The 103,320-nt window shown below is 38.3% G+C and overlaps 2 protein-coding genes across 3 annotated transcripts; one reads left to right on the top strand and one right to left on the bottom strand.

The window, feature by feature from the left end:
• Positions 1-5,498: 5,498 nt before the first annotated feature.
• Positions 5,499-62,967, top strand: lig3 (ligase III, DNA, ATP-dependent). 2 transcript variants are annotated; one of them, XM_051930774.1, is made up of 22 exons: positions 5,499-5,659; positions 13,946-14,075; positions 14,919-15,517; positions 15,697-15,825; positions 16,324-16,518; positions 22,558-22,709; positions 26,200-26,366; positions 30,658-30,735; positions 32,013-32,181; positions 40,701-40,856; positions 41,017-41,148; positions 44,555-44,634; positions 44,805-44,892; positions 45,567-45,644; positions 47,122-47,245; positions 47,555-47,697; positions 48,125-48,203; positions 50,173-50,315; positions 52,535-52,718; positions 53,109-53,215; positions 55,362-55,448; positions 62,584-62,967. In XM_051930774.1, the coding sequence occupies exons 3-22, from the start codon at positions 14,953-14,955 to the stop codon at positions 62,815-62,817; spliced, it is 3,090 nt and encodes a 1,029-aa protein (XP_051786734.1). In that variant the 5' UTR covers positions 5,499-5,659; positions 13,946-14,075; positions 14,919-14,952; the 3' UTR covers positions 62,818-62,967. The 2 variants fall into 2 exon arrangements, with proteins under 2 accessions (XP_051786734.1, XP_051786735.1); XM_051930775.1 differs by having other exon boundaries at positions 15,109-15,517.
• Positions 62,968-70,767: 7,800 nt separating this feature from the next.
• LOC114655845 (complement factor B-like) lies at positions 70,768-102,994 on the bottom strand. The gene is made up of 18 exons (XM_028807117.2): positions 102,841-102,994; positions 101,715-101,996; positions 100,805-100,993; positions 100,273-100,446; positions 96,603-96,677; positions 96,323-96,462; positions 93,463-93,589; positions 90,285-90,392; positions 89,221-89,304; positions 85,827-85,979; positions 84,815-84,936; positions 81,922-82,042; positions 81,678-81,819; positions 76,265-76,350; positions 75,431-75,558; positions 71,909-72,002; positions 71,484-71,533; positions 70,768-71,037 (listed from the first exon to the last, which is right to left on the bottom strand). The coding sequence occupies exons 1-18, from the start codon at positions 102,938-102,940 to the stop codon at positions 70,912-70,914; spliced, it is 2,301 nt and encodes a 766-aa protein (XP_028662950.1). The 5' UTR covers positions 102,941-102,994; the 3' UTR covers positions 70,768-70,911.
• Positions 102,995-103,320: the final 326 nt, after the last annotated feature.

Genomic DNA, 103,320 nt, shown 5'->3' on the forward strand with positions numbered 1-103,320 from the left:
GACCTACTGAAGGCCTGTGACATTGCTTTCCATATGGGAGACCCAGAGGCCTACAAAACAGCTAGGTCCAATTTGAGGAAAGGCATTAAGAAGGCAAAGTGCTGCTACAAAGCAGAAACAGAGGAGCATTTTAACAGCTCAAACTCCCGACGCGTGTGGCAGGGCATTCGGCCCATCACAGACTACAAGGGAACACCTATTCAAATTAAATTTGGAAACGCATTTCTTCCTGATGACCTCAATCACTTCTTTGCATGGTTTGACAAAGACAGCAACCAGCCTATCAACAAACTAACCCAGCAAGAGGCCCCATTATGCAGTGTTCACCAGCACAGAACAGGCTACTGTCCCCACTTGCCTCAACTCCGCTAAAATCGTCCCTGTTCTAAAACAGATAACGGTGAGTTCCAGAGCGATTATTGCCTGGTGGACATGACACAATAAGAGCAATATCCCCTCCTACCTAGACCAATACCAGTTCGCTTACAGGGCAAACAGGTCAACTGAGGACGCTTTCTCACTTGCCCTTATGAGAATGGCGTTCATTGACTACAGCTCCGCCTTTAACATCATCCCCGCCAACAAGCTGGCTATTAAACTAAACAGCTTGGGTCTCAACTCACACCTGTGCAACTGGATTTGGATTTTCTCATTAAAAGACTATAAATTATGTGCATGGGTAAGCACTTCTCTTCATCCATAATACTGAACACTGGGTGTGAACATGGCTGTGTGCTGAGCCCTCTACTTTACTCCCTTTTCACAAATGACTGCAAATCTACCCATGATACTAACATCAGAATAAAGTTTGCAGACAACACCACTGTGATAGGCCTGATCTCCAATAATAACAAAGCATCCTATACAGAAGCAGTCGAGAATCTGAGAGTGGAGCCAGAACAACACCCTTGCACTCAATTCCAAGAAAACAAAGGAACTGATTCTGGACTTCAGGTGACTGAACTACAGCGGTCGCCATCCCATCAGCATTAATGGCAAGAGGATGGAGACAGTCCAGAGTTTCAGATTCCTTGGGAGTCCACATCAGACAGGACATGTCATGGACAACAAACATAACAGCAATGGCCAAGAAACTCCTTTAGAGGTTTCAGTTATTTAGAGAAGCCTGAAAGAAAGCACAACTCCCACAACAGCTCCTGGTTAACTTCAACTGGTGCACCACAGAGTCTGTTATCACATACTGTATTACAGCGTGGTACTCTGACTGCATTTCTGAGAACAGGAAGCCCCCCCCAGCATATCATCAAAACAGCTCAGAGATTTACTGGCACTCTCTACCATCACTGGAAGATATCTTCACTACCCACTGCAACAGAAAAGCAAAGGACATTTGTAAAGATCCAACCCACTCCGGACATAGCATTTTCACTCTTCTGCCCTTATGCAGGAGCTTCAGAGCCCTGTATGCCCACACTACTAGTCTGAAGAACAGCTTTTACCCAAAGCAATCAGCCTATTAAATGCACAGCGATCAATTCCCCTTGCTATAACAGAAACCACCACTGATTGAATTGGACTTTTGTATCAACCACACATAGTCACACACTTATACATGAGCCAAGTGGAAACTCATGACAATTACATTGAAGGAAATTCTCATTGCGACTTCATTTATTATTTATCTATTAATGCTTACTGTACATATTTATCTTTACTTTTACTACATAATTACCTTTACATTTACTTTGTTAATTGTAACTGTGCTTCTCATAGTTGAATGTTTATTTTTAAATTTGTGCTTCTTGTAGTTTAATGTCTACTCTTACAGTATATACCTTTATCTAAGGCATCTATAGGCTGATGATATTTCATTGCTTTGTACAGTGACAATAAAGGTATCTTAATGTCTTATAATCTCTTACAAGCCATGAAAATGATCCCCTAGCACACATGTGATAATGTGTTTGTGTGTGTGTGTGTAGATGTATGTACTTTTTTTCCAAAAAGCAAATATTCTGAGTAAAAGAGCAAAAAAATATTAAACACTTCTCCCTACATTGTATCCAATGTATTTAGAAAGCATATCATGATTACTGTTACTGAACCAGAGCAGGCAACATTAACAGGTGCAATATTCAGTATTGGCAAAGATAGTTGATCCAGAAATGAGGAGCTGCATTAACAACGGCAAACATTATAGGAGACACAATGTGTTCTATCATTTTGACATGACTAAGGCAATAGATTTTAAAGTACAAGTTTGCAAATTCAGACCCCACCTCAGGCTTTCTGTGTGTCATTGAGCAAGTTATTAAGCCAACCTGTGGTTGAAGTGTAATTTTCTTTAGAAAAACATACAGTGCATCTGGAAAGTATTCACAGCGCATCACTTTTTCCACATTTTGTTATGTTACAGCCTTATTCCAATATAGATTAATTTTTTTCCTCAGAATTCTACACACAACACCCCATAATGACGTGAAAAAAGTTTACTTGAGATTTTTGCAAATTTATTAAAAATAAAAAAAATTGAGAAAGCACATGTACATAAGTATTCACAGCCTTTGCCAAGAAGCTCAAAATTGAGCTCAGGCGCATCCTGTTTCCTCTGATCATCCTTGAGATGTCTCTGCAGCTTAATTGGAGTCCACCTGTGGTAAATTCAGTTGATTGGACATGATTTGGAAAGGCACACACCTGTCTATATAAGGTCCCACAGTTGATAGTTCATGTCAGACCACAAACCAAGCATGAAGTCAAAGGAATTGTCTGTAGACCTGCGAGACAGGATTGTCTCGAGGCACAAATCTGGGGAAGGTTACAGAAAAATCTCTGCTGCTTTGAAGGTCCCAATGAGCACAGTGGCCTCCATCATCCGTAAGTGGAAGAAATTTGAAACCACCAGGACTCTTCCTAGAGCTGGCCGGCCATCTAAACCGAGCGATCGGGGGGAGAAGGGCCTTAGTCAGGGAGGTGACCAAGAACCCGATGATCATTCTGTCAGAGCTCCAGAGGTTCTCTGTGGAGAGAGGAGAACATTCCAGAAGGACAACCATCTCTGCAGCAATCCACCAATCAGGCCTGTATGGTAGAGTGGCCAGACGGAAGCCACTCCTTAGTAAAAGGCACATGGCAGCCCGCCTGGAGTTTGCCAAAAGGCACCTGAAGGACTCTCAGACCATGAGAAAGAAAATTCTCTGGTCTGATGAGACAAAGATTGAACTCTTTGGTGTGAATGCCAGGCGTCATGTTTGGAGGAAACCAGGCACCGCTCATCACCAGGCCAATATCATCCCTACAGTGAAGCATGGTGGTGGCAGCATCATGCTGTGGAGATGTTTTTCAGCGGCAGGGACTGGGGAGACTAGTCAGGATAAAGGGAAAGATGACTGTAGCAATGTGCAGAGACATCCTGGATGAAAACCTGCTCCAGAGCGGTCTTCACCTCAGACTGGGGCGACGGTTCATCTTTCAGCAGGACAACGACCCTAAGCACACAGCCAAGATATCAAAGGAGGTGGCTTCAGGACAACTCTGTGAATGTCCTTGAGTGGCCCCAGCCAGAGCCCAGACTTGAATACGATTGAACATCTCTGGAGAGATCTTAAAATGGCCGTGCACCGACGCTTCCCATCCAACCTGATGGAGCTTGAGAGGTGCTGCAAAGAGGAATGGACGAAACTGGCCAAGGATAGGTGTGCCAAGCTTGTGGCATCATATTCAAAAAGACCTGAGGCTGTAATTGCTGCCAAAGGTGCATCGACAAAGTATTGAGCAAAGGCTGTGAATACTTATGTACATGTGATTTCTTAGTTTTTTTATTTTTAATAAATTTGCAAAAATCTCAAGTAAACTTTTTTCACGTTGTCATTATGGGGTGTTGTGTGTAGAATTCTGAGGAAAAAAATGAATTTAATCCATTTTGGAATAAGGCTGTAACATAACAAAATGTGGAAAAAGTGCTGCGCTGTGAATACTTTCCGGATGCACTGTATCAGCCATATATAAAATAGATAGAATTTTATTCGTCTCCAGGGGCAAATTTGGCTTTTCACGGAAGCTCATTTGGTTGGTTGGTTGGTTGTTTGGGAGCTTGCACTGATACAGTGTATTGCCACACCCACCACACAACGAACCACCTCAGGATCCAAATTAGGACCTGAGTACAGACATGTAACAGAAGCTCATTAAATAAATAAACAGATAAACACAAGCACACACACACACATTATACTGTATGTATATATAATGGTCCACACACTTTATATATATATATATATATATATATATATATATATATATATTATATTCATGGCATTCGTAGTCTGAATCACAATCTGATTGTATGGGTGTTTACCTACCAGGTAACGCTTGTGGTTGGTCAGCAAGTTGGCTAACATCCGCCACGGTGCCCTCCTTCAGTTGTGAGAAGCAGATCATAGAATGGTTGAAAATTGTTTTACTGTCAAATAATGCAAAGAGTATGCGACACGTGTTTCGCCCTAATTCTGGGCTCATCAGGCGTACACACTCACTGCACTCCCTCTCGGGAATCAAACCTCGGACGTCAGCGCTAGAGGCGAAGCCCCTAACGTTGCGCCACGGCGTGTGGTTCGTTCATTTGACAGCATGTAGATCGGGGTAATTACATTCATGGCATTCGTAGTCTGAATCACAATCTGATTGTATGGGTGGTTACCCACCAGGTAACGCTTGTGGTTGGTCAGCAAGTCGGCTAACATCCGCCACGGTGCCCTCTTTCAGTTGTGAGAAGCAGATCATAGAATGGTTGAAAATTGTTTTACTGTCAAACAATGCAAAGAGTATGCGACACGTGTTTCGCCCTAATTCTGGGCTCATCAGGCGTACACACTCACTGCACTCCCCGATCTAAAATGAAATGGTTTAAAAGAGTGAGAGTGAAGGACTGACATACTGTACTATTTATTCTCTGGTTCTCATAACCATTTAGAAAATGGACGTAATGCCAGAAGAACTTTAAATGCAAATTGCCAAGGGTTGGAATAGTACTCTCCTTAACCACACTTTCTTTTTAATTAAGTTTATTACACACTACCCAACACAAGAAAAAAAAAAAATACTGCGTTAACACTGCTTTAAAGGTCCTCGCTCACTTTTCACAAACCCAAGAAAAGGAGGCTGCATTCTCAGCATTTGACTACAGCAAGCTGAGTTAACAATTAAGAGGTATCTCATCATACATTTAAAGAAATTGGATATCTCAAAATATATTGCAGGTATCGTAACGTAAACTACACGTTAAGATATTTGAAATTCATTATGACATAACATGTAAATACTAATTCTGCTTGTCATAGCTGACGGGAAAAAACTGTAAAGATAACTGGGAACACGCAGGACTGCAAGAGCAAGGGACAAGGGTGAGCGGCTGAAGCTAAATGACTGTACGATTACAATTTCCACAGGCGAAAGAGAATGGAACAGACTCCGCGAAGGACTACAGGATCGGCACACAACTGCTCTCTCTTTTCCTTTAAGATGAGCTTTAAAGGCAAAGTCTGACCTGCGCGTTGACTTCCGGAAGCAAAACCTGCAACATGGCTGTTGTTTAAAAGAAAGAACCTGATTCAGAGAGGTAGAGATATACCGAACTATGGTAAATCTGCAAGGCCTTACCAGCTGTGACTGATATTCCGAACAAATCTACTCATCAGAGGTAAGAAAGACAAGCACACGCGAGGAAAAGAAAGCGGCGATAAGAATTCGTCGGGGCGCAGAACTCTGTCGTCATCGACGTGCGCACGTCCACGCGTTCAGAATTCTTTGTTGATCATCTGCAGCTCTCGCAAATTTTCTATAACTCTCTCCTGTGTGTTTTCGGGTGTTTCATTTCGAGTTTGCATTCATTTCGACTTATGCAACTGGCATTCAGACCTATTTTATTTGTTGCTATGAATAACAGAAAAACATTCGAATGTGTACAGATTGCAGGAACGACCGTCATTAACGACCGATCGCACGAAATCCGGAATAAAGAAATGTGTGTCCTTTTTTTAAAGTTAACAAAGCACGTAGTGGCGTAACTACTTGGCCTAGTGCTTTAATATTTTGTTATGTTTATATAGCATTTCACATTGTGTGAACCAAAACACTCAATTCATTATATCATTTGCGGTCTAGATAAAATACAGTGTACGTGCACCATAAATCCTTTTAACAAAAATGGCCCAGTCAGTGCAGTTGACCTCATAGGTGTAAACATTTGTAACATGGTTAAAACCACCGTGAAGCCAAGATTTGAAGAAATATAAATGTTTTAATTTCTTTACGATTGCTGAAAAATGTATTTTAAGGTAACACTGGGATCATCATTTTCATAATGTGATCTCATGGGTTCAAAGTCCTGAATTCAGATTCACACATTTTCGTAGCTTGTCTGAAGTTTGCATTTTCTCCTAGTGTTGGTGTTTGTTTTATCCCGGTAAAGAATTGCAAGTTAAACTGATTAACACAAGGTTTCAGAACCTGCGTAATTCAGTTTTAGATAGATAGATAGATACTTTATTAATCCCAATGGGAAATTCACATTATCCAGCAGCAGTATACTGATACAATAAATAATATTAAATTAAAGATTGATAATAACAATAATGCAGGTGAAAAACAGACAATAACTTTGTATAATGTTAAATGTTAACGTTTACCAACCCCCCCCCCCCCCCCCCCCCGGGTGGAATTGAAGAGTCGCATAGTTTGGGGGAGGAACGATCTCCTCAATCTGTCAGTGGAGCAGGACAGTGACAGCATTCATGGTAGCATTGGATAGAGAGCCAGTTCATCTCGGAGCCCAAGTACTTTGGGTCAGATAGAGGAGTGTACATTCAATTATTTGATATCTATGGTGATATGTTGAGAAAAAACAGCAGAAATGCAGGTAGAGTGTGCAAAATCTATAGTTGACATTTTTGAAATTGCACAGCTGTCCACTGTACCGTCTAGTTAAATTGATTAGTAGTCTTAAATTAGCCCTGTGTGAGTGTGCCCTCTGGCTGACTGGTATCTGCCCAGGGATAGGTTATGCCTTGTGCCTAGTGCTACCAGTATAGACTCTAATCCCCACTACTCTGATGTGAATTCAGCATGTTGGATAGTTCATGGCATACTATTTTCCACAATAAGGTTTACATTTTCTCAAGTTTCAATCCTTCTAGATCTCTTGAGTTGACCTAAATTTAGGCCACTTTTTTTTAAAGAAAAAATCTCAGGACTAACAGTTGATAGCCCAAACACAAGTATGGAAGTTCCCCTAGCTCTGAGTTGACTATGAATTTCAAGGAAACTAAAGCAAATACACTTTGAAGAAACAACGAATGGTAGAGGTGTTATTTTCACATTTTACAGTCTGTCAAAAATGCTAGATTGCAAGGATATAGGCAAGAAGTAAAATATTTTATGAAAGGCAGTGACATTTTGGCATGATAATTTTGATTGGGCCATACTAGAATTTTTCTTTGTGTGCAGACTTCTCTAAACATCTTTTATACAATGGAATGCTGATTCTAGGTCTAACATGATTGGCATCAGATAATTGAGACATCATCACCATCTGACAAAATACAGCAATATAGATTTGGACATTAAGTAAGCCAAGAGTCTTGCAGTTATCTCCTACATAGACAAATATATTGGTGATGAACTGCCCAAATTGAAACAAACTCCTCAAGTTTAGCATCAAATGACTTTCAGGTGAAAAAGGTCAAATCATAATAAGACTGTGATGGAACACTGTGGACTACACACACTGTGCTGATCCGACACAAAGACAATTTCACATACTGCAAAAAGCAGTATTTTTCTAGCTAATAAATTACATTGAGCATAAGTCAAAAAAAAAATTTGGGGGGAAAAAATAATTTTAATAAGTTACATTACTGAGTGAAGCGTACTACTTATTTTGCACAACATCTAATTTGGTTCAGACCAACTGACCCTTATTATAGAAATGCCACTGGTGATAGGACACAACAGTCTGCTGCTCAATCATGGAGAATGTTGCTTTCATGTTAAGGGCCTTAGTATATTATTCTGAGAAGCAGTGTATACTTATAACACCTAAATACGATGGTGTTTTAGAATTATTGATTCAGTGCAGCTCCTGTTCTAACTGCAAGATCTTTCATCCTGACATGTAAACTTGCCCTGTGAGAAGTGGGTAATGTAGTTTTCTGTGTAAGCTGGCAGCCAGAAGCAGAATGGGAAATTGCCAAGCAGCAGAATGAATTCTGTAATGATCAATATGACTGTGAAAATAAATAAATATAATACTCAATGGGTAAGTCATTAGTATTTTAAACCAGTGTAGTATAGAGTAGAATTCCTCTTTCCCAAAAGAACATCCGGAGTTCTTTAAAGAATAGATTTAATAAGGTCATCACTGTGCAGCTTCTGCAGGTTTCTCACCTATCCATTTTGGCTACAAATGTGATGCTCCAATGCATCCCAGACCTGCGGTTTTGGATTAAGATCTTAGGACTTTGTATGCCATTGGAGTAAACTGAAGATACCATCATAGTTATGGCCCTAAAGAAATGTACTTGGTTAGCAACGATGATCAGGAATGCTGTAGTATTCAAATAAGTTGTAATTGGTATTCAGAACCCTAGTGTGTGCCAAAAAGCATTCCCATACCATTACACTTCCATCACTAGCTTGTATCTTGAAACAAGGCAAGATGGGTCCACAGATTCATGTGGTTTATGCCAGATCCTGACTCTACCACCTGCAGAAGAAGTCAAGACTCGTTACTTGTGTTCTGTTTTGTGTATTGTATTTACCCCATTTTTTGACACCTAACCTACGGGGAAGGGCGTCTCTCTCTCTCTTGCCTTTCCCAAGGTTTCTTCAATTTTTATTTCCTACAAACGGCATTGCTTGTGTGATTTTTAGGCTATACAATAATCAGTTGTAATTGTACCAAATGACATTTTTGAATCTTGACATCGTCTTCTGCTGCTATTACCCATCGAAAATGAGGCACGTGCAGAAATGGTGCTGCACACTAATGTTGGAATGGTAGTAAAACTTTGACATTGGTATCAATACCAGCTTTCAGTTCTCAGCAGTGATACCAAAACACGTAACCAGTAACTCCTTGGGCCTGTGTAGAATGGGTAGCACTCAATAACAACAAATGTATACTTCAGCACTTTCATTTTTAATTGAGTGTAGTACAATCATTGGTTGTTATTTTTGTTAGTCAGGGTAGTGGGTGTCCTATTCATCATTGCATATTGTGTTTTGTATACCTAAGAATTTATTTGCTTCTATAAAATATAGTGCATAAATGAAATACACACCATGGTAATTTTCCAGACCATTTGATAATGAAATCATTAAGTAGGGATGGTCTAGCCCAGGGGTAGGCAACGTCGGTCCTGGTGAGCCGCAGTATGTGCAGGTTTTTGTTCCAACCCAGTTCCTTAACGAGAACTCAATTATTGCTGATGAAGCACATATTGCTTAAGTGACATTTTGATGCTTCATTTTAGTGGTCTTGCTTGTTAAGGTTCTCCAACCTTAATTGCTTATTTCAATCTTAAACTGCTGCATTCAGTGTTTTAATTGCTCCTTATTAGCTATAAGATGTAAAAGACAAAGCAGCCAGCAGTTCTCCAGCTAGCTTTTTTCCAATTACATCTGTGTGTGTTCATCATGCATTGTTTGATTTAATAAAACACTTAATAGAAAAATGTGACAGACTGAAAATGATCTGTTTTAGGCTTCATATCATTTGGATGATATCTTTGGAAAGGAAAAAAATCTACGATATAAGAGCCTTACATTACACAGACTAACAAGCCATAAAATTAAATAAGGTCTGAGATTGGCAATGATTGGTTTCTAATTAAGCAATTGGGTTGGAATGAAAACCTGTAGCCACTGCGGCTCACCAGGACCAACGTTGCCTACCCCTGGTCTAGCCCAAACTAATTTTTGATTCCTCAGGGCCAGATAACAAGTGTAAATAGGATATCAGCTTGCATGGCTGAAAGGATTCCACATCTCTAGTCTGTTATCATAATCTCTTTCCTGGCTTGTACCTGCAATAATTTTAGTTGGACTTCTCTGACATTGAAGTGACTTTCTTGTGATATTAAAATTGGTGGCATACACCATTTTAAGTGTGTAAGCCAGCACCAAAAAATACATAAATTAAGCATAAATAATTTTTGGTTCTGTTTTTTTTCTCATTCAGCACATTTGTAGTCTGTAGACTTGTATTCTGCACTCTGATGTACTGTATGTAAGCTTTTTTTTTTTTTTTTTTTTTTTTTTTTTTTTACACACAGAGATGTGATATACTTTTCAGCTTCAGGCCCACTGTGATTACATCTAATGTTTTGTTGTCAATTGAAGCTTCTTGTTCGTTTAAAATATAATTTTGTGCTTCTCTTGTCAAATTTGAGTTCTGTCCAAGTTCTTTCTACCTGTAAAGATTTATCAGTCCTATTGTGTCACTGGAGAATTAAATACATTTCTATCTTCATTTTTATTATATAAATTAAAGTCACCTCCAGGGTTCCTCTTTTAAAATACAGAATTTTCTAAGACTGTTGCATATATTACAACCTCAACCAACATTACAATTTTTTTGTAATTGCAACTGAAAAATAAAATCTGAACTAGCATAAGCCATTCTAATTCGGTGTGTTCATAAGAAATACAATGATTTACTTCATAAGGTAGAAGTATATAGTAAACAAGAATAATTGTGTCCGATATTTGAAATATTAAAATCTGTTCTTCAAATAAAATTTTTAAAGTCTACATATTCTCAGTTGTACCAAAAATTTGTAATTTTTTACCCTCTGATAGAAGTCCATAGAGGGTTGGATCCCTAGTAAAGGATCAACAATCAAAACTAACAACATAATCTGTAATCACTGACTTTGAAATAGTTTAAAATGATACCTCACATGATTATGTTCTGAAATTTGTCATTTTAACCATCTGGGGGTGGCTCTTACAGCGCTAGTACCACTGGTAAAGAATCAAATATCAAAAATATTATCATATTCTTGATCAGGAACCCATAAAATGACACTGCACATGCCTATATTACCAATCCCCATTTTTTCAAAGTTTTGTGAAAAGGAGTAACTTTGACCCCGCTTATCCCATTAGTGGGGGAACTCCTAGGGTCAGTTGATGTGGCATGCAAAACTTGAAGTCCTTCTGATCATTTTTGCTAAATAAATTTATTGGTTTACTTGTTATCATTTGGGTGTAGTTTCCTGCACTAACTACGGTAAAAACGGCCTAAAAATGAAGATTTTTTGGGTCTAGAGGGCCAAAAAGGGGGGGAGAAACCCCAAAAAGTCATTTACTTAGACCACTTCGTTGTATACTTTCAATGCCCCAAACCACATGTATTTTTATATAAAGTATTTGTCAAACAAACCACCTCTGGATTATGCTCTTGTGAGTGAAAATGGAACAAGCTCAAATGCAAAAGACCATTGGAGCTGAGGACCCATCCAGCCTCCACCCCATTTATCAGTCATGAACCCAGCCCAGCATCAGCTTATTCGTTTGCTAACATTGCACTTGATGTAATATCAGCATTGCAAAATTCATTGAGAGAAGAGTACAACTAAAAATACATTACTACCTTGTTGAGATGGTATAGTAGAAGGTCATTTTAACTGTACACTTTCACAGACCGCTGCTAAATAATCCCAAAGTGTTACAGCGATTATATATAAAGGTAACAACAACAATTCAAATGTTCATTTGTGTTTTAGTGTGTTCCATGTTTGGTTACAGGACAGTTTTTCAGAGGTGGTTTACTTAATATTTTTGTAAAATACATGCATATTTGGGGTGTTGTGACCATATGACTAGATGATCTCGCATGTAGATTATGTGACGAGAGTTATATGAGATGTTTTCCATGGGCATTTTTGATATTGGTTGCTTCTTTCCAGCATTGGTTAACATAGATACCTATTCTACCAAAAACCTTACCTGAATTCTAAATATAAACATTACATTAAATTTTTGTCTTGATCATCATTACAAGCTACCGAGAGTAAGCATATAATTGTTGGATAGAGTATTCCTTTAAAGAATATGCGCAAAATCCTAGAAGATCAATGTTGTGGGGCTGTAAATACATCTAAAATAAAAATAGTAAATCCTTAAGTCTGTATCTTTAGGTTAGGTTTTCCTCTTTGTGTCACAATAAAAATGAGTTTTGTCAAATCTGATATTCTGTTAGAAATATAACAGTAGATCACTTACTCTGCCTTTAATGGCTTTCCATAACGCCTATACCAATTTTTTGTCCAGTAGCACCATGTGCAGGCAACATAAGTACACTTGGCACCTCATTCACTGTAATTATTTTTTTTTTTTTTTTAAAGGAATTTAATTTCTAGTTTAATTTATTTTTGTTTTTGCACAAAACTCATAATTCTTTATTGAATAAATGACATTGTTACATCACCTCTTTTTGTTTTCTGCTAATCATGCTGTCCTGGTGAGATGAAATCATAATTTAGGAACTGCAGGCACTGTACTAAAAGGCAAGCTGCAATCTGCCTCAATTGCATGTTTTTCCTCAGACAACTGTGATGAACTATAAGTTAACTATTCTAATCTTCTAACTCTTTGGGACTCTTCTATACAGATCACAGCTGTTTTACATCTATTTAATCATTCTTTCTTGTTTAAGTGTAAAATATTGGTTTAGAAACGACCGGACAATTTACAGCCTAATAGTAAAAGAAACCGGAGACAGCAAAACATAGCACAGATAAAGTACTAGGGTAAAAGCTTTTATCAGAGTTATCTATCACCAGAAGAGCTAGCCAATCATCTATCTGTAACACAGTGTGGAACTCCATGTGTTTTTTTGACATAAAAAACAGCCTTTCCAAGATGACAAAGAGTGACATCTGAGACAGAGATACACCAGAGTATGAGAAATTGAATGTCAGAGAATGCAATTCATACATCAGCCCGATTGCTGAATCTAAAGGCTGCTCAGGACAACATACTCTTTTGACACTGCTGCTAATCTTCAGTAACTTTTCTGAATTTAAAGCAAGAGTGTATTTTGTTTAGGACTCTATATAATACCCACACATGTGTACTAGATAATAAAATGCCACTATCTGTGTCTCAGTTTAGATTTGGTCTGATTGGTCAGTTTGGCTTTGCTGGCTCAGTGATAGGGATGATACATAATTGGTTAGGGGTGCCAAGTTAAATTCCTGTTACTATTTTTTTATATTTTCACAAAAAGTAGTTTAAAATAGAGCACTTCAATAACAACAAAGCAAAAAAAGTACTGAATAATGTTGGGTGGCTAAATACTAATAAGGAACAACCTGAATTCCTTTTGAAGATGGGAAGTATTAGTGAGAATACAAATGATGCTTTCACAGCACTTAATGGGGGCCAGTCTTGGAGGCAAGCAAAACACCTCAAAATTACAGTCTTAAGATTCAGGCATTATGGGAACATGCTCGTGACAGGAAACACAGGGCAAGAGATCAAATAATATAACACAGCTAGGGTGTGGGGGTGGGTGTGTGTGTGTGTGTGTGTGTGTGTGTGTGTGTGTGTGTGTGTGTGTAATATGAAATCTTCTGGAAATTAATTAAACTCTGAAAACAACAAAAATCAGTTTTGCTCAATTTTTTTATTATTGATATGCTCACATCAGTACATGATATGACCTCCTTGACTCGAAGATGCAATTTGGCACGTAAATCCGCATATTTTGAACAATCTTGGTGGATTTTGAGTGTCTTTTTCGGATCCATTGGGAAATAATGGAATGTCTTACTAAATGGCATATAACAGAGACACACTTATCCTTTTATTAGGGTGGATATATATAGACTTTTATCCCCATTGATATTCTACTGCTGTTATTCTATTTTAATAAATACTACTTTGCTTTTATATTTCTGTATTTTCTCTTTATATTTAGAGTGACTGAATAAAGTTAATACAGGGCACTCAGTGTGGTGAGATCGCCTCTTTCTATCAAACACGATTAGAAGGCTGAGGGAAACGTCTCAAAAGAGAACACTGCAGTAGAAGCAAGACATCATTTGTTGGTAAGTGGTATTAACCAATGTTTATTAGCCTCCATGTGTCTAGATTGTTTTCGGTGGCCAAAGTAGATCAATCTTTAGGTGTTAGTTATATCTGGGAACACTTGTGTGTTGTTCATGCCGAAGCTAGTGAGTCCATATGTGGACTACTGAAGAGTGACAGAGAGTACAGGCATCGCTTATAATCAGTGCTTAAATGGTAAGTTCTGTGTGTATTTAGCTTAGGGTGTTAGAGTAGATTAATCTAGTAATGAACTTGGTGAGTTCCACTTATCCCAAAATAATATACTTTTTTTTAAATATTCTTTATTCTGTGCTTAGAATTAAATGCTCAGTCTTTTAGCAAGTTTAACTTTTTATTTGGCTTATTTGTTGTAATCATTATTGTGTGGATTGTGAGGGTGTGCCTGTGGTGGTCTAGTGGTTGGACAAGTATACTGTACTACTATATTCTCTGAGTGTTTTTAGTTAGCACATGTTTGCAGTGATGAATTATAACCATCTGATAAAATATAAACTTTACTGTCTATGGCTGTCAAGTAAGTGTTATCATACAGTACAGCCCAGGTATTGTTCAGTACTGCCAATATATTATCGAAGCACACTGGCAATATGCAAGCGTCTCAGCTTAACAATCTGTGTCATAATGTGTTGCTTTTGTTACCCATGCTGCATTCTTCCCTTTTTCAGGTCACCATGCCTGCTTTGAAGGCCTTCTAAAGTATACAAATGTATAATGAAAAGTTAATGAAAGATATACAAACTGAGTAATCTTTTTTTATAATTAGTGTTTTGTTATGTGAAAAGACTCCTTTGACTTTCTCTTTTCTCTCCTTGTGATTATAGCTCAGCTCTGCTGTGCCTTGATTCATTGTACTTTATGGTCATTTTCAGAGCAGGACTAATTTTTCTTGCAACAAGAACATTCTGCTATAGAGAAGCACTAAACCCGAGGAAGAGTCTTTCTATATTTTATGTGCTCAATGTACATTGTGTCAGTAAACGTTCAGTATTTCTGTTTACATATCCGTTTCAGCCTTTTGGACTCTTGCCTACAAAAGGAGTTGCCCAAAATAAGATAAAACATACTTTGGACTCATCTGTATCATTCTACTTCAGGAATTCCTGTCTTAGACTTTACTCCACTAAATACAGCAACATGGCAGAACAACGTTACTGTGTAGAGTATGCCAAGCGTGGCACAGCTGGCTGCAAGAAGTGTAAAGACAAGATCATGAAGGGCCTGGTGCGGATTGGCAAGATTGTCCCAAACCCCTTTTCTGAGTCTGCAGGTGAAATGAAAGAATGGTACCATGTCAAATGCATGTTTGAGAAGCTGGAGAAAGCTCGAGCCACCACTAAAAAGATTGATGACCTTACAGAACTTGAGGGCTGGGAAGAGTTAGAGGATGAGGAAAAGAATTTGATTAATAAGCACATAGAAGGTGAGGCACTTTAAAAAAAAATATGTATATATTTTAACAAGGCCTTCTAGGCTGGTAGAGGAGGGAACTGATGACGGTGGGATATATGGACTAAATTAATAATATAGAGTTTGTTAGTTTCTTTCTGTATGTGTATATATGTGTATTTTAGAAGATTATTTTTTGTCGTTTACTTGCAGAGCTAGCATCAAAAGTTGCAGCTTCCCCAAAAAAGAAGGTTCAGGCCAAACTGACTCCCACTGGTCGGCTGACATCCCCACCACAGCAACTGTCTAGTCCTTCTCCACGCAAATTCTCTGGATTTTCAGGTATGATGATTTAAAATTATTTCCCCTGGCCAACAGAAAATCAGTCAGTAGTCTGCTGAGGATGGAAACACCATAGGCCAGTTTGCACAAGATAAAACCAATTGTTCTTCCAAATGTTTCCATAACTATTCTTTCTTTAGATGTTGCCCATGTTCATTTTTTAATTTAGAAGTATTGAATACCATTTCAGACAGAACTATATCAGTGGCATCAATAATAAAGTAAGGCAGTTTTATTTAATCCACTACAAATAATAAGTATATATTTTATTTATCCAACTCTTAGTTTTCTTAGAAATAAAATCTGTTAAGGTTCCATCTATAATAGCAGATTTTTTTTTTGTGTTTCTGCACATTTTTGCTATAACTTGGTTACCTGTGAAGCATTTGATTTTTTTTAAATATATATTTTCTTTGTATTTAGGGTCATAACTGAACTTCTTATTGTGTTCTTGGTACTATTCTGATTACCTATTTGAATGTTGAACTTGTTTTCCAGCAACAAAAGCTGAGTCCTCCAGCTCTGGCACAGTTCCATCAACCAGTTCACTATCTGCTCAGCTCTGTGACCCTAGCCACAAAGACTCTTTGCTGCGAGAATTTAGGAAGCTCTGTGCCATGGTTGCTGAGAACGCAAGCTACAATACTAAGACTCAGATAATCCAAGACTACCTGAAAAAGGGGTCCAGTGGAGGTGAGTGAATAATTTAGCCAAGAACCACTCTTATATTTTCAAATACATTAATGAGACCTCTACTTTCATTTGTTTTTTTCTGACAGACTTCCTCACTTATAACAGAACATTTTAGACTTTCCAATTGACTGGTTGTGTCAGTGAAAGAAATATGAGTATTATATTATTTCTGTGCCTAACATTTCTTCCTGATCATAAAAAAAAATAAATAAATAATTGCAGGGTTCTCAAGTTCAGTCCTGCTGTACCACTGTGGCTACAGGTTTCATTCCAACCACTTTCACAAATCAGTGTGATAAGTGGTCCATGGTGTCGGGCGAATTTTGAATAGATAATCATGTGTGGGGCTTCAATCGGGTGTGGGTGTGTGCAAGTGCTCTTTGTTTCATGGTTAATTTGGGTACTTGGCCCATACACATGGGGAGGCAGGCGGATCGGTCAGGTACCTCACTTGTGCCTCAGAGGCAGTAACTTGTCACACCTGCATCCAATTAGAGAGAATAGTTAAAAAAAAGCACCTACACTGAAGGAGGGGGAGAGAGGAAGAAAACAGATTGGCCAAAGAAGGAAAAGAGAAAGATGAAGATCGAAAAATTGAAAGGAGAGAAGATAAGAGAAACAGAGATGGAGAAAGAAAAAGAGAATGGTTGTGCTGAAAGGAGTGAGAGATAGGTATTCTGGTGTGTGCCTCGGGGCTGTAGGAGCAGGAGGCTATGTACGGGGTGCCCCTACTGAGTGCTTTCCTGGGACACCAACAGACTGTTTTGGGATGTGTGTGGCTTGGCGTGGTGCCCCATGAATGTGGTAGGCATTGAGATGGGGACCTGAACCAGAAAATGGTGGTTGACTGCACCTGTCATCAGGCGTCTCATCCTTATGCATGGTCTGTATTGGATAAGGGGAGGAAATGCCAGGTTTAGAGAGAAGCATTGTGGCTTATAGTCTCTATGAATGGTCTCTAGATTTTAACCTTGTTTTTTTTTTTTAAGTGGATTATTTATTGGGACTGTTTTAAAACATTTACTTTTACTGTTGACTCTTCAAGGATTATTTATTTGTAGAAGACTGAAGCACTGCACTATGAAACACTGTTTTTGTTGAACTTTTAATAGAAGCACTAGTTCACTCTTGCACCTTCCCCTTGGCTAGATGTATGTGTCCTCATTTGACCAGTGTGACACTAGAGGGTGCTGGCGCTCCTCAAACCCCGCAGACAAACATCCAAGACACCAAGTAAAAGCACTTAGAAATATTTTAATTTCTTCTTTTCAATATTGTGCCACAGTAGACACCACAATAAATCATAAATCAATAATCAAATACAATAATACAATCCCCCACTCCCAGCAGCTCCGTTACACACCCTCCCAACTCTGGCTCAGCTTGCTGGGTCTTACATTGTCCTTTTATATAGTCCTTGACCCGTAAGTGCTCCTGCCCTTCTGTCCATGTGATTCAACAGCACTTCCGGGTCGGATAAAGACTTATATTTTTCTTCAGCCCGGTAGTACTTCTGTTCTTCCGTCCCCGTGACTTGGGAGTACTTCCGGGCCATAGGGAAAATAAAAATCCCTGCAGCGTCACACGATGGCACCCACGGCACCCAGCAGGGCTGTGAAGTCTAACTCCATCTCCCATGATTCCCTGCGGGAATCCGGGGAACCTCCATGCTGCAGGGAAGACGCCATCTATCGGCCTGGATGTGTCGACCGGGATGAGCTGCCGGCCGTCCATCACACCAGCTCATCTTGGTTATGACTATCGATGACGGTGGGTTAAAGAGGCTTCAAAAGGGAAGTGGAAGCATGGAGCAAACCTGCACCGTCACAATCTCTGGTCACTCTCATGTCTCATTAATCTAATTGTTTCACTGGCCCTTTTTCGTTTCTTATTCTGCATTCAGAAAAGTGTTGTTAAATAATATTTGCATTTAGAAGAAATTCAGAGATGTGTTTTCTTTGTCATGGTTTTAAATACTTAACTTTCTTTTACCATTTTTATTTCAATTCGCCTTATTCTTGTGGACTTTGGTCCTTAATTCTATCCAGATACTGACAATAGGTGATAAGCTATACAGGCACAGGTGCAAATGACACTGAATGTTAAAGCTGAGTTGTTGATTCAATATTACATTCATTTATGTAATAACTGGTAATAAAAGGCTTACCTAAGTGGTCCCCAAGTTCATTTCTGTGGACCACCTCAACTGCAGGTGTTCATCCAGACCACCTACTGCTTTTAACTGGACTCCAGTCTTTATTAAACAAGATGTTTTTTCTCAGTTTTTGTCTTTTTTGTGTCAATCCTGAAGCTACAAAATGGGTTTGATAATTTTTTTGGGGAATGTAACATACATTTTTGTGTGACATTAGTAATTGCTCTTTTTCTTGTTTTTTATGATTTAACTTTTTATGCTCTGTTCATTTAAACTTTCTCCTATTAATTAGCTAACAAGTGAATGTTGTACTGAAGTAGCTGCTTCCCTTTTGTATTTCATTTGCACCCTGTGTGTGTACAGCTCATCACTCATCATCAGGATTTGGATGCAATTAAGGGGTTCAGTTCTACAAGAAATGGTGAATTAAAAAGAATGTGGTAAAAGAAAGGTAACATTTAAAGATATGGCAAAAAATGTAAATTTCTAAATTTTGTTTACATGGAAATAAACCAGCACACATTTCTGAATGCAAAACAAGAGAAGAAAAAGACTAGTTAAACAGTTCAATCATTTAGAAGTAAGAATGAAACATTTATTTGTGAAACTGGTAGGAATGAAAACCCACAGCCACAGTGGTACCACAGGACTGAACTTGATCTGACCTTCAATTTAACCATAATGTATTTTCATATAAAACATACAAATATACAGCAATCTCATGTTACATTGTCAACTTTTAATTTGTGTTCCCTTAAATACTTCCATAAGTATATTTTTCTGTGTATTAAATATGATGTATTTATACTACAAGAATTTTGATGCAGTGTCCCAATGTAAATACAGTACTCACAGGGTAACCTGCATAAACTGGCACCTGGTCAGTGTCACTATGTACATGAGACAACTTATTTTTTTGGGTTTGTTTCTTGTACTGTGGACATCAATAGATGTTATAAAACATAAACTGCAGTGTGTTACTCTGACAGCAGAAAAAGATTGTAGACCTGAAACTAGTTTCCACTGAGGTCCGGTGTAATGGGTTAGGAAATGTGCTGGAAATATAATCAAAGACTACACTCACCTGGGCAACATCTTTCAGTTATTACTATTGAGGAAATGTTACCGGGCAGATAGTAAAGGCAAGAACTACTTCTTGTAGACATAGAAGTAACATCTTTCCTACTGCAGTCACTGATTAAACACAGTCTCTGATTCATCTCTGCCTTTTCCTGATTTATATACTCTTCCATTCAATATAAACTATGTTTATTCTATGTTTATTTTATATAGGACTTAATATATTCCTGGTTGCCAGTGCAATTCTACTTTACTTCTACATTACCACTGTAAAATCTTGCATATAATGTGCACTTCCGTATAATGCACATGCTGATTTAGCCCCAAATTTTCAGGTAAAAAAAGAACTTCATATATAATGCGCACCCTTAAAGTTTCAAGATTTTGTTAAAACTGCAGTCATTTTTTTTCACAAAATTAAAATTTTCTTGACCAGAGGGGTGAGGGCGATCAACTGTAAAAGTCAAAAAAACTCATTGTTATGGTAAAGGTAGACACTCTTTTGCTAGGAATGATTGACTTGTTGACTTGATGTCTAATCCTTGTGTGTGCATGCGTGAGTAATGACGAGCAAACAAGGCATCAATAAATGGTGAGAGAGCGAAGCGAATGCATAAAGCAAACTCCTCAGAGGATGACGTGTTGCATATATTTTATTATTTTGAATTGGACTCTGACTTGTCAGACAACGATTTTGGTGCAAGTGATGTGGTAATCGAGATCTAAAATGAAAGTGTGGTAACAGCATCAGCTGATCGAACTCTAACTGATCATGGTGCTGAAAACGTTCATGTAGCTGATGCACCTACATCAACACTTGCCTGGGAGGATGGCCATTTACAATGATGTGGTACAAACCAGATTGCGTTGCACTGGGCTGTTGCTGCCGCCAGAGATGGCATAAATGCAGTGAGAGTGGCCTCAGAACCAGCAACACACGTTTTCATTTGATATATGTGTGAAACCATTGCTTTGTGTGTTTTTCAGAAAACAGCCTGGCAGCCGCTAGCCCCTTGCCGCCCCCACCCCCTGCTCTGCTGCTGCAGCCAGAGACGATTTTATGTTAATTTATGTAAGAAACTATTGCTTTGTATTCTTTTCAGAATTTTTTTAGAAAAATATTCAGCCCTGGGAGAAAAGGAAAAAAAATCAGTGGTAAAAGAGTTAAAATTATTATCTACTGAAGGAACATAACGACCAAATGCCATTGATCAAGTCAAAATTATCGACTATAATGCGGTGTAAAGCATGTGCGGACTGAGCGGTTAGTGAAAGATGAGCACCGACATCTGAAGTGAGAGGGGAGAACTGTAACGCAGCTCCACCCAACAGCGAAACAGTACCACAGACGGAACCAAGCACTTTATACACATAATGGATTCAAGTACCTACATTCCTACTGTGCAGGCTTATTGAAAATACTTAATTAAAATTATGTCTCGTGTTTAATGCGCACCCATTATACACGAGATATTATGGTGTATTGTTTTACTGTATTTACAGTATTAACCGTCCCCCGCAGCTTTGCCCGCGTAGAAGTGAAACAGGATAGCGAGGAGGGCCCTGCCCAGCTCCCTACTCCTGACATCACACTTCCCCCTTCGCTCAACCTGCAGCCTCTATCTCGGAATAGTGCGAATATATTGCTAATGCAAGTGAACTATGATTCTTAGCGCGACGAGAGAAGTCACAAAATCAATGGGAATGTTCAAGCAAATTCTAGAAAAAAGCCTCATCTAAATCCGTTAAGTAGTTCTCTCGTTTGCTAGCTGAGTGGATGTAAGATATGTCCCAAGACTGGTCGCGTGAATGAGAAGGGTCCCGCCCCCTCCCCTCGGCCTGCTGCGTCTCTTGGATTCGCGCAAATAAATCGGTACCGCAAGCGAACTATGATACTTATCACGATGAGAGAAATAGCAAAATCAACCAGAATGTTTAAGCAAATTATAGAAAAAAACCTGATCTAAATCCGTTAAGTAGTTCTCTCGTGAAAAGCAGACAGACATACAGACAGATAGACGTTGGATTTTATATATAGAGAGATTTGTTTTTTGTGCAGTATTTTTTTTTTAATTACTATTGTATGTAATGTTTTGATGGTGTCATGTATTGTATATTGTGTTGTTTAATTATTGTATATGTACCTTGTTAAGTGTATAGGTGTAATGCCCAGAGAAATTACTAGCAATTGTGTGCCTGGCAGTGAAGTTCAAGTTGTCGGCTATTAGTTATCACTAATATTTGAATAAGGATATTGTATAATTTTGTTCTAAATATTTGGTCAGCTAACAACTCCCTGTGAGCAGCATCAGCCTGCTTTTTAACTCAAGAGAACAAAACCAAGCATCCTAGAGCTGATAAGGTGTTTCCTGTGCTGCACTGTGTGTCTGTCACATTGTACATCTACCCCAGCTAGGGAAGTGAATGACAAAAGGGAGCAAGATCATAATTATCTTATTAGCTATGCAACATTTCTTAAATATTGCTGCCTTCTTCCCCCAAGCTCAAATTGCAGGAAGTTGTGATTCAGTATTATTTGCATATTTCAAGGGTTAATGCATATATGCATATTTATAGTTCTTTGTGGGAAATATTTTGCATTATATTTTGGGTTGATAAGGATTTCTTGATGTCCAAATGCACAAAGTAAACTTGGCTTGTGGAAAATGTTATAATATTTGCAAATTTTAAAATAGCAGTGTTATTTATACCTTTCCTTATAGATTTGAGGTTGTGCAGTAGTGTATGATCTCATGGTCACATGCACTTATACAGTGTGTTTATTTTTTTTTTCCTAACTGCAGAGGGTTTTCGTGGAGATCTGTACCTGACAGTGAAGCTGCTCCTACCAGGAGTCATTAAGACTGTCTACAACTTGAATGATAAACAGATTGTCAAACTGTTCAGTCGCATCTTCAACTGCAACCAAGAAGAGATGGTCCGGGATCTTGAAAAGGTCTGTCCTGCACACCAACAACTGTAGCAATAATGCATAGGAATAGTTTTGACCAGAGCATGCCATTTAGCCCAACATAGCTTTTCATTTGCCTACTCAGTATTTGTTTCTAAAGTATTTTCATTTTGAAGCTTGAAGAACTGCAACGTTCTGCTTTCATTTACACAATCTGGTAACTTGTTCCATGTATCTCTGTAAGAGAGGTTATTTCCAAACATTTGTACAAAAATGTATCTTTAACACATTTCCGTATAGCAGTTATGCTATTTTTGTAATGAAGACAGAACCTCATATGGGCTAGGGTACCACCCATCATTCTATAAAGCCATGATATTCCCTTCTAGTTGGGAACAGTAATGCGTCCGTAGTGTGTAAAATGTATTTTCTTGCTGTAAGACTCCTTTTTTGTAATCTAAATGTATTAAACATTTTATAATTTTTTACATTCATTAATGTTAATTAGCATTAAAAATTATATTTGTCAGCAGCCATATTTCATGCACTTCATACACATGGATGCTGCACATTAGTGGTGTTTGAAGTGGCTCCCACTGACTATATAAAGTATTTTGAGTAGTGAGAAAAAACGCTATATAAAGGTAATGAATTATTAATATTAAACTTATTTTGCTATCTACCCATATTTATCTTTTTTATGCACTTTGCTGGCTATACATTTTGACATCATATATACATGTACACTTTGTAAATATTTTCATCTACATCTTTTATATAAACTAAAGTCGTGACTCTATGGGGAACCCATTTATAACCTCAGTTAATTAGGAAACAGCTCCTTCTACCATAATATGTGTATTTTCTGTATTTAAAAACCTATTCCTTCTTGTTTTAGTTGGATGGAGTACTCTAAAAACTTTTGTTATCCCAAAGCAATTTATATTGTTATCTTCAATAGAATAAAATATGTTCATCCTCAAACTCCAGCATTTACATGAAACACACATTGTACTATCTAAACCCAGTTTGACTGTCTGCTGGTGTACATACACTGGGCAGCTTTATCTTACCATTTCAATGAATTCTCATAATTTGCTTGTGGTTTATAATATGTTAAGCTGACTAGTGTGTATTTATAATTGTCAGCTAACTCACCCTCACTATATAATGTTGGTGAATTTAAAATTTGTAGGACGTGGATGTCTAGACTGTGAAATCTGGTCCATTTGTTAGTCCTCCAGGTCAATGTAATAATCTGTGAGAATAGATTACCTCTTCTAAATTGTGAAAATGGCAGATTTACTCAAAAAGCCTCTAAACCTCCCCTGTTAAGAAGCAGAAGACTTCTCCACTTTAACTTTAGTATCCGAGGACTCTTCCACAATAGACATTTTTGTTTTCTTTCTTATTCTAATGAGGTCAACATCCAGATAAATACACCCAATGTTGATGTGCATGAATGTTATAATCATTGAAATGTATTATTTTAAATTAATCCAAATAAAACAAGTAATTAAAATCTAGTAAAATATGTCTTCCTCAAAAAATGAAAGGAAATGAAATGATGAAAGTTGTGTTTTTCATGAGTCTATTTTGCCTAAGTGAGAGCACGGTCAGCCTATATACCGTGTCAAGAAATAGTGAATGGTTTTAAGAGTGCCAAACAAACAACATATTTCAGAGCCACGGATAACGAATATACCAAGTATCCAAAGCAGGCTCTCCTTAAATTATTCAAAACTACATCTGTGAAGTGTCAGTGGAAGCTGTCACATCACTAATTGCCAAGAAATCTAAAACACAAGCAAATGCCACAGATTCACAGATGGTATCTTTCTGCATGTCAAAGACTTCACAATATTTATGTCTTTATTTCTTGCTCTGTAGGTGGTGAAACAAAATTCTGCATATAATTTTTCCATGTGGACTTAAACCTTAGGAGATACAGTATTAACAAATATCTTTTTAGTCCATTTTCCCCAATGATAAGAATGACTTTTCAACTTTGGAGAGGTCACTGGAGAAAATATATTAAAAAAAAGGAAGATTTGCCTTTTTAAACGTTTGTCTTTGCATTGATTCATAAACAATTAATCATTAACAGAAATTGGAGCAGTTTTTGTGTTTGTAATCGAGAGGAGACAGGAATAAGAAGCCATAATTCAGAGCACAGTCATCATTTTGCCCTGTCACATGACTCCTCCAAATTCTACCTAATCGTGAAGTCAGATAGCAAGAATAAATATGGTTAGGTTTCAAAATGAAAATGAGTGTCAGTTCATGTTAAAATGTTTAAAAATATATATTTTGTATCTGTTAGTTATGATGAATTGTTAGTAGTGAAGGCTCAGAAAATTTTTTTAATGTTTTCATAGGGAACAAAGATAGCAAAATTCTTGATACAGTAAGCCTCAGTGAGAGCCAATACTGACCAGTAGCATACAGTATCAAAATTTCCATGCAAATAAACTCAATTTACTTTTATCACCAAGGCCACCTGTCAGGTATCCAGTTGTATGCTCGAAATCTTATTTTGCCTAAAATATTATTAAACAAACCTCTTCCAGAAAATGTGCATGTGCACAATGGGAGCATGTTAAAACAAACTATACATTATGAACTGCAGACCAACCTCTCTACTAATCCGTTTGTTGTTAAGCCACAAATCTAATACTACTGGTGATTTTATTGGCTGTTTGTGAAATTGCAGCATTGAATCGATCTTTTATTTGTTGACTCAGCATAGTATCCAATTAATGGGCTATTATGGGGCTGTACTCCTAATCAATGAAGGAGAGGGGAGTTGGGTTTTTTGTTCCAGAGCTTGTTCAAGTTTGTTTGCTCTCCACTTTCATTCATAACAGGATTTTCCAGAAATATTTATTTAACAGTATTTAGCAAAATTAAAAAAAAAAAAAGGTGTTTATGAGCATATGCCTGGATACCTTATATGTGGATTATGGGACACGAGTAATTTGAGATTTTTTAATATTGTTTACAGTTGTTCAGTGTAGGTCTCTATTGACTCTGATTGTATCAGGAATGTTGTTATCTTAGTTCATAAAACATAAAATTAATTTTTTCGCCACCGCTGCAAATAAAATGGGGTACGTAACAGATAAAACAAAGATCATTTTTGAGTGGAAACTGAGATTAAAATAATGCAGACCATTTGGACACTATTAATAATGATTATGAATAGAGATAGTACTATAATTGTGTGGCACAAAGGAAAAATTATTGTTCTACGCAGTGTCATTTGTTTGTATTAGTCCATTTATTTATTGTTAGTTACTCATTGAGCTTAAAAGTTTTAATTTATGTTGTCATGTGGCAACTTAACCTTATCCTACTGCTTCATTTCTTTAACAAGTTAGAAGAAGTTAAAAAAACATTAAAAATTTTTATCTCTAAGTATGAGATCTGCCTGTCTCCAACAGTTTGCCAGTTGTTTTCTTGTTGATTTCTATCTATGTTACTTGGTATACCTGTCAGATTCTGATCATTTCTTTTGTTTTTGCTGGCTTCACAGGGAGATGTTTCTGAGACTGTGAGGATTTTCTTTGACGCAAGCACGTCATTCCCTCCAGCAGCAAAAAGTCAGCTAACAATCCAAGAAGTAGATCAGTTTTTGAACCGTCTATCACAGCTCACTAAAGAAGATGATCAGCAGAGGGAATTGGAGGACATTGCCCGTAGGTAATAATTTTCTCATCATAGTATGTTGTTTTTCTCATCTCGGTCACAAAGCACTTCTTAAAACATGATCATAAACTAAACACCTAAATATTCTATTGAACTGCATTAAAACTGTTAAGTTACCTACTGTAGCTGTGCTCATTCTGCTCTGAAAGTCATGTTCTAGTTTGGTTTACAGATAGTCTTCAAGTAGTCTTTAATTCCAAACAAGAGGAGACACAAGTCATATCAGTGGTTTGGCCCGTTGTGATAACTGACTAACGTTGACTGTCCATACATTTAAAATGTCCATCAAGTGGTTTGTGTATATACTGTGGAGGGCTACAGTAGAGTGCACAGGTCCCACAACAAGCATAATGCAATTGATAAGCAAAAGGGTTTTTTTTTTTTATTATTATTTTTACAGGGTAGAAGTATTTACGGTAGTGTGATTTTTGGCTCTTTACAGCTATATTTGGGAAAATCTTCAGTAATGTTCATCCTGTTTTCAATAAAAAAATTACAATATGTGATATTTTATTCCTGCTCTATGAATGTGACATGTTTGCATAATCCAAGGGGAAAAAAATACAAAACAGGCATCAAACTCTAACCGGTTAATTTTCAAAACCTATTTCTTCAGTCCAGCATAATTTTGGAGGTAGAGCCTATCCTGATACCATTGGATGCAAGACAGGGTGATGTGCAGTGGAAAAAAAATGGCAAATTGGCCCAAAATATCAACGTTTTAGCTTTACACAATAGAAATACTGAAGTTATGTAGTTGAGGATTTCACTACATAGAAATCTGTCCATTTACTGAGCCTGGTTATTCCTGTTTTAAGATCACAGTGATCTGGAATCTGGGCAGCACTGGATCCAAGGCAAGCCCTAACCCTGGACAGAAGCTAGTGACTTATTTAAATACAGACATAGCAAGGCTAGGAAAAATTCCAGACAAGAGTGACCAGGCTGATTCCAGGGCTACAAGGGATGAATTATGAAGAAAGCCCTTTCAATTTAAGCAAAAGAAGATTAAGAGGGGACATGATTGAATTGTTTAAAATTATGAAGAGAATTAGTACAGTCGATTGAGACTGTTATTTTAAAATGAGTTCATCAAGAACACTGGGAATAGTTGTAAACATGTTAAGGGTAAGGGCAGCATGGTGGCGCAGTGGGTAGCGCTGCTGCCTCGCTGTTGGGAGACCTGGGGACCTGAGTTCGCTTCCTGGGTCCTCCCTGCGTGGAGTTTGCATGTTCTCCCCGTGTCTGCGTGGGTTTCCTCCAGGCGCTCCGGTCTCCTCTCACAGTCCAAAGACATGCAGGTTAGGTGGATTGGCAATTCTAAATTGGCCCTAGTGTGTGCTTGGTGTGTTTGTGTGTGTCCTGTGGTGGGTTGGCACCCTGCCCGGGATTGGTTCCTGCCTTGTGCCCTGTGTTGGCTGGGATTGGCTCCAGCAGACCCCCGTGACCCTGTGTTTGGATTCAGCGGGTTGGAAAATGGATGGATGGATGTTAAGGGTAAATTTCACACAAGCATTAGGAAGTGTGTCTTTACAATGAGAACCATTGACACATGGAATATAAGATACCAAGTAGCGTGGTAGACAGTAGCACTTTAGGGAGTTTCAAAACTACAGATGATGTTAATTTGGAAGAATGAAGTGGGTAGGACTGGTGAGCTTTATTGGGCTGAGTGGCCTGTTCTTGTCTAGATTGTTCTAATGTTCTATCAAATGCAGACTAAGATTCTAAGAATAACTCGCCATGAGTATTATCACACAGCTTTTCTGTCTACTGGTTGGCAGCATTGAATTTAGGAGCTTACAATGGCACAGTATTTTTATTTGCCAGTAGATGCAGAACAGTATTTGGAAATTACCTATTGGTACACTCTCAATTTGGTGTACTTTGCCTATGATATAAAAGCTAAGAGCTCGATTATGAAGTAACACTCCCAAGAAAAGTTATGTAGTAATGATTCCCTGTTTCTCAGGGGAAAAAAAATCAAACATCTTGCTCAGCAATCTTGTTTGTCTGCTTAGGTGACCTGGAACTGATTCTTTTTTACTGATATGTTCATACTGAACATTCTTGGACCATCGGTTTGTTTCTTTAGCTAGGTATTTTAAGTATTTTCCATCTCCAGATACAACAAATAGATGTAAAAACTGAGGTGTATGTGTTTGTTCCACAACCTTTGACATACTAAGAGGACAGACAGAGTTTCATGCAAGCCAGCTTAGATAATGAGTTAAAAATGTTTAATCTCCACTCAGACTTGTGTCAACTGTGTAGTACAATGTGAATATCCTGTTTTACCTAGTTAACATCAAGGTTTTAGCTTAAAGTAAATAAGAAGCATGAAATAAACATGAAGTTTAAAACTATCTATTTATAAATAAACACAGTACAATGAAAAAGGCATTAGTAGAATATCAGCTCTCATGAAATAAAAATAGAAAGAGGAAAATCTTTGCTGACTTTTTTTTTTTTTTACTATATCTGTACAAATGAACAATTTGCTTCAGTTGGTGTGATGGTATTATTTGGAATTTGTGATATTGTGTGACAGGGTGCTAAAGAAATTAATAGGGGTGTGATGCCCTGGTCATCGCTAGTCATAGACCAAGGATGTACAGGGCAATGAGGACACATAATACAGCAAGAGATGGAGCAAACATCCGCAAAGTGCTTTTATTTCTCCCAATAGTTTTAAAACAATAAATAAAGTGCTTACTTGTTTATTTTTTCCACTTGGGTCATTGTCTGTGACTGTTTTTCTCCTCCCTGGAGTCCTGGCTCTGGCACAATCCTGACTCCTCTGTTGTTTTCCCTTTAACCTCCAAACTTTCTTTCCTTCTCTCTTTCTCCTTATGTTTTTCACCTCTTTTCTGTTCTTTATTTATACTTGTAAAATTAAATTTATTGTTTTCCAACTTCTGCAGAAGAGCATATGTTTTGAAGGCTGCTGTCCCTGATTCCCTCCAGATGTTAGAGGAACCTCTAATTATATATTATAACCTCATTACTACCCTCTAGTGTATGTAAAGAATACTGCTATATAGCCAATCAACAACAAAGGTTTGTTTCCTGCAGGTGTCACACAAAAGCTTACCACATATTCATAAGAGGAGACATGTAAAAAATAATGTTTTAAATGACAATTTGTAATGGCTCTGGGTGTGGTTATTAGAGTGACAGATGGTTGTTGCTAAATTCTGTCACATCATTCTGTGTCTGTGACAAATGTGACCATAGTAAAATGAGATGAAAGACATGATCCCCTTGCATAGCTACCTATGGCACTCCTTAAAAAGATCCAATGCAAAATATGAAGCAAAGAGCACAGAGGAGTGTGAAATACAACATATCCAAGACCTGATTTTCTCAATTCTTATTTACATTTATTTTTAGGATAGGCTTTAGTAAACAAATGTTCATTTTTCTTTGTGCAATCTTAAGTTGAATTCTTTTGTGCTCTTAATATTTACTCTATCCCATATTATCAGTAAGCAAGTATGATAGCAGCTGCCAAAAAGATAGTTTACTAAGAAAGAACTCAGTAACTGGTAACTGCAGTTATGAATGTTTACAACTTCTCTATTAAGAAATACCAGCAACATGCAAAGGCAACAATTCAAATGAGCTAATCTACTTCTGTACAAGACACAAACACGCACGTCTTTCCTACAAGCTAAAAAGCAGTCCAATACAGTTTGGTATTTTTTACAGGACATTCTGTGACCTCACTTTGGTCTGCTTTATAGACTTTTTTTTCTCTTCCTTGATGAACTCCAATAGATACTTTATTGGTCCCAAGGGAAATTTAAGTTATTGATCCCAAGGGAAATTCAGTGTATTCTTGTAGGACAGGCTCAGACTGCCCACGTAAATTTATAAATACAAAACAGTAACAGAAAAGCGGATATTGATGCATTTATGTATATACATGCTCATGCTTTTAATGAAAATGAATAGATATGTAAAGGTTGTCTGGAAAATATAAGAAGTCATACTAGCTGCATATTTTGGAAATGGTGGAGGGACATAAAAAAAAATAGTTAATAGCATTGTAGGAACAGATGGCCCTCTTTACTATCCATAAACCACTGGCATAAGCCTGTCTGTCCAGGATTCCTCCTGGTCATGCTGTGTGGTACCTTATGTTGTAGTCCCCAACTTTGTTACAATCGTAAATACTCTTTCAAAGATGTTTCAGTGTGTAGTTGAAACCTCTGTGACTTTGTAAATATTTCCATCTTTTTTTTTTTTTTTTTTTTTGTTACAATATTCGTTCTTCTTTCAGGTGCACCGGGAATGATCTTAAATGTATCATCAGGTTAATTAAGCATGATCTGAAGATGAACTCAGGAGCCAAACACGTGTAAGTAGACGCTGATTTGCCCTTGAGGAAAGTGACAGTCATTTAAATGTTTTAACACTCTTTTGTTTTTTATGTGTAAACAATGAATTTTTTATGACTCTGTTATTATCAGGGTGTCCATAAAATTGTTACTATTTGCAGTACATATTAAACAATTCTGTAAAAATAAGCAATTATTCAGTTAGTGTCTTGTACAAGGGCAGAAAGAGTGGCTGATTGATTACATTTATGACTTATTTGGGATAATGATCAGTGCACATGATCTTCTTGAAAAGAGTGGGCTACAGTTGTCTCCTTCTTTTAAGAAAACAATTTCAGCTTCAAGTCAGATGTCTGTCTAAAACCAAAATAAAAGAAAGGTTAAACATTCTGAAAGCCCACCTTCTTATTGATCAGTCAGCAGATAAAACAAAAACTGTAGGGTTTGTGCAGTATTAATTTTGTGCAGTCTTTGTTACAGGTAGTCCCCAAGTCCTTCTAGCATTCACAATGATATTCATTGCTCCTTTCTAGTAGAGAGAATAAATGAATGTAAATTGAATTCAATCATTTTTTCGTGGTTAGTTTCCATACTTCATGGTTTAACTTGTAATTATCAGAATCTTTTTCTTCCCTGACCTTTAAGTTTTTGCTGCATTGATCAAGCAGAAAAGTAAGATGTGCAGAAAATCCTGGAGATACTTATGCCATTAATATGCCCCCTGATCTGATGCTGTGCTACACAATATAATCCAAGAAACAATGGAACGAATGTGACTCCCCTCATTTATTAGTGTAAAAGATAATTCTTAATTCATAAAAATTGGAAAAAACACGAACGGCATTGATAATAAACTGTATAAATTAGAATGTTTAGTCTTTCTTGGTTTCCTTCATGCTTTTATTTGTTTCCCATTCTGGTACTTTGATTTAGTATAGACCTCTTTTTTGTTGTTTTTTTTAATTGCATATCACATCACATTCAAGTATATAGTAAGTGACTGCAGACATAAACATAACTAAATTATTCTCAAACATGTAATGGATTCATTAAAACATTAACTTAGATGCTTAATGTAACTGAGCTAATTGTTTAACAGGTAATTGGAAATGGAAGCTTCATTTGCTCCTTTGTGAGTGAACAATGAAGCAGCATACATGAGTGCTGATAGATGTAAAAAATGACCTTATGCAAGAACTCATAACCGTTTGCAATGCAAATGGATTTCAAAGCTCATATATATTCTGTTACTGAGTACTGAGCCTATATAACCCACTCATCTCTATTTTTTTTATAGCTTGGATGCAGTGGATCCTAATGCCTATGATGCATTTAAAGCTTCTCGAAATTTGGTGGATGTTATAGAAAGAGTCCTACAAAATCAGCAGGAGGCAACAAAGACATCTGGACCACGAAAGATACTAAGTGTGGAAGCTACTTTGATGACACCAGTACAGCCCATGTTGGTGAGCAAGGGTGTATAGCATTGGGTTAAAGATAATGTTTTTGTTTGTTTTTTTTCCAGCCATAGGCTTCTTGTTTTCTGCTCAGTGTTGTAATATGGAACAGGATCATGGTGAATAAGGGCTATTTGAAGCCTTCAAAATGCTCATCAAAGCAAGCCAGGACCTTCACCGGCTGTGTAAATAAGGGTAACTTTAAATGTTCAAAATATACAAAAATGCCGATCAATAGACATGAACCATCAGACATGTAGTTTAGACATGTAGTAATAGACAAGTCCAAAACAAGAATCTTTATAAATAAGGAATTTATCACAAAAAAGTAGTTAAAGAATGCCAAAATGAGAAAATATGGGAAAAAGGATGAAAAGGGTATATCTGATAAGGCAGCCCAAGGCAACCATGTCCAAATCCGCAAACAGTCCAAGTAACAGAGTCAACAAAAAAATCCACAAAACCAGAGAATCCATAGAAAGCAATACATACAGAACTAACTCAACAACGACATTCAATGACAACCTGAGGGAAGTCGTCTAACCCACCAGCTTATAGAGGTGGAGGGTATTCCCTCAGGTGTGATGTTTTGGTGTCCTCGCTACTTAGGGTTTCACCTACAAAACACATGGAATTGCAAAACATTTAAAGATATAGTACTGTACTAAATAATAAGTGGAAAATACACAGCAACATGAAAAATAACAAACAAAAATAAAACAGAAAATATGCATATAGTTATGTAAAAAAGTAAGTGTACCCTATGAAATATCTTTTACTAGCTGATTACCCAGTGGCTTCGCTCACTGAGTGCAAGGGAAAAAACTAAAATGTAGTATTTATAAAATAAGTTTGTTAATTACCAATGTTATTTTTGAACACATAAAGAGCATTTACAATAAAGAGAAATTATATAAATATTATTAAGTAGTAAAACATTTTGATAAAAGAATTTGAAGAAGATATAAGAAGCATATAAATTATTAAACAGTCAAACATTAACATTTAAGAAGTAAAGATACATTGAGTAGTACTGCAGTGGTTTCGGGCAAACTACCTGCTTGACAACCTTGCACTATGTGCCTGTGATTTAAGCGAAAAATTATTCTGACAAATGTGGATGCTGCCTTTCCCTGCATAACAGGCAGAAGGTCCAAATAATTCCCAAGTCTAATACTTAACATGAAGAGGTCAGTACATCTTTTTAGATGTAAACCCTCCATTTTCTTAAAAGAATTCATCACAAAAGCAACCTTGAATGTTGCGGGGTTTTAGTGACCCGGATTCATCTTAAGGGACAGTAAGTAGCCGTGCACCGCAATTTACCAAGAGAGTCCCGGTTCGATAGCGCCGACTACTCTTATTCGCAAAGATTTCCACTGTCCCAGGAGCCGACGGGGCACTTGAAATGTGACAAACAGTGCGAGAAGAGAGGACGCTGCCCGAAACTGCGAAGCTGCTGACCAGGAGGAAAAGCCCGACATTCCATGCCTCCCAATGTCCACTTTGTTCTTACGACCCCTCGCCGCTGAAGGTGGTCTCGTCTTCACATTGTTTACAGCTCGGCACAGTTGAAAAGTAGAAAGACGCAAAGCTGTTTTCTTCATCTCTCTTACTATCAAGGTGTAGCACGTTCCTCTTAAGTTGAATGAGGAGTCCAGCACACACAAAAATCTCCTACTCTGAGGAAAATTAATTCTATTAAGTACGGAACCCAACCGAACCTTAGCCCCAATTTGATATCCTCATCTGGAGTTGTCTTTTATGAATTTATACAAAGGAAATAATCACCCCAACAATTCTTTAAACAATCAAAAAAATATAAATCAAACAAAACAATAAACACCCTTTAAATCTTTGTCAAATCTATAATAACTACACAAACCCTAATTAATATGCCACCCCCTTAAACACTCTATAATATATTCCCCAGAAAACGGCGAAACAGCAAAGAAAGAAAGCAAGCAAGGAAAAGAAACGGAAAATTACCCTATTTACAAACAGCACAAATATATTCACAGTACTTAAACCTGTATTACATCTATATACAAATATAAATTAGACACACACACAATCCCCACACGTTCCCCAGTCTTTTTTATATCAACTTTGTTTTAAAGTCTAAATTCACACGGCCTGGGAAATCTGCAATGAATCCAGTGATCAAGTCAGATATGTTCCGCTGACTCATATACTGAATTTAAATGTAAAAGAAGTGATCTCATCTGCCAGGCAACGATTCCTTTGTTGAAGGAAGAAGTCCGTCTCACCCGGGTGTCTCGGCGTTAGCGTCCGTCCATGGCTGATGCCCGCACCATAAAAGCAAAGTAAAGCTGTGTGCTCCGAAGGTCCTTTGAAGTTAGCTGGCACTCCTTCTCCGTGCTCCCAACCGTCCTTATTATGGAGTCTCACTTGCTTTACTGCTGGCTTCTTCTTTACATGCACCTTCCCAGCTCCTTAAACAGTCTTTTTTTCTTCTTTTCAATATCAGTAAAATAACTCTCACACAAATAATAAGTTCCTATATTATAATATGTTCTGTGGTCATACGTCATTTCCGTTTCAAACACGAAAAGAATTTTATATATACAGTGGTGTGAAAAACTATTTGCCCCCTTCCTGATTTCTTATTCTTTTGCATGTTTGTCACACAAAATGTTTCTGATCATCAAACACATTTAACCATTAGTCAAATATAACACAAGTAAACACAAAATGCAGTTTTTAAATGATGGTTTTTATTATTTAGGGAGAAAAAAATCCAAACCTACATGGCCCTGTGTGAAAAAGTAATTGCCCCCTTGTTAAAAAATAACCTAACTGTGGTGTATCACACCTGAGTTCAATTTCCGTAGCCACCCCCAGGCCTGATTACTGCCACACCTGTTTCAATCAAGAAATCACTTAAATAGGAGCTGCCTGACACAGAGAAGTAGACCAAAAGCACCTCAAAAGCTAGACATCATGCCAAGATCCAAAGAAATTCAGGAACAAATGAGAACAGAAGTAATTGAGATCTATCAGTCTGGTAAAGGTTATAAAGCCATTTCTAAAGCTTTGGGACTCCAGCGAACCACAGTGAGAGCCATTATCCACAAATGGCAAAAACATGGAACAGTGGTGAACCTTCCCAGGAGTGGCCGGCCAACCAAAATTACCCCAAGAGCGCAGAGACGACTCATCCGAGAGGTCACAAAAGACCCCAGGACAACGTCTAAAGAACTGCAGGCCTCACTTGCCTCAATTAAGGTCAGTGTTCATGACTCCACCATAAGAAAGAGACTGGGCAAAAACGGCCTGCATGGCAGATTTCCAAGACGCAAACCACTGTTAAGCAAAAAGAACATTAGGGCTCGTCTCAATTTTGCTAAGAAACATCTCAATGATTGCCAAGACTTTTGGGAAAATACCTTGTGGACTGATGAGACAAAAGTTGAACTTTTTGGAAGGCAAATGTCCCGTTACATCTGGCGTAAAAGGAACACAGCATTTCAGAAAAAGAACATCATACCAACAGTAAAATATGGTGGTGGTAGTGTGATGGTCTGGGGTTGTTTTGCTGCTTCAGGACCTGGAAGGCTTGCTGTGATAGGTGGAACCATGAATTCTACTGTCTACCAAAAAATCCTGAAGGAGAATGTCCGGCCATCTGTTCGTCAACTCAAGCTGAAGCGATCTTGGGTGCTGCAACAGGACAATGACCCAAAACACACCAGCAAATCCACCTCTGAATGGCTGAAGAAAAACAAAATAAAGACTTTGGAGTGGCCTAGTCAAAGTCCTGACCTGAATCCAATTGAGATGCTATGGCATGACCTTAAAAAGGCGGTTTATGCTAGAAAACCCTCAAATAAAGCTGAATTACAACAATTTTGCAAAGATGAGTGGGCCAAAATTCCTCCAGAGCGCTGTCAAAGACTCATTGCAAGTTATCGCAAACGCTTGATTGCAGTTATTGCTGCTAAGGGTGGCCCAACCAGTTATTAGGTTCAGGGGGCAATTACTTTTTCACACAGGGCCATGTAGGTTTGGATTTTTTTTTCTCCCTAAATAATAAAAACCACCATTTACAAACTGCATTTTGTGTTTACTTGTGTTATATTTGACTAATGGTTAAATGTGTTTGATGATCAGAAACATTTTGTGTGACAAACATGCAAAAGAATAAGAAATCAGGAAGGGGGCAAATAGTTTTTCACACCACTGTATATAGATATATAGATTTTCTTAACAAGTGGAGATATCAATGTTTGATCTACATGTAAACAGCATCTATATTTAAAAGTGATATAACAAGCATCATGATACAATTGAACAAAATGTAAATGTGGCATTCAAATAAACATAAGTCCAAATTTTGCATTTGAAAATGCAAATATCCCTACATTTATCACTATGTTGAATACCTAAATTTAGAATCATGTGAACCAGATCAAGTGCAATTGATTAGAGCATCATTAGGGAGGATTCTGGAGCAACCGGTCTTATTTAAACTAAACTTTATTTAATTTATTTACTCTTTGTTGTTGAAGTGTGTGTAGTCATCATGCCTAGATGCAAAGAAGTCTCTGAGGCCTTCAGAAAGAATGTTATAGATGCCTATGAGTCTGGGAAGAGATTTAAATAGATCTAATAATAATTGGAAATCAATCATCCCACTGTCTGGAAGATCATCTACAAGTGGGGGAGATTTCAAACAACTGCCAATTTGTCCAGGTCAAACCTCCTCCCCCAGCAACTACAGTATAAGAACAGAATGCAAGATGCTGAAATACGTATCTGTAACCCCAGACTTTCATCACAGGACTTACTGGTAACTCTTGGCACTATTTGGAGAAACCCAAAGGCAGGATTTAACCAGGAGAACTTGAGGGTAATGAGTGAACATCTGTTAGAAGATTGAAGCTCAGCCACATGGGAATCTTGCAGTATGTCAATGATCCTAAGCATACCATTAAATCTACTAAGGAATGGCTAAATAGAAAGAAATGGAGGATTCTGGAATGGCCAAGTGAAATCCTGGATCTGAATCCTGTCAAGTGCAGTGAAGGGATTGAAAAGGGCTTTGCACACAAGGCACCCCTCAAATATTGCACAGCTGGAAGAATTCTGCATGAAGGAGTCAGCGTTAGAGACTAGTAGACAGTTATAGGAAACACGTTTACATCATGGTGCAATCCCAGCTATTAGAACCAAATGTGTACATACTTTTCCCATAAAGTGAAATGGAGTATTTGTTCATTTTTGTTGAACAAATTATTGCAAGGTCAAATTTTCATTATTTTATTATATCACCATTATCTACAAGTCCCGGCTGTAACATAACAAGTGTGATTCTTTCTTTTTTAAAAAAATGTAATTACTTTGACAAGACTTAAGTTCACAGTCTTACTTTTTATCTTCATGTAGCTAAAGATGCTAATGTTGTATAATAGATTAATAGCTATAAGCCAGGTTTTTATGTCTTATTCAACTACAAATAGTGAAGATATATCTTTAGATATAGTAATTGTGAGAAATCAAGTAGGTGTTTAATGGATTTAAAGGTTATCTCTCTATTAATCCTTTTTAGTAAGGAACCACTTTAGAAATGAGAAGGCAGGCAAGCGCAAAAACCAAATTAGGTACCACTAATAATTTCCAGATCTGTTAGAGCTTGCCACATGGACCTCTTTAAGGATCTGCGTGTATATGCTTTGTCATTGATACGGCCCCCTGAGCCATTCGAAGGACAGGCACACAAAGCATAGTTGTTGATCTTGCTGCTGCATGAGTAAACGGATGAGGTCATGGATGGTAATAGAAAAAGCCAAGTTGTATGAATTATTGTCGGAAACAAAGTTAATGAAAAACATCTATTAACAACAATACTTCAGTTTAGTAGAAAACATTACAAAACATCTCTTAGAGCCAAACAGAATCAAAGATAACAGATGCTTATAGTGGTTGTGTATGCCAGAATCACTGAAATAAATAAGGTAAGAGTAGGAATCTGGATTTTATTATGTGGTCTACTGTTTTGCTTGTTTTGCTCCATCTTTGTAGTTAGCAGTGAGTGGTGGGGGGCATTAATTGTTGTTGCAGGGAGTCTTGCTATGAGTTGAGATTGCTCCTTATTTGTCTGTTTATATTAATTTTGTTCTGTGAGAAAGTATGTGGATGCCAGTCATTGTAAGTAAGAATTTCTTTATTTGATCATGTTGACTTCAATACTTATGGGGGTTACCTTATATTAAATATTTTATCATTTAATTTTAAACCTTTTGCCAATTGTTTTTGTCAAATGTTAAATAAACTTCATTGATTTTCAGACAGAAAATAGATCTCATATTGCATATACTGACAGTAAATAATTTTTAATTTTGTTTTAATTAGGGCAAAGTGATAAGCTTTTATGTCTTCTGTAGAATGCAGTAATTTAAACATTGTTCCTTAATAGTTAAACAAATAGCCCACCCGAAAAATGTATGTTATTTACTCAATGTACATAGTTGTAATCGAGAAAAAATTGTAAATGCAGAATGGCAATAAGGGTCAAGGTCGACTTTATTATCCCAAAGGAAAATTTGTTTCTAACAGAAAAGGTATAGTGACCAACATTGGACAAAAGGAAGTAATACAAAAAAAATGTCAAAAAAATCTCGCGTTACTTGTGTCGCATACATATAATCCTCATGTCATTTCATGTCATCCAGTCGTATCCTGAAAGTGTCCCAAACACATGTATTTTTTACTAAAATATTGTTAAATAAATCAATTCCAGTAAATGCTGTCATGAACAAAAACAGAACATGCTCAAATGTGACCAAGTATTTCAATTGAAGAAATGCTTCCCCCCAACATTCATTAGTCCTGAACCCAACACAGTACCAGCTTATTCATCTTTTTGCGCTCAAGTGATATCAACAATTCAAAGTTCAGTGAGTGAAGTATATAACTGAAGATTAAAAGTTAATGAAAAGAAAGTGAAAACATCAGCAAGAGAATTTTTCTCAGACTTTCTTACATATCTGAGATGCTGTGACAAGCAAAAAGTCAATTTATTCATGAAGTTTCATAGAACCCCCATCCCAAAAACACACACACACACACACACACACACACACACACACACCACTACATAATTCTGAGGTACTTCACTTTTGGATATGAATGTAAATGTTACCACAAGAGGTGTGTCAACATTTCAAATGCTAGTTTACATCAGGTGACGTTCTGTTTTCATTTACAAGAATATTTTCTGGAATTGGTTTATTTAACAATAATTTAGTAAAAATACATATGTTTGGGACATTGAAAGTATACAACTGGATGACTTGGCATATGGATTATGTGACACAAGTAATGTCACCATTTGTTTCACTGCTGACACAAACTTGTGCCCGTTTCATCTTACGTTGTCGAAATGGGCTCTTTGTCTAGTAGATTATAAAAGGAAAAAGTACAGTATCCCTTGTGATTCATGGGGGTTAGGCATGCAACACTCACACGAATGCGAAAATCAGTGAATATGTTTTGGGCCCATGATTTCTGTATATTCTAAGATTATTGCACTAAATAAGATGCAAAACGTTGCAAGAAAGATCCATGGTGATCCCCAGACAAACTGTTTAGCTCAGCACTTCTTTAGTAAACTGTAATTTTTTACAAAAATAATTTATTATTATTTTTAACTTATCATTCATTATACATTTGTTTATATATTTATTGTAGTAAACAACAAAAATAATTAATATTACAAATTTAAAAGAAATCCAACAAAACACCAACCACAAAATGATGAACACTCATGACACAGTCCAGTTTCACAGATGCAGATAATGAACAGCCTCCTGAAAGTTATGTAAAATTTTGTCCTACCGTGATACTGATGTACAGTATGTGAAGGTTTATAGAAGCTGGGAGCGCACCCCAGACGATGACATTTTTCGCACAAACAAGCTGGCACAGCACAAGAACATAGATGCATATAAGACTGTAATCTGATGCATGTAATTGATGCACTAAAAAAAAAACGTGTTCACTGATTGTGATTCTGCCAACTTCTTATGACTCACTTTTAAATCTAACGCTGTTCCCTTTCACCCAGCAGCCCTTGCTGCAACCACCAGAGCTACCCAATGATGCAGTACTCCCAGGCTGCTGGGAATTGCTGTCCATTTAAGACACGCTGCTACAGTGTTATCTGCAGTTTTCAACAATAGGTCACAAAACTTGCAAAATAATTTCTATTTAATTATTGGTGACAAATCCGCAAATAGGTGGATCTCTGAATTTTAAACCTGCAAATCGCAAGGTCCATCCTGTACTTTTAAGTTTGTAAGGGAAGGGTTTTGTGAATATGAAATTCTGGACTTCATTTTCATAGAAAACTAACAAAGTTATTTGAGTTTACAAAATAGCTGATCTCCTTTAGTTGGGCACCCTTTAGGAGAAAGTGAGGGCCAGGGCAGATTGTGGATTAAGTACCTGCTGAAACTGACTCTCCATTGCAGTCTTTAGACTAATCGTTTTATTTTTCTGAGCAGGCAGAAGCATGCAAGTCAATTGAGTATGCTATGAAGAAATGCCCAAATGGAATGTATTCTGAGATAAAGTATGATGGCGAGCGAGTACAGGTACACAAGAATGGTGATCAGTTCACTTACTTTAGCCGAAGTTTGAAGCCTGTTTTGCCACATAAGGTAAGAGCATACATTGTCAAATTGGTAATTATTTAACACAAAAGCAGATATATCTTTCTATTGAATGTGTCACAGAAGAAATTGGCATGCGGGTCAATATTGTATATGCTTTTATTTACCTTTGTAAATAACTGCATCCTTTGCTGTTGTTCTGTGATAGGTGGCCCATTTTAAAGAATTTATTCCACTGGCTTTTCCTGGTGGGAACAGCATTATTCTAGATGCAGAGGTGCTGCTGATCGACACTAAAACAGGCAAACCTCTGCCCTTTGGAACTCTGGGCGTGCACAAGGTTGGTGTTCTGGAACAATACTAAAATGAATTGTTTTTATACATGGTATTTGCAGAGACATTTTTTTTTAAATCTGGACATGGATATCTTAGATATGCTGAATCATCCAGAGTTCACATAGCAAAACAAATTTAAGAATTTTAATAGTACTGACCCAAAACTGCTACATATGCAACTACAATGAACAATGTTCTTACATTCATTTGATGAATATTTATTGAACCTGCATATCCAGATTTATTTATTTAACACTAGAGACACCTTGGCCCACACCAATTGATCTAGGTTGTTTCCCAGATGTGAACTGCTGTCTGTCTTCAGCAGACAACTAGCAAATAATCAGCGAGACAATGTCACACTTATAATCACTCACATTGTTTCATTAAACGTGATGAAGAGAAAAACAAAATCCTGAAAAATGTCTATTCTGCAGTTAGTTCAGTCAGGTAAAAACATTACTATAAACTCAATTGAAAAGGATTCAGGCAACACGTGGCATAGCCAAGCAGCTCAATACTGAGAAAATATTTGGCATTTCTTGTGTTATTAACTAGACTAAAGCCCATGTCATACTGCAGAACGTCTAGTCATTAGAGATGTCAGACTTGACGATTGCAGCTCTTGATCTCTTCACCTAAGAATGTCATATTGTATGCCTAGCGATAGCAGGTCAGATTAAATTATGTGACTGTGTGACAACTTTCCAGCACTGTTTTGCATTTACAAAGTATTGTAAGCTCCCCCTTTTTCTGGCAGCCAATAATGTGTTGCCTGACAGAGTCAGTTCCCATGTGAAGCATTTACAGTTACAGAGTTCAGTCATAATCTGTGTCCTTTTTTTATACTTACACTTGCATTTATTTGCTTTCTTTTTCCCATTTAGTTGTGGTACATAAAACACAAGACTTCAGATACACATGGCACTCTTCTTCTGTGAGTTCCAAAACAGCCACATTCCTTATTCCTTCTAGCTACATTATACATATTGAATTGAAAGATGAGCTCTTGTAGGCTCTCAAATTTAGCACACACAAGCCTCTCCCTACTACTTTTTGCACATAGATTCAGTCATTGCTTTTTTGCTGTTTGTGACTGTCATATTCTTGATCTAATGCAGGGGGTCAATCTCAAGGAATTCTTCAAGTTGACGGCTAAGGTTTTACATATTATTATATTCACATCTTGTACAAATCCAGACAGTGCCAGTATTGTCTTTTATTCTTTTGATATTTGTTTGAACAGTCACATAGTGTCTGAGTGTACAGTTGAACTGAATCAGCATCCATACCCTTACTGTATGTTAATGAGTCTCTGAGCCACAATTTCTAAGCCTTGGCCATGCATTTTGTCAAAATGAAACAGAAAATGGTAAACACGAATTTGAGGAGAGAGGGTACTTTTCTCTCTGACAAGTAATATATTAATTTGGTTACTTTTGATGAACAACGACCTGCTTGGTGGTACTGGAGCAAGTCATATTTGAGGTCTGTAGATAATATAACCCATGATTTTCTTTTGTTCAGCTGAAGAGTGTGTCAAACTTCACCCACACCTGACTCTTTTATATGTGTTTCTTCCTTAGTATAATCACAGTCATGTCCTGTTGTGCTGTAGCAAGGCTGCTGTTATGTCTTTTTTGTGCAATAACCTGTTGTTTGTTTGCTTACTTTTTCTCCAGCTTTGCCTTGTAATACAACCAGTTAAAACATCCTAGAGTAAAAAGCTATTTTAAACCTTAAAATCAATTCAGTTTAACATAAATGGTTGGTTTTCTGCAATATTTTGCTTTTGGGCATGTGCTGTATTCATGTGCTATCCGAGAGATGCTTTCCAATTGGAAATGTCACCTGAACACCTCTCAAATTGGGACCTCCAAGTCAGACAATTTAGAGAAAATGATGCTTTCCTGAATACCCTGAGATGTGATGTAATGCTGACTATTCACCTCCGTCAATAATATAAAATTAAAATTAACCTAGTCAGCCATAAATTCCATTTTGTGGTCAAACTGTACTGTATTTGGAGAGACACTGTACATTTTTATATTTTAAATTTTCTCTTTATATTCATGTAAAAAATTAAGCTTAACATTTAAATGTTTTATGTGAGAACGAAGTAGCAACTCAATACTAACTTTGTGCTCTCCCAAATTTACATGAAGGCAACAAAGTAGGAAGGTGAGATACCACATTTGGGAACTCTAAAAACTACCATTGCACGTAAATGCAGGATTATATCTGCACCCCAGTAACCAGGTCAATTTTTTTTTGTCTTTTTTTATCTGCACCCGCACACTGGTGTTCGTCAACCTGTGCATCACTTCTGCTTGCCATACAGTGCCTACAAAAAGTATTCACCCTTTTGGAAGGTTTCACACTTTATAACAACATTGAATGACAATGGCTTAACTTGGCTTTCTTCACCTTGATCAGTATACTAGTACTGTAATTTCAAAGTGACCTGCAAAATGGCCTAAATTAATTACAAATATAAAGCACAAACTAATTGATCACATAAGTATTCACCCCATTTAATATGACACACCTAACTCATCACTGGTGCAGCCAGCTGGCTTTAGAAGTCACCTCATTAATTTAATGGAGATCACACTGGCGCAGCACAATGTCTTTTTAGGGATTTTTCCGTTCAGTCTCCCTGAAGGTGACTTCTTGTGATTCACATCATTGCACTACCTCACCAATGACATCATCATCTGTGTCAAAATGGTGACAATGCAGGTGTTTCTTCAGTTTGGGAAAGAGAACGAAACCCAAAGGCACTAAATCCGGTGAATATGAAGGGTGGGTCAATAGTTTGAATTCGCATTCTTGAAGTGTTTTTCCACTGTCATGTGTGCCCTGCTTTGTGTCGGAACAATGTCGTGATGAAAGTGGGCTCTGAGGGACATCTTTTCTGAATTGCAGGCAGGAGAAGCAGTTGCCGGATTGAAAGTTGGTAGGAATTACAAACAAGGGCTGGTCTACTTAAGAAAAAAAATTTAACATACCTAATGTTATTCTTTCATAGTTAGGCTAACTTCCCTTCAGAAACCCTTTGTACTTTAGAGATCCATGCATATTTCTGCTCTACAGATTGCCTGTGTCTGGTATCATGAAATCCATAAATGCCACAGCCCCAGTACCAACTCCCAGCTCTTTCAATCAGTGAACAGGGTGCTGCTTCTCTTTACATTATATTTAGAGTGTTTAGAAATAAAACAGTTTTGTGTTCACCAAATCCATGGTTTTTAGTTTAGTTTTTTTTTATATGCTTTAAGAATTTCAAAGCCGTTACCTCTTTATTTTGGAGCATTCAAAGCAAACTTGCTTTTTTATCAGCCACCCTTAGTGGTAATCATACTCATTTCTCTTTGTAATCACTATATTTTTTTTTGTTTGTTTTGCAGAAAGCTGCATTTCAGGATGCGAATGTTTGCCTTTTTGTGTTTGACTGCATTTATTTCAATGGCACTAGTCTTATGGACAGGTAAGCTATATGAGTGACTTACCTGGGATTCATTTCATTCACAAAATCTGTGCAGTCATTAATGACGACTTGCTGTTTATTTAAGTTCATATTTCAGCAATTAAAAAGTGTTAACTGTCTTAAATGAATCATCAGTGATATAGAATATTACAGTTATGTTTGTTATGCAGGCCTCTATGTGAACGAAGGAAGTTTCTTCATGATAATATGGTGGAGATCCCAAATCGGATTCTTTTTTCAGAAATGAAGCATGTTACTGTAAGTGCCTTAATGTTTCTTCCATTTCCAGTTCCCTTTCCCTTTCAGTAAGCGATAGACTAAAGATTTCTAAGTGCGTCTGAATCTCTGCAAACTGAATTGTGTTGCACTGGGTGTTCCTTGAAAAAGAAGTGGATGAAACTTTTTGTTTTTATTCAGTGGATATAGAAGTGCTTGAGATGTAATGCTCTAAGTTTGTATCCATTTGATTCTTGCTAAAAGATGTGCTTGAATTTACACATAGTGTTTAGTGTTAAGGCTGTTTGTAGCACAATAGGCTTTAACTGCTAATATTCAATGCATAAGTGATTCGTATTCTATTTCTCCCACTTCATAAGAGTTACTTGTTAATTATATTATATTGAAATCCTCCATTGTGTGATCTTCCTATAGGTCATGAGCACGTGAATGTGAACTACTGAGGATTCTAACTTGTGTTTTTTGGTTTTACATAATGAAATAAGAACCTTTCTTAATTTGGGGAGTTAGAATGACTGCTTAAAGAGAATAAAGCCTTTGTCCGTCACAATGGTGAAACATTTTGTAAAATCCTTTCCCTGCATGTTAAAATATTTTGTATACCATATGAAATAGTTTCCTTTTGCAAGTCAGAATTCCAGAGAAATGTTCTGTCTGCATTCTTTGACAGACTGCCAATGTAATTGTTATTGCAGAAAGGCTCTGATTTAGCTGATATGATCAATCGAGTTATTCGGGAAGGTCTGGAAGGACTGGTGCTCAAGGATGTCAAGGTGAGAAATCCTGGTGAAAGAAAGAGAGAGCACTCCTATATGAAGAGACACATTTTGCTTTTTAGGGGTTCTACAAGATGAGAATTTATGTTGCTGTCCAAATTGTTTTGAACTGTTAGTGAGTTGCTTTGAAGTTAAATCATCCAAAATCATTTGAAGAAAATTGGCAAAACTTTTTTTATCCAGAATAAATGCCTAGAAGGTCAAGATATACAAAATACTGTGCATACTGAGAAATGCAGGCAAAACATCCATCCATCCATCCATTTTCCAACCCGCTGAATCCGAACACAGGGTCACGGGGGTCTGCTGGAGCCAATCCCAGCCAACACAGGGCACAAGGCAGGAACCAATCCTGGGCAGGGTGCCAACCCACCACAGACAGGCAAAACATGACAGTAGCAAATAAGTGGAAAATAACAGCTGTACATTCTTTCTGAAGACGTGTCGAGCTCCTGTCTACCTGGTGTGCTGGTTCTCCATTAGCATACCACTCCAGTACTTTTTCTTCTTTCCTCTTGTCTCTCACTTGCAAACTTACCTCTCCTGCCACTGAACCATCAACCCATCCTCCTGTCTGAATGGACATACTGGGCCTGTTGATTGAGATGGCTTTTAGTCCCTTCCTGTGGTCACTTCCTTGTCAGTATGGAATCACTGTTATGGACAAGGGCTAACTCTTTAAAGTCTCAGGGGTACTACACATTGGTATCCTTGGGTGACTACTGCATTCCTAAGCCTTCTAAGGCCCCTAAGTGATAGCCTTTGGGCATATTCTTTTAAAGGGCTGTATTGTATTCTTTATATCCGTAGTCATGCACTTCCACATGTTGAGCTGAAGGGAGCCTACTATCAGTCTTTACATTTAAAAAGATAAACATGGTGCAGCTTCTCAAAGCCTGCCATCATGGGCAGTCCTGTTTCAGTCAGGAGGTGCTCCATACTCTTAAAAGTCCTCCCAGTTCTTTCTCCCTCTTTTTTTTTTTTTTTTTTTTTTAAAGAGAATCAGTTGTTCTTGTCATCTGACATGTCACTTGTCCTTTTGTATTTTGTAGGAACATTACCTGGTTCTTCTCAGGTTGTGCTGATCTCTCTTTGTCTCTTTTCTCTTTCTCATCCCTATCCTATGCTACCACTTTCATGCACTGGACAGACTATCACAAGATCTAAAGTCTTTCTGTGTTCCTCTCATAGTATGGAAAATGTCCAATGTTATATGTAATGCACATAATTTTACATGGGAATCTGTGTTAGTAATGAATTTTAGATGGGGCTTAAAACACAGACCTTGGACAGTAATGAAACAGGGGTGTTTTCAGTACTACTTAACGGTAATGGCTGTTTCATTTGATCAAACTTACAGTATGCATTCATCAAAACATGATGTTTAGAGTGGGTTCATTTTTGAGAGCTTTTAATAGTTTTGCCCTTTCCTTTTTTTTTTTTTCCAAATTGCTGGATCCATTTTATCCCCCAGAGTCTTTATGAGCCTGGCAAGCGCCACTGGCTAAAGGTAAAAAAGGACTATTTGAATGAAGGAGCAATGGCAGACACAGCTGACTTGGTTGTTTTGGGTGCATTCTATGGAACAGGCTCTAAAGGTCAGTCTAGTTACTTGTTTACATCCTTTGGCAGATTCTGTTAAATAAAAGGCCTGCTGATAGTGGGTTTTAATAACACAAAATATAAAATATATTTTATATTGTAAATTTCACTCCTGAGTAAGCTTCAATTTTATATGTGAAAGCTTTCTTCTCAGCACCAGACAATGTACACGTCTCTCTGCTTACTTTAGAAGGTAGACAAATAACTGTTTATCGTTATGATTGTATCAGTTGCCAGTTATTTACTTTTTTTTTTTTGCTTTGCATTGTTGCAAGAATCACTCAGAAAATGCCTCTCTATTTCAGGGGGAATGATGTCAATCTTTCTCATGGGCTGCTATGACCCAAGTTCTAATAAGTGGTGCACAGTAACCAAATGCGCAGGTGGGCATGATGATGCCACACTGGCACGGTTGCAGAAGGAGCTAGACATGGTAAAAATCAGCAAGGTGAGTACTGTGAGATTGTTTTTCATTTTCAGTATATAGTTGGGATGAAATGCAGAGCTGGTGTTAAATTTGTTAGTACAGCTTACTACTAGGGTGTTGTACTGTGTTAGCCATTATGAGTGTAGTGAGAAGTTAAGCAAAATGACACCTTTTATTGGCTAACTAAAAAGATTACAATATGCGAGCTTTCGAGGCAACTCGGGCCCCTTCTTCAGGCAAGATATCTTGTAATGTCTCCTTCTCAGTAAGCTTTATAGTCAGGATTGCACTCTTTATATGATATCATTAAAAACTGGGAGAACATAGAGGGTTTGTTATTATAAACATTTCAAAAAGGAATGATTAGTGAGAATAATTTTTTATATTTAGGAAAGGATTTAGCAAATAGGGCACCTATTGATTTTTTTCTCTTGATTCTTTTTGACAGGACCCTAGTAAAATTCCAGGTTGGCTAAAAATCAACAAAAACTACTACCCAGATTTCATTGTCCGAGATCCAAAGGCAAGTCTCTTGGTTCTTTTAAAACCGGTATAAGCTTACAGCAGTCAATGAATTCCATAAGCCTTTATTGTTAAGTCTCTTAACTTGGAAACTAAAATCCAAATTCTGTTACCCAAGAAAACACAGTGCTCCTTTACAAAATAGCATGCCTGGTAATGCTTAAAGACTTGCGTATGAAATGTTCTTGTGCTTCTAGCTTCAGTGGCTTTCTAACATTAAGTATTAGAGTTAGCTGTTTATCATGGTGCGGGAAAGGTGCAATGTGGTGCTTGTTGCTCAGAAATGCAAGTAAGAATGTAACTGTATTCTGGACATATGATAATATTAATACTTATAGTACTACTGCATCACCAATAAATTACTTTATCTGAGAAAAATGATGATGTGAAGGTTAGGTTCTTTCTTATAAATAAATAAGCAATATTTACAGTAGAGAACTTTTTTTTATACTCCTGGCAAAAGTCAGTTTGTTACTTTATTAGACTTCAATGCCATATACAAGAAAAGACAAAACAGCGTTCAGTCTTGACCAAAATGAAAAGAAAACAAAAATTAAATGGTGGCTAAGTGGTCAACACAGTTACCTCACTTCTTCTGCATCCTGGGTATAAGTATAACCTGTAGATTCTCTCCCCACATTTGTGTGGGTTTTATTCAAGTATGAATTGCCAATTCCATATTAGATCCTGTGTGAGTGTTGATGTGTGCATGAGTGGGACCTGTGATGTACTGACATTCTATTCAGGACTGTCTTCTACCATTCACCTAAGGCAGCCAGGACAGGCTCAAGCTGCCTCAACTCTGGTTAATTTGATTTGAGAACAATATGTTGACTTCTAAGCATACAAACACTGGCAATTTTAGTGACTGGAAAGCAGTGGGTTGAAGTCTTTTACCTCAGTTAACAAGTATGTCATTTTTGCACTTATACAGTATAGTTAAGCACAACTATAATGCCTTATGAAGGTTGTTGACTTTTTTACATTTTATGATATATGATAACGCATTGTATCTGAATTAAAAATGGTTTTACTGTAGACATGGATTTGACTTGACCACAATGAAGTCGATGATGTTTGTTTGGATCTGATTTTCTGAAAACAGGAGTACAGCTAACATGACGTGAACAATAGTTTCCACCGTAAATTAAGAGTAAGGACATATTCAACAGGCCGCTATGCATCAGTGAAATAATAATACCACATCATTCACAAAACCCCTTAAACCAGTTCAGGGCTAGAGAGGGCCAGGAGCTCAACCTGGCACCACTGGACAGAAGGCAGGAAAAAAACTCCAGTCCATCTTCCAACCACCAACATCTATACTCGCATAGAGCCAATGTCTGCACATCTTCAGTGATGTAATAATAATAATAATAATTCATTACATTTATATAGCGCTTTTCTCAGTACTCAAAGCGCTATCCACACAGGGAGGAACCGGGAAGCGAACCCACAATCTTCCACAGTCTCCTTACTGCAAAGCAGCAGCACTACCACTGCACCACCTGTGTAAGAGGAAAACTGGGCCACTCTGAGGAAGTTGGGGAGAACATGCAAGATCGGTATGGAAAACTGTATTGTGCCTCCCTGAAATAGTAACATTTTATTTAAATATGCAGACATCTTTTTTAAACTTTGAATGAACATTTTGAAACAGCAGGCTAAGTATAAATGAAGAGTACATTTTTTTTCCTAAATCATCCGGTCTCCAAGGATCATTGACATTGGTCCCATGCCTTTTAGTTTTAACACATATTAGGGTATAAATTAAATAATATGAAAGACAGTCCACTGCCTGTGTGATTGGTGGTGAAGTTCTCTGAAGTTTATATAATTCTTCTGTTTAAACCTAATAATTCTATCTTGCAGTTCACACATTATGGTTGTCTGAGTGCTTTAAGCTCATTTTGTGACTTGTAATTACAGAAATCATTTCACTTTTTCACTATGTTTTCTTCTTTTATTAGACAGCACCCGTATGGGAAATCACTGGAGCGGAGTTCTCAAAGTCTGAAGCACACACAGCCAATGGCATTTCCATTCGTTTCCCACGCTGCACACGCATTCGTGATGACAAAGACTGGAAAAGTGCCACCAACCTTCCCCAGCTCCAGGTACCCATTTCTGTCATGTTTCAATTGCCTAATCACCGGAATGTTTTATTGTATAATCGATGAAAGAGCAACGCCTTTTACCTTTTCTCTTCGCTTATACAATTTTCTGAATTTTATGTTTTTCTTTAAGTTTGGAAAAAGGAAATGCACATAGGGTGTAGTACAGGGGTTGTCAGAAGCCAGTGGGCTTCTCAGATATCTAATATTCTAAGCTGTGTCAGGTGTTCCTAAAAAGGTGATGCTACACCTGCCTGGTGAAAGAGTTATAAGTTGACTTGTAGTGTCATCCAAAGAATTATTAAATAAATCAAGTCTGTAGCACTGAATCCTGTTGTTTATAGCTGCTTACCTGCAGCAGTGGCATACATTGGCAGTGACACCCCTGAAGTAAGAACTCTGGGTGTGACTTTGTGCACAGATCAGTATAAACAGCACTATATAGAAATGTGAAATAAGAAAGTTGGAAGCAGTAAGGCTTTCTGGTAATGGATCAATTGTAACAGATTATGTATTTCAACCTGTGTGTTTGGTATGAAGAGAAGTAAAATGCACTCACCAGCAGTGGCACTGTAACCATACCTTTGGGCAGTTTTTGGTTTTTTTTTAGATGCCTCATCACCAAGTCCAAAAAGAATAGGTATGGCTTTCTGGTGAGCTCATTTCCCTTTTGGTACAGCGCAGTTAATTTATCTTTTTCTCAATTTTTCAAACTTTAAAATATTCTACGTCAACTGCAACAAGAAAAGCTTTTCATTTTTCCATTGTCAGACAGAAGAGAGGTCTTTATCACATATGCAGTTCAGGCTGCCATCCTTTGTCATTAATTTGAATGTCTCTTTTAAGATCCGCTAAACAGATTTTATAATTTTTTGTTCTTCTTTTGCTATTGTTCCAGCAAAAAGTAACTAAACTCCAGTGCAAGAATAAAGTTTACAAACTTTGTTTGATTTTTACACACTGAATTTGTGTAACTCATAATTTGTTTCCAAGAAGATGAAAGTATATGCTGTGCATGGTGTTACATGGTGTTATGATGTTGTAGAACTTGAAGTTCCAAGCATGTCTTTACACAAAAAAAAAATACTAAAAGCAACTGTAGAAGTTTACCACCAGATAAAAATCTTTCCAATGAATCAACACTTTGAACGCAAGGTATGAGTTAAGTCATATCTTATTCAGCCTGTCAAAACACGACATATGAGAGAACTCGAATCTTTGTATACAACCACTACTGACGCCAGCTTGCTGGCAAGCTTTGCTGCCATGCCTCATTTGACTGCTATAGTGCTGCTATCTAGTGGATAGTGTCACGCTTGGGTCACAGATTTGCACAGAAACACAGGAGGTTGTAGAAAACAGGAATTTTATTCAAACACTGCAAACAAACATTTGTCTCTTTTTCAAAAGTTTTGTTCATTGGCCCTTTGCCAATGAACCAAAGCTGGTTCATTGATGTTCTTTGAATTTATCCACTAGATGGCAGCAAACAATACACTCCAAACAACTTGTGTCTACACTTAACAATGGTTACAGCCTTCTACCCTTTGATAATGACTTTTATGAGCAGCAGTTGTCAGAATGTTAAACATGATAGTTAAGAAACAATTCTTGTTGCTATGCACTTTTTGTAAATGTAACAGTTCAGAGCATACTTGTTGTGCTGTTATGAAAAAGAGCATTGCACAAAGAGTAAAACTGTCACTTTTCAGTAAAATGTTTGCACCTTTGTACAGGTGTTGCATTTTTTTAATGAATAATTGAAAAAAAGATTCGACCAACTGATCAATTTGCAAAATAGTCATTAGACGCATCTCTAATCATATTACCATTCACACTTCTGAAAAGCCTGAATATCATGAAAATACATATGCTTGTCTTTTGCCGTGCATTGATTTTTTTGCAGTTTACATAGTTCATGGTTCTTCCTGCATTTTGATCACACCTGCAGATATTAATATTATTATAAGAACCTTTACATGGGGTTTGCCATGCAGCCAAAAAATCTCTAGATTTTGACTGAAACAGAAAACAAACTTCTGTTAGCCTCCTCTGCCAGATAATGCTAGCTATTTGCCTTGTTTAGCTCTTGTAATTCAGGCATCATTTGGTTAGTTTTAATCATCTCCCATCTATCTTGTTTATTTCTATTATTCACGTTCTCCTTCAGCATTGTTTTCAAATTCATTTTGATTTTCTTCTCGATCTCTCATTGTTTCTAGGAGCTGTTCAGAATTTCTAAGGAAAAAGCTGATTTTGATGTGAAGGCCGGCCCCTCAAAACCTAGCGATGACAGGGGGTCTTCTGAGGGAGACAGCGGAAGCGGATCATTATCTTCCACTCCTCCAGGCTCTCGTCCTGACACACCACGAGCCCATGCTACCCCTAAAAAGGCAGGGACCAAAGGTAATCTGTTCACAAGATACTTTAGGCTTCTTCAGCCATCATTGATCAATAGGTTGAATTATATATCTGTAAGTTTATTCTATTGGTTCTACTGGTATTTAGTTACTGTAGTACGGAATCCCTTGGGAGATAGCTAAGGAGAAAAGGGAGCAGGTTCACCCATTAAGGTGCTAAAGGGAAAATAAAGGAGACATTTGGACCTGGGGTAGAAGTCTAATTATGTATATCCCATTCATGTAAAAGACCTTAACACTCATTTTGAAACAAGTAACTGTGCCTTCTGAATCTGTTTCCTTGCATGCAAAAAAAGAAATAAATCCGAGTAACTAGCTTTAATTTTTAGCTAGCATCTTGTTTTGACAATAGTACTTATAAAACTGAAACTTTCAGGCAGTGGAACATCTCCAAAGCATACCTCCCCAGTGAAAGGACAGAGCTCACCAGATAAAAAGGCAGTGAAAAGGAAGCAACCGTCAGAGACATCAAATCCCAAAAAGGTAAGAGTTGCTGCAGACTCATCTGCCTTTTTGCTCAGTTTATTGTTTCTGTAAATGAGTGTGTGGGGCTGCTAGTTCAACAATGTATTTTTCTTTATATCTCTCATGTAATATAGAGTGTCGGAGACCATCACATCAATGATTATGTTTGTGTCATTTAGTTCCATGTGATTCTTTTTTTTTTTTTTTTTTTTTTTTAGTCTAAGTCACAAATTGCAAATGTTGTTTCAGGATTACTCCTGATGTAATCACTGTACCATACGGGTTCTCACTCTTGCTTTCTTGTATGCAGAATCTGATATGAGTTGTTGTAGACTTCTCAAAAAAAAAAAAACTTTCAATTGCTAATACTGAAAATATTTGTAGAAATGATGCGGCAGTCGATTAGCCGCTAGTTGAAATTGGCCGAATTTCACTCCAAATGACTCAATCAGTGATCGGTAAATTGGTTTATTTAAAAAAATATTTTTTCAGTATCTGCTTTTCTAAGCTTTACAGTAATTTTGTTGTAGTGCACCTTTATACAGGGCATTACGGTATCTGAGAAAATGTATATGTAGTTTTGCTGCCAGAACTTCTCATAAACAGACAGAAGAAGAGAGAGAAGATTAGAATGTTGGATTTTACATGAGCAAACATGGAGAAATAAACTGAGAACAGGAAATCTCAGGTGTCATCCTGTGCATCCAGAAATTAAAAGAGAAGCTGCCTTAACCTCCTTAGCATCATGTTTACCCCAGGAAAAACAAGCCAAAAAAGTTGAATTTTTTTTTTAACAAGGAAAAAGGTTATTACGTGTAAATTCTAAAACATCAACATAAATACAGTAGAAAAGGTATGTCAAGTGTCCACTGTGCTGAACAGATTTAGTACACGTCCTTTGTCTGATACATTTTGAAACAGTCACCAACGCACAGCCCAATGTTGCAATGTTCACAGTAGAAGTCTGTTTCTTTCTGCACTTTTCTTATATTTTTTTCTGTTGCTTGCACATGAGAGAGTAGAATGTCAGTGCCTGATCCGCACAAACAACCTACCCATTGTGTTACTGCAGGCTACCAAAGTATAATGCTTAGTGACTTCTACATTTTCCTCCCCGACACAAACATTGACAGTTCCCACGCACTGGACAGTGCAATTGACCAGTTCCAGTTCATTCTAAAACTGTATTTTTGGCTTTTTCTTTGGTGTTGTGTTTTTGTCAGCTCTGTCCCACTCATGAATCGAATGTTTAGGGAGTTACTTTACAATTACCATAAAGAAAAGCATAGTGATTTTTTTTTTTTTTTGCAAAATGATGTTATTTCATTCACTAGATTTCAGCAAAATACTGTCCTGTGCATTAACACTATAAAGTGTCTCATTACATGTCACCCCAAATCTGACTGTAATCGAATTGAATTCCGAGCCAGAGTCAGGCTTGAGATTAACACCAAGGAGGTTAATGACCTTTTAATCTTGTCCTTTAATTAAATCAAACACTCCTTTTCTGACCGTGGACAGTGACAGAACTTGTGTTTAGTATGAAGCTGACATTTCTAATTAGAAAAAGAAAAGATAATGTAGAACTTGCTTTCATTGCTTAGTAAAAATTAGGCATTTTAGCTAGTTTTACATATAAACTTGTTAAACCTGTTGGACTTGTATCTTCTTGATTTACATCTTACAAACATTAGACTTGTGCCTTGTAATTATAAGAAGGATTTTATTTTTTAATGTAATATATATTATGTATAAATATTTTTGTGCTTGCTTTATTAGTTAAAAAGTAGTATTTTAAGGGGATTTTATTATTTTAATGGTCACTGAAAAATAAGCCTACAGAATTTAATTTTGTTAATTAAAAAAATGAATAGGTGAAACCTTTTGTCTGCAGTTTAGTTGTACATATTATAAGGTTAATACTTTAATATAGAACACAAGACTTCTTTCTGCATGTGTGGTTATGCATTGAACTTAGTGTAAAAATATTTTAAAAGAATAAAAAAAAAAATCTGAATCTGTATCAAAAATGGCCAGTTCTAGTAACATGAAATAGGTGATTGGTATCAGGAAAACCTGATTGGGGCATTCCTAATTTGTAATTATGTGGAAAGTCCATGTAATGCAAGCACTCATCATTTAAAAAATTTCTTGAAATTTTCAGCCAAAGCAACAGGAACCTGTACAATGCCATAAACAGAATCAGGCTCCCACCATGATGCTTGCACCAGCAAACAGCCAGCAAAACAAGGTAAGATCAGAGTGGAAGACGTGAATGAATGTTGAGCCATGCTGCCTGGCTAGGATTACTAGTGAAATTTTAATAGCCGTACACCTTTTAATCCAAGTCTTTGGATCTCCTGGAACCCAAAAACATTCTTAGAACAGTGAATTGTTTACATTTACTTATGTGGCTTACGCCTTTATCCAAGGCAACTTGCAACATTTATGATACAATTAGTTACATTTCTTTTGGTTTTCCAATTGGAGTACAGGTAGGTCAAGTGACTTGCTTATGGTCACAGAGTGTTAGTAGTGAGATATGAACCCAGAATCTCAGGGTTTGAAGTCCAAAGTCTTAACCACTACACCACACTGTCTGCAAATGTAAAATGTAACAGAATCTGTTATTTGTCTTATGTGAAATGCCTACAGCTTTACCTTTTGAATACCGGCTAGTATATTTGTTTTCTTTTTTTTTCTGCCCCTGTTCATGTGTTTATTTTTTAGTAGTCTAGATGCTGTGACTTACTTAGAGTAGATTTCCTGTTCAATTATTGCATTGCAGAAAAACATTTATTCACTCATCAATTCACTCATTCATTCAATCACACTACTTGTTTACTGGATGAGGAATGGTGCCAAAGCCTGTCATGGGAGCACTGCGTACAAAGCAGAAAACAGTTCTGATGAGAAGAAACTCAAGCACATTCACAAACACTCACACAAGGTCAATATAGATACTCTAATCTGAAACATAACACAGCGTTTCTGAAAAAGGTGGGACACAGTATAAAATGTAAATAAAAACAGAATATGATGATTTGGAAATTATCTAAACCCATATCTAATTGAAAATAGTACAAAAACAACATATCAAATATTGATACAGAGGAATTTTATTGTTTTTTGAAAAATATATGCTCATATTGAATTTGGTGCCAGCAGCACATTTCAAAAAATTTGGAACAGGGGCAATAAAAGAATGGAAATTGAAAAGTTGTGTAACGCTAAAAAAAAAAATACACCCGAGAACTAATTTAGTTAATAGGCAACAGGTCAGTAATGTGATTGGGTATTAAAAAAAATTCCCAGAAGTAAAGATGGGAAGTGGTTCACTGCTTTACAAAAGATTTCAAGGGTAAATAGCGCAATAAATTAAGAATAATGTTCCTCAATGTAAAATTGCAAAGAATTTGGGGATTTCATCATCTGTGGTACATAATATCATTAAAAGATTCGGAGAATCCGGAGAAATCTCTGTATGCAAAGGAAATTGCCTAAAACCTATATTGGATTGCCATGATCTTCAGGCACTCAGGCAGCAAAGCATTAAAAATAAACAAGATTCTGTACTGGAAATCACTGCATGGGCTCAGGATCATTTCCTGAAACCATTGTCTGTGAGCACAGTTCATTGCTCCAACTCTACTATGCAAAAAAGAAACTACCGTATGTACTTGCGGATAAGTCAGAGCTTGACTTAACAATATAATTTCTGGTATTTTATAATGTCGGTCGTATAAGTTGAATGCAGAAAACTCACGCTATTGGTATAAGAGATTATGATATGCTAACGCTCACCTGAGAGAGGAACCATGGAGCACACTGCCTTTTTTCTATGCTCCTAACCTCTCTTTCTCTCTCTCTATTGTGCCTACGTGACCACATGGTAATACCCAAACTATTCCAAAGCAACGTTTGCACTTATTTGTGTTTTTTGTATCTCACACCCTCATGCACCTTTATCGTAATAGTATCCCTAATCTACGATGGAGTGTTCAATCAGAAGAAAATATGAAGCTGGTTTTAAATGAAACGTCGTTGGAGTAGTGAAAGAAATTGGTAACTGCGCTGCTGCAACAGAATTCGATGCGTATGAGAAACTGATGCGAGATCGGAGGAAGCAAGAAGATGTAAAAAAAAAAATATTAAGTGTTGCATTTTTGAATGAGCGTATAAGTCAGGGTCTGATTTTATGATCGATTTTTCGGGTTTCAACACCCGACTTATACGTGAGCATGTACGGTATATATAAATGTGATCCATAACCCACAACTGCCTTTTCCCGGCCTGAGTTCATTTACTGAGGCGAAGTGGAATACTGTACTATGGTCTAAGTCAGGGGTGGGCAATGTTGGTCCTGGAGAGCTGCAGTTGCTACAGGTTTTCATTCCAACCCAATTGCTTAATTGGAAACAAATGCTTGCCAACCTCAGACCTTACTTAATTTCATGGCTTGTTAGTCTGTGCAATGCAAGGTTCTTATATCTTAGATTTTTCCTTTCCAGGGTTATCCAAATAATTTGAAGCCTAAAAAAGATGTTTTATTAATCAAACAGTGCACGATGAATGCACACAGATGTAAATGGAAAAAAGCTAGATGAAGAACTGCTGTCTGCTTTGTCATTTACATTTTATTGTTAATAAGGAGCCATTAAAACACTGAATGCAGCGGTTTAAGATCGAAATAAGCAATTAAGGGTGGGGAACCTTAACAAACAAGACTACTAAAATGAAGCATCAAAATGTCACTTAAGCAATAAGTGCTTGATCAGCAATAACCGACTTCTCATTTAGAAACTGGGTTGGAGCAAAAACCAGCAGCCACTGTGGCTTTCCAGGACAGACATTGTCCACCCCTGGTCTAAGTAATCAAAAGTTTTAATTATTTTTGGAAACCAAGGACACCACATCCTTTTGACTAAAGAGGAGAGGGGCTTTCCGACTTGATATCGGCGTACAGTTCAAAAGCCAGCATCCCCGAGAGTTAATGCATATGGCATAGCTTGCACATCTGGGAAAGCACCATTAATGCTGAATGATATATACAGTATTGGAGCAAAGTATGCTGTCATCAAGACGACATCTTTTTCAGAGAAGACCTTGCTTATTTCAGCAAGACAAAGACAAACCACATTCTGCATGTATTACATGTGCATGGCTCCACAGTAACAGAATCTGGGTGCTGAACTGGCCTGTCTGCATTCCAGACCTGTAACCCATTGAAAAAGACTTTGGTGTATTATGAAACAAAAAAATAAGACAAAGTAGTCCCCAAACTGTTGAGCAGGTGATCATATATCAGGCCAGAAAGGAATAAGATTTTACTTTCAAAACTACAGCAATTGGTCTCCTCAGTTCCAAAATGTTTACAGAATGTTGTTAAAAGAAGTGCTAAACATGTCACTGTCCCAACTTTTTTAAAACGTGTTGCTGGCATCACATTCGAAATGAGCATGTATTTTTCAAAACCAATACAATTTCTGCGTTAATTTGATATGTTGCCTTTGTACTATTTTCAATTAAATATAGGGCAAATCATTGCATTCTGGTTTAATTTACATTTTACACAGGGCCACAACTTTTTAAATAGTATTAAGTACACTTTAAACAGATAACTCAGTAAATATTGGCCTGTGTCTACAGTTCAGATCATCAAGTGTTGGGATTAATGAATAATAGTCGAGTTTGGGTACAAAGGGGTTAAATGAATTCTAAAGATCTGCAACATCAGACAACACTAAACTGTTACTTCATTAATTTTAATTGATAGAAAAATTGTACTCAAAAACATTTCTTGCTCAAAATTAGTATCTGCATGGTGCATAAAAATGAAGGATTGGCATTATCAAAACAAGGAAATGGACTCTAATGACTGTGCATGCTGTCATATCGGGTCAAATTGTGAAGCGTGCACTGGTACAGTATGTTGCCGCACCCATACTGGTCGGTCCTACTGCTCAGGTCCTCAACAATGAGCCGGATCACCCTCGGGAAATCGCGCCACATGGCAGTAGTGCCGTCTGTAACTGACGCTTCCTAACAATGCAGGTAATGTGCCTCATTCTGGACTCAGTAAGCAATAACTCATTTGACACAAAGGCAACCCAGCGGTACCCAAGGATTCTCCAAAGAGACACAGTACCAAAGGAGTCCAGCCTTCATCTCAGGTCACTGAATAGCGTCCATGTTTCACAACCATATAGCAAAACGTGAAGCAAAAGGACTCTTAAAAACTTGGACCTTTATGCTTTTGCAAGTATATTGGGAGCGCCAAACACCCCTTTCCAGTAACCTCATGACCTCCCCATGCTCTCCCAATCCGTTTACTGACTTCATAGGAAGAGTAACCAGAGATGTGAATGTCGCTGCCAAGGTAAGTAAACCTCTTGACACAGTGAACACTCTGCAGACAGACACACTGCTGATGGCTGTGCCCAAGAGGTCATTAAAGGCCTGGATCTTGGTTTCTATCCAGGACTCTCACAAGCCCAGATACTTGGACTCCTCACTCACTCACTCAGTACATACTGTGGCACTTTATAATTTCTTTCTCTATCCAAAGAGTTGATGTCATGGATTTGTTTTGATTTTTGTTGTTTTTGCTAGACCAGGGGGGTATTTTTCGTACGTCGCTTAAACCATCCGAGATCAGGTGCCTCATCTTGAATGAGTTAATGCCAGTGAAACTCATCCAGATAAGTCGGTTTTTCAAACGCAGCTGTGTATTAGATTAGTGTAGCTGGATCTAATCATACGAGATGAAAGCACGCACCCGCGCCGAGTGAAAAGCCCATATATATTGAGTCTAGAAAACATGATCAGCAAGTCTTTGATAGGCTGTAACAAAATGACGAAAGAATGGGTGCATTTTTTTTTCACACACGCGGCGCAAGACCTTTTATTCGAAGGACACGAAGAATTTCAAGATTTAATATACACAAGCGGTAACACTGCAAAAGCAGCCCAGACTAGAAAAGACGGCTGGCAAAAAGTGGCCGAAAAAATTAAACGCTAAGTAGTGTACATTGTACTTAGTGAATGCAGCGTTTCATTTCCTGTGTGTCAGATTAATTATTATTTAATATGTCATAATTCCAGATCAAACGTGAGCACAAGGAGAACATGGGAACAGGTTAAAGTGAAGTACAAGAATATACTTCAAACTGGTAAATATTGGTATATAACTATTTAAAGAATTGTTGACATAAAGAATCATATATAATATAAAAAACATTAATTTTAAAGCTAATAAGGAGGCAGACAAGCAAAAAACAGGTGGAGGTCCACGCGGTCCAGACCTAACCCCTGCAGAAGAGTTGGCTCTCCAGCAAAATGCCCATCGCCCTGTTTCTGAGGGCATTCCAGGGGGAAGCTCCTCCTCAGAACCAGTGGCAGGATGCAGTGGTCACTTCATTTCAGGTAAAGGATGATCATTGCATATTTGTCCTCCATGTGTGCTATAGGTATGTTCCATATAGCCCTCTTTTTTGTTGGGTCAGTTGCAGGGAATATCATATCCCTTGAACCTGTGTCTGACCAACGAGATATTAACGAAGGTCAAATATTTGATGAAGACACTGTGTCTGATTATTCATCAGGAGGAGAGGTACATTTTCCAAATAATGTTTGATCAAACTCCACTCTGATCAGTTCCATGTGCCCCAATCACATTTGGAAATCCTGGTAATGAGAATGTTAGGCTGATTGTGGGATTCTTCGTGGAACTGTGGGTGTTTTAGCCTGTGTATTACCTACCTGCAATGGCATGAAACGCCTCTTTTATTGTCTGCACACGCAGGTGTCCAGGAAACACAATGAAAACCTGAAGGAAATGTTTCAGAGCCAAACAGACTTTACGAATTGCCTGGCAAACTGCACTTTTCGATAGATGTTCCGCATCGCCTACAGTATATAAAAAAGTGCCGCTTGCAAGACACCTCAAAGCAATGCCTACTGTCTGTGTGGTTGTGAGAGCCCGACTTCGCTGAGTTTGACTTCGAATATACAGAGCTAATAAATCTTTGAGGTACAATATTCCCCCTCGGCTAAAGCGGTATCTTTCGTACAGAATTTCCTCCGGGGGCAATAAAGGATCTTGCCGATCACGCAAAAGCCTCTTTATATGGAATTCTCTTCGTATAATTTGCGCACCAATATCAATTGGTCGCTCATTCATGAATGGCGAAGCCCTGACTGGATGACTTCCACACCGTCACTGATCACGTGTGTAAACTAATCCTTGTTTACGCAGAATAAACCTGCTCCGAGCAGGTTTGCGGATTTGGATGTGTTGCTATGACAACACTTCCAGCAAGAGTTTCAAAAAACCGACAGATCCAGGATCAGGCCAAATCGTCAACAATTACATCCGGCTAAGCGAGTAATCCACGTACGAAAAATACCCCCCAGATCAGTACTTTAACTCCAGGCTTAAAAACAAGAGGACAAGAGGAGTTTAATGCATGGTGAAAGCACAGGGCCAGACTCCTCAGACTGCTTGTTGTTGTACCTGTGCAGGGAATATCCATCCAAAATTTAGCATTTAAAAAAAAAAAAAAAGAAAACAAAAACATGATGAAATAAAGGAGCAAAAAAGGCCTCTACTGAGCATCATGAAAAATACCCAGAGATTCAGAATGTTGGCAGTGCATATTGCTACCATCCGATATGTGACATTCAAATCTGTTTAGTTAGAATGAGAACAGAGCATAATGAATGAAATGGAAATGTACAACATATTTTCATACATTTTTAATATATGAAATGACTGGTTTAATTATATTTTGGGATTATTCAAGAACTGCAGAATACAGTTAGGGCTTACAAGGAAAAACAGGCAATTTAATTGGACCTGTTTGTGAAATCTACAGTAGACTATCACTAGAGAAAATGTTTGGAGTCTGAATCGTCACATTTCTGAACTGTTTGCATTCAGTGTGGGGAAATGAATGCCAACTAGGGTGGATCTGTGCCCATCCCAGCCAAGACAACCTAAGAGGGGAGAAGTGTGAAGGTTTGACTGGCAAACTGTTCAGGAGAAATGCTGTTTTGAAATCATCAACTATAAGGTGAGATCAATTAAGCTGCGAAGAATACAGCATGGTTTGGTGAACATTGTGTTCACATGTTGTCATTTATAGCTTACAAAAATCTTGAGACACAGAAGTGCAAAGTCATAACATTATACAAGTAAGGAAGTAGAGGGTTACTTAAAGGAAGTTATATAACCCAAAAAAGGCACAGACCATAAAAGATGTGGGTTTTTATTTCATTGTAGCAAATTACAGTTGTGTTGTTCTTGAAGCCAAAAGAATATCTGAAGGGATCTGATCATGTTTTTTTTTTTTTGTTTTTTTTTTTTTAAATCTTTTCTCTTTAAGACTCTACTGGACATCTTCACTGGAGTAAAGCTGTACCTACCAAAAGCAATTGGTGATTTTAACAAACTTCGGCGTTATTTTATTGCTTACAATGGAGACCTTGTGCCTGAATATGATGCAGGCACAGCAACACACACGATGGGAGATAATGAAGAAAGTACCACAGCAAAACGTGTCTCCTCAGAGTGGATCTGGGAATGTATCCGGAAAAGGCGGATTGTACCTCCCTGTTAAACCTAACAGGCAGTTACTGCAGCAGTTAATATATTTTATATAAAAAGTACTGATGAACTGGGGTAGTGAGTTAGATTTTAACTGGATGGAATTTTGTGGTGTCAGAAATTACTTGAAACCTTCAGGAATAAAAGACCTGAAGTGACTAAACTCATATTGTCTGAATACTTTTAATTAAGTGGTCATTGTTAACTGACGATCACAACATTAAACGCAACCTAACTCTGAAATGTAAATGGTCAACAGGATCAGTGACTTCAAAAAATATGACTTTTTAATGATTCTTTATTGACATGCTTCTCTAATGAATTTAACAAAAGGTATAGTGGTACCATCATATCAAGCAGTATCAAACCAACATAATGTTCAAGTATTGGGTGAAGGCCATATAAACTACTCCACGTAAGTACTGGAAAGTGCTGTCAACATTTTAAAATCTCTATTTTGCTCATTGTGTACTTTATTAAAGTTCCACCAGAAGATATACAGTTAGGTCCATAAATATTTGGACAGAGACAACTTTTTTCTAATTTTGGTTCTGTACATTACCACAATGAATTTTAAATGAAACAACTCCGATGCAGTTGAAGTGCAGACTTTCAGCTTTAATTCAGTGGGGTGAACAAAACGATTGCATAAAAATGTGAGGCAACTAAAGCATTTTTTTAACACAATCCCTTCATTGCAGGGGCTCAAAAGTAATTGGACAATTGACTCAAAGGCTATTTCATGGGCAGGTGTGGGCAAGTCCGTCGTTATGTCATTATTAAGCAGATAAAAGGCCTGGAGTTGATTTGAGGTGTGGCGCTTGCATGTGGAAGATTTTGCTGTGAACAAACAACATGCGGTCAAAGGAGCTCTCCATGCATGTGAAAGAAGCCATCCTTAAGCTGCGAAAACAGAAAAAACCCATCCGAGAAATTGCTACAATAGTACAAGTGGCAAAATCTACAGTTTGGTACATCCTGAGAAAGAAAGCAAGCACTGGTGAACTCAGCAATGCAAAAAGACCTGGACGTCCACGGAAGACAACAGCGGTGGATGATCTCAGAATCATTTCCATGGTGAAGAGAAACCCCTTCACAACAGCCAACCAAGTGAACAACACTCTCACGGGGGTAGGCGTATCGATATCCAAGTCTACCATAAAGAGAAGACTGCATGGAAGTAAATACAGAGGGTGCACTGCAAGGTGCAAGCCACTCATAAGCCTCAAGAATAGAAAGGCTAGATTGGACTTTGCTAAAGAACATCTAAAAAAAGCCAGCACAGTTCTGGAAAAACATTCTTTGGACAGATGAAACCAAGATCAACCTCTACCAGGATGATGGCAAGAAAAAAGTATGGAGAAGGCGTGGAACATCTCATTATCCAAAGCATACCACATCATCTGTAAAACACGGTGGAGGCAGTGTGATGGCTTGGGCGTGCATGGCTGCCAGTGGCACTGGGACACTAGTGTTTATTGATGATGTGACACAGGACAGAAGCAGCCGAATGAATTCTGAGGTGTTCAGAGACATACTGTCTGCTCAAATCCAGCTAAATGCAGTCAAATTGATGGGGCGGCGTTTAATGATACAGATGGACAATGACCCAAAACATACAGCCAAAGCAACCCAGGAGTTTATTAAAGCAAAGAAGTGGAAAATTCTTGAATGGCCAAGTCAGTCACCTGATCATAACCCAATTGAGCATGCATTTCACTTGTTGAAGACTAAACTTCAGACAGAAAGGCCCACAAACAAACAGCAACTGAAAGCCGCGGCAGTAAAGGCCTGGCAGAGCATTAAAAAGGAGGAAACCCAGCATCTGGTGATGTCCATGAGTTCAAGACTTCAGGCTGTCATTGCCAGCAAAGGGGTTTCAACCAAGTATTAGAAATGAACATTTTATTTCCAGTTATTTAATTTGTCCAATTACTTTTGAGCCCCTGAAATGAAGGGATTGTGTTTAAAAAAAAAAATACTTTAGTTGCCTCACATTTTTATGCAATCGTTTTGTTCACCCCCTGAATTAAAGCTCAAAGTCTGCACTTAACTGCATCTGAGTTGTTTCATTTAAAAATCATTGTGGTAATGTACAGAACCAAAATTAGAAAAAAGTTGTCTCTGTCCAAATATTTATGGACCTAACTGTAAATATCAGATGAACAGTAAAATGCAGATGGCCCTCCATACCTGCGGATTCAACTAGCCACTGATTGAAAACATTTGAAGAAAAAAAAAATCCTCAAATTTCCAAAAATGAATCTTAGATTTGCAGCGCACCAGATCCATGCATATGAAATGATCTGTAGGCATACCCTGCATCCCGACATACGAGTTGAATAAAGTGGCTCATAGGAGTAAATATAAATCTTTATTATATGGCAAACAAGTGCAGAGCCAACCACACTGCTCTTCAGGTGGCAATCTCTGCTCACACGAAGAACCCTTGCTTTACTTTGTAGATCGATCAACCCCATTCTTCGCCACCTTTATAAAAGGAAACCTTTTTTCTTGCTCACCTATCCTGCCTTGGCTTCTGAGCAATACCAACTGCAGTTTCCATCTTTACATTACCCACAGTACTGCAGGTCTTAAACAAAACATGAAAGAAACCATTTCTGGATCATAAAGACCCTCAAACAAAGAAGACTAAAAAAAAAATCAACAAAAATATTAAATCCAACCAGCCAATCAAATTAAATTGGTGCATCAGCCCGCAGGCAGGGTACCATCTTTAAACTTGGGGAAGGTTACTTTCTATACGAGGCACATGCTTGTGCAGGCTTGGACACATACGGCCTGCCTGTAGGTAATCAGCACACTGTAAATGAAATACTAAAGTTTTAACTGACGACAACGTTATTATTGAGAACACGTGTGCAGCGGCAAGCACTGCGCCATGTTTCTTTAACCAAAAGCTATTCAGCAGGGCTGTGTGGCAAAAATGACATCAGATTTGGAGACATGCCTGCACGCAGTAATTTTTGTAACTATGTGGCAGTTGTGTATCCAAAATGGTGAATTTCAAGGAGAGGCCGGTTAGGTGCCAAATGATGAACAAAGGGCTGAATATAACGCAATAGATCATCCAAACAAAAAGATGACATGAAAAAACATTTGAAACGAATCTGCTCATTATGAAGGTCCCTGAGCCACAAGAATATTTACACTCACCCTTACTTCAACGCTTTTGGTCAATTAGTCTGACACTCCACTTTCTCCTTTTTCTTCCTCTTAAAGTCAATAAGACGTAACTCTACTTCCATCAGAACATTCTCATGTCAGCTGTGCGACACTGACCAAACATTTATTGACTAGAAGACAATCAACGTGCCGATCGAACAGGCTGCAACAAGTATAAATGCGTTTTGGTCACTCAATGTGTGTGCGCTTTGCGGTGCAGTCTGCTTGCTGACTTCACTTAGTAAGTATAAACCTTGGTAACACATGGCTCCCAAAAGTAATTAAATGGTCAAAATGTTCATTACAGTAAAGAGGGGGTGTAAAGTGCTGTCAACAAGAAAATAAGTATGTTAGATATTTTATGAAATGGCAAGTCACTTTCACAAGTCATTATTCCCTAAACAATTCAGTATACCAACATAGCATTTACATTGTATTTGGTATTATAAGTAATCTAGAGATGATGTAAAGTGTACAGGAGAATGTGCGTAGGTTATATGCAAATGCTACGTCATCTTATATAAGGGACTCGAGCATCCGTGGATTTTGGTTTCCGTGGGAGTCCTGACACCAGTCCCCTTTGGTTATGGAGGACCGAATGTATGCACATAACAACAGTAAATGTTTTGAGGTAACATTAACATTCTCAGTCCATCACGTAGCCCACTCACCCACCCATCCAGGACCCATTTGGAATTGCCAGTTAACCTAAAATAATTGTCTTTGGATATGTGGGACAAAAAGAGGAGAGCCTGTTAAAAGTTCAGATAGACAAGAAATGAAAGTAAAAACTACAGACAAGGACTGGATACAGGATTAAAAGTGACAACTATGGATAGAAAGGGAGGATTTACCTTTGAAAGTAAAACATCACAACTGAAATGAGAAAAATGTAGAGATGGGAAAATGATACAGAAGCATCGAAGCTTGTGTCAGTCAATCTGAAGCGTAGTGAGTTGAATCACTGTGTCGGAGCTTGTGTCAAAACACCACTGTCATTTGACCCATGTCGTTTGAAGCTTCAAACATCATCAGTGCTTCACAGCGCACTTTATTGGTCTGACAGCGTTTCGCCGCTAAATTAACAGGTAGCCTATATAAAATGCATCATTCTCATTCAACAATGTTGGGTTGCGAGGGGGGAGAGATTTGGAGAGCTTTAGTGACAGATGGTGACTAACAACGGAAAACGGCATTCAAAAGTTAAATAGTATAAATGGACAAGGACCTTAGCAGAATAAAATGAACACAGACTTTTCTGACCTTTTAGTGGTGACATGAGACTGAAACAGTGAGTGCTGCTTCACTTGCACTCTTGAGAGCTTGCCTTGACCTTAGTTAACCACCAGATGTTGCTGTTCATATTGGGGCTGAGGCTTCAAAGCTTCGAATCTTTTTCAGCACAAACAGAAAGAAAGCCTCAAAGCTTCATGAGGCTTCATTTTCCCTTCACTAGAAAAATTGAACATCCACATATTGTAAAATGTTAAAGTCGTGTGTTCATTTATCTTTGTTATACATTTAATCTACAGTGCAAATAAAAAGTATTCACCTTCTTGAAGGATTAATAATAATATTAATTCATTACATTTATATAGCGCTTTTCTCAGTACTCAAAGCGCTATCCACACAGGGAGGAACCAGGAAGCAAACCCGCAATCTTCCGGATTGCATATTTTATTGGTATACAACACTGAATCACTGTAGATTTAATTTGGCTTTTTTGACAACAATCAACAGAAAAAGACTCTTTAATGTCAAAGTGAAAACAAATTTCAGCAAAGTTATCTAAATGAATTATAAATATAAAACACAAAATCATTTTAAGTATTCACCCCTTTAATATGACACCCCTAAATCATCTCTGGTGCAGCCAATTGGTTTTCTACACAGGACTGACAATATGTGGTGTTCAGTTTTCCTCATTCACGTAAACTGAAGGTAATCAGGATAGGTCCTGAAGGGCTGCAAGTTTTTGTTGCTTCATTAAAAAAACAATCCTTGCCAGTAACAGATCTTATTTAATATCACGGCTTGCTACTGTTTTAACTCTGCTATGTCAGGTCATGCTTAAATTGTGGGTTTTTTTTTCCTTTCTAATGATATCATCAAAATGATTTGAAGCCTAAAACAGATGAGTAAATTTTCAGTTCCTCACTTTCTCTACAGTTTTTACAGTATTTTATCAAACCAAATAGTGCACGGTGAATTCATATAGGTGTACTGTAAATGGAAACAAGCTAAATGGAGAACTGCTAGTTTCTTTGTTATTTGCATCTTATTACTAATAAGGAGCAGTTAAACACAGTGAATGCAACTCTTTAAGACTAAAACAAGTAATTCCATCCATCCATTATCAAACCCACTATATCCTAACTCCAGGTTCACGGGGGTCTGCTGGAGCCAATCCCGGCCAAGACAGAGCGCGAGGCAGGAAACAAACCCCAGGCAGGGCGCCAGCCCACTGCAGAAAACAAGTAATTAAGGGTTCAAATTCTTAACAAGCGAGACAACTAAAATGAAGCAGAAAAATATCACTTGAGCAATGAGTGCTTTATCAACATCAATGACTACTAATGAAGCAATTGGACTGGAACAAAAACACGAAGCCACAGCAGCCCTCCAGAACCAATGCTGCTCACCCCTGATTTAAAGCGGTTGAGTCTTAAATAGAAAATCAATTACATGAAAGTAATTAGCCTTAAAACTGGTCCCTAATTAAGAAAATAGAATGAAAAGCTGTAACCACTGTGTTGGGCACTGTTGATGTCAACTGTCCTACTTGCAAAGATAAACCCTGCCTTTCCAAGCTACAAATTTTAAACTGTCCAGAGTCGGGTCATCTTTAAATCAGCAGATGCAGTTGTTGAGTCATATTTACACTCTCTCGAGCCTTGGGCCAGTACAGTGGAGCCATGAGTTGTAGTGAGTCACTTTTTGGTAAATGTATCCTGTCGACTTTGCATTTTGTGTCTCCCTCAGGTTAGCACATCATAGGCACCTCAGCGCTTCAGACGTTATGCAGCTACCTCAGCACATCTGAATAGAGTCTAACAAAAAATAATTTTTCATTCATTGTAGCAAAAATGAGGGTCCCAGTTTATAGTGGCCTTTCGTGTATCGCCTTTTTTACTGTTTATTTTGTGCATCACAAATATGGCAGCTTTTGATGTTAGTGAGGGCTTTTCAAGAAGAAGAAGAAAACCGACACATTTAATAAAAAAAACAAAACAAAGTTTTGAAATAATTGTAATTTTCAACATATTTATGTTAACCCAACCAAATGGATTGGTGGGAAGAGGATTACCTCTGATAAAATCAAACAGGTTTCATTTTGTCTTTAGTTGGAGGGATGGGGTCTGTGTGTGCAGGACAGCTGTTCATCAATGAATACTCATGCAGAAGTACAATGCATAGAATCTTATATAATATATAATTTATATATATATATATTCATTGCATTCGTAGTCTGAGTCCCGACCTGATTGTATGGGTGGTTACCTACCAGGTAACGCATGTGGTTGGTCTGCCATTCGGCAAACATCCGCCACGGGGCCCTCTTCAGTTGTGAGAAGCAGATCATGGAATGTTGCATAGTTTACTGTCAAATAATGCAGAGTACACGACACGTGTTTTGCCCTTATTTGGGCTCATCAGGCATACACACTCTACTGCTCCCCTTGCAGGGATCGAACCTCGGACGTCAGTGTACCATACAATCAGGTCAGGACTCAGACTACGTATGCAATGAATGTAAATACTCCGATCTACAGGCTGTCAAATAAACGAACTACACGCCGTGGCGCAGCGTAAAGGGACTTCGTCTCTGATGCTGACGTCTGAGGTTCGATCCCCGCAAGGGGAGCAGTAGAGTGTGTATGCCTGATGAACCCAAATAAGGGCAAAACACGTGTCGTGTACTCTGCATTATTTGACAGTAAACTATGCAATATATATATATATTGTGGCGGACGGCTGGGACACTTGCCCGGGATACAGAAGAACCGGGAGAGAGGTGTTATCTTCCCTGGGACGCAAGTGGGCAGCCCCTCTGGATTGCATCGGGCCACAGGAATGGAGCTTGGAAGCTCCACCCTGTTGGAGCTCGTGGCCACCGCCAGGGGACGCCCAGATCATTCTGGAGCCATGGACTGCAGCACTTTTGCCACGCCAGGAAGTGCTGCCGGAAGTTCATCAGGGTGCACCTGGAACACATCCGGATGCAACATAAAAAGGGCCACCTCACTCCATTCAAGGAGCCAGAGGCGGGAGACAAAGCTTGCCGGGAGAAGTGGAGGAGAAAAGAGAAGAAGAAAGTTTAAGAAATGTGATTGTGCTTGTGTTTGGGACTGTGTTGTGGGAACGGGGAAGATGTTGTGTTTTGATCAGTGTGCCTCCGGCGTCTGTCTGTATCGGGTTAAGCGCCATCTGCTGTCACAATTATATATATATATATATATATATATATATATATATATATATAAAGACAGAATGTCTGTCTGTATATTCTCTGGATAGTCCTATACCCCTTGACCGATCTGGACCAAATTTTGCATAGATGCTTTCTAGGACCATACAGACAAGACAGATTGCTTTGGAACCCACAATTTTGACCCTGGGGTCCCAGCTTAACATATTTTCCCAGGCAATGCCGCATGCTGCTTGTATCTAATGTAATATAAAAAAGGAGTATTGTGCGCTTTTACTGGGGTTGTTGAGTGAGGCTTAATCAAGAGTGAAAGTGCTGTGCGACACAAAGGAGAATCAAAGGCCCATCGAGAGGACATGCACAGATTTACTAGTCAGAGCGTTTTGACACAGAAAGCATTGGGGAGTAGTACATTAAGCATTCCAAAGGAAAATGAATCGAACAGATGACTTTAAGGAGATTGTTTTTTCTTTCTGTTGCATACTTTTCATACTAACTGTACTGCAGCTCCTTAACATGCTCTCGGATGAAGGTCATCATTTTAGGGACGTTGGTGTAGAAGCCCATGAAATCTTTGTCTCCACAGACATCACTCTTGCCGTAACTGACAATCCCAATCTGCAAAACACAAGTGAATAAAGTGGTCGGCTTACAGAAACACAACTGTCTTGTCTTTTTTTGTCTGCATTTGTTTAGAACAAAACAGATGTCTGCCTTGCAGCCAGCCCTGCTTGTAGAGGGCTAGGTTGATCAATGCATCCCACTGATTGCTGACACGCATGTTTATGGAGGATCTGGACAATGCCAGCTACTGTACCTTCTCCATAGGTCATGTCCTCCTTTCTCCTATTGATCCATCATCTCTCCCAATTCATATATGAGCATGTCGACTATGATTTTTGTACAGTATGTTTTACCCACTCTGAGTTGGTTTCAAGCATCTTAATTGTTCAAACTGTTCGCAAAGCAGACTAAATGTGATTTCACACAAATCACTGGAATGTCTGAAGTCAGTACACTAAAGAATGTTTCCAAACAAAATCGGTGAAAATCTGCATAAGCACCTGAATCCACTTTTCTTGCTTTTTGGTGACAAAAGGCCCTCCAGAGTCTCCTAGTAACAAAAAGGAATGTTGGAAAAATAGTCAATGTCAAAGTTATGTTTATAGATTACAGTATTATTTGTACATTGTATTTACTATTTACAGTGATTTGCAAAAGTTTTCAGTCCATTTACCAGTTCTCTAATAGCACTAAATAACAAATGTTACCCATCAAAGTTTCTTTTTCAAAACTTGAAAACTCAAAATTATTAGTTTGTGTAATGTGACATTATTTTAGTAAAAGCAACTGTTAACAGATAAATTGAAGACTCAGAAACATTTTAGTAATTTTTTCAGTGCTTGAGGCTTCCTAAGAATTATTATTTAGCTGTTGTGTGTTCTACTTTACAAAGGAGGTTCAAGCAAGTGGCTTAGACTGCACCTACCCTTGCAGGAGTCGCTCTTTTCTCCTCTTGCACAGAATAAACGGTCCGTGAAAGGCATGTTTGGTTTATTGATCGCAGGACACTGGCCTCTAGGCTGTGGAGGAAGGAAATGGAATACTCTGTCATGGGCAGTTAAACAAAATTGGCCTTCTGAACTTTAAGTGGGACCAATGAAGAGGAACAGAAAGCTGTCCACTTGGCCTATGTGAACTCTTAGGACAGGGCATTATTTTTAGTGAACACAAGTACAAGAAATCTGGCAAACAAGAGGAGATTATTCAGTCCATCAACCTCGTTTGTTCAGCTAAGCTTTCCCAATGTCTAATCCACGTATGTTAAAAACGTTGCCAAGGTTTAATTCTCTGAGTCTGTCACAGTAGAAAATATCCTTAAGTCCTGGGATGCACTTGGTTGCTCTCCTCTGCACTGCTTCAAGTGCTGTTATGTCTTTCTTGTAGCGAGGTGACCAGAACTGCACACAATACTCCAGGTGAGGTCTCACTAGTGCACTATATTGTAGCGGGGCTACATAGTAATAGTGTATTCGATGTATGTGCTGAGTGCATGTTGTTTCCATTGTCCCGTTTACTGTTCATTATGTGTACATCAGTGAATGTTGTCCCCGTAAGTGCAGAGGGGATGGATGAGGGAGAGAGACCGCAGCCCCAGGATGGAAAGCACCTGTTCATATTCAGTTACATCCGGTTCATTACTATTTAAACGATCAGGAGGGAAAGAGGAGGAGAGAGGAGGAAGGAGAAAGACGGAGATTTCATTTATCGACAACAGACCATCATTTCCTGCTATTTTTCACATCGCGTCTTGTTCCCTGTTTGTTTCTCATTCCGGCGGATTCACGACTGCTCAATAATCGCCAGAAATCCCAGGGTTGGACTTCATTATCCACCATATGCCGAGGAAACACGGTGAGATTGTTCCATTTATTCAGGAGATTGAAACGCATCCATTTTTTCTTGATCAGTCATCCGTATTCAGGACAGTAATATACCCGGACTCAAGTTCACGTTCATTGTCATTTCAGTATTCTTTCGTTATTGTTATTTTGTGTTTTGTTTGTTATACATTACAAGGGCAAGGGAGTGTTTATTATTGTATATATGGTGTTTTCAAATTGCTGCTTTGGTGGAGGGATATACATATATATATATTTTCCACGTGGGGAATTTGCATCGTTTTTGTTAATGTGTTTCATTTAATATATTTTTACACCTATTTTATATATCTGCTTTTGTGTGCTTGTGTTTAACCGTCGATTGAGGGGAAAATATCATTTGTTAGAGGTACGACTTGGTATATGTAGGTTCGCTTCAGTAATTCATCCAGGCCACATGTCTTGGTAGTGTAGCTGCCGGCTGGGTAAGGGGTCGGCCGTTACAATATAGTCTACAGATAATATCCCTTGATTTACATTTAACTGTGTTTACAATATAAGGTAATATTCTAATTGCATCTACACATTGCTTATATGAGGAGAATGTTATCCATCCATCCATTATCCAACCCGCTATATCCTAACTACAGGGTCACGGAGGTCTGCTGGAGCCAATCCCAGCCAACACAGGGCGCAAGGCAGGAAACAAACCCCAGGTAGGGCACCAGCCCACCACAGGGCGCACACACACACCAAGCACACACTAGAGACAATTTATTATCGCCAATTCAACTAACCTGCATGTCTTTGGACTGTGGGAGGAAACCGGAGTACCCAGAGGAAACCCACGCAGACACGGGAAGAACATGCAAACTCCACACAGGAAGGACCCGGGAAGCGAACCCGAGTCTCCTAACTGCGAGGCAGTGGCGCTACCCACTGCCCAACCGTGCCGCCTGGAGAATGTTATGTCAATACAAATTCTTTTCAGAGGTTGTTTCCTGTAAGACATTGTCCCCCATTAGTATTTAAAACAGACATTCCTTTTGTACACATGAAGCACATTTCTACATTAAACTGCATTTTCCAAGGGTTTGCCCAATTCTGAAGCTTGATCAAGTGATTTTAAATTCTTTTTCCTGCTTCCTCAGCATTTGCTGTCCCTCCAATTTTAGTCTCATCTGCAAAATTTCGCAAGTGTGCTAACTACACTGGAGTCTTTGTCATTAATATAAATTAGGAAAAGTGAGCGGTCCAAGGACAGACCTCTGAGGGACTCCACTGATGGCCTTACCCCATGTGGACCATTCTCCTCTTATCAGTACACAATGGAGCCCTACTGTTAATGTGAACAGCTGCTGTTTATCATGTTCTGTTTTTTCAATTCAAGTTTATAAATACTGTAAAACCCCTACCCATTATTGCTCATCTGTCTAAAGTATAGTTTTAATCCTACATATTTACAGAAGAAAAGAGCAAACTGAAGGAATTCTGCACTACACTGGCTTCCTGGAACTTAAAGACGGCATAATGATGATGCAATCGAGTAAGCAAAATGGCTGATGTGATTTCTGGTACATCAAACCATTTAAATGCGTAGTCTTCCACTTCTGTCACAGATACCATACCTCTGCTTCAAGAATCCAACCAGAATAAGGACTTCCATGTTGTTAATACTCCAAGGACTTTCTGACAATAGGTGTGATCCAGTAATTAATAATATATATATAAAAAAATACTTTTTAAAAACCACGCTTATATTAAGTTAAAATGTGTACTAAAAAGTAAAAAATAAGTCTCTCATACATCACTCGTAAAATAAAAGCGTGGCCGCTTTTGCTAAGATTTGTATGTTTTTTGATTGTTGATTGATGAAAAGCGGCCACACTTTTATTTTACGAGTGATGTATGAGAGACTTATTTTTTACTTTTTAGTACACTTTTTAACTTAATATAAGCATGGTTTTTAAAAAGTATTTTTATATATATATTATTTTCAACTTTTTAGGCTTGGGTTTGTTTTAGTATAATTTTGTAATCAATATTTTAACACTTCCTAAAATATTTCAATCCGTTACTAGCGCCATCTATTGGTGAAATCTTTAACTATTCTTCATATGAAAATTTAATTTCTTAATTAACATGGATTAATTGATCGATTAATGAAACTATTGATTTTTTCGTCATCGGAAGTGAGTAAGTGTGCAAAATTTCAAGTCTTTTGGACAATAGGAAGTGGGTTAAATATTACAAGATTTGTACCAGACAACAAACAGGTGAAGTTAAAATAAGCGTGGTAATAATAATAATAAAAAGGCAGTTTTATATCCAAACTGCCACTGTCTTGTGTTTTCAGCCTCTCCACATTGCTTCTCCTGCCTGTGCCTAAAATGACTGAACATGTGGGTCTTGTTCTAGTGCTAGCACTAGTCGCATCAAGATGGAATCTCCTTCAAGGGTGTCATATAAAACCCTGACTGAACTCTTGCTGCATCTGGCAACAAGCGTAAACCGAGTTAACTTTAATTAAGCACAACACTTCACTAAAAAACTTTCTATAAACTGTGACTCGAGTGCCTGGACTGCTAGCTCCTGATCTTAACTCAACAGTCAAAACTAACATTACTCACATAAATGGAGACTTCAGCATGGCTTAGATATACCCGCTGCACATTCTTCTTGATATCGCCCCAGCCAGCTATGTAGCCGTTCAGAGTTCTCTCTTTGCTGTCACCCCCAGCATATGTGAGTCTGTTTTCTGCAATAGATAAGTCAATTAATAAATACATTCACAAAAGATTCTTTAAGTACTATTTTACATTTACTTATTGGGCTGATGCCCTTATTTGAGATACATTTATTGGTTACATTTCTTTTGTTTTTCCAATTGGAGTAGAGGCTTATGGCATTAGCCAGTAGCAGGATTTGAACCCACAACCTCAGGGTTTGCATTCCAAAGCCTTCACCACTGTGCCACAGAAATATCTTCACAATGTAAATGAAACAAGACAGCTGAACCTTTGGGACCCTGGAGGGCTGTGTGTAACAAAGGGTAGCTCTGATTGCAAGCTAATCATTTGAATATGTGCAACATATTTAAGAATGTCTTCAAAATACTTTAGGTTATACTATAAATTAGAAAGTTGCCGTTAAGTGTGGATGCTGCTAAATGATTTATCTTTGCATACAATCTTAAATATACCTTTTCTCTTAATGTAACTGTCCTTTTTGGAATATAGTCATACTGTACATCCTTCTTTTACTATACTGAAGGGAAATCCTTATTTTTTCCTGAACCTTGACTGTTGTTGATTTATTCTTGATTTATGGAAATTTATTATTTTTGTACAGCACTGTGGGAGTGAAATAAGTAGATGTACTTAATAAAATTCAATATGGCAAAACTTCACCATTACAGCAATACAGTACCTGTTACTGTCCATAAAATGAAAATTTTAGAATACCTTGGTAACTGCAGTAGCTCTCCCATGAAGCCAATGGAGATGGAACCAAACTTACAACGTCTTGAGTGCAAGGAAGGCAAATTCTCCTGAAAAACATTATCAGTCATGTGAACTGTCTTCAAGTTGCATTGTTTTAGGAATGAGCCATTATCTGTATTCTTGTTTAGTACATATGTAATTCGGATCTTTTTCCAAATAACTAAAGTGCCGGAGTTAAATTGTCTGCTGGTCTACAGTCTGGACCACTCTCCAAGCCCTTATTCAAAATCATAAAGATAACTGGCTGGCTTATAATTTTTTTTAATGGTTCAGATTTATCATCCTATCTTAACCTAAGAAAGACTTTGATGTCTTTGAAGGTATTCAGAAAAATAGTAATCAGCGATAGTGCTAATAAACTTAATTAATTACTGTTAAGCATAAAAGAATGCTCTTTAGACACTTGGTCACATCAGCAACCAGAAAATAGTGGCATCAAGGAGCAAGGAGTTACTACAATTCTGGAATCCAATCAGTCTTAAAAACAACAAATTCTCAACTCATGAGAGCAGAGATACTGATAGAGAGGCAAAGTGAATGACAGACTGGACAACAAGCAATAAAAATTCGTTCAGCACTGGGCTGGACAGTTGACATTAGATTACTAAATGTGACACAGGCAGTGATTTTCAGTCATTTAAAGTGACATGGTCAGCAACAGTAGTCAGTAAATCTGACATACCCCATGACTGGAAGTAGCACACTGTGACATCGGCTTTACTATTCCTTTTACTACTCATTTTGTTGTACTAGATTCAAAACACTAATATAATAAAATGATTTAAACCCACTTGTAACGGTACTTTATCAGAATGTACATCATTTCCAACTGTCCATATCTTATGTTAGCCTAATTATATCATGAATGAATGAAACTTTGTCAGGCAAGAGAGTTACTAGGAATATGACTTGGCATTATAGTCATTGATAGTCGTAACACACAACTGACAGTACAATATACAATACGATAACGTGCAGTGAATACACTTGACTTGAACATTCGTAGTTTTCATACTCTTTCTCTGAACGTTTAGCATTCGTTTGTTCAGAGTTTGATGCGCTTGCTGCTTTCCGAGCAGCTCTTCTTTTCTCCACCCTAGCTGCCCGCTTCTTCTCTTCTTTCGTCGGCATCTTTTTGTGTTAAAACTGAATAAATCAGTGTTTGTGTTGCAATTACTTAGTACGTTTCCCTTAATTTTGCACTTAAGTCTTCAATCTGCCTCAAGAATGATTTAAGATATGAAGAGGTAGGGGAAGTGACGGCGAAGGTGGTAGGGATGAGAACGGTGCCTGTACGGCTGCCCTTCTGGCCGCTGCCAGGAGTTGATTCTACAATAAAATAAAAATAAAAAGATCATCACCACGAAAGTGGAGAGTAGACATCACGTAGTATATGTGTGCCAAATTTCAGGTCAATAGGTCAAACGGTTTGTGACCTAAAGGTGATTTAAAATCCTGGACAGACAAACAGATGGTAGCGTATTATATAAGAAGATATAATATAATCACAACATTATAAACAACAGCAGGAAATGATCATCAGTGCATCTTATACAATAAATACTTCACAACACAATACTTCAATATAGGGAGTTGAACTGATGCCCCAAATCTATGTAGGTATTTAGAAATAGACACAATTTAAATCATAATCTGGGGAACACAGAGTTAAATCAAAGGGCATGGCTGGTCAGAGAAAGCAGCATTTGTAGGAAAGAGACTTGTTTCAAGTGATCTGTAACGTTTTCCTGATGGTAATAACTGAAAGAAATGGTTACTCAGCTGATTGTAGTCTTTGATTATATTACTTGCTCATTTCCTGATCCCAGAAAAATGCAAGAGTGCAGTTTCAGGCCTAAAATCTGGTTTGCTGTCTAAACAAAATGTTGCAGTTTATATTTTTGAGTGAGCAGATGCACTACTAAACCTGAGCTTTATAAAGGGAGTCAGGACGGATTTAATAAAAGCCAATTAAAACTGGACCAGATTAAACTGTTTGAAAGAGATAAACCTTTCTGAGGTGGCAGCAGAAGAATGTATGTTTCATTTCAGTTCTGACTCGATTAATGGTAAACTTGAATGATTCCACCCAATTGATGGTGACAATGTTTATCATAGCAACATATATGGAGAAATATTTTGGGCAAAACTAAATAAATAAATACACAAATAAAAGTATTATGCAATGTGACAATAAATAAATAATAACATAAATTGAGTATAAATACATGTGTCGCAAAATATTGGGATTGCTAATTCATTTATATATTTATTTAATTATTTATTAATTAATTTATTTTATTGACAATGCAAGCAACATCAAATAAGCTTTGTAATGAAAATGTTCGGTTTCACTTATCAAACCAAAAGATCTTATGCCAGAAGGAAAGAAGTTTTCTCAATGTTCCTTTACTTTGTTACAAAGTCCCAATGTGTCGTATATAACTTGACCTGTGACATGAGAGCAGCCATGTATAAGTAAGTAAGTAATAAGTAAGTGAACTTTATTGTCATTCATACCATACAACAGTACAACAATGAATGCATAGCTGTACAAAATTGTGTTTCTACAGGCTCAATGTGCAGACATAAAAGACAGGTGCATAAAGACAACATACAGACATTACAAACATTTCACTTCTTACACAGAAAGTAGGTAAGACAGCACAAGGCAGCACAGTACAAACAATAAAAACAAAAGATTTATATAAATGTAAGCCAGTCAGTGGGTGAAATATAATGTGAAAGAAAATATTGCACATTGTGATTGTGATATTGCACTATATGGATACAATATTTATACATAATATATACAATATAGACAATGTAATATTGTACAATATTACAATACAATATAATGCAAACTTAAGACCTATTTTTGGTAATAAAGTACACAGTAAGTAAGAGAGCCAAAGGACAAAGGTTATTTAACAGAGTTTAGTATTCTGATCGCCTGGGGGAAGAAGCTCTGGTTATATTTCTTTTGGTTTTGGAAAATAGGCAAGTCAAGGGACTTGCTTATGATCACACAGTGATTGTAGTGTGATTTGAACCCACAACCTCAGGGTTTGAAGTCCAAAGCCTTAACAACTACACCACAAAAGAACAAATATGGCTCTGAAATTATGTCACCTAAATAATGGTATAAATGTAAAGTAACAAATAAAACAAAACCAGAGTATTATTTTCCTAAACTTCACAGATGTCAATGGTGCTACAAGAGTATGGGGTTCCAGGTTTCTGTGAGAAATTCAGTGTGTGTAATTGTGATGTGAGAATTGTGCTTTCATCTTTTTCTTCTTCCTCTTTCAGCTGCTCCCATTAGGGATTGCCACAGTGGATCATCTTTATCCATATCTTCCTGTCCTTACATCTTGCTCTGTGACACCCATCACCTGCATGTCCTCTCTCACCACATCCATAAACCTTCTCTTAGGTCTTCCTCTTTTCCTCTTTCCTGGCAGCTCTATCCTTAACATCCTTCTCCCAATATACTCAGCATCTCTCCTCTGCACATGTCCAAACCAACGCAATCTCGCCTTTCTGACTTGTCTCCCAACCGTCCAACTTGAGCTGACCCTCTAATGTACTCATTTCTAATCCTATCCATCCTCGTCACACCCAGTGCAAATATTAGCATCTTTAACTCTGCTACCTCCAGCTTTGTCTCCTGCTTTCTGGTCAGTGCCATCGTCTCCAACCCATATAACATACTGTAGCTGGTCTCACTACCATCCTGTAGAATTGTGAGAATTGTGCTTTCATACATGATATTAATTCAAGATCATTCACTGTGGGAATTGAGAAACATCTAAGGATGCATCTTACCTCCACCCCTGTCCATGATTTATATGGAAGGCACAACCAAGGATTGGGGAGTATTCAGTCTGCAAACCTGCTGTAAATGTTGTTGTTGTCCTTTTCGTTTTACCAGACTGTGATCACTGCTGTACACTGCAACAGTTCACTTCTGAATAATGTGGTTTAGGTAAGTAGTTTCATCTCCATATCGGAGGTAATGGTCCAATCTTGGCTTCTTCTCTGCAAGTAAGGGATAAGCGACTGCCCTAAATGGAAGAGTGAAAGTACCTCGAGGTCTAATTCAATAGTGAGGATAGAGGTGCTTGTGAGATTGTCAATTGAATTGGTGCACTGGCACAGTTGTACTAGACCATAGTCGTGAAGTAGAAGCTAAATCGACAGATGAAGCTGTCAACTTAATAGTTAGTTTACATTTCCAATATCATGAGGTCTGAGCAGCCCCTGAAAGAATGAGTTTGCAAATACAAGTAGCTGAGATGAGGGCTTGCTGGATTGACTCCCCTTGTGACAAGGTATGGGACTTGGAGTGGAACCCCTCAAAAGTAGACAGCTGAAGTAGGTTGAGAATGTAGTTAGGAGGTGTACAAGGGTGGTGGAAGTTACTGGAGATAAGTAGGCATGATCAGCCCTCCATGTTGCTACCAAAAACCCCTCTAGGAAAAGTTAAATGAAAATTATGTTGATGATGACATATTATGACAGAATTGTGGAGCCAACAGTGTGTTGAGGCAATAAATGTAATCCAATGCAAACACAAATCTGAGAAATAAACTGTAGAAAGCAGGCCATTGATGAACAGTACAATAAAACATAGTGTGATGGACGGCCGGCGTTTCAGTCTGGCCGGGACGTCCCTCAACAGAAGAAACCAGCCTTTTCAGGGCACTACATCCCAAGTGACACTAGATGGCAGCTCCCCTGGATGGAAATGGTTCCTCGGATTTCCGCAGGGCAGTATGGGACATGGAGTCCATCTCTTCAGCCCTGTTGGGTGCCGTGGGTGCCGCCAGGGGGAGCTCACCAAGAACTCGGGGAATATTACTGTGACGCTAACCCGGAAGTACTTCGGAGTCACGAGGACAGAAACCCGCAGTACTTCCGGGATACTTGAAGAAAGTGTTTGACCCGGAGAAGGAATACTTCCGGGTCATGATGTTTAAAAGGATTGTGGGAAGCCCAGCAGTTTGAGCCGGAGTTGGGTGGGAGTGTGACAGAGCTGCTGGGAGTGGAGGATTGGTATTTTGTAATTGATTATTGTTTATTATTATTATTGAGAATTGTGGAGTGTGCGGTGCTTTGGGCACTGTTATTGAAGAATATTATTAAAGAAGTCTTCTTGGTGCTTTTAACGTGTGTCCTGGATGTCTGTCTGGTGGGTTCAACGGGGCAACAGCACCTCTAGCGTCCACAATAGTAATGAGATCATGGTGGGAACTCATTAGAAGTAGCAGAACACAGCAAAGACTGATCTAAATTAGTAAAGTGTGTATAGACATTATATATCTGATGTATATGCAAAGCATTATGAGAATACAATGGAAGCAGGTACTACCTGACCGTCTCACTATACGTGAGATCTTGCTTGAGCTTCAGCAGGGCTATGTCATAATCAAAATGCTGGTTGTAGTTTGGATGAATGATCAGCTGTTCCACACTGACCTGATCTTTGGAATATTTGCTCCTTTGGGTGAGGCCTGGGGAAATTGTTCAGAAGAGAAATAAATTGAGCGTACCCATTTTCACATTTCTGTTTCTGCTTTGAAGATCTGATCAGTGTATTCTGGAACATTTCTTACCGTAAACCACAAATAAATTGTCAAGGTTGCTGGCCACGTCACTGGATTTGTAACAGTGGGCTGCACTAAGTATCCATCTGTTGGAAATGATAGATCCTGAACACTCAACTGCTACCTTGTCCTGAGAAGAGAGTGAAACATAATTTTTTAGATTCAATTATGAATACAGCCTTTAGTTCACTCCTAATAATAACAGATTAGAGTGGACATTGTCATTGTTATTAATATATTAGCTGTGTTTCCTGACATTGCCCAAGTTTTATTTTAAATGTCACACTAAACTTAATTTTACACCCATCTGAGAAAGCGAGATACAGTTGCCTGCGAGAGAAGCAGTTTCACCAGAGATGACTGACTGTAAAACATAGACTCTCAGTGAACTGTAGCCTGACATGATAAGGACTGAAAATTGAGGTTTTATGGCCTTTTCCTGTTATGGAAGCCGTTTCGTGTACCATTATCAGGGTCACACTCCACATTTCTAGGGGTGTGGTCTTCAGGGTCGTGACCTCAAATTAATCAACAAATAGGATAAAAGGTCAACCTTTCCACTGAGCCACGATCTGTGCATAAAACCTTCTAAACCTTTTTGAATTCTCTTTGGGATTATTTTTTGTGTCTTGCCTGATTATTGACTGTGATTTTTGCCTCACGTCTGGGTTTTAGTCAATTTGTTTTTTTTATTTTCATTTGTTTTCCCTTTTGCACGCATCTCTCAGTTTAACTCAAGAAACTAGTTATCTGTTTTCTTGCCGAGTCAGAACACAGCCATTTGAAATGTAAAGGATACTTTTACTGGACAAGAGACATCTGTAGTATAAATACAAAATCTCCTTTTTTACATCCCTTACATTAAGACTGTAGCTATTAGGCCCTGAGTCACTCCAGTCAGACTATCATTCACCTTCAGTCAATCATTTTTAAAGTTGGCCTCTGACATCATCATTATATCAATAAGTCATGCTTTATGTATTTTTTGCTCAATTTTGAGTCATTGAGATATGTTGTTACTTTTGTTTATTGTTTGTTTATTGTCTGCTTTGTTTTCTGTGCCTGTGCTATTTTTCCATGTGTTTTGTTAGGTGGTCCCCAAAGAGGTCGGGCCACCTGCCAATCACCAGCAGGAAGTGCCCTTCAACCTATAAATCTGGAGGGTCTTTCACGGTTCATTGGAAATGTGCCATGGAGTTGGTGAGTTTTCTTGTGTTCTGTTGTGCTTTTGTGATTTTTGTCTAGATTCGTGTCCATTTTCCTCTGCTTTTTGATTTCAACTTTGAATTGTGCATTGGTACTTGTTCACTTTGAACTGCCCTTGCTGGCAACTCCTCTATGCCATGCCTTGTGTGCTCCCCTCTGTATGCAAGGGGTCTGCAACCAACTTCAGATCGGAAATAAGAAGAAAAAAAAATCCAGAAAGTTCCAAACAGAAGAATCAGAACTTGCCACGTACCGAACACTATGCTGAATCCATGCAAATGAAATGATCTGTAGACACACCCTGCTGTAGCCTACCACCATGGAAGTTGAATAAAATGGCACATAGACATAAACTTACAACTATTGTATGTTCAGTTGGCTAACTTAGCTCACATGAAACACCCTTGCTCTACTCTGTAGACTGATCAAACGTGTTTTCCGGCATTTAATAAAAAGGAAAGTTCCTTCTTGCTGAATTATTCTATCTTGGCTTCTGAACGCAACCAATTGCCAATTTAGGAAACTGTTTCCATCTTTACACTTCATGCAGTACTGCTGCTCTTAAACAAAACACAAAAGATGCATATGTATTCTGGAACATATAGACACTCAAATAAAGAAGACTAAAAATATCAATAACCAAAAAGTTAAACTGAAATCGGACTTCCTTAAACCATTGTTCCCCTCCAACCGAATAAAGTGAGTCCATTCATCAGCCTGCAAACACCCAGCCAGGGCACCTGCTTTAAACTTAGGTGAGGTTCTCATCTATACACAGCACAAGCTCGTGCAAAAAGCTGTGCACGCTAGAAATAGAACTTAGACACACAAAGACTGCCACTGTGAATGTAATCAGGACAACGTAAATTGAATACTTAAGTTTCAACTGATGACACTGGTATTATTGACAAGGAGATATGTGTGCGCAGTGGCAAGTCTTTCCTTTGGCAATGCTGGTGCCATGACAAACTTGGCTTCACATTGTGTGTTGTTTCTATGAGAAAAATGCTCCTAAAAAGCAATTAAGTGGTCAAAGCAATCCCTCAAAAGCTAAGAGGAAGCGTAAAGTGCTACTGTATCTATCGACAAGAAAATAAAAATCTTAGATCTTCTGAAATGTGACATGCCGCTTGAAGAAATCATATTTCCCTAATCAACAGAGTATAAGAACTGCTTACATAGCATTTAGATTGTATGAGGTATTATAAGCATTCTAGAGATGATTTACAGTATAGGAGAGAATGAACAAGAATGATTACATATTCTGCACAGAACTCTGATTCATCTGCTTTTGTCCTTATCTCATTTAAGATGATGATTTGCCCAAGCAATATGAATACATTTTGATAAAAAAAATATGAATGACTCTCAAAACTATTTGTTACTTACAATTATCATGAGACTCAGGTTATGCAAGATTTATTTTCCTTTTTTGTTTTAGATATTTTATTATGTATTACTGTATATATGGCAGGAACAGAGAGGTTTGAAATAAAGTAAGGATGTCCACTTAACTGACTACCACTGAATGAAATTAGCAAAGAAAATCTTACGACCAAACTTTAATTTCTGGATTTCTTTTAATGTTCCAACGTGCCTTTCTTATGTGTATCATGTTACCCTTCTCCTGGGGATCTCCTGTGTGACAGACACATTTCAAAGACAACTCAGTGGGAAACAGTCTTTACAAACTTACCACCATATAAATGTAGACTTGCCAGGGCCAATCAGCATCCTGTGATTTGATGCCACCAAAAATACGCCCCACACTACGGTGCCATGCTTTACTTCGGATTCCACATTCTTCAAACGAGGTGCCTGCAACACGGAGAACAACTACAAAGTTAATGATGCAAAAAAAAAAAAACCTACAATCTAATGAAAGATAATAAAAATGGTGATTTGCATTAAAGGAAAGTTGAGGATTTTATTAATGAAGTGGTTTATTTTTGTGACGTTCCACTAGTAAGGGTTGAATAGAACTTGGTGAGCAGTGCTATTACTGTTAGAAGTGAAAGGCAGTGTAGAGACTATGGGGAAGATCGATTGGAACACTGTGATGTTAGCAGACAACAGGCATCCAGAAATCCAGGAGATGTCCTTAAGGGATGACACCTGGTGTTCAACTAGGAAAAAACATTGGTTGGAGCACTGAATTCTAGAAATTTCCGTAAACAAGATGCCTTGCCCTGTAATTATCGCCCTAGAGCTGCTGGGTTGGGAGTGGTAATGTTTCTGTAGGGTAATGAGATAAGTGCTGTTGTTGGTTGGAGAGTAGAATAATGTCAGTGTAATAGGCTGCCAGAAACACGGTGAATTCTAAGTGCAACTGGAAGTAAGAGAATGATAATTGTTAAACTACCCCTCCTCTAGACAGCTGCACATGGGTATAATAAAGTTTAATGGGAAGGTATGACAAAGAGAATTGGTGTGAATAGTAATGCATTATAGAGTTAAGTATTTATTTTGGAGTAAGACGAAATAAGAATAGGTGGGGGGTGTACAACTAAATGCAGGATGAAGTCTTCTACAAGATAGTGGTGATGTTTAAAGAATGAGGTTAGGTTGATGAGGCAAGTGTGTTAATATAAGAGACCTGCACCTGGCACAGTGGATGTGATGGGCGAGGCAGAAGAGGTTATCTTCTATGGCAGAAGTAGCATCTGTCTTGACTGTTATATATTTTTAGATTAATCTCCCTCACTTACCTTCCCATTTGGGATCATTAAAAACCTCTTCCAAAGAGTCATAACTAGGTAAAAAGAAGCTATACTGGCGTCCAGTTTCCTCTGTTGCTTTAGGGGGCACTACACCTTCCAGCTGATCTCTTGGTGCGTTTCCCAGGCCGATGACAAAAATATCTGTAAATTAAATTATGAAGGTAGGTGAGCTTTGGGAAAAAATCAGAGGTTCAATTTCATGTGACACATTATCATTACATATGTAGGTTGGTCCACTAATATGTTTTCATCAAGTGGCCCTCAGAGAAGAAACAGCTGGAACGTAACACTGAGATTATGGATACAACCTAATAAGTTAACAACCTGCACAGGATTACAGTGACATCCAGAACAACTGGGTGATGTGATACTGATTTAGAATTAAAAGGTAAGTCTTTAGCAGGCTCTGAGTAAATTTGGTATCGTGAAAACGGCAAAGTTGTCCATCCATCCATTCATTATCCATCCATTTTCCAACCCGCTGAATCTGAACACAGGGAGCCAATCCCAGCCAACACAGGGCACAAGGCAGGAACCAATCCCAGGCAGGGTGCCAACCCAACACAGCCATTCATTATCCGACCCACTATATCCTAACTATAGGGTCACGGGGGGTCTGCTGGAGCCAATCCCAGCCAACACAGGGCGCAAGGCAGGAAACAAACCCCGAGCAGGGAACACACACGCCACGCACTAGGGACAATTTAGAATCACCAATGCACCTAACCTGCATGTCTTTGGACTGTGGGAGGAAACCGGAGTACCCGGAGGAAACCCACGCAGACACGGGGAGAACATGCCAACTCCATGCAGGGAGGACCCAGGAAGCAAACCCAGGTCTCCTAACTGCGAGGCAGCAGCTCTACCCACTGCGCCACCATGCCGCCCAAGGCAAAGTTGTGTTCCAGCAAATACAAGCGCACTACATAAGCTGTATGGTAAGTATGAATGACCATACTAGTAGAGTTCTGCGCAAACACCCTGGGTTATGCACTTTTGAAAGTTGTATTCTTTTGAAACATGTGGTATTCATGTGGCCAGTAGCCACACCACCTGCACTTTAGAACAGGTAATCCACATGAAGCTAAGCATATTTGGTCTTGGCCAATACTTGGATGGGAGACCATGTAAGAAAAGCTTGGGTTGGTGCTGGAAGAGGTGTTGATGAGGCCAGCAGGAGGCACTTATCCTGTGGTCTTGTCAGTCAGACAGTCATTTTCCAATCCGCTATATCCTAACACATGGTCACTGGGGTCTGCTGGAGCCAATACCAGCCAACACAGGGCGTTAGACAGGAACAAATCCCAGCCCACCACAGGGCACGCACGCGCGCACACACACACACACACACACACACACACACACACACACACACACACACACACACACACCAAGAACACTAGGAACAATTGAGGATCACCAATACACCTAACCTGCATGTCTTTGGACTGTGGGAGGAAACCAGAGCACCTGCAGGAAACCCACGCAGACACGGGGAGAACATGCAAACTCCACGCAGGGAGGACCCGGGAAGCGAACTGCGAGGCAGCAATGCTACCACTGCACCACCGTGCTGCCGGGCCCTGTGGTCTTGTGTAGATCCCAATACCCCAGTGTAGTGACGGGGACACAGTGCTGTAAAAATTGGTGCCATCCTACAGAGGAGATGTAAAACTGAAGTCCTGAATCTCTGTGGTCATAAAAGATCCCATGGATCTTTCGAAAAGTGTATAGTGTTTCCAGATGTCCTGGATAAATTCACTAAATAGCCTGGCCACTCCGGCCTCTTAATCATCCTCTGCCTCTTAATGGCTATCTCTTTCACCCCTTGACAGCTAATGTGTGGTGAGTGTAATAGTGCAAAAAGGCCTGCTGTTGCAACATCCAGGTGGATGCTACATATTGGTAGTAAAGTGGTTCCCCACTGTCTATGTAAAGTGCTTTGAGTAGGTTAGAAAAGCGCTATATAAGTGTAATTTATTATTATTGATACTGTTATAGTGAGTATAGTAACATGTTTAATGCTAGTTACCACACAAGCACAACAATCCATTCAATGCCAGGTTAATTATTGCTGCTATTGTAAGGCCAGTATGGTATTGCACAGCCATCATCAGGGTGTCTGTTTGTAGAGAGAGTGTCAGCCTTGTCGAGAGGTTTACTTACCTTGGCAGTGACATTCATGTCTCTGGTGACTCTTCCTATGAAGTCAGTAGGCAGATTGGAAGAACATGGGGGGTCATGAGGTCACTGGAAAAGGGTGTGTGGCATTCCTGCTATCTTTGCAAAAGGACAAAGGTCAGAGTCTTTAGAGTCCTGGTGCTTCATGTTTTGCTATATGGTTGTGAGACATGGATGCTATCCAGTGACCTGAGACAAAGACTGGACACCGTCGGTACTGTGTCTCTTCACAGAATCCTTGGATACTGCTGGTTTGACTTTGTGTCGAATAAGCAGTTGCTCATGGAATCTCAAATGAGACACATTACCTGCATTGTATGCATCAGTTATAGAAATATGGCCATGTGGTGCAGTTCCCCAGAGGGTCATTTCTGGGAGTTGAAAGTGGACCACACGACATGTCTGCCTGGGGGGTTGCCAACCAGGATCCCGAGCTGTTTCATCATGTGGTGGGTACAGCAATGTGCTGTACCAGTGCATGCTCCCCGAACCGACCTGACCTATATGCATTCTCACAAAGCTCTCAGATTCTAGTCAATCTCAGGACACATTCACAGTCATACAGAGTAATTTACACTTTTCAACTAAAAGAACAATATTTGGGTTGTGAGAGGAGGCCAGAGCACACAGATAAAATCCAGGTAACCAAAGAGGAAAGTAGCACTACACAAAAACAAATCCTATGGACAGTAAGTCATTAGACAGAGTGTTACAGTGCCACCTCAGATATGTCAAAAACGTTTCAAACTCTATTAACTTAGTCTTTTTAAAATTCACCTGACATTATGCTATTGATATATATCTCTGATATTTGATATTCTCTCATAGACTAAAGATATACTAGGCTGACTGGCAGCACCAAAGTGGCCTGTTCTAAATGAGTGTATAAGTGAAGCAGGAGGAAGTGAACATGGCCATGAAGGCGAGTGAAGGAGCATGCAGAGGTTTTGTGCACGCGTGAGTACAGCAGTGTCCTTATGAGTGATTTAACAAGTAAATCAGCATGGCTGTGACTGTGAGAAGCTGTTTGAATGACCCAAGATAGACTGACTTGCATTTATTTACAAGTCATGATGTGACTATCTAAAAATCCCATCCAGTCATACAGGTCTGTACGCTTGCATTTTCCTAAGAAAAGTCTACCTGCTCTTTGCAGACTATATTGTAGCCACATTCTTGAAAAACATAGAATTGAGCTCACCGAAATAGACATCAGGTTCTTTTACATGTTTCAGGATATCCTGCACCAGACTGGAGGGAACTGGCCCACTGTTGTATTGCTTTGCTATGAACATGCACAAAAAAGAAAATTAGCATCTTGGCAAGAAGCCTTAGCATTGTCTAAACATCAGATTGCACTAGCTCATGCAATTTCACTCTCATTTCTCATTCTTTTTTTAAGTAAAACAGATTACTCCCACTGGACATGACCAGGCATAATTTAAAATTACCAAATGTAGAATATTGTGCCACTTGAGCTACATATTGTTGTGGCTTGACTATTTTTATAAAGTACTGATCTTCTAGACCAGGGCTACTCATCTTAGTTCATGAAGGCTATGAGTCTTTGCCATAACTACTCTCATAATTACAGGATGATGCCCTTTTGTAAAATAAATCCATAGTTATTTGAATTTCTTGTTGTCCTTCTGTAGTCATCTAAAAATTGATAGTTAGAATTGAAACAATTAAGTGGTGTACTAAAGTTGCAATAACCTGGTCCATATGGTTATATTTACTTTCTAGCACATTCTTTGTAATTTTCCTATCATCGTATTTGTAAATTACTGGGAATTTGCATGAAACAGGCTTAACTACAAGAAACTGTGAATAACCAGAGCTCATTCATGCTCCTAAATGGGTGTATTGTAATTTAATTCACTATGTTAAAGTTGCTTAGACAAATAACATAACAGGTACATCAAAAGGTCAGAATGCACTTCTATATGGTAACATTTTTAAATGGTCCAAACGTACTAAACCTGAGCTTATTCAGAATTTTCCGTCACACTTGAGAAGTGGATAACAAATGTTTGATCAAGTGATGATTTCAATAAGACACCCAAGTAAACCTCAGATTAAGAAGACAGTGACAATTAAAATCTAATCCCTCTGTGTCCCATTGTGGGCTTTGTTATGTAACTAGACTCTCTTATCTCACTTACTTTATTAAAACGCATATCCCAACTTCATAATTAAGAACTTAAACTATGAGATCCGTCTGTAAAAGTTTTGAAATATATCAGATATCAGTGAAATACTCACAGATAAGGAACACTGTCCATTTAATTGGCCTCGACCCAGCACTTCTGACATTCTCCAATAAAGCTTCCAAAGCTTTGCCAGCATTTGTCCCAGCATCAGGCGAGAACTCTGCATCAAAAGATGACAAGCTTAGGTGCAATAAAAATATCACACAAAACCAACGTGCAACACTTACTCTAAACAGAATACATTTTAGTGAGTGAGAGGGACAGCACTAATAATTAAATATCTAGGAAAGTAAAGCCACTCATTCCAATGTACAGTGAGCTTTGGACAAGATTCTGCAAGTTCAACCCAATTTACTTTGCTATTAGGGAATATTCTCTCTGTGCTGTTCTCTTATCTGATTTGGTACAAGAAGGTATGAAATTAACTCATTCCACATTATATTGGTTGTAAAAAGTTAAACAGGAAGATAATGATCAAGAATGAATGACAAAAACTTATATGAATTCATCAAACGGAATGAAAGAAGTAACTGTTTGAAGACCTCACACATTTTTATGACAGAAAATATTGAGCAAGGGAAACCTCTTAAATAGGATCATTTAAGTAACAGATCATAGAAAATATGTCCATTTTTGACACTACAATATACAGAGTGGCTAGCCTCACCTGGACTGTTTAGGCTGCAATCTCTTTAAGTATAAGAAAATAAGATTTTATATTTGCTTTGAAAAGAGTTCTTTTTAACCATTGGATGTCAATACAGTTGAAAATGCAGTTCTGATCTTTGCCAACTTTTAAAATCCCCTAAAAGTATTTGGTCTTATCACAGATAGTGCTGCCTAAAAATCAACTAAAATTATTAGTTTCTGAGGACATCTTAAACTAACCAATAACCTTAGTTTTGCCTAGCTACACTCACCCCTTAAACAACCAGCTTTAAAGAACAGATTGACCCTTTGTGATTAATTTGAGAAAAAAATAAACTGTTAAAACTCCAAGAAAAATGACAAACAGATGGAGTTAAGTATTCACAGAGGCCCTAGTAGCATCTGAAATTAACACATATGTCAAAAATTGTGAATTTTTAGTGTAAAGACACTCTGGTACTTTTAAAAGTTTAAAAAACACAAAATAATTTAGGAGCAAAAAAATTAAGTTTACACTATCAAATTATTAGTCACTGAACATTTTGGATCATTAAGGCCCAAGACTACACATTTGGAGTCACTATGGGCTCACCAGTGGCCTCATTTATAAAGCCTGAATAACCACAAAAAGAGCCTTGAAATGTGTGTATGGAACTTCCCAAGTTCTTTGGGATTTATAAAATATAACTTGAAGCAAAAGGTTATGTATTTCTGTGGCAACTCTGACCCACGCATATGCAAAACTTCGGAGAAACTGGGAAATGACAACACCCTTGATCAAGCAGAGACATGCAGTCAAACCAGCTAAACGATGACTCACACGCATAGTAATCCATATCACTGAGCCTTCATTATAATGCATGTTGACATGACAAACATGTTAAACCTCAAACGTGTTGCATATGATTCTGTCACACACATGCAAGTAGGAGTCAGCTAAAGGGCTTGAGTAATGGTAATACCACATCAGACCAGGGGGGTGGCAGAGTGCGCTGACTGTCTTTCTCAGTTCCTTGCAGACCATTCCTGGGAAATCCCTCCAGGTTCTGGTGTCTTTGATGACGCCACTTCTGTTTTTTTGGGGCTCCCTTGATGACGTCACTTCCGGCCCCGCCGGCTTAGACAATGTCACTTCCAGTCCCTGATGACGTCACATCCGGTTCCAGCCCCGATGACATCACTTGCTCTACAGGCCTTTAAAGCCGCCATCTTGCTTCCAGTTAGACAGTTCTGTTTTGGGCTCAGTCTTGTGAAAATCTCTGTTCAATTATTTAAAACTTTTGCAGCCAGGTTACAATAAATGGGTGGCTGCCCCAAACCTTTATAATGTCTGAAGTGGATTTTTTATCACAATGAACAAACTATATATTAGTTTTTTTGTTTTTTTTTTAAGAGGACCAATGCAGTGTATTTGCACTGAAAAACATTTTTTGTTTTATGTCAGTTTATATTGTCTACCTGTTGTCAGTTCTCTTCTCAGGGAACTGGCTAACAGGTCAGGGATATCTTAGCCAAGCTTCACTGCATTATGCCTGCTGTGCTGGAAGCCATTAGCTGACTGAGGAGATGCTACATCCATTTTTCATATGGTGTGGATGCACATAAACAGTATAAAACATAACATGTTTTTGCCAACATAAAAGAGGTAATTTGTAGCAGTGTCTGGTTCTCTTAATGTAAATGGAGCACTTTAGTGCACTCATGTTGCAGTAAGGGCTCCTAGTAAGAACTAGGGTGAGTTTGTTAACCCTAAGCAACTACAGTCCATTAATGCACAAGTCATATGTAATTCTAAGATGAGACTGACAAACATCATGTCTCAGTGGCCTGGGTTAATGTGCGATTCTTTTATTTTGAGGCAAACTAACTTTGGCAGACAACTTGCTGATGATGAAGTACATGTTGGCTGGCTTGTTGGTAAGATAATTGGCTGAACCCTCGGTTTGTCATTTGGCCTGTACTATTCATTGTATCAGCTATCATGTCATTACATGTGCCAGGTGATAGTGGCTACTCGCTCAGACGCTGGCACCTTACGCATTTCCCTGACTCACAAAACACAGAGGGGAGGCACTACAACATGCGTATGATCTTGCACACTCGGCTGCAAAGCACAGGCAGATGCTCTTGAATGCAGATAGTGTGGTCTTGACGTGTCAGGAAGAAGGTTTCTCTACTAAACATTGAACATCTGCAACATTGTTACTGCATATGTATTAAGGGTTAATTAGCATTGAGGTGTATTCATGAATGCACGTTTACAAGATGATTGTGTTTTATAATAGTAAACTGTGCATAAATATACATACACCAGGTTTTCTAAATGAGATTTTTTTATCATACGCATTTTCCTGTTTTTTGGGGTGCGCATATTTTCAAAATCAAATCCACGCAATCAGCTCTCCAATGAGTATTTCTGAATCAGTTCACCCAGAACACTATATCACATTGGTACTGCAATAATAAAAAGATTTTGAACAATCAGCATTTTTAAGTTGTCATTAAAAAAAATCCATATAATAATAAGTCTCTGCATAAGGCGATACAATTAATGGTAAGAGGAGTCTTGTAATTTTACTCACCATTATATTGAACCCTGTTGACGAGGCTCTCTGTGTTGAAGAGGTTTGGATCTCGAGACACCTCAATGGTCCTGGTGCTGATCTTGTCATAGAAAATCACTTTCACTGAGATCCCACTTTTCCAAATCTTGAAGACAGGTACATGAACAAGGCATATGTTAATCAGTGTCGTTTTTTGTTTCTAACACAAAGTTTCTTTGAGATCCGCTCACTGATTTATTTTCCCAAATTCGCCTATTCCAATTTAAGGTCACTGGGGCCAGCGTGTGGCTACAAAACAACAATGAACACCCGACGAGATACACTCACACTCCGACTAATTTAAGATCTCCTATTAATTTAACCTAGCATTTTAATCTTGTGAAAGTAAAACTCATGCAGACTCTTAAAGAACTGGCATGTTTTATACAGTAAATCAGCCAGGATTTGAACAAAGGACTCTGCAGCATTGTGGCTGTAGTACTAACCACTAACCACTCACAAAGCAAATTAGGTCTCTTCCCATGTATTTAGCAAAACTCAACTTCAATCAGGAGCTTTCTAGTTTATTTGTGAATAAGGCCCAGTGCAGTTAAGAAAGGCTTCAGTCACCGGTAACCCTGATTCGGATTAAGCAGTTTTGAGAGTGTTATGTTACTATTGTTTTTCTGTGCCATCATTGGAGGTCCCGATGCAGTAGCAAATTATTTATTTTGAGAAAATGTTACTGTTTAGTAAATGTAAATCTATGTAAGTAGTGAGAACCTGCCTTCAGTAAGGGGATTTATTTAAAAACCAGTAATTGCACACTGCACGATAAAGTGGAGTGAATACACTTGACTTGAACAGTCATAGTTTTCATCCTCTTTCTCTGCATGTTTAGCATTCGTTTACTCAGAGGTTGATGCGCTTGCTACTTCCTGAGCAGCTTTTCTTTTCTCCACCCTAGTGGCCCACTTCTTCTCTTCTTTTGTCAGCATCTTTTCACATTAAAACTGATTAAGTCAGTGTTTGTGGTGCAATTACTTAGTATGTTTTCCTTAATTTTTCACTTAAGTCTTCAATCTGCCTCAAGAATGATTTAAGATATGAAGAGGTATGGGAAGTGACAGCGAAGGTGGTAGGGATGAGAACGGAGCCTGTACACATGCGCCACACCGCCACTCTGCTGGCCGCTGCCGAGATTTGATTCTACAATAAAATAAAATAAAAATAAAAAGAGGAATAACTTTGCAGGTCAATCATCACCCTGAAAGTGGATAGTAGACATCACATAGTATATGTGCACCAATTTTCAGGTCAATAGTTCAAACGGTTTGCAAGCTACAGATGAGTTAAAATCCTAGACAGACAAATGGACAGCCACAGTAGTGTATTATATAAGAAGGTACATTGAACTGAGCCTAGAGTATGTGGTTGCAGTAAACAGGGAATGGATGAATTATGTTTAAGCCTTATACGCAGTCTAAATACACTATATTGCCAAAAGTATTGGGACACCCCTCCAAATCATTGAATTCAGGTGTTCCAGTCACTTCCATGGCCACAGGTGTATAAAATCAAGCATCTAGGCATGTAGAGTGCTTCAACAAACATTTTTGAAAGAACTGATCGCTCTTAGGAGCTCAGTGAATTCAGGCATGGTACCATGATAGAATGCCACCTGTACAATAAGTCCATTCGTGAAAATTCCTCCCTAATAAATATTACATGGTCAACTGTTAGTGGTATTATAACTAAGTAGAAGCAACTGGGAACAACAGCAACTCAGGCATGAAGTGGTAGGCCACATAAAATCACACTTCTCTGTCTGGCAATCTGATGGACGAGTCTGGGTGGAAAATGGTACTTTCCTGATTGCATTGTGCCCAGTGTAAAGTTTAGGGGTTTGGCAGGGGTTGGGCTTGGCCCCTTAGTTCTAGTGAAAGGAACTCTTAATGCTTCAGCTTACGAAGCCATTTTGGGCAATTTCATGCTCCCAACTTTGTGGGAACAGTTTAGTGACGGCCCCTTCTTGTTCTAACACGACTGTGCACCAGTGCACAAAACAAGGTCTATAAAGAAATGAATGAGTGAGTTTGGTGTGGAGGAACTTGACTGGCCTGCACAGAGCCCTGACCTCAACCCAACAGAACACCTTTGGGATGAATTAGAGCAGAGACTGTGAGCCATACCCTCTCATCCAACATCAGTCTCTGACCCTACAAATGCTCTCTTGGAAGAATGGTCAAAAATTCCCATAAACACACTCCTAAACCTTGTGGAAAGCCTTCCCTGAAGAGTTGAAGCTGTTATAGCTGCAAAGGGTGGGCCAACTCCATATTAAAGCCTATGTATTAAGAATGGGATGTCATTAAAGTTCATGTGTGTGGTATATGCTGTATGTCTGTAGATTAAACAAAACAGGTGGTGCTCAAACCATATTATATGATAAGAAAAAAGTGGGTGATACTTGATAACGCTATAAAAGAGCTCATTTTAATTGATATACAGGAAGATTCCTTCCACAGGGCAGCATGCTCATCTTAAAATTTGAATTCCATCGACTTGCAACCTTCCAATATACCCAGTGCTTACATCTTCTTTTATGTTAACCTCATTTGTAAGTCTCTTTAGATAAAAGCATCTGCTACATGAATAAATGTTCTTCACAATCTTCTTGCTGGTCTGAGATGAGCAGGTAATGATCTCCAAGATTGGAACAACATACTGTAATAGAAACATCTTCCTAATTTTTTTTTCGACGAATGTTTTGGGGCCTGCAATGCACATTCTTGTATTCCTGTCTTTATTTCTCCCCATTTTACCTTCCAGGAGACTACGATTCATTTCTATTCCCAGCCTTATGGCTGTCTATGTACCATTTATTTTGGCTACCTACCCTTCTGATGTAATTATCCAGAAATTTCAAGGTTTTATCAAAGTTGTAGGTGCCCACAGTACCAGAGGCATCCACCAAAAAATAGAGTTTATTAGTTCGGTCACTGAAGGGGTTAAGAGCTGACTCAGAGGTCTTCTCACCTAAGGAGAGTTGCACAAAAATGCTGTTAACACCAAACAATGATGGTCAGGAAAAAGAGATACACTCATGAGAAACTACATTAGATGTAACCAAAGGACAGAGAAAAAGAAGACAGATAATAAAATGCACGCTGACTGACCTGAGGTGAAAATCTGTGACTTTATGTTTTGCATTTCTCTGGCCAGGTCCTGTGCACTGTCAAACTCATAGTGTCCTGTGGATAAACAAAAACCTTTGTAAAAAATAAGAAATAGTGGTTGATTTCCTGCATAAAGTCAATGGAAAATGCTGGTATTGTTGTTCCACATTTTAGATGGGGAACGTCTTGCATTTTTACTAAACTGAGTGTAGAGAAAAGCCAAGCAACATGACACCTTTTATTGGCTAACTAAAAAGATTGCATGTCCTAGAGTGTGTATATAAACATAGGGAACTCCTGTCTCTGTATTACATCTTGCCTGAAAAAGGGGCCTGAGTTACCTCGAAAGCTTGTATATTGTAATCTTTTTAGTTAGCCAATAAAAGGTGTCATTTTGCTTGGCTTCTCTCTACATTCATAATGGCTAACATGGTACAACACCCTAGTACTACTAAACTGAGTGAAACCGATGAAACAACAATATTTTCTTTAATGCCCTTGTTTGTTTTTGCAATCCTCAGCCCAATTCTCACTAGTGAAGTACAGATCAAAACAAAAATCATCTGTTTGAATAATTTACAAGGCCATCTTAACATATGGGCACAATGGGCACTGGCTGGGGGCTTCAGGACCATAGGGGCCTATGACGTTTCTGATCTTATGTATATTTTTGTTCTGCTATCAAAACAGGGGCCCTGTGCACTACTTGCTTGGGGGCCTATGACGCTGGTAAGTTGGCCCTGAGATCATCACTAAAAGCTGGAACTTTTAGTGATGTGCCAGACACTTACTATCATAGTGTAGCACAGATGTGGCTTTAAAGCAGCTGCAAATAACTTTTAAAATAATGTGAAACAGACAGAGTTAGTTAATCCATTAGGTAACATAGGTGGCCGCCTAGGCCGCTGACATCTTAGAGGTGCCATTTATGAAACGTATAGACCACACGCTCCAAACAACTATGGGACCAAGATCGACAAACTATGATGATGAGAGGCTGATGTTAATGAAAGTAAACCCGAGGGCAGAGTGTCGTCAAATTCAGATGATACTGAATGGGTGGCATTACCCGCTGGCCGCTGTTTATGAAAGAAAAAGTGTGCACGCTCTGTACACCAAGGGGCATATGCTCCAGTTAAAGTTTGCGGTATTTGCAAAAAGAGGTGCTTGCTCTGGATACCAAAGGTGATCCCTCCAGGTTGTTGAAGTCTAAATATCAACTATTTGCTATTGACAAGGGGCTATTGTCAAAGGGGCTTAGACCAGCACTGAAAGTAGGCATGAAAACAAATATATTTCATTGAACCTACATTTTGTGAAACTAAATGAAATGAAAGATGCAAAAAAAAAAACCCCAACATCATATAGTAGTGACTCTATCAAAATGTATCATTTACTTGAATTCATGATACTGAACTAACTTAATATTTATGTGTTGGAACGTAAAATAAAATTAATATGGAACCAATGTCCAAAATTCAAATCAGTATGTTTTATTTTTCAGATTAGCTGTATAAAACAGTAATGAGCAATAGCAAGGTTTTATGAATGCCCTTTTCTTTGTGAAAAGATCATACTTGACTTATTTTGTCATTGGCATCACTAGGAAAATGATTCATTAAAGAAACCTAATTCAATTCTGTGTAAATATTCCACATAAATGAATCAAGAAAATCAAACTCAGATGTGTTTAATATGCTACTGGCCAAATCAGTTACTCCAACTACAGTGGAAAACATTATTTTAATGTAACTTATCTGAGTTAGTAAGAATCATTTTAATTGATAATGTTTTAAACAGACAGCTCTGTTAAACCAAAAAATGGAATGTTAACTGAGCAAAATTCAGATGTGTTGATTGCAAATGTCATCAGTCAGTCAGTCATTATCCCACCCGCTATATCCTAACACAGGGTCACAGGGGTCTGCTGGAGCCAATTTCAGCCAGCACAGGGCGCAAGGCAGGAACAAATTCCGGGCAGGGCGCCAGCCCACCGCAGGGTACACACACACCAAGCACACACTAGGGACAATTTAGGATCACCAATCCACCTAACCTGCATGTCTTTGGACTGTGGGAGGAAACCCACGCAGACACAGGGAGAACATGCAAACTCCACGGTAGGGAGGACCCGGGAAGCGAACCCAGGTCTCCTTACTGCGAGGCAGCAGCGCTACCACTGCGCCACCCTGGTTGCAAATGTAAATAGTTTCATATCAGTTAACTAAATACAAAACACAAAGTTTTGGTCTTAGAGACTTTATTTTCACATATTAGTTAAGCTTGCAAATCATCTGATCCTTTGCTCACTAAGGGCCCAAGCACATCATAGCTAGCAAATAATGACTTGCTACTACATACTCACCCACCATCATATTGAGATGTACGGTGTGCAATGGTTTAGACAAATTATACAAGATAAACCATCTAAAAGCATTTTTGTAAACAATACATTTTTAGCACTTAAAGGAAATATTGTTATGCATAGTCTTTATCTTTACCTGGTATTGCTAAAACTCTCTGAGATAAAGGGTTATGCTAATAGGCATTTTTGACAAGAAAATAAAGTGAAAAGCTTTAAAAGCAACACTCTGCCCAATATTCTTTACTCCCACTGGAAAATGTTTTCAAAAATTAGCTAATTTTGGGGAACCTGTTCACTTGGCAACATTGCACAATGGCATTCCAATGTGAATTGTATTTTTATGCCAATGAGATTTTGTTTTGTTTTGTTTAAACATAAATCAACATTAAAAAATGTTGCCCGTTATGTTATTACGGATACATAAAGCCTACAAAGATGCTCATTTTAGCTGAATCAATTTCAAAAAAATAAGTTTTAAGACTGAAAAAATTTGGTAATTTTAAATAAAGTCAACCTAAATATGCAGGTAATGGCAATATATCCATCCATCCATCCATTTTCCAACCCGCTGAATCCGAACACAGGGTCACGGGGGTCTGCTGGAGCCAATCCCAGCCAACACAGGGCACAAGGCAGGAACCAATCCTGGGCAGGGTGCCAACCCACCACAGGATGCACACAAACACACCCACACACCAAGCACACACTAGGGCCAATTTAGAATCGCCAATCCACCTAACCAGCATGTCTTTGGACTGTGGGAGGAAACCGGAGCGCCTGGAGGAAACCCATGCAGACACGGGGAGAACATGCAAACTCCACGCAGGGAGGACCCGGGAAGCGAACCCAGGTCCTCAGGTCTCCCAACTGCGAGGCAGCAGCGCTACCCACTGCGATGGCACTATATCTTAGAAAATATTTCAATGAGTAGTGCTGGTATTTAAAGCAAATACTGTATATCCATTCTTATTGTTTCTACATCCTTCTTAATGCAGCACCCAAGAAATTCAAGTCAGTTGTGCTGGAATTGGATATGTAAAGCCTTGGGACTTGCCAATTTTGAGTTAAGGCTAATTTATAACAGCAACAAACCCCAAGAGTATTTTTGAGCGCCTGCCATGTTGCCGGGTTGTAAACTCAAAAGCTTTCCAACAGCATCTGAACTGAGAGAAGCTTTGATGATGGTCACCATACACAAGTGAAATACCCTTCATTTGACCGGCAAAGCGCTTGTTGTTCCTACCTCTAAAGAGTGAGGAATGATGCCAGTCATCCCAGACTCAGATCTTAAATCACCACACTTACCTTCACATGTCGTCTCCACTCCTGACCACACTCCGTTCTTCAAGCACTTTCTCTCCACTGATCCCCGCAGCAATAGGCCACTGTCGCATGTGAATGTTACAACAGAACCAAGTGTGAAAGTGTCTCCTGATCTCACTCCGCCAAATGGGACTCCAGGATTTGGACAGAAGTTCTCTAAAGCAGAGAAGAACATATAATAACTGGAAGGGCATCATGGCCAAAAAGTAAACTTGAACATTGTGCTTAACTTCAGCCACTAATGTTAAAGCACGTCATTGCCAAAGCAAATGATGGTGGAGACAGTTAAACAAGGTAATAAACAATTAAAACTGTAAAAGGATACAAAAAGTGAGCAAAATGAAAAAAAATACAGATAAAGGTGGGTAGTCAGTCTCTAGATACACGTACTTTACTGGCACCTGCTGACCTCCACTACCATGCAAGTAGATTGAGGCATGTCATAAAAGTTTGATTGACCCTTCATCCTGGGTAGTTCTAGACATCATTTTCCAATCAAGACATGGTAGCCTACCTTGTTTGTCACACACTGGCAGATTCCCGCTCCAGCGGCCATTGGACTGACAGGTTCGTTCAGAGGACCCCAGAAGCTCAAAGCCGGGTAAGCAGGAAAAGTGCACGGTGTCATTAAATGAGTTGTACTCGCGGTCACTGGGACTCATCTGTCCAAACTGAGGAGCAGCCGGTCTGATGCACTTCATGGCTGTAAAGTGGAGAAGTAGGAGGTTAATAAGAAGACAAAGGCATCGGAGATGGAGTCCTTCACGAAGGAATGAAACTGCGTTCCAATAGGGAAATGGGAGAAGGACATGAATCACTGAAGGACAAAGGCAAGTTTAGGAATCTGATTGAATATTATGGAATACACATTGACCAAAGGAAGAGGTGTATGTAGAAAATAACTTTTGTCAGAGATCACAGGCTAGGGTTGAGACATGAAGGACATGAGCATTTCAGCCGAGCCACATACTATAAGTACTTGTAACACTTACGCAAAATCAACTTTTTATAAGCTTACTTGGATATTCATTATTACAGCTCCTATTAGAAACTGGGAAATGAGCCTCAAGGCAGACTGGGAAGGTTCATCTGTGCATATGGCAGAATGTAATTGCTGTAATGTCGTTGTGGGATCTTTCTGGCTGTGATACCTAATAGCAGAGGTCTCAGACTTGAATCCATAAGGTTATTGATTAAACTGAAACCCACTTCAAACTCACTAGGTGACCAAGTGCAAGTTATTTAACCCGTCCATGCTGCAATTGTAAAAAATATATATGTATATGTGTAACCAATTATAGCTCTTTTAACAGTATATGAGATCTTGCTATAGAGGGGCACCGTTTAAAATGTCTCTGGTAATGCAGCATGGGGAAGGGTGGGGCAATGAGAGGAAAGATGGACAAATGGCGAATCATACTTACGTTTGCAGACAGCCTTCGAAATGGGATCTTGGCCACTGTCTGTCAGGGAGCTCCATCGACCTTGGATGCAGACTCTCCAGCCAACTGGAAAGGCATATGTTCCTTCGGGACACTCATACTTCATCACACTTCCTGTGCTTCTCACTTCTGGCCACTCAATGGACCCTCCCTCAATGGTTTCCTCGGAGCTGCAGGACATGTCTACATCTCTGCGCTCCCTGCTTGGCACATCCCCACTTTTGTCATTTTCCTGTAACACATCAATGCTTAGTGATGGTTTACCTAAAGAAGGAAAGGAAGAAACAATAGGATTGAAATCATATAGTCTGTTGTGTTGTGAATTATTTCATACCCTTTTCATACTGGAGCTTCTGAGGGAGAATGAGGGTACATTTGAGAAATGAAAGTGATCCTTCTCCTCTGCCTACCATCAGATGTCTGTGCGTCGTGATAAAAACATCCCATCATCTCTCACATTTCTCAAAATTTGTCAGAGAGCCAGAGTCTACCACACAAGTAATGGGGAGGATAGGCTGGAATTAGGCAAGCAGTCTACGTTTTTGTGAGAGGAAACCCAAGTAAACACAAAGACAATGTTCAAAGTCCACACACAAGGCAGCTCCTCTGCAAACTCAACTGGGCTCCCTCTGTCTGTTGTGTCATAATGTGACTAGAAGAAACTGAGTAAATTAAAGTAGCAAAAAAAAAAAAAAGCTTACTTTTTAGACAATGAAACTGATTTGTTTCTCTCTCCTAGGGCTGTGCAACATTGATTTAAGGACCCTGGACCATACTGTCATTAAGAAAGGGCATCTGCAACTTGCATAGATGTAAGTGATAAATGGAATGACAGGTATATTCAGAAAGCAGTCATAAAGGGTAAAATGTAAGACCTTAAAGTTTGAAAAGAAAGTCATTATCAACAACAATAATAATCCAGCAACTTCTTGATGCAGCCTGTTCCATTGGTGTGTGACAGGAGGACACACAGGAACAGACAAGCAAGGAAACACAAGGCCGTTGTAGAGCACACTCCTACCAGTCAATTTAAAGTTACCAAAGACCCTAACTTGCATATATTTAGCAAAGTGGAAAAAAAATTTAAAAATAAAAATAATAATACTACCTTGAATAAGCGTCACAGGCCCCAGTAGGAACAAGAGAAGTGTTACTGCAATCATTTCTTTCACTATGGCAAGAGCTCCGTTCAGGCAGTTCTGACTCATGGAATCAGCACATCCAAACCAATATTTGCTTCTCTTCAGTTTTTGTTTGCTGTACCACCCCCTCTCACTCCCAAAAAAAGAAAATGATTAACTGTACTGGGCTGATCAAATGCTTTTTTATTAACATTAACTCACTCTCTAAACTAAAAATAAATGTTTTGTGCAACTAGCTGTATATTTTTGCTTAAATCCTGTACACGTTCTAACACATACGTTGTAAGAAGGCGATCCCATGGGATACAGAACAAAACTAGAGTGTAGTAAACTATACAATCAGAGTCATTTCAGGAATTAAGATGCATTGATTAACCAGGGGTTCAGGCCTCCACATAAAACTTTCTCAAAAGTCTGCTTCATCTGGTTCATGGGTTCAAAGGACC

This window comes from Erpetoichthys calabaricus, chromosome 8, assembly GCF_900747795.2.
Source record: "Erpetoichthys calabaricus chromosome 8, fErpCal1.3, whole genome shotgun sequence".
In the NCBI taxonomy this organism is placed as follows: domain Eukaryota; kingdom Metazoa; phylum Chordata; class Cladistia; order Polypteriformes; family Polypteridae; genus Erpetoichthys; species Erpetoichthys calabaricus.

Bases quoted from the DNA above. Each gene is read 5' to 3' on its own strand.
- lig3 (XM_051930774.1), top strand. From the start codon at position 14,953: ATGGTCATTTTCAGAGCAGGACTAATTTTTCTTGCAACAAGAACATTC. The intron at 15,826-16,323 runs GTATGATGATTT...CTTGTTTTCCAG, and splicing joins CAAATTCTCTGGATTTTCAG to CAACAAAAGCTGAGTCCTCC. The intron at 48,204-50,172 runs GTCTCTTGGTTC...TTTATTAGACAG, and splicing joins TGTCCGAGATCCAAAGGCAA to CACCCGTATGGGAAATCACT.
- LOC114655845 (XM_028807117.2), bottom strand. From the start codon at position 102,940: ATGAGTCAGAACTGCCTGAACGGAGCTCTTGCCATAGTGAAAGAAATG. The intron at 84,937-85,826 runs GTAAGTGAGGGA...TCCGTGTTGCAG, and splicing joins TAATGATCCCAAATGGGAAG to GCACCTCGTTTGAAGAATGT. The intron at 75,559-76,264 runs GTATTCTAAAAT...TATCTATTGCAG, and splicing joins GAGCTACTGCAGTTACCAAG to AAAACAGACTCACATATGCT.